Genomic DNA, 144,179 nt, shown 5'->3' with positions numbered 1-144,179 from the left:
ATATATATATATATATATATATATATATATATATATATATGTATGCGTATGGACTGTTAGTCTAATAAAACAAAAGATGCCACCATGGGCTGTGGGAAGTTGCAATGGGAATTTTTTTAATTTTTTATTTCTTTTGGGACATTGTAAATAATAACCGTGATAACGTCCATGTTAAAATGTTCAGCCTAAATAGATATCCTCATAGATAGAAGTCTCGGTACTGTTGTGAAAAGCAGCCATTTATTGAAGAGCAAACGTGTTGACGTTAAGTATGAACCATGGTGGGTGACGAGTAACAACAAAATGACAGCACTGTTACTGGGAGCTAAGTGCTAATCTTGGGAGGGGGAAGAAACTGAATTCTCAGAGGATATTTAAGTAAAAAAAGAGGCTTACTGGTGGGGTTCTGCCCTAGTTCTCACCAACACTTTGTCAGAGAGTGAAAGTGAGATTTGTGTGGATGTGTAATTGTGCGCATGCGTGCGGGAGGGTGATGAAGTGTGTGTTCGTGCACGTCTAAGCCTCAGACCGTGCATGCCCACTCACAAGCTGCTGTATGTGTTTGTGCGTGTGTGTGAGAGTAAGTATTTACTGTAATCCTGCCCGCGTGTGTGTGGATCAAAACGTCATCTTTCGCACAAAGAGTATGATCAATGCAACATTCTTCAGCAGCCAATGAGAAGAGAGCCCTTGTTACTGGGCAGTACTATGTTTATTCCCCCCCATCCCTGTTCTTTCGTGAGGTCGATGTCACGCGTCAAGCCTCATAGACTCTCAGATCAGCATGAGTCTTTACGACACACCAGGGTCCTGCGGTTGTGATGAACATCAGCACTCTCACTGGTTTTGTAGGTCAACCAGTATTGAGCTACGGGTGCATCCCAGCTCACAACACATGTACTTGTGTGCACAGCTTTTATATACAGAGCAAAGGTCATGTAGTAAACACTATTCTCCAAAGTACAGGAGTTGGTGAAAGAAAATGTCCATTGATTTCTTTTCTTTCTTTTTTTCTCGTCTAATTTCTAAGTTCTGATTTTACTTGAATACAGTTTCTTCACCTTTGTTTATATATCATAATATCTCTTTCAAGGGAAAACATATTTCAATGCTTCCTAAGAAGTGTTATTAGTTTTTGGTTAATATTGTTGAATAGCTGTCATATGTATACTATTCAATGTATATTTTGACAAAATATAGGCTGTAATAGACATTGCAAAGTAGTGGAAGAGGTTTTGAAATATTTTGCTTCAAAGTACAGTGTGGAGCATTCATAACTATATTTACATTAGTGTATAATCACCTGCACTGTTTTGTTTTTGTTACCTTAGAATGAGCCCTTCATATGTAGATAGGGAGCAGGTCCTCGTCCTACGGAGTCCGCCGTGTTTTCACCACCATGTTTCTACAGTAGCCCAGAATGGACAAACCGTGGGACCGTGTGCCACAGAGTCCAAAACTGCAGTTTTTCTCCATGCGTTTGCTCTTCAAGTAGCGCTGTTATGGTGAGGATGGCCTCTGAGCAAGGCGAGCACGGTTTTGCACTACGGTTCTTTGAAAGGGGGCCGTGGGCGGACCGGTATTCAGCTGGTTGCAACCTCACTGCTAGATGCCTCCACATCCTACACACTGTCTTTAAGTAAAGCATGCAGCCTACAGTATAAGCACACGTACTTTTATCACCGATTCATTACTGTAATGTGCTAACAGACTTCAGATTTTGTAGCTCCTTGAGCCAAAGTTTATTTCAACTATTGAATGGTTGACTGAAACAATAAGTTGATTAATCAAATTAGTCGATTGACAAAAATGATCTTTTATTTTATATTATATACTTAACATCAATAATCACAAATGTGCTCATCCCAGCTTCTCAAATGCTTTTCTCTGTTTTGTATATTGTGTTATGGACCGCTGGTCACTTTACATAGAATATTTGATATATATTTATTCTTTTTTTATTAATTTAACAAATGCATTATGGTTTAGTGTCAGGTATGTAATCCTGATGGATAGTAACAAGTGTCAAATTTAGTCTTAATAAGATGACCGTCAGCCTTTAAAACCCTAATATGTGTAATAATGCAATCTTAATGTCATTAAAATGCATGGATTTCCAAACATACTAGACCTCAGTGTCCCCAATTGCAATATATATATATATATATATATATATATATATATATGGCCCTGGCTTTGGGAACTATTTTATGACATTTTCTGATGAAAGAAATTCATTAACCGATCTCTCAATGATGAATTGAACAGTTAGTTGAAGCCCTAATGTTTTGTATGTATTAAAAAAAAAGATGTTCAAAGTGACTAGTGACTCCAACAAGTTGTCCAAACTAAACAGCAACATGTTAGTTGAATAAAGAGAACGGAAGTATTAAATAGCATTAGATGGAATTACACCAGTAAGTACTGCAAAATTGCAGGTATAGTATTTGATTAGGTGTACGCCGTTACCTTACAGACTGCAATATGCAGTAGTGAAAAGTAATTAACATAAATGAACAAGAGCGTAACAAGCCCATGCCATGGCCTTCACTTAGTCTTTTTAATTGTCAGTTCAGTTAGACAGAGCTTGTCAAATAAGACGCGTGACCAAACTGAAGTAACATATGATGATTCTACTGATTGCTTTCATCATCCTCGAATCAGCAGCCCTGCTTTTTGATATACAATTGTTAAGAAAAATCCCAAGCGCTTACTGCTAAACATAATTTATGTAATCGAAAACAATACATTCACAGTTGTGTGTGTTCCTGTAGAGAAGATACAGAAACCCACATAACAATATTGCAGTCGAATATGGTTGTACTGCAACTGTAAAGAAGCTAACCAACGTGCAGCTTGATTTCCACTGTCTTGACATTGGAGGAATTATATTGTGTGTCTCCCCCTGACCACATGGTGGCATCCGTCCTCACTGACTCCATGACTTCAGCACCACTGATGAGCTGAATGGAGAGAAATCCTCTTTACTGGAAGGGTTAAACTCTAATCTTAACAATCCCTTTTTCACCCTTCATGTGAAAACCATATGTCAATAACAATAAGGCAAAAATATCTGTCTGAACCCCTCAGACAAGTAAACAAGAGGAACAACAAAAGGATTTACAAATAAGCCAGCTAGTTTACAATAACCTGATCTCCTTGTACATTGACATTGTCCATCTTCTTTACTGATCGTAAATGCACGTAATTTGTCCACATAAAGCATTAGTTTTATTTGCAGCAGGTGAACCTGCTGCAACAGTCCTATGAAATATTGAAGAAAGCCTTTAATTCACAGTTGAGGTATTTGAACCGATACCGTCTTTGCAGAGTTAAATGTCTGTGTCCCCAGTGTTCGCTTTTGGTTGGTCAGTGTAGGATTGCTGTTGACAATTTTGTATTTAGGTCAGTGTGGCCCCCTTAGGGTCTGACAAACCACTTTCTCCCTGAGTCCCCATGATTGACACGTTTTCTTATAGCAAATGAAGTCCTGCTCCTCCGGTTTTAAATTCTTGATGAGTAACATGTTATAAAATACAACTCTAAACGATGCTGTTGTGCACTCTTCATTTAGATATCCCTGAATACCATTTAGTTGTCCCCTGGACAGCATTGATAGTATTGCTAATATTAATGACAATTCTTTAATTATCGGACCCTGTCTGTCTATCTGTGCATTGTATATATCTTTTTATTCCCTGTCTTTTAATCCCATCACTCCGTCATACACTACAAACAGACATATGTCCCCTCTGGGTCTTGAAGTTGTTGTTTTGCATCGACTGCAGCACCACGTGATGCAGTCAGCCGAGATGGCTACCTGTTGTCCTCTGTGCTGATTCTCATCATCACCACTCCTAGACAGTGTGGTAATAATCAGCAGCCGGGCAAAAACCAGCATTACCAGGACATCCTCTAAGAACATAATGCCTGTCTTAGACACCGGGCATCTGTTGGCATTTCCTCGCGATATGCTGGATGCGGGGGGAGGGTGAGGTGAGGATGAGGAAGGGAGCTTCAGGCTGGGATTAAGGGGGTGAAGAGAAGGAGAAGAGATGACCTGACCACATGCTCCATCCGTAAAGCGCTTTTATTCTGTGCTGGCCCCAAGCCCTGGACAGCAAGTCCAGGTCAAACCCAGAGCCCCTACTGGGCGATGCCCCATGCTGCAGTCAACAGCCATTGTGATCTGCAGGTCTGCCCAATCGGCCTCTCTAGTCCGATTGATTCAGTTTGGGGAGGGTCTTGGGAAGTCTGCAGCTTAATTCTAAAGCGCTAAAGCGTTGTCTTGAATTTGAAAACATGACGGTCGAAGATTAACCCAAAAGCAAAAAACCTACATTAATTACAGACTACACCAACGTGCAGCAGTTTTAGGATTCTGTCAATGTTATTCTTGTTTGATCACTTTCAGATAGGTTGCCCTTAATGTTGTCTTTCTTTTGAGATTAGAGCGCAGTCCAGAGAGTGCGTTCTTCTGATTTCTTGCCATGGGATATTTTACGTGTTCTTTGACCACATTTTAGTTCAATTCTACATCGAAAAAAACACCATAAGTAATATACAATTAAAATATATAGTTTGGTACATGAGAAAATTCAAATTGCCCAAATGCCCATTTCGCCTAATTAATCCGTACTAAAACCTCTCTAACTTTGTTCTGCTTTACTTTTTCAAAGTCAAACTTTGCAGAGAGACTGGTCCCATAGTGTGCTATGATCTCTGTTGTGCATCTTTGCTCTGCATCCTTCCAAGAGATAATCATCCTGAAAGTGCTTTTTCTTTCTAGGCGAACCTGGAAATTCAACTTTTGCTGTCTTTCATCTTTATTTACTCTTAACCAGTAACACATATACTAATATTTACACAACTGAACAAAAGCACACATGGTTTGCCTTTATTATATCACCAACATTATTCAAATAGCCTTTGTGGTTGCAGAGATACACCCTTTTTAGTTTGGGTATGTTATTTCGAGCAGAAACCTAGAAAATAGGTTGGGGTTTAAAAGGTTTCAGCTCATTTCTCCTCTCTGTTTACATCATTGTTGGACAGTTAATTCATGTGTCAGGATTCTGATCATATTGGGCTCTTGGGTTTATTTTTCTGTGTCTTAATTTCATATGTGAGTCGGTACGTTTGCTCAGAGGATCTGTGCTTTGTCTCGTAGCTTCACATCGCTGCTTTTAATATTGCTGAACATAAGACATACTGCTTTTGAACTGGTTGTGGGAATAATAAACATATGAATGTCTGTACATTCTTGGTTAGAGGCTCTGGTTAAGCTGTCCACATTTCTCTTTTTAGAGCGCCAAGTGAAATAACTTCGCTGACTCTCGTTTCCTATCTATCGGGTCTCTTTCCTGTCGCTCCCGTGTGTTACCCATCTTGGGTCATCATGTAACAGTTAGCCAACACTTACTTAAGGCCTCCTCCATAGCTTTGGTAACCACCCAAGTTGGCCTCCCGGTACCGGTCTGTTTCTTCTGCTTGACGGCCTCGTTCAACAGTGGGCTCTCGGGTCGCTGCCATGACAGACACCGATGACCAAAACTTGTAGCATCCACCTTCTCAATAGATAGTGGACAATCTACCGGGTTTGAACATCTATATACAAATGATGTTCAAGTTGGTTTTGGTCTACTTCACATGGTGCTGGAAGTTCTTTTTTAGTAAAAGTACAGTGTAAAAATGTAAAAACAATGATGGACCTGTGGGTATGTGTTGCGTCAACTTCATCTTATGTTAACGGTGTCTAGTTCGGGGCTCGGTTGCTACTCTCTCGGACTCTGGTTTGGTTCGGAGAGAAATTGGACCCATTGAGATGTCACATCCTCAACCTTCCCCCGGGATTCATGAGAAATTCATCTGGAGGTGCCACGCCTGACACAACGCACTACATTTACAACTTCTTTGGCTTCTAGCTGAGTATAATACAAAACAGCTAATTAGATGATTTTTGTGAGATGGCAACATTAAACATCTCCAGAATCAGGCTAAAACTTAGGAAAACTGTAGCCTTGGGATCAATTAGTTAATTCTTTTCCTTCCACTGACTGGTGCATTTAGCCCACACTGCAGCATTTGACCCCCCCCCCCCCCCCCCCCTCCTTCAACTCCAGAGAAACTGCTCAGAGAGTACAATGTTTTGCGCAAGGTGACTTCCAACTCCTGACAGGCTTTCTGTCGAGTAAACGTTGAAGATGCCCCGGGGCAGAGTGCCAGCACCGAGGCCAGATGGGAGCCACAGTCTCTACCTGCCACCCCCTCCTCCCACCCTCCCTCCACCCTGTGCCAGTCCCCTGACACCCCCTTCTGCCATCTGTGCCGACCTGCCCCTAGCTGTCAACAGTTCAAGAGTGGGTGGTGGCGTCTCCCGCCTGTGCATGGCAGCCGACAACACAGCTGTGCAGATGTTGCCAGTTCAAAAAAGATGGCGACGGCGAGGCCTAACATCTGTGCTCCCTGTGGGAACAACCGAGCAGCACTTTGCGAGGAAGCTGGTCGCTGTGATACTGTGTCAGTGAGCTGACGGACGTGTTTCTAAACGTCCTGCGTGGAGTCATCGGCTCGTAAAGGCCTCGGTAAAACCCTGCTCAGTCGCACAACAGTGCCACCACGGCATAATACTTTGTCAGTCCCATAAATATGTTCTGGGGATTAAATCCAGATTAAGACGCTGTAAACTAAACAGATTGACATCAACTAAGTAGATCACAGGGATGCGATACTGAAAACACCCAGATCATAGGTTACACAACTCATAATCCAAATATCATTATGTTTCTCAAATCGGCTTCCCTTGTTTACAAAAATAAAACGGTATCTTTAGTGGCATGATAAAGATATTTCTGTGAATGTGAAGCTGCTCTCAGTCCTTTGCTGTTTTCCTGTGTGGCTTTTGGCTGCTGATTGTCCTGTCACTGGATGCTCCCCCACTTCACCTCCTGCATGCTGCTTGATGCAGTCTGTGGCATGTGTCAGGTATTCCCTTCATTACCACCCTGCTGCTTGCTCTCACTCACACACACACACACACACACACACACACACACACACACACACACACAGACACACACACACACAGATACACAATGCATGTGCATGTGAGAGGGAGCGAGAGAAAGCAGAAGGCAAAATGAATAAAAGGACTTCATACATTTTTATGACCGCACCGATAAGGTCAGTCATGTGCTGTGGTTACTAAGCAACACTGCCACCCCATGTTGGACAGTTACGGACCAGAAGAGTCCAACTCAAATATGTTTACTATTGCTTTGTAAATGATAGTCAACCAGCCTCTTGCTTCCCAGATATATCTTGTCAGTGTAGTAGCACTGTCTCATGAAGATGAAAACAAACATAAATTCAACCCAATCCTATATTGAACCAATTTTATGTAAATATATATTTACAGCTAAATGTCTCCAGATGATCCAGTAAATTCATAGATGGATGTAAACGTTCATCAAGCTCAACATACAGGATTAAACAGTAGGCATCAACATTTTTCTAAAAATGTCATGGTCCTATGTGGCTCACGTAGTGCAAATATTGTATAATATTAGGTGGGAGCACCATAATGATTTTCCTTTTGGTAATTATATTTATTAAAGTTTTGCAATGTATGATGGAAATGATTACATTGGCGTACATAAACATACTACATTTTACTTGCACCCATTGTGCTGTTCTATTAATTGGCCATATTGCTCCATAAATATGGCCAACAAGTTTCGGCTAACTAACTGATTTTTTTAAATAGCTCGCTAACAATGTCATTTAATGTTTAATGAATACAGAGTAGCTGAAAGTTAACGGTTCTCCTTTCTTTCTTACTAGATCCCGACAGGACGCAAATGTATTTATTTCATTAAATAAAGCATCTCCATATTGATTAAACTCTAGTAAATCCCAGTTTAAATCATAATTAACTAAACAACGATTCTTCTTTAAGCCTACTTGTCCAGAGCGTTAAGATTCTGTTGGTACATTACCTAAAAATATTGTGCAAACACTATAATTAATCTCAAAACCCAGTATTGATTTGATATCTGTTACTATCTCTCGCCAATGAATGCATTTCTTAATGTGTTTTGTCTTCAATTCTTCTGCTAAGATTTGACAAACACGCTGTTCCCTACTCGGCAGGACGCAACCTCACAGCTGAGTGCGCTTACACATATTCATATAGAGCATGTGGCGGGTCTGCTGGAGACAAATAGGCACGTTTCTCTTTCATGCTCGAATTGTTTTGAGGCTAGTGGTTGTAAAATGTGCACGCATAGTGAATCACAACTTATTAATCAAAACTATTTTATTAGAATAATATTAAATTAGTAAATTTCCCTGTAAAAATCTCAAAGTCATTGCTATATGTGAACACTGTCCATTCATCTCTACCCATTAAAATTCCATGGTGCCAGTCTTTGTGGATTAACACTCCAAAGGTATAAGTAGGAAAGGAATGTCCTCTATGTACACTCATGGAATTTATGAATAAGTGCCTTAATAAATAAGTTGCCAGTTGTGAATTTTGCTACTTAACTTCCTTGAAATCCTAGAATCACCTCTGGATGACCCTCCTATCCACTCAATCAGGACTAGACAGGAGTGCATTGAGCCGCCAGATGCAAAGTCGTCAATGAGTGTGATCAACGTATAGATCCACTAAGGTTGGCCATCAAGGAGCTCTGCTCTCTCCATTCAATTGGTCACTGCCTTACAAGGCGAGATGATTATGGAAACCAATGAGGGAAAATGTGGGGCTTTCAGCCATGTTAAACTACCAGACATTTAGTTAGTTCTCTATTCCTGAAAAACAACAGACATGCATATTTTGAGCACTGCAGCTAACATATAAGGAAACATAGATATAAGTCCTTGGGTCTGAGGGATAGTGGAATATTTTGGCCATGTCTAAGTGGCCGGACTTGGAGCATGATCTCCAGCACAGTGTTTTCTGATGGATTTAATACTGAATGTTATTGAACACTATTTAAACGCTTTGGGAGTAACGGATCACATGAAATGGCATTATGAATTAGGATACAAGGAAGGGTAAATTATAGAAATTGGAAGTTCCAGTTATAGAAATGTGCTGGATTACAATGTCTACTCTTACTCTTGATTTATTCCCTCAGTAAACATTGCAAACATGAGTTTATGGTCTCAATCTCTAGTTTAAAGTCTTCTTTAATACAGCATGATGTTCATTTAGTAAATTATGGTCCATTTCGAGTCAAATAGACCAGAAAGCAGGGTATGCTTTAGGGCGGGGCTAGTGTGATTGACAGGTTGTTACAATCATGATTAGTCTTTTTATTTATATATAATATATATATATATAATATACAATATATATATATATATATCCATAAAACCAAGAAATCATATTTTGGCCATTTTTGTAGGGTAATAACATCATAGTATATGACAGCAGACATTCAAAGCTTCATTCCAAAACCTCAAAAGAATTTTGACTGTAAAAACATTAAATTATGTACAACCCTAGAAATGTGCTGATTTCATTCGTTTGAGTACTGCTGCTGCTCCAAGTTAGAAATATGGTAACACTAATGTGCCAAAAGATTGGAGTTTATCTTCTCTTGTCTTGGTATTTAGGTGCAAAAGTAACGGGAAGTAATCCGATTGCACTACAGTTATGTTATGATACTTGGAATTGGTTAATGATTACGATTCCTAACAGGTTACGAGTAACTGTATCGTATTAGATTTGAAAAATAACCCTCCTAATCCTAACTCTAATTGCAGTATATAAAAGATTTAACGTAGTATACCTGGAAATATCATTATCGTCTAGATTTGGTTTGTCTTTTCCTTTTTCTTTTAGCCATGTTGTGTGACCTTCGGTCCATAATGTTGTATATTCATGGTCCCATCATGTCACTTCCATCATCGATCATGGAAATATCTTAAATTCTCCACCAGCAGTAATCTCAGATATATATATATATATATATATATATATATATATACCGCTGCAGATGTGTCTTTCTTGATTTGGAGGAACATCAACAGATTGATGATATCAACTGGCTGAATCCGTTTTTTGTGTAACCTTAAGTGGAACGCGAATAGCACAGAGCTTATTTTCAAGCAGACACAGCACTTCCCACCCTCTAATGGCACATTTCTTTATTCTCCAGACATGTCGACTCATTAAACTTGAATTGTGACTTTGTCTCACGTTCCGTTCAGAATTTATGGGCAGAGAGCAGGATTCAAAGATGATCTAATGAATTGAGGGTTTGGGGATGTACGTTAGACTTCTGTTCCTCCATTTCTCCCTGGTAATGCAGTTTGAATTATTCAGCAGCCGGACGCAGGCAACAAAGCTCCCTTATTGCTTAAGAGTCCCAGATTGAGATGAACCTGCCATTATTGGTCATTTTTAAGACCTTATCATACATATATTTTATTGGGTTTTGTGAATATTATCAACGTGCTTGAGAGGATTTAGTTAATAAGAGCCATAAAAGATTCCCTTGGGGTATTCAGCTCTTTGTAGTTAAGATTAATGGATATGTTTTTAATGTACATACGTTAGGTTGTAAACGAGCTGCTACTAACCTTGAATCTCACGGAGTAATTGAAGTAAACGGGAGAACATTAATACACAAATAGCTTTACGGTACATTGTTTTGAAACTTCTGAATATAAAGTTTTATATTAAGAATATCAACCTGTCTCCAGATTCCATCCACGAGGAGCAGCTCCACAGCTCTGTATTCATTACAACTGTAAGGAAGTTCCCAAACCCGACAACTGTTTGCCATAATGGGTGCAGTGTGGGCTTTTTAAGGCCTTGCTCTGGTCTGTGTTTAATAATGAGCACAGACTTCCTGTTGTAATCACAGTATTACATAGTAACAGCTGTTAATGCCGGTTGGCAGCGCTCCCTTGTTGTGTTCCCTCTGTGTTTGGTTTGCTACAATCGGTGGAAAATGGATTTTGGGGTGAAAGTTCGAGCTTACAACCACAAAAAGCGGGCTAAGAAAACGCAGCTGGTTCTGTCCGTCTTTCTGTTAGTCTCCTCACACGCACCCATTAATTCCACCATATTCATTTCACCATTTCACAGCACAGGCTGGTCTCTTTCAGCGTTCGTACCTATACTTAGGAAAAGTAAAGCGCCGTATATCGTAGAGGATTCTGTGTGTTATCCATGTAATGTCTTTGTCTGGTCCACCGCATTGCTCCAACCTGATACATTCCTATGATCAGGTGGCTTGGTGCGACATTCATCTGTTACCTTTCCTCCAGCACCTCTGTGAGGTTGATATGTGGTTCATCAAACCTCAAGATGAATTGTAATACTTGTTGTGCTTTCTGACCAAAAGAATCTGTCCTGCTTTGGTTTATGACCCAAAAACCTGCAAAACTCTTAACGTTCCCGTCAGCCACAGCTGTGAATGAGAACATCTTTGAATGCTGACACACTAAACTATGATGATGGGAATACACACCTGCAGTTACCTGTGGAAAATAAAATTAACGTGTGACATTACACTTGCTAAACATTAGCATGGAGCAACAACAGAAATACATTTTCCCACTTGACCGACAAAGTTCTTGGCACAACAGCAGGTAACATGACGTGTATTCTCAGTAAGCTGCAGTGTGGAGCATCATAACTGCATCATAAACACCTTCAGTTGGTGTCAAAGCACATTCACTTCACCATCATACTGTATATTGTAATACTTTACTTACTTAGAGAAGTATTTATTCCTGATGAAACAATATGTTTGTTACAGATGTTGATGATGTTCAAAACTTGAAAACATCCACAAAGTTGTCATTTCTCTTTTTAAAATGTATTTTGTATGCAGCAGTTTAAAAGTACATTTAACTTGTCTTCCTTTTCCTTGTAACAGCGATGCACACTCCTTTTATCAGTGCGAAAACAGAAGTCCCAGAATTGTCTGGGAAGGTTTTACTGTTTAAATAACAGAAGGGTTTAAAGAGGATAATACCTTTTGATTTGATCATAACCTCACAACATATCATGCAGTTGAAGCGGGGATTAGAGGAATAGGGATTGAGCTCTTTATGACCATGCAGAGCAGTGATTTTAATCCAATCTCTGTGCCCAAACATTGAAGTGAATCATTAACCATATGGCTGAGTGATTGGACACAACAAGATCACAAAAAAAGAGGCAATGAATCAACAAGACTGGTGAGGAAATGGGTCAGTGCCAAGTTAATTGCTACTCTCGGCTCTGTGTGTGTGTGTGTGTGTGTGTGTGTGTGTGTGTGTTTTGTCAACAGCACAAACCAGCAACTGTGTGTCTGTTGTAAATAGTTTACATTTACTTGTTTGAATTTCGCTCCGTCTCATGTAGTGGCACTTAAATATGATTGTCTGAGTTTTGCTGTTTTGCATGTAATCCGTAGCCTTTAAGCAACTTTTCTTCACTTCCATTTGTTGACTGAAAAATAGACATAACATAGAAGAAAAATATGGCTATCCAACAGTACATCACAGGACATAAAAGAAAAAGGACTTCCTTCGTACTTTCTGCAGAGAGTCTATGTCGGTACTGCAACTGGAGCAACATATGTACTGTATATGGTTTCTAATATTAATTTAAAAGGTTGTGGGGGGCTGTGAGTGCTCGGCTGAATTAGGCAAATTCAACACAAACATAAAAACTACTTTGTATTTATTGTGGGGGGGTTGGAATGATGATTGGCCTCTGCGATAATGACCTGTTTTATTTTGGGGGATGCCTGGCTGGAAGCACCACGCAGGGCCTCAGACAGGCGGTGACAGGTTCCTGTATTCCTGGTGCAGAGCATGCTCTTGTGCGGGGTGGGGGGGGGCGGCTGCGATGTGGACGCTAAGTCTAAGAGACAGACACTGTATCTGGGCGTGGGGGGGTGTCTGAAGCCTGGCTCACCCAGCTACTGTATCTGAACATAAATGGGCCAAGCTAGATTCAAACCGTCACATGGCAGCGGATGCATAAAATGCCAACGTGACTTTGTTATCACAACACTGTCTGAAAAAAACACTACATGGATTTCTGCGCTCGATTCAAAATGTATTGCGTGCATTTTCCACTCACGTTTCTTTCAATTATCATGAAAGAAATCTGCAGATTCTGCTTTGTTGTTCATTGCTACATTTTAATACGGAGGTCACACCTCATGCCAAATGAGATATATTGACACTGCTAAGTCTTCAGCGCGGGGTGCTTTAGTTTTCACATATTAATCCGCCACCTCCTCCTGTGTGGCTTAAATGTGTGTGGGGTGTGGGGAGGTGTGGGGGGGGTGTGGGGGGGACGACGACGACGACGACGACGACTGTGGATGTCTGACATGGCCGCTGTTTGATGCCCCCTAGTGCATTGGGGGGGTCGCTGCTTATAGTTGTCAAGGTCAATTAATGAATGCAGGCGAGAGGCTGTCGGGAGTCCCCCCAAAATGCCCCCAGGGCTCATAAATTATCCAGAAACACACATTAAAAGACAGGATCTGATCTCCTCCAATTAAGGTAATTTAGCATTTCTTTTCCCCTCACCAAATGCTTACCCCGTATCCAGTCAGGTGTAGCCTACATCCCTCCCTCTCCATCCCTCCCTCTCCCTCCTTCCATCAGCATCCATCCTCCAGCTTGCTTCACCACAGCAGCACCAGCAAAAAGAAGGATGTCCTGCACGGGCTAATTCTCTCCTGCTTATGATCATGCACACTCCCCCCACCCCCTCCCCCCTCTCTTGATTGGAACACCTTGATCCTCCACCTCTGTGTTAAAACAATAGAGAATTTCTCTTTTTTTGTTGTCTAAACGCTCCTTCAGAGGCTCAGCTGTGCGCCCCCTCAAACCCCCCACCCCTGCACCTTTAAGGCAATGGAGAGGGAGACAATCGGCTGCGGAGAAGGAGGCGAGGGTTTATTCCACGGAGCTCTGAGGCAGGGCAGGTTGTAAGCGCGGGGACCAGTGTGCGCAGTTTGTGTGTGCGGCTGCGGGGGGAAGATGCGTGTGCTTGTTGCTCGCCGGACGGAGAGAGGCGGCGAAGAGAGAATGAGTTTCCAGCGCAGCTAACAATCAACTCCACGCGCTTTTTAATCCCCGAGAAGAAGAAAAAATCCAACTTTTACGCATTTTCTCCCCCCTCCCCCCTCCCCCCGCCCCACATACCTGAGATGATATGCGCGGCCGTTTTCCGTGCATAGACTTCACATTTATTTATTTATTATTTATTGATTGTTTTCCGATTTGGGACCATTTTTGTTTAGTTTAGTTTTTGTTCTTTTAATTGTTTAACCGTGGAGTCGCGTGCGCGCAGAGGCAGTTTGTCCTATGCGTCTCCAGCTTCTGACTCAGCAGCAGCAGCGGCGGCAAAGCTCACCTGGACCGGAGCGCACCGAGCCGAGCTCCCCCATGTTCCACGCAGAGCAGCGCTCCGACACGGGGAGACGGCTGCACTGAGGCCCGGCGCGGTGCGGTCAGTCCAAACAACCAGGGGAGACGCGCAGCTTGTGGATCATACACAGAAGACAATCAGCAGCAGGAAAGACGCTCAAACCGCCTCCTCTTCATCTTCTTCCCAACGTGAAGGATTGAGAGGAAGAGAGGGAGAGAGGAAGAGAGAGGGCGAGGGAGAGAGAGAGAGAGAGAGAGAGAGAGAGAGATATTTGCAAGCTCCCCTTTCTTTCATTGCAATTGACTTGTTGAAGAAATAAAAGGAAGAAATAACAAGAAGAAAGAGTGCAGGGAGAGAGAGAAGAAAAAGCATAAGCTTGGATATTGAACGGAGCGGGGCATGTGGATATTGGCTCTTATCTTTTCCCAGTGCATCTTGAATGGTAGGTGATGCATTTGTGCACGTTATACTTAAAATGTTTAATTATTCCAGTGGACAATGAATGTCCTAAATAGCTCTGTAAGAATTTCCATATTGAAGATAATGATTTTTCTCGTGGAAATTTGAAGCAAGAACAGGCTGTTGCCATGTCCTGACAGGCAGTGGGGTTAGATAGTTCTATCTACATTAACCTTTATGTATAAACGCTGAACCAATCGTGCATTTTTTCAACATTTAAGATAAGCCTTTTTATCAACGTAGACACACACCACATACAGAGGGAGAGAGGAGAAATGTAGGTTGAGTGATGGGTCTAGTCTGTACTGCATGACGAACAGGGCATTTAAATGTGTTTGTTATTTTTAGTGCAATTTGTTTTAGTTTTTTTGGGAAATCCTAGGCCAAAAAATTAAACCTCTGAATTATTCTGTTTCCCTCTCAGTCCGTACCATGGGGGGTTATTTATTGTTCCTCATCAAACTGCATTAGGCCTCAGCCTGGGTGCATTTTCCTACATCCTTTTTTAGATGCTTCGTGTGCATATTAACAATTTGACTTTCACTTGTGTGGCTTATTAAAAATTATCCTTAAGTGAATCATTTAGTTGTAACACATTTACACCCACACCTGGTGTGTTCACCATGTGTTCGTTAGAAATCTTCAAACCTGGCTGTGAATTACAAGCAAACAGAAATTCACTCAATGAAATTTAAATAATTTCTTTGTGAACATAAAAGATATTAGTCCACTCCTTACTATGTAAATGAAAAAATGCACTATCTTTAATTTCATGCATTAATATATTAATTACATGTTTTTAAAAGATATATATATATATATATATATATATATATATATATATATATATAATTGAAGGTATTAAATGCCTTGCACAAACAATTGTATGTTTGCATGCTTTCTGTTAGATCTGTCGAGAGTATTCTTCGAAAAGGATTACATAGGTTGGCTGTGTCTTTTCTTTTTTTTTACTGGCATTGCAACCGCCATATTAGAAGCACAGACATGGAGTCATTTTGGATTGGAGAAAAAAAATAGACAAGCCCTTATCACCCTTGCCCAAGTGCACATCTCGCAAAATGCATCCAAATCCTCTTTTGTGCGCTGAACTCCTCTAAAGATAGGTTTGATATGGGCCAATTGTGTTTGTTTTTGGACTGAGTGGGACTGATTTCTTTCTTTTACAGCGGATAGAAGAAGGGTGTGTGAGGAAGGGGGGGGGGCAATGAGGAGGACAAGGGGCTGTGGGGTAAGGGGATGTGCATGTGTTGGGGGGCAGAAATGAGCTGGAAAGAAAATTGGGGGTATTCAGAAGACCTTTTGGAAGGTAGAGGAAAGCGAAAGGGGTGAAAAAAAATCTAAAGTGGACACAATGTAAACTGAGAGTAGAGGGCGATGCGTCAAGCTAAGATGACAGAAAACCATTTTGTGTCCATGCTGGAGGGTTCAATGAAGGCAGTGGTTATTTATAGGAGAGAATGGAGTCAAAGCATTGACGGTGGTGTCGCAAAGACCCCTTTTCTGTCACCGAGGCGAGACAGTTTCAAGAAACAGAGGACACCGATGTCCATTTCACTGAGTGCTCTGCTGAAATCTCTGTTGGCTGAGAACGATCCATTGCTTTGCTTGTTGAATGGCTTTTTTTTTTTCAGTCTCTTTGGTCCAGGCAACAGCGTTGCAAAATGGCTGCTGCTAGAGACATCTACATGGAAACTTTGAATGGCAGCCACGGCACTTGTGATGAACGCCGCGCTTGTGGCCACGGCCGATGCAGTGCCGTCCATATATTGACAGACTCGGTGCTCATTTGACACTGACCTTTTTTGTATTGATTCAGAGATTCAAAGGTTTTTTGTTTTGCGGCAGCAATTAGAATTACCCAGAGTGCATTTTGACAATCCTCTCTTCCTATTACGTTCTTTTCTGCACCACGCTAAATCAACTGCAGGCAGAATAAAAGGGCCGCGATTGCTGATCTCAGATGGTATTCTCTCTGCTGCACATCCCCCCCAAACAGACCTGCAAAGATTAGCCCTAATGAGCAGCTTCCATCAGAAGAGAGCATTTTGACCTCTCCTGGACACGTGGCTTCCTGAAAGGAAGGCTTTTAGGGCTCTGGTCCAGTGCGGGCTGCTGAGGTTGTCTCTATGGAGACCTGGGTAATGAGTGCTGCTGCAGTGTGGGCTCTCGGCTTGAGCAACACTGCACTCTGTTCAGGTGACCCTGGCAATGCTTCCTGATAGATTTCAGCCAGCCTCTCTCTCTCTCTCTCTCTGTCTGTCTCTCTCTCTCTGTCTCTCTCTGTCTCTCTGTCTCTGTCTCTCTCTCTCTGTCTCTCTCTCTGTCTCTCTCTCTCTCTCTCTCTGTCTCTCTCTCTGTCTCTCTCTCTCTCTGTCTCTCTCTCTGTCTTTGTTAATAGTTCTGGGAGTCGTGTTTCAGTTACTATCACTCAGAATCTGATTGAAAAGGCTTGATTGCTCAAACACTAAAATTGATTTTTGTCTGTTCAGTGCTTTGACTGTTTGTGTAGATATTGATATTTATGTTGCCATAGAATATATCGGTAGACTGCAACCACAGCTCTGGCTTTGCAGTGGTCATTTATGCAGAGTATCAACTGTGCAAACTCCGTTTTGCTCTGAGTTGGCGTTTGCCAATTTGAGGACACATTTGCAAGCTCATCTACAGTAGATATAAACAATTCACCGCTATAGAGAGTAAAATCTACTGTAGAGTTCACTTCAGTGGTGCTTGAGCTTTTAAAGTGCTCTGGTAGAAGTGTCTATTAAAACCTAAATGGAATGGGAACAACGTATTCCAGTTATGAAGAGATGAAATTGGGGGAATGGCATAATGTTGTTTTTGCTCAGCTCTGCTGGGGAGGGTTGAGGGGATCTGACACATGCTCAATTGGACGCTAATAAGCTGTGTAAATATACAGCGAAGCTCCTCAATTTGCTCTTAGTACCATTCTGTGCATGTGTATTTTTAGCTTGCCGTTTAGGATGACGAGGGGCCGGCGGAGAAACGGTACCTCCGCTTATTAAAACATAAGCATTTTCATATGACTTGATCCAGACTTGAAACAGGGTTAATGTGGGAGCAGAATTTTGTTTCTTTCTACGTGAGATTACTGAGATTACAATCAACTAAACAGAGGGGAGGTGGGTTTGCAATGAAGATATCACACATGTGGCCTTCATTCAACGGCATGTATCCATATACTTATACCACTTAAGGGCAACTGATTGATTATAATATCTGCCTGCAGTTTACTGGGTTTGGAAAGATGGTGGAAAAAAGTAAATATGGACGGGCTTTGAGCATGAAGTTTGCACAATTAAATTCAACCATTCAACCGAAGCTGCAATCTTTGCTTTTGTTGTCGAAAACTAACCAGTCAGTCGGAGAACCCTGGTCTCCAGTGTCAGAGTCCACTCTGACCACCCACCCAAACACATCGCTATGGTGGGTTTATACAAAAACGTAGCACCGCCTTCAGTCAATGCAAAATGTGAACATAATCCAGGCAGAGATTATGTTTTCCTCCAAGCCTGTTTGGCTAGTTTGCAGTTTATTTAGTCAAGTGTCATTTGGGTTTCGGCACCGCATTCCTCCCCACAAACCAGAATCTTTTAAGTTTGACCGTTCGACGATGCTCACAAAGTTTGCTGTTATTTCTTTGTTTTACCGCCAGTCCAAGCAGCGTGGCTTAGAGGTCACATTGAGGCCAGTGGGAAACTAGGTCTGTGCAGACCGGTGTCCTTTGGTATACATCTGTCACTTCACATCGAGCCAGGACGGGGTTGACGGGGTTGACGGAGTCACGGTAACACACGTCAGCAAAGCTCAGCTCCTCGGCCGCACATTAATATCAGCACACCAGTCACCACAATGTAGGCCACTGGAAATGCTGCGATTCTTCTTTTTCTGTAAGTCGTAGTTTCAGGTCTGGCCAGACGACTGTATTTACTGATGTGTGTTCATCAGATAAGGATTGTTGACGAGGGGATAATATCCATATGCATTTAACCCACATTATTAGCATTCCATGTTACAATAATTTGCAGTCACCACAGGCAAGTATTTATTCACTTTAATACGGAAAAAAATTACACTTAAAATGCCCTAAAGATTTTAAATGATGTCATATGAATTTCACAAAGAATTAGTAACACATGTATTAATATGTAATCTGAGGTCAGAGATTTGATTCCTTGTTGACTTTATATTTTCGGGCACTTAAAAGTGTTCAAGTCAAGTTTACATTTTCTCTTAACTATCTATTCATGTTATGCATCAGGATTAATATTAGAAGGTATTAGCGACATGCCGTTTTCACAGAATCACTAATCACACTCTGATTTGTCAGTGCCATCGGGTCAAGATTTGTTTGTGTCGCTCAACTGTGTGTGTGTGTGTGTGTGTGTGTGTGTGTGTGTGTACGCCTTGGCCTAGGAGAGTAGACTCAAGCATATGTTAATGGTTGCACATTGAACTGTTAAAGGTTTCATTTAACCCAGACCAGAATGCTTAAGGAGAAGATGGAGTGTAGTGAGGCAGAAAAAGAGGAGGAAGAGAGGGTGGAAGAGGGACAGCGAGTCAGCTTGCGTTATGCGGTATCTAAAGCTTAAAGAATCACATCCAATCAGCCTGGTTTCCCATGCAGAAACCAGGCTATTTTAGACACTTCCAAATGTATTAGACAGTCATATTGTTGTGCTCCGATTCAGACGCCACAATCTTTATTGTACATCCATTTGGTCCAGTTATAGCTCACTGTGCCACAATCTACTTTAATTGGTCCACGTCTTTGCACTTGTGCATATGTAAGGTTAAATAATGTCAAAACAATGCTTTGTGTCGGGTTTGGCTGACGACCATCATGCAACGGACAAGAGAACAGTGTGATGATTTATTAAATGTCAAGAAAAATTTGAATTTAATAAGGTCAAAGCAAATGGGGTAGAAAAACGCTCTGCCATCATTAGAAAGCCAGCTATTATGATCCAAGCTTGTGAATGTTTTATAGATAACATGGACATTGTAATAGGTGCTTACCAGAATCTGGCATTCATATACTGTACATCTGCCACGTCACATGGATGTGGTCTTTAATTTGTGAAATACTCATTAACTATGGCCGAATTTGCATATAAAGCCAGAAAGCACACTGATAAAATATTGCTTTTCGAGCGAGGCAGTAATTATTCGATGCTAACTACAATTTAGTGAGATAGGAAAGCATGTGAGCAGAATTCCTTTGAAGTTTTGCAGGATATCTAGTGCAAGTGTTCTTGCACAGTGGCATGTGTAGTAGTACAATGGGTGAGACTCATCGGGTAGTAAACAATCTAGTTTCTTGCCGTCCGTTTACTGGGCCGATGACTTAACAAGATGACAATTAGTTGTGTTGTTTGTGTCCTAAAATAGGGCAGTAGGTTAATGCACTCGCAGGTACAGCAAGACGTCAGCGAGGTTGAGCTCAGGCTCTCCGAGAAGTTAAGGCCAAGGCCAATGCTCTTACCTCATTGTCTAGTTTACACTTGATGTCAACATGACGGATGAAGGTGCACCGGCAGGCCAATTAAATGTGTTTTATGTCTAGAAACTAAAAAGCAGAACTACTCTGACCCAATAGAGGACATTTCCGGGCTGGTTGGCAGCTCCGGCTCAGCTAAAGATGACCCACTGCAACTATTATGTTACTATATTATATAGCAGAGGAAGCTCTGCAAGATATAGGATGACTGACCAGAGGGCTTTCCTCCGAAGCATTCTGCACAATGTTGGTTCAAATATTGATTTTGGAACCTTTTGTGATTGCTTTTACCTTTTTTGAAGGTAATGAGAGAGGTCAGCCTTATTTGTTCCCAATTTATGACTCTGTCTGTATATCTCTGAGAAGAAGTGAGTAAAGTAGTGACGTCTGTGTACTAGATGTACAGTAAGATGGTGCTCTGTGAGCAGGTATGTTACGACTATAATAATAACTCTGTAATATAAAACAGAAGCATTTGCATATCTCACATGGCAGTGTTTGCCATCATCTTCTGTTTATACTTCCTATGGTAAATATTAGTTTTAGTTATCAAGTACCATATATGGACATGACCAGGATAATTTTTACATTATTGATTTATCGTACCATATATGGACCTGACCAGGATAATTTTTACATTATTGATTTATCGTACCATATATGGACCTGACCAGGATCATTTTTACATTATTGATTTATCGTACACTATATGGACATAACCAGGATCATTTTTGCTGTTCTTAATATTGCCCTTTGTGTTTTCATGTGTGTTCGTTGACATAAGAATGTCACCAACATTTTAGACAAGCTGCTGCCAGAATAACCAGCAGGGCATTCCCTTCCATTATAGGACTTGTGCATTTTTCTTAACCGAGCCCGAGAGTCCCTTTTATGTATTCTTTTGGGTGTGCTTCTATTTAAATTGCTTCATCCTTTTACAAATAAAATAAAAATCACATTACAATCTAAATTGTCTTCAAATTGAGAGGTTCATTGCTCTTTGAAAGAGTGTACTTGTATTATACATGTTGTATATTCTAATTATCAGTGGCCTGCGAGATGTAGGCGCTTTTACATTGTAAAGATTAATACTCACCTTATTTCCTTCAATTCTATAGAAATCGAATGTGTAAAATATATTTTAAATTACAGTAGTTTTTAAAGGGCTCAAACAACATGTAATTCATGCCCGTACTATTTTGTAAATTGCTACTTGTGTGTAATACATAATTGATATTGAATTGCATTTATAATTGTTGTTCCTCAATTACAAACTTAAGACTGATTTCTTAATAAGCCAATAAAGGCTAATAACTAACCTATTTCTGGTGACCTGGGACTGCGACAGTAGCAACACATTGGTTAAAATACCAGTATGATGCTCTACGAGAGCTGGCTGTGGCTTCATCAGATGGAATAGATGGAACAGGAACCACAAAATAAATCAAATTGAACATTTTCTTCTTTGTGTAGAAAAAAAGAAAGAATATTAAACTGTAAAAGCCTTCCCGGGGAAAAAAAATGATAACATTGTAGAATCTGGATCTCACTTTGCAATTTCTTCCCCCTGTGGCTGACTGCTGTTCATTGGGCGTAACCAAACCGTGCTGATTAGCATTCGAAATCCAGCTCTGTTCCTGTAGCCCCGAATGTGTAACATTTTCAAACATTATGGCGAATGTTTCATTAAAGTGTTGCTCGCTCCCAGCTCCATTCCGCTCCAGTCTCCACTCTATCAGGCCTTCCCCAGACGTGATTATGCTAATTGCTGTTTGATCAGATGATTAAATTATAATTTGATTAATCCTGGGCACTAAACGCTCTGAATACATTGATGTGTATTTTGCTGGCAGTGTTTGCAGACCCCCCCCCCACCCACCCCCCATCACCAGCCAAGCTGTCTGATACACACCATCCAGGTATGGGACAGGGATATATGTATGTAAGGCTACATAGGCACGTAGTTAGGAACAGGAACGAAACACAGTTCTTTTGATGAAAACATGCTGATTAATAAAGGCTCACTGAGTGTGTAGATTGAGTGCAGCTCTAATGCAGATTGCTGCCATTCTCTCCCCATCGCCTGTCTCTGTTACTCTCCATTGGCTGTGTATCCATCAGGGTGATTTATGGAAGCGCTGCATGGTCGGGCTCCTCTAGGACTAAATAATGAGGGTCCTATGCTGTATGCCCACTACAGGACTCAATGCCCCTCTGGCATCGCCAGGTGTATTTTTAGATTAAACTATTCTGCTATTCCAGTCCTGTTATTTACATTTTTTTTAAAGGAAGGGTTAAGGTGAAAATATTCTACTAATAAAAAAGAAAAGAAACATAAGTACACCAGTTCACATCTTAATAGAGTGGCTCACTATGTGTTTGCATTGTAGCAATAAGGGAGGACCCTCTCCTGCGGTGGGGTTACTCAAGATGAAATACTCTCGCCTTTGAGGCAAATGAGGGCTGTTCAGGGGAGTGGAGGCAGAGATGGGGGGGCTTCCGAGGCACAAGAGGATGGCTATGGGCGAAAAGGCAACTGTGTCTAGTCATCTGACCCACAATCCCATTTAACCCCAGGACTTTCAGTTGCCCTACACTGTCAACTGCTTATTTAGCCTCTCTGTTTCTCTCCTTCAAATGCCTTTTTCTTTTCACCACCTCAAGATGAGATAAATTCAAAACGGCAAATCCTACTGCAACATATTACAGAGCCACAGGAATAAAAAAATTGTTATAGTCCTACATTCTTTTTGTCCATTTTGATGCAATTAAACCATAACACCGCAACGATAAAGATGTAAGCACACGTATTCTACATTGTAAATAAAGTCAATAAATACACACTCACCCTCACATCTAGCACCACACTAGTAGTGGTGCTAGATGCACCCAACTGCAAAACACAAACGTTAGATGTATTTTCTGTGAAAGAATAAAGTCTTTGGCATGTTTTGAGAATGAACAAGCAAATCCAAACCCAAATGGGCCATTTTGACACAGTTACAGCATCTCCCTGCAGTGTAGATTACTGGTTCATAACCTCAAACAAGGCCCAAGGAACTAAAGCCGATGCATGGAGAGGCCTTGCACGGACCATTTGGCCGGCCTGTTGGTGTAGCCGAACTAATTGGACAGAAATATGTCTGAATGGACCCACATCTGGCTGAGATAGTCAAACTAAACCTCAGCAGACAGCCTGAACACATCGAACTCCAGCAAACATTTCCCAGTCGCATATCTCTGGCCGGTGGTTTACTCACCAGCCATGTTTCATTTTTTTGTCAACTTGTTTCATCACCACTCGCCTTCAGTCATATGTCAAATCAAGTCAAATTTATTTATGAACCAGTAATTTAAGGACAAACCAATTAGTCATGAAGAGCATTACAGAGTGCACATCATAAGAAAAAGCATTAAAAGTGTTTTTTTAACAGCAATGTTAAATGTAGAATTCAATACCTTGATTTAAAGTTATTGCTCCGCTGCAAGGTTGGAACCCTCACAGCAGAAATGAGTTAAAACTCTGCTCGGATTTCTATTTTAATATTGCAATTATTCAAATCGTGAACCATGTGTATCGGCTATAGGCTCCTGTGCCATGCTATATAGTATGATATGTAGACGATCCTTGAGCTGCCAGCCTTCCTCCTTCAGCTAATCTCCTCGTTCATCCATCCCCACTGAGTTTAATGTCCTCTCTCTGAGCTCACCTGAGATCCAGCGCCTCTCTGGCTCTCTCTGCCTCTCTCCGCCTCTCCGTCTATCAGCTCAGTCACAGTTGCACTTGACAGTACTGCAAGCCGGGGTGGGAAGACATTTTACCGAAACAGAAATAATGCCTCTCCTCCAGTCCTTAAAAGCTCGCACACAGTGGATATTGTGCCACAATATATTACATGGAAATCTAAGTCAAGTACTACAGAACTGTTCAGGCAAGAAAAGTCAATAACTAACAGCTCTAACTAAAAATACTCTCACTAAAAATGTACTCCAGCCTTTTGAAGACCAGCACTAAAAATGTGCCACTATATTTTTGTAGTTGCAAACGCAGAAAGGAACATTTAAAAATGCTCAAGCTAAAGTATTTATGAACTCTGGACATCGCCTTATTTGATTTCTTGCAGAAAGCTAGCCCTTACTGTGTGAGAGGATTGATATGTCCTCCTGTCTCTATGGTAAATATGAAGCTACCACTAGGAGCAGCTTAGCTTAGCTTTGCACGAGAAAAGGTCAAAGAAAACGCAAGTAAACTCCTTCTTCAGGCAATGCGGTTGGCTTATCAATAAATATGATCTTTATTAGGGATGCCCTGATTGATCAGTGGCTACGATGTGCACCTCTGAATTTTTGTACCCAGGTGGTTCCCTAATGTTAAGGAGGTCTTAAAAATCTTCATTTGAGGTAATATTTTTCCAGCCAAATCAAATTGTTTACAGGATATTCAACCTTTGTTTCTTTCCAATGCATGTAGTACTTGACTTCTTGCTACCTGCTAGTTTAAAACCAAAACGTAAAAACAGCACATTGCAGTTAGCATTACGTAGCCGTACGTAGGCACAACCATGCTTTGAACTAAATGCTAACATTAGAATATTAACATGCTCACCATTTTCTCCATCGCTAACTATCTGATTACTAAATATGTGCGATATTTCAGTCTGACTAGCATAACTTCCAACCGTAATTACTTTTGATTAGTTTGTTATTAAGACGATTTCAATTCCAAAGGCCAAAAAACGGTGTTGAAACACAAGCATACATAACCAGAGTATGTTATGGGTTTTAAGTGGTTCTGTAATACAATATGTGCTCTACCTTCTGTGGCTCCAGCGCTCTGGAAGGAAACACTGGCATCTACATCAAGCGCTGATTCACACTTTGATATTCATGTGGAATACATATTAGAAGTTGCTACGTTCGGGAACATCCTGTCATTTCAATGCCGTGCCTCTTAGGAAGGCTAATGGAGCATTATGAATGTCTCATATGGTTGTTTTTAGTTTTTACCTCTGTTGCTTCTTAGCTTGCATATTAGCTTCAGCGGCTCGAGTTTGATTACTCGCTTGCAGGACTTTCCCTCCTCGGCCGTCTCTCTCTCTCTCTCTGTCTCTCTCAGTTGATTTGCAGTACTAGTCCACTTCCACCTCAGTGATGTAACTGATTAGGTCTTCAAAGCGCCCGGTACGTGGGAACTCCCTCTTCTATCGTTTGGCGCTCATGTAAATGAGCGTTCATATGCATCAACTAACCCACTCCACGGCGACTCTCATCTCTCCCCTCCGGAGAGTTGACATCAGAGGAGGGTATCGTTGGTTTTACATAGCGGCCGCGTGGCACTGAGCGTGCACCGCTCAACATTATTCATGAGGGCAAAATGGGAGCCGGTGATTTGGGAGAGCGAAGGGGACCCTGCTCTAAGATCTGCGCATCTCGGCTCAGCGCTGCACTCCTCTCTGCCGATTATTGTGTAAGCCCCTAGGGCAGGAGAGGAGGGGGCTCGGCTGCTTACTTGCTGTCATTGCGAGGCCCTCCCTTCCTTCACCCCCTGTCCCTACTATCTCTCCGCCTTTTGCGACCCCAGCCCCCTCTCTCCACTTTCCCTAGGCGGTCTCTGCAGTGCTCTGCCTTAATTACCTGCATCGGCTGTCAGTGTGGCTCAGTGCTTGTTTCACCCTGTGGAGTTGCCCTCATGTCTTGATGCCCTGGTACCCACCGCAGCTCCCCGACCTGGCGGAGGCCACACCGTGGCCCAGAGCCAACTAGACTCTAATGCTTAAACACACAAGCGACATCGGGCGGGGCAGCCATGCTGTGGCTAATGTCTAATTCCATGTGATAAAATTGTGTGAGAAAAGGTGAATATCAGAATGCTGTCGCGGAGAACAAAACGGTGAACAGAGCACACCATGAAATAATGGCTGAAGCACCAAAGTCATTTTCAACAAGAAAACAAGAGGCGCCCGAGCCATTCATCCAAATGTTGATTAATGGTGTTTGGTTGAGGTAAACACAGGCCAAGCAAAAAGCCTGTGACACATCAGCGGGCTAATGCAGGGGCTAATGCATAGGCCTATTTATGTTGTGTGTTCGTGGGGCCTGTATTGATCTCACATTTACTTAAATAAATTGCCTGGGTGATTTGGAAGCAGCCGCTGATGGGCACCGTCGGAGTGGAGGTTGACGGGTCTTCCTGAACACCGGGGGAAAATAAAAGGCTTGTTTGTTTTATTCTTATGGAAAAGGGTTATTATTGAGAATCTCAGCAGCCGGTCCCCGCTCTCACAACACTAGAGCAGCAACAAACATTACTGCCTGCATTGACTCCTCACACGTCAGCCACATCAGCCCTCTATGTTCGCAGGGGCTTCCAGACATTAACCCAACCCCCCCCGACACGCCCACGTGCACTGTCCTTGACCGAAGTGCGTCTGGTGCCCTTGAGCTCCAATCACATCAGCAGATGCTCTGCAACCGCGGAGGATCGCATTAGGAGGCACCTGCAGATCCACAGTTAGAGGCTTCAGCACACCCAGCCACCAATAGGTGCTGACATGTGGGACTTTGCCAAGCATTATTTCGCACTGCTAGAAGAAGGGACCTTCACTAACCCAACATGACCCCCCCCCCCCATCCCTTCCTCCCTACGCCTCTGAGCTTTGCTAAGACCAAAAACACAGGAAAAATAGAGAGTGCATCTATTATACATGTATGGGATTCATAATTGAACGATATCACTTTTTCCTCTTTGTGGTTCTGGCTCGAGAAAAGCTGATGTTGATTAAGACGGGCTCTGGCACAGGCAGGCATATGGTGACTGCTAGTGTGTGTGTGTGTGTGTGTGTGTGTGTGTGTGTGTGTGTGTGTGTGTGTGTGTGTGTGTGTGTGTGTGTGTGTGTGTGTGTGTGTGTGGGCATGATAGGCATGGGAGTGCGTTGGTGTTCGGCATATAATATTGTAACGTGTGCGATGCCAAACACGTACCGAGATAGATTGACGGGAGGATTTGTACTCTTTGTACATTTGCTGAATATATATATATATATATATATATATATATATATATATATATATATATATATATATATATATATAGATATATATATAGATAAGAAGGCAGCAACTGGTTTTTCATCCAAAAAGTCTCAGGACGGAACTTATTAATATAAAGGAGGTAAAGAAACAGCCCAATCATCATTTGTCAGTGCGATAAATAAGCAGCCGACATCTTAAGAGAATAATTAATTTCTAAAGTAAGATTCATAAAACCAGCACTATGAGACAGAAATCCTTTGAGATGCAGACCGCAGCCTTAATCTGCCAACCGGGCTGACAGCTGACCGACTATCGATGGAGTCCACATAAATCTTTCATCTCCCGTTACAAGACTCAGCCTGCTGTTGTTTTGATCTCTCCCCGCATTATCAATAGATCCTCAAAGGTGCGGCCTCTTCAGTCTGCAAAAACAATGCATTTCATATTTCCGAGATGCGCATTTGTATGTGTTACATCTTACTATTCCATGACAGCCGTTAATGAGATTGTTATTTAACGGTGCCGTACACAAACACACTTGATGACAGCCAACAGCCACCCACATACTGTCTCCTTTGCTTGCAAGCAGCCGTATGATAAATTGTGCTGGTTTGTCTCGGGCTATAAATTTGCAACTGAATATTCATGTGATATGCTGGCAAAATGCAAAATTCAGTGTCTGTCATTTCTGCTTTATTAGATAATTCTGAGTAAAGAGTGAGAGGAAATGAAGTGCGCGGAGTTGTGTCTACCATTAAACTGATTTGAATGCACGATTGGATAAGTGGTCCGAAGGTGCTAAATATGACAGTGGGAGCATTTCTATAGCTGCCAACGACCTTGTGACAGTGGAGCCGGCTTCTCGCAGCTAACTGTGAGAACAGAGGCAACAGCGCAAACAATGGGGAAAAGTGGCTGAGTGCATGCGACCCCCTCTCCGGCTCTCCTCCCTTCTCATGCGCTTGTTTGTTTTGCGCCTGCATCCTGGTGTAAAGGTGGAGCGAGCAGCCATGTGAGAGACAGAGGAGCGTGAAGGAGAGATGAAGAGGATTGAAGAATGCATACAGACAGAGAAAGAGAGCAAAGATGGAAGGAATGAGGATTAACGGTATTCATTTGAAGGAGGCTGTGGGACACAACTGAGACGGAGCATGTCTCTGGCCTCTCGTCACGGCGTCTCCCTGATCCATCTCCCTTTTCTTTGCATTCTCTTCCAGTCCATCTCTAATAGCTTTCCAGCTTTCCAGCTTTCCCGCCTCCCCACTCAAACCCCGCAATCGCTGTTTTCCTTGGCACAGTGCTGAAAAATACATGCACTCCCACTGTATCTACGTGAACCAGTGGGATCTGGCGGGTTTTGTGTCCATCAGGCTTTCTAATCTGAAGGAATCAGCCACCCAGAAATGGATGGTGGCTGAAGTAGAGATGGAGGTGGTCGGTGGGGGGGGGGTCTCAATTTTTTATGAGTCGGTGCAAAGCGGATCGAGACAAAAGCAGTTAGGAGGCAGCCTCTCTTCTTCGCCCAGTCACCTTTAAAACACACTCAGACCGGAGGCTGCGTGATGGCTGTTTTGTTTTGGTTCTCAGCTTCTGCACACACTGTTAAAACCTCCTTCATTTGATCTCCTTTTAATGGTGGGGGTTCAAATACAAATCAGGTGTTATTATTTGATCCTCTTGAGGCACAAATAGTACATTGACATTACTTCATTTACACTGTATGTTTTTTTTTTTTTTTTACTTTAAACTGAAAGAAAACGACCAGTTTGTGGAACAAAACATATAATGAATCAAAAGGATTATACCATATAACTTTACAGTAATGTGAAATACTAATACCCAGGTACACAACTGATCTTCAAGTCTTCAGATTATAGAATTTGTGACAGTGGCCGTCAAAATGAATAAAAATCAGCTACGGCCTAGAATAGTATGGATGATGAAGTGTATTGCTAATTACCTGTAACTCCAAGGAGTCAAACGGTGTCACATAACAGCTCTGTCTGTTATGGAGCAACAGTCGCACGGCAGATCACTGCTATTCCTAACAGATGCTGAGATTTTACGATCATCTTGATGGCAGATTTTCCTACTTGAGGAAACTGCTGACAAGTTGTTCCTCTGTATTTACAAGTGAATTAACTCTCGATAAGGTCTTCATGTATTATTATGGGTAGTGAGCCTTTAGAATGTCTCTTTCTTTTTTTTTTTGCTTGTACTTCACAATTCATGTTTTCACTGCTGCTTTTTTTTGTAAATGTGCTGCATTAGTGCAGCTGTGATGAACACGTTCTTTTAGTAAATGCATCATTTTGAGGAAATAGGAAATAATGCTAAAAGTAATATGAAGGTTGATGCTCAGTATGGATCCCCGTCTCTTGCAACACATTCTAAAGGAACCCTTCAAAGTGATGATGGATCGGGGGAGGAGCAGCTCAGTTATTGATGTGATGTCATGTGACGACATAAAGAAAAAGACTACACTTATTTATCTGCACGTCAACTACGACACAGGGTTGACTGTCACAACGTACAAAAACAATACAACCTCACGCCGTCTTCACTGTCGGCAGGTTGCCCATGTATTGGCAAAATGACACCTGAATGTTTAAGGTTCAGGTTCTAGCGTTGCCAAACCGGCAATCAATAATTCATTTACAAAAGTCCCCTAGAACTGAGATGTGTCATGGCTCCTCTGCCTCCTCTCACCTCGGATACGGAGCTACAACCGTCTGCCTCTCAACACCTCTGGGCCCTTCGAGCGCCGCACGTGTGAAGTGAGTGCAGCTAGAAAACGCGTGGAAACATGTGTCCTCGCCGGTGTTTGTTTGTCTTAACAGGTTGAACGACCGGTGGGTGGAAGTGGCCGGTGATTTGAGCGCGCTCATTAGGAATTTATGAAGCGCTAAAATGTTCGGTCTCCGGGGAGGGGGGATTGGCAGCTGTCGTGGAGGCAGGAAAAGGGAGCGGGGCCCGGGACGCAGAGAGCAGAGGCTGCAGAGATACAGTGGAGGAGCCTGAAGTATTCACAGCCGGTGAGTGGCTGTTCACAGAACGCCACTGTTGAGCTATAAAGGTCCATGCTGTACATCTTTTTATATTGTAAATAGGGTCAATATTATCATTGTTTTTTCACCGTAGAATCATCATTTCGAAATTAGGTTTGCCCTGCAGATGTAACTCATTTGAATAATTTGGTTATCCATTGCAGCACCAATCAACCTTGTATCGCCTTATTCATTTAAATCTCCGACTTTGTAGCTGAAATAGCCATAAGTGCTGACCGTGCTGCAGGCGGCACAGCTCTACATCAGTGTGATCGCCCTGAGAGGCGTCTTAAGAAAACACAACGCAAATAGAAATAATGCAAAGAAATGAAGAAAACATAGCTGGCGTTGAGGAAAAAAAATCTGCTGCAAAGAAATTGTACATTAGCACATTGACAAATACATACACTGATTTGACAACATGCAGTAAATGTAAAAACAGATGTAGATATGACGGCAAATCACTGTCAATATCCGCAAGCACAAATATGTCATTTGCGAGGTCAGAATATCTCGGCTCACGCGAGCGAAATCGCAGCTTGTGAGGAGAAAACCACACTTTGAGCACGAGGGGCGTCTCCTTTCACTGTTCCTCTCGCCAAAGTTGAATACATAAAATACATATAATATTTGAGTGAAAAACCTTCTAGAAGGTTATTGGTATATTGGGACTAATTTGGAGTTAGTGAGGCGAACCCACTAAACTGGCTACTGCATGTTTATTTGGATCATGAGCCATAGAGTATGAGTAAGGCCATGTTTCTTTTGTTTTGAAACTCAGGTATCAGTCAGTTCTGTGTAACTTGTGTTTTCTCTATTTGTCATTTCTTCAAATAGGTGAAGTTGTTCTCTTGATTTTATGTTTTTTGTCCCATTATAGCCAACACAGTTTTCATTGTCACTGCAAATGGAATGGATGCAATATATATGTCAGAAACTCAGATCTCAGCCATTAAGTCTTAAATTGTTATCATAAGTGATAGAATTAATTCAAAGAATGACATAATTGTTTTATAATGATGGGGCTTGGGTTAACAGTTTTCTTTGTTTTCATTTCACATTACTGTCGTTAGATGTATGGGCATCTACAGTATTGGGATAATGATTGCTAAAGCTATTTATTTAGTCAGTCCAAATTATTATGGTTACCTGCAATCAGAAAAGAAGCGATCACTGGTTTGTGCAGTGAGGAGGAATACAGTTCGAAGGTTGCTATCTTTCCTCGAAGTGTATTGACTTCAACAATGGTACACAAGAATCTTCAAAACTGCAGATGCTTAGAAATGTGCTACAAAGGAGGGGGGGGGGGGGGGGGCTACAGTTATCTTGCATTGTTGATTTTTCATTTTTCTCCTCAACTCAAACACAACAAGGAAAATACTCAAAAGGCGGTGGATGTATTAAACAAGTCCTCCACCCTTCCTTGGGATCCAGCCAGTATACATCCCCTGGCGCCGTGCCAACTGTGTGGGTTGTCCATTACAGCAAAGAGTTGCATTGTCAGTTTTCTATCCAGCACAGTAACGTACTACAGGGAAGTGCATCACATTACATTGACTCACTTCATTAGTTAAGATGACTTGGAAACGTGCTTTGCTGCACACTGTGTAGGTGAACATGGCAAATAAACTGCATATCAGCTTTTAGGACCTTTTTTTTTTTTTTGGGCCATTTTCCAAATTTTTAATTACAGAAACTGATTCTCAGTGAGTGTTTGACACCACGGCAACAATATAATTGTTAACAGTGATAGATTACCTGTTCCGATGGAAGATGATGCCTTTTTGGATGCAACGGAAGCTGCATCACAGCTTTTAATTCAGATGAAAGCAGAGATGCAAATGAGTTTGTCACGAGAGAATGTATAGGCAGCGGAAAAGTTGCTTACACTACGTGACATAGCCCCTTCTATTATACATATGTTCAGGATGCTTGCTTAAGCTTGAATAGTAATGCACTTCTCCTCCATATGTTCACCAAGAAATGCATCTTATGTTGAAAACCTAAAGCCACTGAGAACTCTGTTGGGTTGTGTTTGCCCTCAGAGAAAAGGATTGTCGTTATGTATATTTGTGTGTGGTATGTCGGGTTGATAAATCATCATAAAATATTGTTTTTATAGATATATTATGAACAAGTCACTTCTTCAGTGCTTGTGCACATATTTTTGTGTATCTGGAGCCCCCTACCAACCCACAAACTGTGAAATAAGACGACCCAATCAGTTTATCTTGTCGGCTGCTTGGATCAGAAAACATGTGATTCAACGAGCCAATCAGATTTGGCTCCCCATCATATGTCACATGCAGCCTCTTTAGCACGATATGTTGACAGTTGTCACACGTCGTGTTTTTGTTCAATCCAAAACCCCAAAATATGAACTTTATAAAAAAGAGTAAAACTATAAATCCTATCATGTGAAAGAATGTTTGGCATTTTTTAGCAATATTTTTCTTGAAAAATGACCATGACTAGATTATCAGAACAGGTGCTTTATCAATAAATTGATTGATCTCTAGTGTTCTGTGTGTTTTTCACACATGTGCAGTTGCGGGTCTGGCGCTCTGCCAGCTCTGCTATTTCACATCCATCGCTGCTCTCCCAGAGCTTTGCTGCAATGTCTCTTCATAGACAACTAGAACGGCCACTCGGTAGAGCGCATACCTTCGCCGCAGCCACTTTTTGGTACTTGGCATGAGAGTGTGGGGAACAGTAAATTGATGTAACTTGATACCAGATATTGTGGTAAACATCACAAAAGAATTATGTATGAACATCAGCCTTGATTTATTAATTTCGAAAGAAAACCATGTAGTGGTATTTGATACAATTTGGACTGTATGTGCTGCGAAGATATAAGACACAGAAATGGTTGTTCTGTTGATATGTATTTTATTAATTGTTTGGACAAGTACCTGAACATACATGTCCAAAACCGGACGTTCGTGAAACAAGTTCCCTGAACATTACCATGGAAACATCAAGGCCAAATGCATGAAGATTAATACCTGTGATTTTGGGTTATGACGTCATTGTATCATGTCGTATATCACAAGATCGGGCATTGAATTCTGAACATTTTGGCATTAGTTGCATGCCAATTGGATAAAAATTTACCGCGTTATGATAAAAATACGATTTTGACCTTTTCATGACCTTTTCATGACCTTGACCTTGACCTTTGACCCGATCGCTCCCAAAATCTAATCAAATGGTCCCCGGATAACAGCCAATCATCCCACCAAATTTCATGCGATTCGGTTTAATACTTTTTGAGTTATGCGAATAACAAACAGACATATTTACAAATAAATACACAGCGATCAAAACATAACCTCCGCAAAAGTATTTTGCGAAGGTAACAAGAGACGCACTCCTGCAGCCTCGCTCCACAGCAGTGAGCACAAACACAATGGTCAACCAGGGAAAAACAATTCTGTCAGATTGTATGAGAGTTATTCTGTTATGTGGTGGGGTTTAACAATAGCGGGTACAGTTTGTCAGTTTAATTATTTAAAGACCTCTGACATACAATGTTCAAGTTTTGATAGGAAGTAAACAATTAAAAACTGTCTCTAACATTTCTGTTTTCAATCTGATTTCTCTCCCCGCAGTTTTCTGTGAAGATCTACGTTCCAGCTTATATTTTGTCAATGCATCTGTGCAAGAGGTAGTGTTTGCCAGCACCACAGGGACATCGGTGCCCTGTCCCGCCACAGGCGTGTCCCCTATCTCACTGCGCTGGTACCTGGCCACCAGCGAGGAGATCTATGATGTGCCAGGGATCCGCCATGTGCACCCCAATGGCACCCTTCAGATATTCCACATCCCCCCTTCCAGCTTCAGCAAACTCATCCACGACAACACCTACTATTGCACAGCGGAGAACCCCTCAGGGAGAATCAGGAGCCAAGATGTCCACATTAAGGCTGGTCAGTTTCTCTGCTTGTGAATGTCTTCACGACTGCTTAATAGCAATCATGGTTTCATAACGAGTAGCTTGTCTTACAGTATTAGCAATGTCGCCCGTCTTATGCACATCACCTTTCTGTCCCCTCCTCCCCAGTCCTACGAGAACCCTACACAGTCCGGGTGGAGGACCAGAAAGCCATGAGGGGCAATGTGGCGGTCTTCAAGTGCATTATCCCTACCTCAGTGGAGGCCTACATCACTGTTGTGTCCTGGGAGAAAGACACAATGTCAATCAACGCTGAAAGTAAGTCGTAGCATCCCTTTTTACTACAGTAACACATATGACAGTTCAAAGCTAAGAACATATATGGTAGTTTGGAGTTTGGCGTCAGTGTTTAGTCGCCGATGAGGATCTTGTTTGCCGAGTTGTGTTGAACACTGACAGCGGAGGTGTGTGTGATCTGAGCTCACTGTACGAAACCTCTGACGTGAACCCACACAAAGGCCTTGCTCGTACCAGCCAGCCGGGTCTATGTCTGTGTGTGTGCATGTGTGTGTGAGCACATCCACGTCTGTCTGACCCAATGCCGGTGAGGTCCCGCTCCTCTTCCTCTGCCCGGTCTTCCACCACAGTGCAGGCTGCCAGCCATGTCACTTAGTCTCAGTGTATTGACCCATTTCTCCGGTTGATAGGAAGCACCGCAGCACTCCGATCATTCAAATCACTTAAATGGAACGCTCGCTTGCGTGATTGTTTCCCAGCCCTGGGGGGCAAATTCACTTTATGTGGGGCATTTAGCAAACTCAATAGACAAGGGCTAATGTCATTTTGCTTTTGGATGGAGGGCAAATGCTGGCTAGCGACTGCTTTCTTCTTCTTTTTTTGTTGACTTTTCACATTTGTCCGCTCATGTGAAATCGGCCATGTTGAAATCTATAGCAATCTCTTAATTGTTCTGAAATGGATTTGCCGCAAGCATGTTTTCAGATTTGGCTATTTACAGGGATGCAACGGTAGGTTTTCAAATTTGTTTATACATTTGTGTGTTTGGATGTTTTGAACGTATTACTGATCTGTTAAAAAGTTGTAAAGTGTGGCTGCAAGGTTTGAATATTTTTGGAATGCTGCATCTTTCAGAGATTTTTTTGTTCTTCTTTTTTCAAAGAAGAAAAAAAAAAAAAATATGTCTGCACTGTCAAAACAAAGTGTTTATCTAGAGCCGTAAAAATCATCACATCTGTAGCCATCAGCCATGTAAACGCTGTCAGAAAAATCAGCCAGCCACCAATCCACTGCTCTTCTCCACACTAAATAATGGATGACGGAAGCCTATGAATCCATGAGCAAATGGTCTTTATTCACGTCTCAGTGCACGCTTCCATTCCCCTCATCCTCTTCTACACACATTTTAAGTGCAGTGTATGTGTGTTTTGTGTGTGTGAGTGTGTGTGTGTGTGTGTGTGTGTGTGTGTGTGTGTGTGTGTGTGTCCACGTCTGTGAGTCCATAGGCACACTACAGCGACTGACAGCTCAATGCAAGATGGCCTGACCCCTTCATCTCGAAGACCGAGCTTCGATATTTACATTTTTCATGAACAAAAACAATATCAACACTTGGGCCTCGAACAACAGAAAAAAGTGAAATATAGCTTTTTTGTCTTCGCTATGAATAATTGAATTGGCTTTTTAGTTGGGAAGGCGTAGCATGGTGTGCAGCGCCCGACAGACAGGCCCTCTGTAAGTCTCACTGGACACGGACCTTTTTGAGCTGTTGTAGGGTAGACTAACAAAGCACCACTTAAAGAACCCTGGTGTCTATGAGAAAAGAATTGAAAATTATGATGAAAAATGCATTCAGTCAGGATGGCCAATGTAAGTACCAGTGCAGTATAGCTGTCTGATACAGTGTTATAATAGTGGTCTGGTGTTTTAACAGAACCGAACATGTACAGTTCATGCTGTTGACTCTGGAACTTGTTTTATCCCAAAAAATGGGGACATATTTTTCTCATTTCCACTAATGCAGTACTAATCGAAAACACGCGTTAATAAAGATGGATATTGTTTTGTATTCTTTTCCAACATATGTGGAAACAAAGATTAGGCTAAACTCCGTTTCAGTAGCTACGCCCTTATAGATTAACCGATTCTCAGATGCATGAATCACTTTGTCCAATGAAATTACTTTAAAATTGTGTTTGGAGTAGAAGTGACGGTACAGAGCAGAAACATGTCTGGGTTGAAGCAGTGGCCAGTTTATCCTAGCTGTGTGAAAGCAGCTGTGGGTCTTTCATTTATCTCTGTGAGCATCGAGGCACGTTGGGTGAGTGCAACGATTCAAAAGCTGCAAACTGTCCTGACTAAGAGGATTTCAGTTATTGTTTAGAGAGGGAAGCCAATCAGGACCAGGTCTGATTGTGATGGGTTTACTATGATTAATGGATACAATAGAGAGAAATCTGTCATTGTACAATACGGCTGTTAAAGGTGGCCCATCGTCAGGAGGGATGGAAGATGGCAAATAGCAATGTTGATAGTGAATGTGTTGTCACTATAATGTAATACATTTCACATGATCATCTTACTGTTTCTACCATTGATGGTAGGGTTGTACGGAATAGTTGGTGCTTCAAAGCTTCATTCACAAGGTTGACATCCTATTCCTAAATCAATATTCAAAACATTTTGTATTAATTATGTTTACATACGGTATTCTTGCACAGCTGCATATAAAGCTGCATCAGACTACACAAATTTTATTAGAATTACATTGTTACATTCCAGCGGTTGCTGTGGGATCCAAACATATCCAATAACTCAAGAGAGTTTTAAAATCCAAAAGTAACATGTTATTGAAAAAAGACAAAATTTAACTAAATGTCTATTTAACTAAATATTCTGCTTGAATAGATATTTCCTGGTGTTTAGCCTTTAAAAGACAACATTTTTACTGTGGTCAAAAAATGTTGACCACAGTAAAAATGTTCTTTAAAGAAAGTCGATTTTGTTCAAGGATTTTAATGTATTTTTAGGGGGTTGATGTCATAAAATAGGACAACAGATATTCAAAAACCTCAATCAAAGCTTCGAGAGTAGTAAAACATTGTGCATGTGACTAATAAGAAGCCCAAAGCACAAGCATAATTACCACTATTATTACAGGACATTACAGGAACCAAACTCTGCATTATTCAGTAATCAGAAGTCGAGAATTGAATGGGTCAGTGAGGAAAATGACATAAAACAGGTCGTCAGATGGGTTGTTTTCCATTAATTTAACAACAGAATGAAACCTGATGTAGTATTTTGAAACGTGAGATGGATATCGTTAACTTAATATCTTGAATTCATTTAATTTCATCACCTGTTGTAGTGCAGTTAAAAGTTCAGATTGATTACATTTGAAAGCTAATTTTGTGACATGGTTGAAAAAACAAAACAATGGGTGGGAATGCATTTGTTAATGTGTTTTGTGCTCATTTCCATTTTCTACATTTTCTACATCTTGATCACATGGGAAGACGTGTAAGAAATAATTGTTTTGATTCATAACACTGGTTCTGATATGTTGAGATGGTGCTGAGAAACTACACAGTATGTGTATCATATGCCAGAGTTGTTTTGAAACAGCTGGTGTTGATAATGGTGGAATGAAGCGTAAAGTGTGTGTGTGTGTGTGTGTGTGTGTGTGTGTGTGTGTGTGTGTGTGTGTGTGTGTGTGTGTGGACCTGTTTGGTGGATGACCCACATCCTATATTAGAAATGGCAGACTTGCCTTTAAAATACTATATATCTTGTAGCAGCGTCTGCTATGTAAAAAAGATAAGTAGGCCCACTGTGATTAGATTTTGTGTGATTATCACAAAAAAAAACCCTGCTTTTAGTTACGGAGCATGTGTGGTGGAAACTTCCTGCTGCGTTGCTCTTTGGGATGCGTCGTGATGGACTGCGTTGCTGTGCAGGGCCATTCCCCAGGTGCAGCCTGCGCTGCAGTCACTGAGAAGGCCTTGTAGTCGTTTGCCTTGGCCTGATGCTGGCTGCTCTGCATTCAGCACCAGCGGGGCTTAGCGGGGGCCGACTCCCCAGCACTACTGCAGAGACACGCACATGCGCGCGCACACACAGACACACACACACACACACACACTGGGGCTTCTTTTCATTCAGCACACGAGCTGAGCAATAGGGCCGTCGGCCATCACACAGATTCTCTTTGCTCTCCTCAGTCCTCCCTCATCTCTTAGACCTTTTTTTTCTCACTATCATATGGCCACATACATGAAGTGGTAGATTGTTAAACATGCCTTGACTGCGCCGCTATTTCTTTTGGCAAGAACACAAGATGAATGCCAATGATTACGAGTTACCCACTTAAAATATCAAGTGTCCCCAGAACTGCTGGGTTTGGTTGCATGCAGAGACGGTTTGTTGAAGGATATTGCAGACTGCTCCGACGCTTTCAGTCCGGCCATTTGCTGAGCCATCTTGTGCATTTCACAGTTTCTTTCATGTTTGTTGACATTTGTGGACGTGTGTGTTGGGAGTGATTTCTGCAGCCAGCCTCGATTCCCTGCAGCCATCGCCCAGAGGGAGAAGAGCCAGCCACACTATGTGGGTTTAATTGGCTGTGCATAATTGAAGTAAATATCAAGAGTTACCATCCAAAGGCTCCTGGACGTTATCATGTCTTTCCACAGTGCCCACTGTTTCTTCTCCAGTCCTTCTCCTCCATTTTAAAGGCAGCGATAAAGCCAGCTGGTGTGTAGCCGTTAAAACAGTGGGTTTAAGGTCGCACATTTGATGGCCGTTGATGGAAGCAAAAACTAAGCTGATCTTTGTGCTTTCAACTTGCCAGTATGGATCAGGCGACAACCTCCGGTGCATCCAATGCAGAAGTGCCTTAAACTTGCATTCTTTCTACTGGCCATAACTCCTGCGCTAGCAAAAGGATTGTATAGAAGTCAATAAGAAAATGACCTCCTCTCTTGATTTATTAAAACATTGTAAACATGAGTTTATGGTCTCAATCTCTTCTTCAATACAATATAATGTTTAGTAAGTACATTATGGTCCATTTAGAGTCAAATGGTAGGGTATGGTTTAGGGCGGGCTTACTGTGATTGACAGGTCTCTACCACAGTGTCTTATTTCAGTCTTATAACTTTATTGCATTTGGTGCCCTAAACATTTCCTATTCAGCATTCGGTTATTCAATTCAGTTTATTTTATATAGCCCAATATCACAAATTACAAATTTGCCTCAGAGTGCTTTACAATCTGTACACATATGTTATACTTAGCTCCACCCACTCATGTCACTTCTGGTTGCAAAAAAACAAGATGGTGACAACCAAAATGTTGTACTCAAAGCTTCAAAATGGCAGTCCACAAACCAATGGGGGACATTGCGTTGACTGCCTCCACTTCTTATGTACAGTCTATGCTGTGGATACATGCAGTCAATTCTGAGATGGCCTGAGGCAGGCGTGTTGGGCCGCGCTGTGTAGACACTGACACATTTTATCAGTTAAATGTTTCATGAACATGCAGCATAAATTAATATAACAGTGAGGTATGTTACATTGAAACGATTTTCCTTCCTGCATCCCAGCTTAAGTGTGTGTTAGAGGGATAGTGACTATCCAGTATCACTGCTGCCTACTGTACATATTTGTCTATTGGGTAGAGTGGGAGGTAATCATTTGCTATATATGCTAGATATTAGGGCTGCAACAACGAATCGATAAAATCGATTAAAATCGATTATTAAGATAGTTGGCAACGAATTGCATTATCGATTCGTTGTGTCGCGCGATTATTACGCCACCCAATAAGACCCGGAGATGTTTGAGTATAAAAAAACAAAACAAAAAAAAAGTTGAGTTGGCATTGGGTCAAAAAAAAAGCAGGTAGCGCAAAGACCATCGGAGAGACCCGTAACGTTGTGCGAGAACTAACGGTTACTTCCCCGGTGGTGAACGGCTGTTTTTACGGGGACAAGCCACGCCCCCTCCCTGCCCGCCTGCATGCTGCTGCTGCTCCGGCAGCGCTGGAAGCGGAAGTTGGTGAAATTCCCCGAGCTGTGTGAGCCTACGGGTGATGTTATGAACACAAACACGAGGGCGTTAGATGTTCCGACGTTTATGGGATGTTCAAAACAAGTATAAAGCAAAACTAGTGGTTATTTATTCCGTGCTGAACGGCGGAAATAACTGTTTTTACCGAGACAAGCCACAGAGACAAGCCACGCCCCCTTTTCCTGCGGTTTATAGACAAGTGTTGTCTTATTTATGTACAACTTCTTCTTTTTTTTTAAATTAGCAGGTGCGGCCTATAGATAGGTGCGCCCTATAGTCCTGAATTTACAGTACCTGTTACCTGTGCATTTTATGGCACAGTTCTGTTGATTAAAGGGTTGGAAATTAATGCTTTTTTGTATTTTTATCCGATTCATCGATTAATCGAACAAATAATCGACAGATTAATAGATTATTAAAATAATCGTTAGTTGCAGCCCTACTAGATCTAGATATATATATATATATATACTGTTTGTTTTAGCCAGAGGTAGCGTGGTGTAATGAATGTCTTTTGTTGGGAGCAGCCTTGAAGCTTGCTTGCTATCAGTTTTGCCCTTTTCTTAGCATGCTACTAGGAAGCGCAGCCATTGGCGCTGCACAACCTTGAGCTGGGGGCTGGGCTGTGTGGGTAATGGTTTTACTGGTTCCTCTATGGTGGAGACGTAGAGGGAGAGAGAGGAGAGGCAAGGAGGGGGAGAGAAGAGAGAGGATTACTAACTCTCTCTCTCTCCCCCTGCCTTCCTCTCTCCATCCCTCGCTCTTGTCGACAGGCAGGGTTGGGACTCTGACGTGTGACAGGCTGGATGTTGAGCCTTTTTTTCCAGCACTCGCCGTTCCGTCCGTCCATGATTGGCTGGAGTATTGTTATTCACACAGAAAAATGGGTCAGGTGGCCTGTGGAGAACATTGTGATTGTGTGGACGGATGGACGATACAAATACACACACGCTCATGCATACCTACACATACATCCCACACAGAGCTAGGATTATGCTCTGCAGCAGAGCGGCGGTGGCAGATAAATGACAGATAAATGAAAATAAATCCACGTTACGTGGTAAGCGTCTCTCATGTTGAATTCAGTGTGTGTCCTCTCACAAGCCGCGAGCCGGTTCTCTCCTCGCACCCAGTGGCAGAGGCTTAGCGAAATAAATAAAGGGTTGCACTGAAGGAAAAAAACAACAACAAAAAAAACTGGGAAGAAAATCAATACCTGTGTGCATGAATCTGGCTGCAGCTGCCACAAAGCATTATGGGAACATGACGGGTAGATAGATACACTTGGGCTGGGCAGGTTGCAGGCAGCATAATAAGCTATCGGGTGAAAAAAACAACTACCGAGCCCCATGAAAACAATATATGTTACTTGTGGTATGCAATGATCAGTGCATCATTTATTAGTCATACATATTCATATATTACCATTTTGTAAGGATAACCACCACGGTATACAATAATGGTTTATAGATTGAATATAGTCTATCAGGAAATATAAATTATAATAATCTTTTATTAATTCATTTCTAGCGCAAAACAAAGTTTAAAAAATTTATAGATAACAGTTTATAAGAATACAGAACAAATCACATCAAAAAAGATGGTTTATTTGTTTGAATTTGAGTCGGTAAATTGTGTAATAACTGACTGTCCACAAATATAATATGAGTGGCTTTCTGGAAGCAAAACACAAGTAATAGTTACCTTGCCTCCCTGACTAAATGTCTAATAAGTCATGCGTAACATGATTGTGTCAGAATTCACAAAAGCAATATTTCGAATGCTGCAGTGCAACATTACAGGTAGAAAACCCGACTGTGTGTATGATGACGGGCTTCTCCAGGGTCACAAAAGTCCCCTTAAGCGTCCGCAGCACTGTAAAACGCCAGCGTTAGATTATGCTCTCACTGCCTGCTCACACAGTCTCCTCCACACAGCCTGCCGCTCCAGCCCGAAGACCGACAGAGATATTAGTTCAATTGGCGGATGCCCTTTCCGTCTCCGTACCGCACTGGCGCTGCGATGATCACACTCCCACCTCCGTACTGTGCTGTTTGCTCACCAATAACCGCAATTTGTTCTTTATTAAACTCTCGGGGCTGGGAAACAATTAGGGTGCGTGCTGGAGGTGGTGTGTGTGTGTGTGTGTGTGTGTGTGTGTGTGTGTGTGTGTGTGTGTGTGTGTGTGTGTGTGTGTGTGTGTGTGTGTGTGTGTGTGTGTGTGTGTGTGTGTGTGTGTGTGTGTGTGTTGTGTGTGTGTGTGTGTGTGTGTGTGTGTGTGTGTGTGTGTGTGTTTGTGTATATATATATATATATATATGTGTGTACACGCATACATATATTTGAGCGCAGGCAAGAGGAGAAGGAGGAGGGGGGACGGGGAGAGATGCTAAACACTGCTTAATCTTTGATAAACAGTGAGGTCTCCTTTGTGGCGCCACAGTTTGGCACATCTTCTCCGGGCCGCTCAGCGCTGCGCCGGGGCTCCCAGATCTGGATGGAAGCCAGGTCATGCATGGATCCCTGCCAAGATACAGATTAGCTATAAGCGCAACACGAGCTAATCGCGGACGGAGCCGCCAATTAATTGGCACTTAGACGGACTGTATGGATTTGGGGGCCGGATGTTATCAGTGGATCTGAGTGATTGCCATGGAAATTCACTGGCCGTGAGATATGTTCACATGTCCTATATCTGAGGGAAAAAAATATGTGCTGCAGCTGTATGTAAAGCACTGGATATGAAACTTGTTGAGAGTGCTGAGCTGGGCCAGGTTGTGTGTGTGTGTTGGATCACTTCCTGTCCGGGAGGGGGGGGACATGACATGACATGGATGATGCATTTAAGTGTAAATGTCTCTGGAATGCAAGGTGACATAATGCAAGTAGCTGTTTTGGTGCATAGACGTTGATAGATAGTCATTATGGGACGGTGATTTTTTTTTTTTTTCTATAAGGCCTTTCAGACCAATCCGCTCTCTGTTGTGAGGATGGCAGATGTAAAAACAAGCAGAGCTAGGCGCCAGTCACGTCGCTGAGAAACGCTTGAGTCGCTGAAAGCTACCGGATTGCCCTCTGTAAAAAATAAAAAGAGAGACCAACCCCTACCTCTCCATCTCATCCATGTTCAACCCTGCTGTACTTTGAGGTCACACAAAAAAGAAGAAAAAAAAGAGCTTTGACTGGCGACGAAAAGGCTGCTTGAAATCTCAGCATCTTTTGTAGGAACCTGCACAGAGGCCGGTGTGCATGTAAACGTGTGCGTTGTAGAGAGACAGAGATGCTATTGGTGTGTAGGAGGAGGAAAAGGGGGAGGGGGGGGGGGGTTGACTGTGAATGGTTGCTCTTATCGCGTGCATGCAGCTGCTGCAGTGTCTTTGAGAGACAGAGGGGCTGTCCATGCATGCCACTCACTCTGCCTATTCACAGCCTCCCTCCCTCTCTATGTTCCTCTCTCCCCCTCTTTCCCTTTTCTGGCCCCGTCTGCCACATTTGACGGCGAGGAAGTGAGCGAAAGAAAGAGGGACGGGGGGGGGGGGGGGGGACATCACGACTCAAGCTTTAATGCAGACTCATGACATGCGAGCCTTCTGATTTTTTTTTCTCCACATCCTCACAATAAGGGATAAGTAAGAAATGAAATGTCGGTTGACACCTCCGCAACTGACGCGCGATTGTTTGTGCGAGGGCAACGTCGGCGCCTCCCTCTGTTGACACACGTTTTTTAACATTTCAATAAATCACGGTTGTTTACGTCAGCAGGCCTCACACGTAGCTTGTGCTGCAGCAATATCATTTGGAGACGTCTTTTTTCAGTTAAATCCGATTGCTTTCTCACCACAGAATCACCTTAGTCGCAAGTACGATGAGATTCATGTATTGCATAAGAATTAAGGTGCGAGCAACTAAAAGCAAGACTTGCACAGAGGTAAAGACTGAGGTTCCATCCTCAGCGGTCCCACAAGTCAGTCAGATAAGGGCAATGAAGATTGCTCCCCCTGCTCCCGCCAAGCTAATCAAAACTACAAATAATGAAGTGAATTAATTCCGTGGTGCCAGTATATCGGTGACCTGTGGAAAAGTGTAACCAAGATGAGTCGCCGTGGGAAATCACCTTGATAGATGGACGTCTCAGGGCGGCGACATCCCCCAAGCGCCGCGCATCGCTTCATCTTTGCCCAGGTGCCCTGTCATGTATCGCCACAGTCTTGCAGCAGTATTTCTCGAGCTGTGATGTGTAACCTTGACTCTGGAATACAGAGTGGAGGAGCAGATGGTGAGAACGGGTGATTAAGAATCGGTTTGGACCAGCAGACCTGGGAGGCCTTGAGACAGACTGTCCATGTGTTTATTTAAGGTGACTCAGAGGCAGATTTCCTTCCTCTTTTGTGATCTAACATTTCTTCACCATGATGGCATTTATTTATCTGATTGAACTTGCATTTTTTTTTATTTTGTATACACAAATTAAAAAATTACAAATCAGACAGGGAATGCACATTTTTTTAATTAACTATCTAAATTGAAGTTTTAGTATTTGATAGTTAAATATGTTTGACAGTATATACATGTTTAATAAAATGTGTGACATATTCAAGGCCAAAAAGAAATTGCAAAGCTGCATATTTTTTAGTTTTTATAAAATGTAGGATTTATCAGTTTTATTAAACAAAAGAAAATATATTTTAGGAATTTACTGAATTATTTTTCTTTTAATAAAATTAAAACCTTTAACAGTTACATTTATATGTATTGTAGAGCTAATTATTGTGATAACAACCAATACCTTTCGGTTATTTAAATGCAAGATTTAAAATAATTATGCAATATTTCGTTTTTATTACGTGTGAGCTGAACGGCTTGACATCATTTCGAAAACTGTTCTTTTGGTCTTGCCAACCCGCTCCATACATTATTTTGTCTAAGGTGAGTAAACCAAATTTTTCTGAAATGCTTGCATAATCCTTTAGTTCCACTCTGCGACCGTAGAGAGAGGTACAATGCGGAGGGAGTCTGTGTAAAAATACTTCGGAGGACAAAGAAATTAAAACTGATAAGTGAGCGAATAAAAGGTCCTTTGCATAATCCGAGTTAATTCACAATGCAGAATACTGAGTGAGCCTTCCGGAAGCTCAGGAAACACGCTTCATTTGAATGTTTGTTGTGTTTTTGTTTTTTCTGCAGCCGTCAAAAAATCTCACAGGTTTAGTTTTCACACAGCTCTGCCTCTAACTCACTAACAATAAGAGTGCCGATTTTTCAATGCAACCACATGAATCAAATACAAATATTATGTTCATGTATAAAGACAATTGAACGCAACCTTTTTGGGCGTGTGGCTTGATGGACGAGCAGTGATGAACCCCAAATAGATTTTTCTCTTGCATACAGTAAATAGTCATGTTGTTGCTGAGGGCCTGAGTTTATGCTGTGAGCTCAGCCTGATTGGCTGGAGCTGGCTATGACTCGTCGTGCGTTTGGCCAATACGGTTCGTTCGGATTCCGCTCCTCTCCCCTTTTTCTTTTTTCTTTTTTTACCCCCACCCTAAATAAATTGCCTGGAGAAATTGAACAAAAAAAATTAGAGAAAGGGAGAGAGCCTTTCATCTAATTGAGAAGCTCATGTTAGCTGTGGTGGGAAGATAAGCCTCCTCTCTCTCAGCAGCTATTAACATCAATGTATGTTAGCCAGCTTCTTATAGTTATATATTTATTTCTCACTTTAGCTTGATTTTTCTCAGCTAGCGAGGTCTAAACTTATATGTGTAGTTAATGGCCGTGTGTGTGTGTGTGTGTGTGTGTGTGTGTGTGTGTGTGTGTGTGTTTTATCTATGTGTGTTCCAGGCATGTCTTGACAGGCTTCTGTACCTGCACACATGCACAACACTCCAAAATGGAGACCAGATCACGTGACCTTGTGCATCCATTTAGACACACGGAGGATGACGACACATGCACAGTTCATCAGGAGCGTTCACTAATTTTGGCACCCTCATACACATGTAATATATATATATATATATATATATATATATATATATATATATATATATATATATGTGTGTGTGTGTCTTGCAAAGCGCTATATAAATTCAAAATATTATTATTATGGTTATAATATATATACTCTCACTTTCAAATATCCTGGGAGGTGAAATTGCCTTTTACATGATCATATATTCATGCAATGAATCTATATATTTTTTTAAATAAATATTACAACCTTTTAAATGTACAAAACTAGACAAATTAAAAAGTGTGCTCAGCATGCGTGAGCGGGCCGACATTCAGTAAGTGTGTCGTGCCTCAATTAATGTCCCAACATATGTCCTCATTGATGTCGTGGATAAACCTCTGCTTGGACTTATCTTGCCGTCTGATTCTTGGGGTGTAGACGTTCTCCCTGATTACATTGTGTCCTCTAGCCCCTTGATCCCTTTAGCCCCCCCCAAAACCAGGATTACATTTCCACAGTGTAATCCCGGCTGGGCGGCAAGGGGGTCACACTGCTGCCCCCCCACCCCCCACACACACACACCCGATATGTCGATGATGTGGGACTATTGGATAGGGGGGGCGGTTAGCATTCAAGTGGTGGTGTGCTGGCAATTTGTCAATCTTCCCTCAATAGGAGTGAGGAAAGAGGGAGACCAGTAAAAGGTTTGCTCCTGCTCCTGCTGCTGCTGCTGCTGCTGCTCTGGCTCGCTGCCTCTTTCAGTCCAAGGCAGCCATTTTGGGTCCGTCAGTCTGTGTTGTGCCGGCTCTCCTCAGTTAACACTGAAAAAGACAAGCTGAAGAAAACAGAGCACAATTCTTTTTTTCTTTTCTTTTCCCAACATGGGCTTGTTTTTGTTTAGCTTGGAAAGAGGACATTTAGAAGACGGTATTATTAATGTGGTGGAGGCCCTTTAGAAAGCCCGCTGTATAGTGAAAGGACAAAGTGCAGCTGAATGCTTGGCTTGTGTCAGTCTTTTTATATTTTGGGAAGGGAAAGCATCAGATACAATGAAACAGTTGTGGGTCAATTCTGCTGCCCACAATGAGTAAATAATGAAACTAATACAAAATACAACATCCAGTTTGTCCTAGCTGAAATTTAATTCATGTTACAGTGTCAAGTCTGTATTTTGAGCCAGAGAGGGAGAGTCCTCCCCTCCACACACACACACACACACACACACACCTATCCTCTTCCGTGGCAGGTGCGCCGCTCATCAGCAGCAATCATTCTCCTGAAGCTCAAACAGTTCCTCCCCTGTGTGAAAACAGCAGCGCCGTGGCGTGCATGTGCAGGGCCTGAGCAAACACACCGAGTGTGCACGAGATCGGTGGGCCCATTCAAAGAGGCCCCATAATGGCCGGCTTCTCCCAGCCTTGTTTGCTCTGTGTTTTGTGGCTTTGGCCTCTGGCAGATGGGCCATCGGGGATTATACCTTCTAATGAAGAGGGGTGGAGGGGCGGGCGAAGGTTTATTACGAGTTATGATGTGACCGAGCCAAGGACAAAACTACAGGTGCTTCTCCGAGCTAATTGGAGTGTGTGTGTTTAAAGTTGACAGTGTCTTCACGGTTTATTTAGTAATTTACAGGCTGTAAATTTACATGCTTCAGAGTTTTATGCAGAGAAAAGATCACAGTCTCATTAGCGTGCGCGTGGCAGCATTAAAAGATCAAACTAATTCTCCAACTAACACAACGGCACAAAACAGGATTTATGCTACGTGAGACAGAGTTTCGGGGCTAATGTGTCTATTAAAATTTTTTATTTCAGTCAATTGTACATGTCCATCTCCTTTGTATTTGAATGGCAAGGGTTGAGATAGTGACGTGGTGTCCCGGGGCCCACGGTCTTATACTGGAAGCAAAGATGCACAATGACCAGCCCTTCCAGCGTGATTACACGCGGCGTATGTCCAGACATGCTGGCCTAATCCCTGACACCCGCCACCCCCCTGTGTCCATACTCGCATACCCCCCACCCCCCCACCCCTTCTCCTCAACATATGGAGATGGAAGGAATTAGCGCGGTGGAAGAAAATAAATGAGTTAAAGCGGCCAGCAGCTTAGAGCCCACCATATTTGTTCCTGGGTGACGCTTTTGTGAGATTCTTAGAAGTGGTGCGCTCGTGGAGTCTCTTCCTCCTTTATTTAGCTCAACAACAATAATAAAAAAAAAACACACTCTCATATTTCAGTTCCCGAAGACTTGATATGCATTTATGTCAGGGATTATGGATGAGTGCAGAGAGGTGTGGTGTACATTGTTTTTTTTAAGATGCTCAATGTCCGGGGACCACACCTCCAACAAAGCCACAGCCTGACCCTGCTGCGCTCCTCGCGTGACCCCCAACCAACACACCCCGCCCCAGTTTCAGCCCAGATCTCTCGTTAATAGGATTAGGCTGGCTACCTGCCATTCAGTGGCTTGGAAAGGACTTCTTATCTCCTTTCTTCAGATGGCTGCCAGGAACAACAGAATGCACAGCGACCTACATTAAACAATGCAACCACATGCTGGGTTTCTGCACCGGGCCTGTATCTTAGGTATTGTCTTCCCTATGCTGATTTCCGTGCTAAGTGTCGGTCACCGTGCCTAAGTGGGATCTCATGAGTCATGACTGTCCTCTGCTAAAAGAAATTCGGGCTCAAGCCAATTAAACGTTTTGGTTTCCGGCCATTGCCAGTCATGTGTATATATGTGTGTGTGTGTGTGTGTGTGTGTGTGTGTGTGTGTGTGTGTCTGTGTCTTGTTCAGGTTCTCATCTAAGCGAGCCGAGGTGTTGCATGTTTACTTTGTAAAGCGCATCTTAATTCCCCCCTCCCCGTACTAATGCACAGGGTTTGTCTATGTATTTAGCAGGACGGGCCCTGATAGACACTAGAGAGAGCAGCGGAGTCCACGTCCTCTAAAGTACATGTGACGTATCTCGAGCACCCTCCCATACTCTCCCCCTCGAGGCAGGGACACCAATTCAGCGGCGTAAGAGGCTTTGTAGCCAAATCCCCAGTTGATCTTCATAAAGTTTGTGTCTTACAATTAAGTACAGATGGTTTGCAGCTGGTTGTAAGGCTAGTAAATAACTCTGTCCTCTATTTTCGCCAGGGATTTGGTGGGGTAATCCCTCTCTCTGACAGTTTACCAGATTCAAATCAGTCTGGGCTTTGCTTTCCTTCCTCCACTCCTTCGACCTTTTTTTTTTTCCTCCTCTCCCTACTATCCCCCTCATTCCAACAAAAGCCCCTTATCCTCATTTGAATATGCGATCATTTAGTGGGAGCACACACATGACGTGACCGTATCTAAGAACAGGAACGTGGGGGATTCAAGAATCTCACTCAATTACCCCCTAAAATCCCCTTTTTTAATCTGAAAAGCCTGGAGCGTAGGTTGGAATCAGTGTTTACGGGACTGCAGACAGAAATCCAGGGACAGCGTGGACCTCCGGAAGATTAGCAACTATTATGGCAGATGCTAATGACGATCCAATAAGATCAACAAACAAATTGCAAGCTGCCATGTTCACACACACATATCATACTTTTACTTGTCTAATAAACAGAGGGTCTACAAAGCAAACCAGCATTTTCTAAACTGCACTTTTTTATTATTATTTGTGACATTCTTTCCTTAAAAAGTATTTCAACTTGTTGGTTGTCACTGTTTACGTGGACTATCTCATTATGTTTATCCCAAAAAAGCCAAAAGTTACTAACAGGAACCTAAAATGTCTACCACAAGATATTTCCCCCCTGAGGAAGACTTAGCAGTTAGCCAGTGTTTAGAATAATAAATGTTAATGGTCCCGGCTTTATTATAATGAATTGAGACGGTGAAAAAACCTGCTCACTGCTCAGAAACAAAACAGTGTTGCCTGTGTTGAGCACTGAAGCAACTGAAAACACAGCGACATTATCAGTATTGCTTAGAATCCCACCACATCTTCATAGCTCCTATTATGCATGTTGGTGTGCGTGGAGGACCCCTGTTAAGCAGATCTCTCTCATGGGACGGCGAGGAAGGCCGGCCCTAATGAGAACGTAGTTACTGCACTCGCACATCCTGAGAGAGCTGTGGTCATCGGATGGTAAAAAGAAAAAACAAGCGCTCCCTCGGAAACAGCCTGACCCCCGCTGCTTCTCCCCTGTCCTGTCATTCCTATTATTCAAATATATTTATATCATTATTTATCGGCTGTTTGCGGAAGGAGGCGGCCCAGCAACATCTAATCTGCATAAGACAGTAGCTAACTGCCCCAGCAGCGCCTCGGGATACGAACAGATGGAAGTGTTTAGCAACCGTACCCCTCCCTCCCAAAACACACACACGTACCAAACCCACACCTCTTTCACCCCACCTCTCCTTTACCCCTTTTTCTCCCTGTGCACCCCTCCCCGTCAAATGTTCAGTTAACCTGTCAGTTCTCATCGCCCAAATTCCAGATGCCATATGCCTCGCTCTGACTTCTAAACCTCCACCGCGCCCCACCCCCCTGTCCCCTTCATGGCGACATGAAAGTCCCTCCTTGAAACACGAGGACGTCTCTGCGCCGCCGTTTGATTCGTAAACGCCTGGCTGAGATCACAGCGATCGCAGGCGTGTCGCTTGTCTCGTATGATAAAAGCAGTCACTTAGCGACGCGCGACGCAGTGGGAGCACGTTCGCCGCGCCGCCATCGAAGAGACTTTTGATGATCTACCTGGGTAACACGACAAATAACTTATGGTGTGCCATCCTCGGTTTGTAAGACGCTGCGTTTGCGAAAGGGAGAATCGACTGATGTGCCGGCATCTAACGCAACGCCCGTGCGCCCTCGTCAGCCGGTTGAAGGAGGAATTTAAACGTTTGGCTGATTGTTAAAACGAGAGCAATAAGAAATGAACAAAAACCATGCATGCCCAGAAGCCTGTGCTGTGTTACAACATCTAATGACTGTCTCCTCTCGGAGCCCTGGCAGCCCTATCCAGTGAATTCCAGGCCATTTGCCCTTGCACAGAGGGCAGCTCCCAGCAGGCCTGGCCATAGTGACAGTTTGTTGTTGTTTATAAGGTCATCCCCACCATAGGGGGCAGCATATTCATTACACCCACCCCATGGCTCTGTTTGTCTCTGGCAGTCTGTTTCTCTGTGGGCTTCTGTCCTAAGGTCAGAGGGTACTTACTATCATCCTCCCCAGCAAAGTCATAACGCCTCTGGAAGGTAAAAAGAAAGAAAAAAGGTTCATTGCCCTTATCGAAGCAAAAATGGAAAGTTTACATGACAGATCGTCATCAAATTGTCCTGCATGTGGATGCAGGAAGATCTGGGCTGAAATGAGAGCCAATTATTTAGTGTCTCCTAGATTGATAGAAAACCAGCTAGATTTTTGACGATGGATTAATCGTTTAACACGAGAACAGCAGGGCTTGCTGTATACCTACAAACACCAACAGCTTCAGGTTACCCGCTCTTAGAACGCATTGATCCTAAAGGTACAAGGTTCTTTTGTGTGTTGTTGTGCTCTTATCGCGAAAATTGTCTCATTCTAGGGGGTTTATTGAAACATCCCTTACCACTCCCCCCCCCTCTCATTTTTTTAAGAATTGGAGAAAGTAATGAGCAAATGAATTAAACATGAAAAGAAATGTTAGTTTCAGCCCTAATTGAAATAATTGACAATCGAGTCCAAACGTACACAAATGGGAAGTTTGTTTTATTAATTTTAAAGCTCAAATCCAGCAGCTGATTCACACCAATTAGCAGCTACAATTTATCAGAAGCTAATTTAAATCTGTGTATCACATGCAATAGACTGAAGCGTGGATAGTGCTCTGAAAAGAGAGTGAGAGTGAGTCTGGGAGTGGGAGCAGCAAGCTAAGTGAGGTTGTTAGGAGGAAGTGCTGACAGTCCAATCCAGCGCAGCGACCATTCAAAAGACAGCTCCCTTTTGTTTCTGCCTCCCTTTCTTCTGCCAGGGTTAGAAAAGAAAAAAAACGAGGTTGAATCTCTCTCTGTGCGCAGTAACCCACTGACACCTCCCTCTGATCTGCCTCCTGCACTCCACCTCCTCCAGCCCACACCCTCCCTCTGCTACATCCCTTCACCAGCACTCTACCCCCCCCCCCCAATGCTTATGCCATTGCAAGAGTCACTCTCCTGGTTGCCACAGCAACCAGCTCACCTCTCTCTCCTCGTCTTTCTCCCTCTCACAATGCACCTAAACAGGAGAATCTGTCTCAGTCTGTCAGAGACAGAGCAAAGGGAAATTGGGGTGGGGGGGCATATTTCAGGGAAGATTGTTGCACAATTGTCTTCCTTTCTACAATCCTTATCTACACACGCACTGCAGACAAGGCAAGGGAACACAATTATTCCCTATGGTTCCATCAACACAGCATAGGGGAATAAAAGACGTGAAATAAAATGAGAGAATTCTGAATAAGAATAACCACGAGACCACATGTGTACAAACCACAAAGGTTTTTTTTTACATTCACAGCACCAGTCGCTAACCAGCGTCCTCCACCTGCCTCCAGTCATATTTCCCCATCCCCCCTCCTCTGTAGCGCCCCCCCCCCCTTCACCCCTCCCCCCCTCCTCTGCCTGGTCGTCTGTGAGTGGAACTCAGGTGGTGTTGGAGAGTCTGCCCATACAGCGTCATCCCTTTTTAGACAAGACATTCAGCTTCTTCTCCGTCTGTCTGTCTGTCTGTCTCTCTCTCTGTCCAGTTCTCTGTCTGTCTGTCTGTCTGTCTGTCTGTCTGTCCGCCTGTCTGCCTGTCTGTCTGTCTGCCTGTCTGTCTGTCTGTCTGTCTGTCTGTCTGTCTGTCCGTGTGTCTGCGTGCATCTCTCTGTCTCCAAATGCCCAATTACACTGTCATTACCTCCTAATTACCCTGGACACAACAGCAACTGGTAGCACAATCACAAAGAGAGCAGAATCTAAATCCGCTACATTCTTTCCGACATTATTTGTGGGACATTTTTTATCCCCCTCCACTGGGTGGTGGCATGTTAAATGTTCCCCCGGTGATGGTGGTAATTTAGAGCAATATGGTAATAGGGGTGCTGATGGCTATTCCTCCTCTCACCAGACACTGTTTTAGTCCTTTCACAAGCTGTTGTCGGCTAAATTACATCCTAAATTACATGGCTATTTTAGATCACAGTTGATGAATAAAAACAAAAAATTCAACTCAGTGATCACTGATTTTCACTTTTCAGAGTCATAAATTAGACCATTCATATACGCTGAATAAGACTACCAGCGAGCAAATGCTCTTACGGGCAGGATTAGTGGATAGGGTAAAAAAAAAAAAAAAGGTTACTTACATTAAGACGATAATTTCTTTGCTCTGAAATGTTATGTTTAAATATGCAAACGAGGCATTAACTAGTGGTTCGCTTTTGCTGAAATAAAGATGTTTTATAGATGTTTTAATTCCCCCAGTCTGAAAGTAGCCCATAATCTCTATTATTGACCAGTGCATGAAAAACTATGCTTTTGCAGGGGGTCTTAAAGGCACAAGCCTGTGCGCCATCACTCCCAAGTTAAGAGATCCTCTCCACCCATCACTGTTCTATCCATTTATTTAGTTTATTAGCCGGTAAAATAAATATAAATAAAATAAACTGCACACAGCTCAGAGGAAATGTATACCGTGACGATGTGGCTTTCCGTACCTTGAAACAAACTCATTTGGGATCACACTTTGCCTCACAGATTCCCACTTAGAGTAAAGAACCCGCTGATTCACTTCTCTGCAAGGTGTGTCTGTGTTTCATTTAAAAGATAGAAGTCCAGCACATCTCGGATGACATATATATTTTGTGTGAGTGTGTGTGTGTGTGTGTGTGTGTGTGTGGAATGGTCTTTAGCTATGCGGCCTCCTTTTTTTGCTCCACATCCCCCTCTGTCCAACAAGTCTTCAAATTAACAACATATCTGCTCCCAAAAAATGACACGTTGTTATCTGACGAGCCTCAGCGGGACACCATCTGTCGGTGTGTTCTTAAACTGTTCCAAGTCGATTGCATTTAAGGTCAAGAAATGGACGGTATCATTGAAAACCATGATCCGCCACAGCTGCTGCACCGGCCGATGTGAGTCTTTGTCCCTCTCCTTGGCTCCCCTGTTGTCTCACAAGATACTTCCTGATTCGGTCAAGTTTCTTTTTGAGCTGACATTTTCCTTTTTCACTTTACCCACACACTTCATCATCCCTCATGGTCAAGTCCAGGTAGTAGAGAATGTGCCTACTGTAGCTCACTGGCAACAGTTGAAGCTATGTAACGCCACTAGTTCTTCAGACGTGCTACATTAGGTTTGAAATCTCAGACAGTGACGATACCTAATCGATTTTTAGCGACAATGACTCTACGAAGGCCGGTCTGTTGTTCTGCCAATCAACTGCTGTGGTCAAAACTGAAAGATCCAAACAGCTATTGTGAATTCAAGTTCTTCAGAGGATGAACCCCCCCAATGATTTGAGTTATCCCCCTGACTTTCTAGCATCACCAGACAAGTTTATTTGTCTTCTTTTTTTCTCAACAATTACTTGATAAATTGCCATTTCATTTGGTAAAATAAATACTACATGGTGCATCGTAGCACCGAAGAGACCCACTGCTTAATGTGAAAAACCGCTGGTCTTAAAGTCAAACTCTTTCTCCTGACTGTCCCTCTTTCCTTCGCTCATGCAAGCAGGCGTCTGGCGTGCATGGGCTCCGTCAGCGGGCAGGCTTGTTTAACGAGGGCACGGGGACAGCGTGGCACTAATTGCTGTGTGTGATTTATACCAGGCTGGGACCAGGCAAGAACACAGGCAGACGACGGCACTCCGAGAGCAGCTGCTTTGCCCAATATTTACTTAACCCTCCGCTGGCGGGCCTGGCACTGGTGCCACTGACGATGGGTCTGTGGGGAGTCATTTCGCTGCTTAGTGTTATGTGTAGCAGCAGGGCTGGGGCCGTGTTTGGGGGGGGAACAGACTCAGAGTGGGGAGTGTGTGCCGTATGGGAAGTAGATTGGAGCAATTAAAGGGAAGAGTGTGATTGGTCTCTTGACAGTTTGGCCATGCAGGAGGAATTGTTGCTAGGTGATGTAATCAACCTATTTTCCAGATAGTAGGATTCATTTTTTTCCAAAAATATTTTTCTTTTTCTTACTGGGTTCCTATTAATAACGGAATGCAAAATAATGAAGAAAATATAAGAGATGCATGGATGAACAAAGGAGTCCTTAATGGCGATTAGTAGCGCTTTGATTGTGGTCCTATATTGAGCACCACGATTTGTACAGTGCTCACTCTTCTGTCATGTGTTAGCAGTGATAGACACTTCTATCCCACGCCTGTCTGCCCGGCTCATACGGAGTGATAGTCTGAGACGTCGTGGGGTTCGCATGCGCAGCTCAATTAGTCACACCTCAAGTAAATTAGTAGCGTGAGGTGCCAACGTATTCTGCTGTAATAGATCAGCTCGAGATCTGAATTGGTATCTCGTTATTCGCACCAGGATCCCTTCGCAACTGTGGAGAAACAAAATAAACAAACGGCGGATCGTGCTCAGTCCACGATCACATGCGAGACTGAGACGACGGAAGGAGAAAAAGAGGGCTGGAAAATAAAGGAGGGGGAGCTTGATTCTGTCTCCACAGCAACATTGATTGATATTCTTCAGGTGGAGCAGCTGTCAAGGGGCCTGACCACTGCAAGCTAATGCTCTGTGGGGAGAGAGCGACGGGGGAGGGGGGGACGGGAGAGGGGGGGGGGGATGGAGGAGGAGGAGGAGGAGGGAAACGCCAAGGAAAAGAGAAAAAAAGAATTTGATTACATGACGGTGGAGTCATCCTGTAAACGAGGGGCGTGTCTTTAGTCTCTCCTCTGGAGACGTTAAAGGGGGTAAACGGTGTCGGGTTGCCTCTCGTATCGCGGATGTTCGTCAGAGGATATGCGTTCAGCTTTGTCTGTCTTCTCTGAATGTAGTCGTCATATTTGTTATGTTCTTGTACAATATCACTCTCATTAACAGACTCAACATTAAGTTGTGAAAGTGGTTGCCAGACATCAGCTTCCAGTTGCTCAAAATGAAAATAAAGTTGCCATTTTTAGTCTTTATTTATAAGTTATAAAGCCATGCAGTTCAACGTTAACTCAATAATGAAAATGTGACTTACGAGAATAAAAGCTTCTGACTGGAACAGCAATCTTTAAATATCACTAATGCAACAAATATCTGAAATGTATTTATTTCGTTTTGCTATTCCCTCTTTTTTTTATAAAGGTATCCAACCTTTACTGTCAAGCCACTTTTATTTATTACAAAACTTTTTTTTAATTTTCATTTCCTCAGCTTTTATTTGTTCAACCTATAGGTGTCAGAATCGTCCCTAAAAGATGAGAATGCTGACGTTCACCAGAGCTTTGTGTCTGAATGTGAGAGTGCTGGGCCGTAAATATCCATGTGGACACCTGAACGTTGGCCTCAATGAAGCAACCTGGTAACCTAAATGTTGCCTCGGAGGTTGGTCAACAGGCCAGTCCTGCTGAGAGAGGAGTGTGAACCTTCCTCAGTCTCTCGTGGAGAACACATGTTTATTTGCCAATTTTCAAGTGGATCCGTGATGCGTTGTCTGCCAAAAATTGTTTATCAATTTACATCTGCAACCATAATTACCCAGACATGTATGTGTAATTGATGTTCCAGAGGATCCTCATAAATATCGGCTACAGGTTGTCATCTTCATTAATCAGAAACATGTTGACGCAGGTAAACCAGGTTTGTAGAAACAACATAATACGCTTGATAATCAGCTGCTCTTGCTCTTGCTCTCTTCGCTTTGCATCATTTTTCTGAGTCATAGGAAAGTGTGTAAATGAGTTTATTGGAAACTACTATGTGACAAAAGGTGCACATTTACACTTTGAAGCACACAATCCTTTCTTCAGGCATAATTCCAGCTTTGCATTTAAAGCTTCAGAGTTATACCAGTTTAAAATATGCAGTGTTTTTGAATCTTTGTAAATTATTATTATTATTTTCAGGGCTTTGGTGAAGGCAAACATATTTGAAGTGTCTTTGCATGTGTCAGTCACAGGGTTTATTTATCATGATTTACCACTGGTGGAATGTTTATTATTTACTCAATTGTTGTAATTAACTCCAGTTCGGAGGTACTTGTACTTTAGTTGAATATTTAAATGTTCTGCTTCTTTATCATTTGCATTTACCTGCCGGCTGTAATTACTTAGCGAATTAAGTTTTGTAATCAGCATGTGAAACAGAGTGTGTTGTCTACATAAAACAGTACATAAAACAGCTTTATACTACTGTATAAATACTGCTCTCGTGTTAACGATAACACTCAATATGATATATTAGACCCTTTTAGTACTTTCACACAGTGTCAGCTGCCTCTATATTAAGCCATCATTTTATTTCCTTCAATTCATTTATTTTTCTGTTTCTAACACACTCCTAAAAACATTACTATTGTATATGTTCTACTACACATACCATAAGTTACCCGGCAACTGCGTGGACTGGTACCTCGATTACATTTTCTTTTTAAACTGCTAACATAGAAAGCAACCCAAAACCGCACTGAAGCAAATATGATGGTAAAGAAAGTTGCCATCTTATGTGGCATCGTTAACTAACGGTACTGAGCTCAATGCACCAAGTGACGTTTTTAACTTCAGTTTCATTTCAGCTCAAAATGTCAGCAGGGCTACATTTGATGAAATGAAACATGCTCATTATTTGAACTGCAGTTGTCTCCAGGACATTCCACACACTTCTCTTTGAAAGAGGAATAGTATGCTTTTCATTTACACACGGTGGTGATTAGTGTACGATTATTAATCTGGGCTCATTTCACATTAAACAACTCTATGCACTAATTACTAATTAATCTTATCAATGCCCTGATTTCCTACACAGCTTTAACATAAGTAAAAAAATGTTTACCCAGATCACAACCTTCCTATTGGATCCTGAGCTTTGCTTACTGGGGAATTGTGTGGACAGGAAATGCTTAGCAGTGACATTGAACTCTGGAACAAAACAAATGTGGCAGCCTTAAAGTACATAGATCACTGACATCATTTAGCCAGAAGGCCACTTGATAGGACAGGATAAGGAAAGGTGGCCTCCGGATGTTTTGTGTTCTGTCATTTGTTTACAAAATTGGAAAAACTAGTAAATAAATAGAATAATCTGAAAATAAATTTCCCACACCAATTAAACAAAACAAAAACAAAAAGTGCTCCATTTTAGAGACAAATTGGACTTTTTCATCCACTACATTTATTTCACAAATGACTTATTTGTTCATTTATATTAGTATTAAATAATATTCTAAATACAAAATATATAATCAACTTCTAAGATATGATGCACTATTACAGATTTAAGTCCCTGCATACACTGGAGGGTTTTTATTATTGTGGCTGAAGGGACCTGCATGTTGGAGTTCAAAGCTGCAGTATGTTGTGATGTAAGTCAGGGATATGAAACTCCTTGTATAATAATGATAAAGTTGGAACTTCTCCCGTACCAAAATAAGAGGCCGGTGACAGGGAGATGTCAATCAAGCTCAGTCTGTGCACGCCCACACAGCCTTGAGAAAAGATCTAATCAGGGGAAATAAGTGGCGATACCTGTGGTGGTGCACCTCATCCAATTGTTCAAATTAGCTCCACAACCTACTCCATCGAAGCATGTTTGCTAATATATATAGTTGTATGTGCTTTAATAAATTAAATGATAGTTTGATTGGGAGACTTATTTTATGACCCAAAAAAAGAAAGTCTTTGACGGACTGAATACCAGAGAAAATGTCAAGATGTAGTTTCTGCAGTGTTGTGGATGGAGGCTGCAGCTCCGGGGCCACAGACAGGGTGACTCATTAGAGAGCCGCACTCTGTCTCTTCACTTCCTTCTCCATAATCACTTTAATGTGGTTTTACATTCTTTTCATTTGTCAACTTTCATAACCACAGCATGTCAGAGTAGTTTTAACTTGTCTGGAGTTGTTAGACTGGTTCCATTAGTACGTAAAATAACAGTTTGATCCACTAATAGAGCAGCACTGTCAGTTTAATACAGAGCAGTTTCCTCAGTTTGTGAATGAAATTGTCTTTCAATGAGATTTCATGTTTAATTGAACTGTCTGTATCCTGTCCACAAGGCTTAAACACAGTGCTGGTTCTCATTGGTGAGTTTGTTTGCGTGTGGTTTTAGTTCAGCACCACGGAGAGCTCCACTACTCAGGTCTATATGGAGGTTCAGTGGAGTCTGGTTCAAACTTTCAAGATTTAACACACATATATTTCATTTGAACCTCTGTTTCTTTCTTTCTTTCTTTCTTTTTGTGCAATTTAACTTAAATAGTTTTCAACGACACCTTTAATTTTTGAGTTGCTTTTTTGGTTTTACTTTGTTGCTTTTTGAGCTCAATGATCATAAAGAAATGATTTCTTTTTATCACTTAAAAGTGACACCAAGTAAAGGTTTAATAATTTACAGTAGTATTTATTTCCATAACTGCTAATTTGCTCGTTTATTTTTCTTGATCATCCAACGTACATAGCTGCGATACATGATGGCATAAGTTTGATTGTTTTTGTCAATATCACTCTCCCAAAATCTAGACCTTGTTCTACATTCAAAGATATTCACCTTTTTATTTTCTAATTGTAAAGTGGATACTTGAATTATTATTTAAAATGCACTTCCATGCTTTCCTCTACGTTATTCAGTTTGACCCGACTGTGTCCTGTGAGTCCTTTCACTCTGTCACCATCGTTCAGGGCAGTTCAGGGGGCTGTTTACAAGGCTGCTACTGGGATTTACCAGATAAAATGACACAAAAAAATGTGTCTACTGTGAATGATGTTTCAAACGTTGCATATAAATAATGTTCATGTCGTAATGAATCATAAATCCTGATGTACTCTTGAACAAGGGGAGGAGAAGGAGATGGTGTTTAATAAACGTTACACATGTTGTCAAATGAACCCACGCTGTTTCTTTCACTTTGGTTCTTCCTAAAACAAGACCTCTGGCCTCCATCTTTTGCATTTATTGGGGCATTTTATCACATTGATTAAAAAAAAGTGATGATTTAAAATGCTGTGATATTGATAGGTTTTAACTGTAAATACTGTTGAGTTGTAGTGGATTTTATATACACTTGCACATGTAGATAAGAGAGGTTATGTTTTAAATTAATACATAAAGAAAGTTATGATAATTAATTTGAGGAATATTCTGAGGAATGTATTATGAAGAGAGGATCACTGTTTTATTATTCTGTTTGTTAATGACAAATGTAATGATTAATTGTATGATGCATGAGAATGAATGGATGTTTTATTGTTTAGACAATAGTTAAAGGGATGCCGATTGAAACCTGAGATGTTGCTTTTATTCTGAAGGCAGGATAATAGGGTTTTATTCTGAAGGGGAACTTCCTGTCCTTGACCGGAAGTGTGAGCTTTGACCCCGCTAGATTATCATGTCTTATTCGCTGGTCAGCGTAGCATGCTGTGTCTCTGAAAGGTATTTGCATGAATACCTCCACTAACCAATGGGAGCTTAGCTCAGTGAATGCACTGCGAATAAAACTAATTGTAAGACGTGAATTTGGTCTCTTACGTGGTGACGCCAGACAGAAACTGCTGGCTACGTCAGGAGACTGTGGAAGCGAAGCCATGTGAGCGTGTCCGTGCCTGGACCATGTATGTATACAGATGACTCTTGTTTGTTATGATTAAATTCTTTTGATTATATATCTCTGGCTTCGGAGCTTCTTCTTCCAAGCACCAGGCAGCTCGAGATTCTCTGAACTTTTGCAATACCAATTGCTTCAAGTTTACCATGGTTCATCTCCCCGTGTTGCAGACAGCTCACAGCCCGTTGGGCCTGAAGGGTTGCCAGAACATCCAGGTGGTATTCCTCGCTCTTTTGCTCTTTATTAAAGTAGTCTCGACAGGAAACACACAAACCTGGCAACACTTCAAATGACGCCATGCTACGGTTCAGTAGCGCTCTGATATTTCCCCAAAATATGCATCGACCATGTGAAGAAATTCAGTCATGATCTGCAAAAAAAACAAAAAACATCCCCTGTTCAGGCTTCCTTGATAAATAAAACAAGGGGTCTTTCTTCACAGTGGGGATCAAAGTACATCTCTGTCTGAATTTTCATCAAGCAGTGCACACTCTCTTTCCCTCGCTCCTCTCCGCCTTCATCCTCCTCCCTCCGTTCCCTCCCCTTCCTCAGCGTGGCTGCTGAATATTTAATAAGCTTGAATTACCGAGGCCCTCAACCGTAATGACGGGGAAATCAGACAATTAAATCAGAAGGGCTCCGGTTTTAAGTCTCACCTCCCCCAGAGGAGCCAGAGATTATTTAAAGTGGCACACTGTTTGATTATCTAATCCTCCTCTTGCCCCCTCTGCTTTACTCACAGAGCGCCATTCGCCTGCTCCACTTGCCAGCACAAATTACCATGAAACACCAATGAGCACTGTATTTAAGTCTCTTTCCATAATGTGGGAATGTGGTGCTGTGAATTTCCCATGGGAATGTCAGTATGGGAGGAAACTCCTTTTACACTTTAAGGAGGGGCTTGAAGGGTTGCCACGTTCTCTATTCGATAGCCACAGTGAGATGCGGACAGTTTGCGTGTCTTTGCGTTGAAGATGAAAATAGCAGGAATTTCCTTTCTGAGCGCTAAAGGGTTACCGCTGTTAGACGCGGTCGACGCTTTCTCTTTCCCAGGCGGCACAAAGAGTAAAATTCAACCCTGAGCTTTCATCAAGCATGAGTGAAGGTGGGAAAGCATGAAGTGTGTATGTGTGCAAACAAACAAAATGGTGAGAACAGACTGTAGGGGATCCGCCTAGATCACCCTGACCTGTCACGGTGCTCTTTTGAGGTGGAAAGCTGCGGGACGGGATGCAACCGGCGCTCCCAAGTCTAAGGCTGTTTTGTTTGGGTTTTGGCGATATGCAGAATTGTTGTCAGACAAAGTGACGGATTGTGATTGAGTTGATTGTAATAGCTTCCTTAATGCCAAACACACACACACACACACACACACACACACACACACAAAGGTTCTCACAGACTGAGATGAATATTCATGATTATACAGCTGAGGCTCAACACTGCTTCATTTAGTGTTGGCCAGAGAGAGGCCAATGATAGCATTGTAAACACTCAACCATCGGGGGTTTAATAGCTTGACTCCAGTATTGGCTAATTACAACACACATTCAGCTACACACACACACACACACACACACACACACACACACACACGCACGGCTGATAGAAACACACAGCCGCAGATTAGAAAGCTATTGCGGGTAGAGATATCTCTGTGTTGACTTCACCAGACAAAAAAAAAGTGCACACACAGCTGCCTCGAAACCGTCTGGTGGAGAATAGAGACATGCTGTCATCATTTGTCAAATAAGTCCCGTACAAATAAACCCCATTCTTCCACCGCGCATTGTTTGATGAGATAGAGTTCCAGTCAGGATCCGTCACACATGAAGCTGCTGACGATGCCTTTAATGCGGAACTCCTCCGATGTTACACATCCAAGTGTGCGGCTGTCGGGGAGTACTTCTCTGCATAGTGGAAATAAACTGGACGAGGCCTGGTGTGTCCCCAGAGGGAGCTCTGTGAAATAAAAAAAAAAAAGTGGTGTCAGGTCCTTGGAGGCGGCGGCGTTTGGGTCCAAAAAACCTCAAGTTTGAACATTTAGGCTCAACCCGACTGATTGGTTGTATTGCCTACACCTAACTTTCTGTAAAGACGAAAATTCATTTTGAAAAGACACTATGCGTGTGATAAGTGCAAATCGACACGCCGCCCGTCACTTGATTGTGAAGCTGAGGACCAGTGAGCAAGCGTGAGAATGTGTTGTTTCGTGTATGTTTAGTTCTCAAATGATCCTTAATCCTGTTTAAAAATCTTGCAACTCTATAAAACAATTACAAAATGTCTGCGTAGCTCACTTCAAGATGAGAGTCCAAAGGTAATCTGTTTGGAAGTTGCACCCTTTGCCGTCAGTAGGGAACACAGACGAGGAAGCAGTTTGTGTAACACGGCCTCAAACAGGAAACATGTCCCAACGTCCCATTCTACAATTGTATGAGGAAAACATCTACCATGAATCATTACTGAATTGTCATTCCTCTCCTTCTGGTATCGCTTCGCGGTGATCTGGGACGTCTCGTAGAACATCACTCCGGAGACGGACAGTATCTAAAATCTCTCTTCCTTTTAACACGACAGAGGAATGTGGGGCAACGGCGAGGCCAAGCGCCTCAGGGTTTAAGCTTCCCTGTTGCCTCCCGATTTGAATATCGTTCAGCGTCCATTTGCATCTAGTTTCTAATAGCGGTTTATTCAGTCAAGCAGAAGATGACATCTTTATCTGTGGTTGACATATGAGGCCGTTAGCCTCAGGCTAGCGTGTGTCTAGTTAATGAGCACAGCGATGCCGCCGCTGATTGGGAGCGGCAGTGGAGAAAAGAAGTGTGTGTGTGTGTGTGTGTGTGTGTCTGAACTTGTGAGGCCCAAATGTACTGCAGATTCTCTTTTCTTTTTGGCCAGGGAGAGCGAGATTAATGGTATTTAATGGACAAGGAACAACTCCAGGAATAAGCAAGAGACATCAGGAATAACAACAGAAGAGGAATCCCTCTTCCAGAAAGAATAGACGTGCAATTGATGTCAAATAACAACATGAGTATAAAAAAAATAAATCTAAATGACAATATTAGGAAAGGAAATTGCAAATATATGAGAAGAATACGTAGGAGTTGATATAATTCCTGCAGAATGCATTTTGCAGACAAAGTAGCATTTTTAAGGCAAGACAGTTATGAGGATCAAAGTGTGTGTGTGTGTGTGTGTGTGTGTGTGTGTGTGTGTGTGTGTGTGTGTGTGTGTGTGTGTGTGTGTGTGTGTGTTTCCACCTCTCCACCATTTACAGTACTGGGAATATTGCTTGGTAAGCGAATGGTGGCCCGTGTGTTGCCATGCCAACCCTCAGCAGCTGTCAGTGGGCCTCCTGTAAGAATGACAAATGTTTTTTATTAGAGGGGCTCTAAATAGGTGGGATCCCCCCTCTCCATGGAGATGCTTATCCCGGCCCGATCCGACCGGAGTCACTCTGCCAATAACTCTGAGCGGGCCTAATTACAACACGGCTCCTCTCGGCTTCATCATACACTTATTATTACTCACTGACGGGGAATTCAATTTGATGGCACCTTTCAAGAATTCATGCAGTACATTTGTAAAAAAAATGAAAACATCAGCCAGTTTATTTTTATATATTTGTTCTCCCTCGTGATCATATTAATAGATTAAAAACTCCGTTAGAAATGCAGACGCTCCAGATGCTTTATCAGCTCAAGAATATATATATATATATATTTAAATGAATTCTAGATGCAGATAGGTGTTTCTTTGTCAACGTGCACCAGCGCTATACGAGCAGCATGCATTATCTTTATTTATTTATTTTTTGTCAAGCTGTTTGACTGTTCCAAGGTTACGGTGACACCGTAGGCCCCGGCTGTCTCCGGGGGGACCACACTCCACTCACTAATACACTCCAAGACAGTCGCACAGCGGGGACACTGCCAGCAGAGTGATGAGGAAGCTTCTTTTTTTAACCAGCATTGTTTAGCTGACTCCGTGGGTTTCCTGTAAGTGGCGTCCAGATGGTCGGCGTTGATAGGTCGGACGACTCAAAGTTCCCCAGGTTGAGGTGCTCAAGGTCGCAAAGTGAAAATAATTTGTCTCACCTGTACTGGGTGTGTGTATGTATGTGTGTGTGTGTGTGTGTGTGTGCGTGTGCGTGCGTGTGTGTGTCCCAACATCTGCACGTTTTCAAACCGCATGATGTTAGAGTAATGTACTTGTATCTGGAGGCATATTTGATTTGAAGAAGACGGCAGACAGTGTAAGAAACAGAGACCGAGGTAGTCGGTTCCTGTTGAGATACAGGGCTGACAGATCTTTTCTTTTTTGATAATTACTCTGCCTAGCCGTGATCTGAATTAGCATATGAAAGTTGTCTTGCCTTCACTGGGAGCGCATAGCTGTAAGCTAATTTGTAAGTAATTTCGGATGACAGAGTGGTTGTATCCCAGAGGTGGTCTTTTCCTCTTGATCCTTTATTTTTTCTTCTCTCTCTCTCTCTCTCTCTCTCATCGCTCCCTCCTCCCATCTCGTCTTTCCACCGCTCATGTCTCAATTATTAGAATATTGAAATGACTCGGGCAAACAGAGTTAACTTTCTCCGCCCGTTTTGGGGCAGATGGTCGCCTGGCGAGCGCCGGTCAAAGTGCTCAATGTCACCGAGTTTTGTTGTGTTCGACCTTATCGGAAGTCCTTCTCTCTTAAGTCCTTGTCACAGGAAAACCTGCACATCCTGCAAGTCCACACCGGTGCAAACTGTCCTCGGCCCAAAGCGTGACAATAGCAGTGTGATACGGACATGATTCAGCCTTTTCTCTCTGTTTCTATTATGTCTCAGTGGGTTCAGTAAAAGATTAAAAAAAACTACAGAGCCGATCCTAATTTGAATGAACAAAAAGTCCACTAGCAGGCTCACTGTGGCTTATGTGGGGATTAATTGTAGCTATTGAGTGCGGTGGACCCACAGAAAGGGACCTGTGTTTGTGGCACAGGCGATGCCAAAGCAGCTGGGCGGGCCCCGAGGAAGGGAAGAAGAGACGACCCACAGTCCAGCGGGGCCACCTGTGATGAAGTGAAGCCATAGTTTCAGAAATATACATTTCTTTATCCCACTGATAAAGAAGCGCGTGTATGCCTGGTTTTTAAACACGGAAGACCCGCTAAAAATAGGCGGAAGACTCCTTTACCATTGCGAGTATGCTGTGTGCTGTGTGCTGTTGCACCGGCCTTTCCTGGTGTGTCTCTCTGTTTTTTTGTATAGTTGCTGATTCAGTTTCTCTTTTGAACTCTCAAACCACAGCTGGGGATTGCTGGAACAGTGGAAAGACTAACAAAGATGGTCTAGATGAGTTTGGTTTTGTTTCTGTCCGGTTTGAATGAGGCGTGTTTCGATGATCAGCGTTTTCTGACTGGAGTCTGGTGGCTTTGAGGGGAGCATATCAAATGTATGTTTTGTACGTTAATAGAGTATATTTTAACAATGGTCCATTATTCATTATATTCACTTCAGCGCTCATCACGGAAATGAGCGCGTCTCCATCACTGGCATCCGGATCCGAAGACGATAAATACCTGTAACTGCTGCAGTCATTTGTCGCGGCAATTGATGCTGATTGTCACCTTTCTCGCTGAAGACAAAAGCCAGATGTTTGTGGGTGTTAGTGGGGGGTTTTCCCCCGTGGGAAAGGGGCTTTACTGCATCCAGGTGTGGACACAAAAGCCTGCTCATGTGTCTAGCGTGTTAACACACCAACACACTGCAAGAACAGCACAGGCTGTGTCTCAGGCGGCGTTAGTATGCAGTAGGTAGAGCAGAGAGAAGCAGGGAAAAGCCTTGGATCGTTATTATTGACCATTCCTCCATGCAGCAGCGTGCTGCATAAACACATTCACACACAAAGACTTTAATATACAGACACACCAGCCAGTGGGGTTGGAGATAACTGCAGCGGTACGAGCATAACGCAGAACATGCCCTCAGTTTACTGTACAAGGACATGCAAATACAATACAGTTTTGCAGGCCTGTGTCTCTGTGGAAAGCAATCCATTCTGTTTGTTTGAGAGGGAGCTCATCCAGAATCAAGAATGTAATCAATTACAAGAGTTGTGATAATTTTTGAGATTTCAACCATCTTCTGTTCTCATTGCAATGGTCCTAATACAGAAACACGTTTTACTCACATGTCAGTTCACCTCCCGCTGAACAGATGCGCAGCAGTGATCTCAAGCTGTAAAGGTGCAACATCTACTAGAACTCTTGTAATTATTGCCAACTTTTTGAAATGCGGGCACTTAACAATTCAGATTGTTAGCATTCTAAACCACAAGCGTCTCCGCTAGATTTCTGGAATTGTCCACCGCTCCAGGGGAACGCAGACAGCACCCAGAGGCCGTACATATGTTCTGGAGATCAGGAAGTGGCCATCATCAGGGGTTGAGGATGATGTACTGTATTTTCAAAGAGTTAGACGAGTAGATCGATCCCACGCTCGTGTTTTTACACTAAATATGTAGCTGACACCAGGAGATGGAGTGAACAGCTAGCCTCGCCAAAGGAAGATAATCCACCTCTAAAGCTCACTAAAAGTTCGATCCCAAAACGTTGTGGTTTGAGCTGAAGAGGTGTTTGTGGGCTGATTATTTTACCTCCTGTGTCCTAAACGAAAATATGCAACGTTGGTATCAAACATGGGCCGACCTGTCATCCTCTGACTGAACTTCACTAATAATCCAGATCCAGTTTTCCATACTGTTTTAACGTGCATTTAAAACACAGGCCTACTCTCCTCTCCCAGCCCTGATCTTTTGTACCAGTGACAGCCAGTCTGTTCTTATGAACGCTCCTCTCATTCATAAGCCTGCCTTATGACAGTAACGTCTGATGCCAGACAACTTTCAGAGGGGGGAGAAGATGGAGGGAAGGAGACAGCCCGCTTTGATATCTGCTTTCTCAGAATTGTTTCCTTCCCTCAAAATGAAGTGCCTATGCAACAAACAAAAATAACAATGTTGTACTATTCTTGCAGTTATATTCTGTGGTTATATGATGGTCAGTCACACTCTAGAGTACCTTGACCTCAAGCTGAAAAAAAAAAAGCCTTCGGGATATCAAATCTATGGTTTCTTGTTTCTAACTAGGTCATCACTTGCTCACAATAGCATCCTCACCACCCTCCTCTGTGTATTCCTCCGTCTCCTTCTCTGTTTCCTCCCCGCACTCTCATTCATCCTTTCTCAATGCACCAATACTGGGATCTGTAAACATGTTGGTAACTGGAAGAAGCTCAAAGATTGGTTTATTGGTTAATTTTGTGCAAATCCTACCACAACTATAGAAGGTTTTGCGTTGATTTTCAGAACAGATTTCTTGTGATTTTCAAAGCATTTAAAGGCGTGAACATTTTTGTATTATTGTTGCAGATAACGCCTTTAACGCAAAGATCTGTTCTGTTTTTCGGGTTTTCCGTCTGTCCGTCCTGTCTCTTGAACGAGATATCTCAGGGTCTCCTGGAGGGAATGTCATCATATTTGGCATTAAACGGTGGGCAAAAGGTCACTGTTACCTTGCCAAATGCGTTTTTTAACAATAACTCAAACATTTATATGCAAATTATGACAATTTCAGACAAATGCCCAATCGTTTCAAAAATGATAAAGTGGTGACATTTGCGACAGCGATGGATGGAAACTGCAGCATGGCTGGTTTGGCGGAAGCTTTCAACCGCCAGATGGTAATTCCGGTTCTAGCATGCGCTGTGCAAGGGGCCAGCAGCCATAATCTGTGTTAAAGTGTCATGACGGGACTAAATGAGAGTAATTCAACAACACATGAAGTGTGCATTATAATATCTCTCCCAGAAACCCCCAACCGTACGGCGGGCCCCGTTTGATCCCCGTCTCAGATTGGCTTCTCCATCATCTGTGACATGAAAAAATACATAAGGCAGCCGCCGGCTACAGCGCACATCACTCCTCATGAACACCGACTACCTCTCTCTACCGCCATGTGTTCACGCACATTTGCATAACATTAGCATGATATTAGCACATCCGACCTGTGCAGCCGAGCCTTATCAAAGCACTCTGTGATCCCTGGCTGCCTGCACGTTTTGCTGGAGCAGAGGGAAAGAAAGAGGGAGAGTTTTCCCCCAAGAGAGAGAGAGAGAGCGAGATGAGCTACATGATAACAAGCTGTGTTACACTGCTACACAACACATAGCCGCGCTGAGCTAAATGGGCTGCAGCAGATGTTTGGTGACTACATCCACAAAGAGATACGTACCTCACTTGACTTGCAAATATTTGCTAAGAGACTTCAAAATTGGATTTTTGTTCTGTCTCGTCTTCTCTTGGAGTGATTCCAGTGCGTAAGAATGAATACACACAGTGTGACTGTAGAATATTATTTGTTGTAAAAATGTCTCCCGTGATGAAATCCGGAGGCAACGGGTCCTTTTGTTTGCTCCTTTCATGTGTCACACGTGCAGCGTTGCAGACTTTTAGCAAAATGTGGAGACACGGTGCGCTCCATCCACGCGGGCTGACTCAGGAGTCAATTGAGGTGTTGTGGGGGGTTTACGTTACAGGTCAGAACAAGGTGACACTTGTGTCACTGTCCAGAGTGGTCTGCCTTCATCGGGGGGAGGAAGTATGTTTTTAAGTGGAAATTATGCAAAAGTACACACGCACACCACACTAAACTCTTGATGCATTAGACCATTAGGTTAGCGGGTACTCAGTGGGGACTAATTAATGAGAACAAAAGAGAAGGTTCCGTCTGCAGGCCGTAGACGCTCTCTAACATTCTCTTTGTGGAGAATCTGCAAGCTTCAGAAAGCTTTTCTAAAGTGTTCAACACCACACTGATCACATATTTGGTGACGATTGGCCCACAGGCAGTAACGTCGTTCAGGGTTGTATTGTTCCTCTAAGACCTGTACAACAGCGATAATGACGTGTTTTATTTATTGGTTTATTTGCAGTGTCACGGTTTCTCATCACATCCACGGGAGCCATGTATATCCTGGATGTGCAAATGGAGGACGGGCTGTACAACTACAGGTGTATGACACGCCACCGGTACACAGGAGAGACCCGACAGAGCAATAGTGCCCGCCTCATTGTCTCAGGTAAGAAGAACAGCAATCTATGCAAACATTAAAGTTGTACTTCAGCAAAAACATCACTTTCTGACCTGTAGCTAAATATATCTGCTCAAGTTGTTTATTTTATTCTCTGCTGTAAATGACACAAGACAAGTTAACAAATGTGGTATACCAAATTCTGTCCTCGTAAAATACATGAATCCCTCTTTTCTTTGGTTTCATTTCGCTTTTAGTTCAACTGTGGATTTCGGTTGGCTTCAAAGATAGTGCAAAGTGACAGAGGACCATATGGAAATAAATCTGTGCTTGTGAACAAAAAAAGATCTAGATATAGTGAATAGAATGGAGAGTGACAGGAAAAGCCCATGAATTAAAGAGGAGATGGCATGTGATAAAGGTCAGGAGAACCGTGCCAGCACAGTTTGTGGGGGCGGCTTCAGGACAGAGTATCGCCCTCCCTTACCCCGAACCATTTAAAGGGAGAGATTTTACACAAGAAGATGAGTTGACTTGGGTACTATTCAACCTGTGAAAATGTGATGTCATCGGAGTCATCTCGGATTGGGTTTAAGACTACCAAAAGACCAGCGAGGGGTCAACACAAAGAAGCTATTCTGTTGCATTATGTGAATTGTAGGATCCAGTGGTTTGGGAGCTTTAATCAGGACTAAACATGTATTCATTAGCTGGGAGTCCACCAAAGTTACGTGTGGTGCTTAATTGCTGAAGACCCACTTTTAAAGAAAGGATGTTGTGTTTGTGCAAAGTATTTCTGTAGGACCTCCCACCAAGTGAAATGATAGATTTTGGTCTTGAATGAAAGCCCTCTGAGGCAAATTTGTATTTCGTGATTGAATAGAACCAAATAACAATCGGAACACGGAAAAAAAGTGACTTCATAAATTGCCATACCTGAACATTGAAATTCACAATACGACGCAAGTGCGTGCCCATTTACGCACTCCGTCACCACGATAACCATGAAGCATTAGACGCACACAACCAGTATAATGTGGGTAAATAAAAACACACAAACAGGGCTCAACAATAAGGATTGCTCAGGCCTCGTAAATCTATCAACTCGCCAGATCAGTTAGCTGGATTTTTCTGCAGCGGATAATGAAGGTAGCCAAGGAGTGAGCCATCGCTCTTCCTCCATCTCTGTTGAGCGTGGAACATGCACAGTACCAATCGGCCCTCGCAAGGAAATGGCAGCGATGCGCACCCAAGCATTTCGATTAACCTAGAAACAGGATGTTAGGTTGGTCGTGTTGGAGAGCGTGTGGGCCAAACTCAAACTATGTGTTGTCTAGCTTGCCGCAAGTTTGAGAGCATTTACTGAAATAAAGATTAAACATCACAATTACTGTAATTTTAGTCTTTGTTGTTTTTTTGGTTCGACACTGATAAACAAAACTAGTTGTGTAGGGGCAAGAATAAATGTACTTTGGGCAAGTAGATTTCAGACCCAATTGTCCAACCGGACAAGTAAAAAAGAAAGTGTTTAGGTTCCACTAATCATCCCAGTCTCACATCCACTTAAGCATCAGACCAGGTTTGGTAATTGTTCAGAAGTGACAACAAAAATAACTCCAACCCCGACTACACCCGATTTCCCTCATGCAGACCCCGCCAACTCAGCACCACACATCCTGGACAGCTTTGAGCGGCGCGAGGTGATGACGTCTCATCGGGTGGAGTTGCCCTGCAAGGCCTCCGGGCACCCCGCACCTAAATACCGCTGGCTAAAAGACAACCGGCCGCTGGAGCCCGACACTCGCTTCAGACAGAGTGTGACAGGCCTGCTGATCGAGAGAGCGCAGTCCAGCGACACAGGGACATATGTGTGTGAGGTGTGGAATGGCTACGGCAATGCTGAGGTGGTCGGCATGCTGCTGGTAAAAGGTCAGTATCGCGGCCTGGTGGTCATTTAGCTTGACGTTTATCAGTAGTAGAATGTAACACTGGAAAGCTAGGAAGCTAAAGATACTGCTTCAGATTTATATGTTTCTACACGTATCATTTTTCGGGCAAAAATAATGACGCCTTGTGATATTCCAAAACAAATAATAATAAAAATTCCTAACCTTCAGAGTCCCTGAAGGTCGTGGTGAGCCCCCGGAAGGTGAAGGGCAGCGTGGGAAGCCAGGTTTCACTGTCGTGCAGTGTAACCGGCTCCGAGGAGTACCAGTTGTCCTGGTACCGCAACGGAGAGCTCATCTACCCCAGCAACAGCGTTCGCATGACAGGCCAAAACAGGGAAAACCTGGTCATGGCCGGCATGGCCAAGAGCGATGGAGGAGCCTATCAGTGTTTCGCCAGACATGGCAAGATGTCCGCCCAGGACTTTGTTCAAGTCATACTGGAAGGTCAGAATTCACTGTGAACTTACTGGAGATGTGTGCGGGAGCAGTAATCATACAGTACTTTGTATGCATAATGTCTTTTGGTTGTGTGTTCATTTATTTGTGTATGCACATGTGAATCCGAAGTGTGTGTTCATGTTCAAATCCAGACAGTGTACAAGTGGTACTGAGTGCTGCAGCACAGCTCAGCTTTATTAGATTTTCTGAAAGCGGCTTGCATACGAGTTGCTGCAGTGTCTGCCTCCCATGACCACGCCAATGTAAGGAGAATATTGATAATCAATGAAGCTGTGGAGCCAGAGAAAGGAGCTCTATTCATCTGCTTTAAACTCTGATTTAGCTTTTTATGCTGCGGACATGAATGTATTGCAATGAAAAAGAAATCTGAATAGAATCTCATTGTTGGTGCTGGACCAAAAATACCTTTCCTTTAAACATTTGAATCTTCTATTGAGGTTATCTAATGATGCTTTGAATGTCTGCCATAGTGTTTTATGACGTCATCACTCTAAAAGCATGGGGAAAAGAGAATTGAATTCATGGTGCCGTTAGATTGCTGCTGGACCACAGTGTTAATACAGGTGATGGCTCCCTTTGTGTGCAGCAAGCAGGAGAGCAAACTGTTCTTTGACCACAGTGAAAATGTAGTTTTTTTAAAGACTAAAGACTATTAAGAATATTTTCTGCTATAAAAACATGTTATGAATTTGGGAAATGATCTGTCTTTTTGGACTTACTCAGCCACCATTGTAATCTAATTCTCCAAATAGTACAATACTAATAACCTTAGTGTAACCTAATCTTTATCTGAAACCGTGCAGAAATACCAGATTGAAACAGAATGAATAGACGTGTAAAATAAAAGCTCTGCAGCATTGGAAGTTTTATTTAGAAGTTGAATATCAACATTATAAATGAAGCTTGTGTATCTCCGTCTGCTACCCAGATGGCACCCCCAAGATCCTGGCTTCATTCAGCGAGAAGGTCTACAACATCAACGAGTTTGTGTCGCTGACGTGCACGGTGAAGGGCACGCCGGAGCCCCGGGTAACGTGGACCCTGGACGATGAACCCGTGGTGCGGGACAGCCGCCATCGCATCTCCCACTACACCAACGGCGAGGGCCACGCGGTCAGCCACCTCAACATCAGCCAGACCCAGGTGCCCGACGGAGGGGTGTATCGCTGCATCTGCAACAACTCGGCCGGGACAGTTTCCTACCAGGCGCGAATAAACGTAAGAGGTGCTTGTCAGATCAACTCTTCCAACACACCATCACATATACACATCAACATGTCTTGATTTATTCTGTTTTCAATTGGCTATGTTTAAAGTGCCTTGGCTGTGCAGGTGTTGAAAGAAGGCCTGACTCAATTTGCCAACATTTTATTATTTTTAGTCGTCCGATGTGCTGCTAGTACCTTTAAAACCTGATATTGGAGCTTCAGTGCTCAGAATGTGCCAGATACTTGAACAGCCTCCTGCACTGGCTCCTCTTATCATCAGTCACTGCTGTCAGCATTAACTTTTCTAATACCCCGCATCCTACCCAACACCTGCTGATAGCTTTATATTGGGATGCCATTAGGGTGATTTAGTGTTCGTTCCAGTGTATGACTGTAGTGCTATCTGCTCTCTACAGGGACATGGTTGGCTGGGTTGCTTGTTGTCATGTAGCGGTAATACTGGGACGCTCAAGCTTTTCTGTACTTGCTTTAAGGCTATTAGTATTTCTCTATTGCAGAGGGGGACTGGCACTTTCTGTGCACTGATTGGTTTAATTTGATTGTGTTCACTCTTGCATGTTGTAAGGCTAAATAGGGCGATCCTCCAGCCCTTAAGCGAGGGTCCGTGGATGCCGAATGCAGCCAAGCAATGAAGATAAATCTCCACAGGTGCCATTGCAGAGAAAGTGTAATGACTGTTTCTCACATCGTTGGCTCCTTAATCGTGCTAAAGAGAGTAGCAACCCAGGATAGGCTTGTGCTCAAAGTACACTACAGAGCCTAGTTAAACTGTCTTCTATAGTGCTTTAAAGAGAAGCCTAATAGTCCATTTCCCTGATAGACACTGAGCTATGGAGGCCCATTGGTTATTCTGTTGGTTTTTCACAAGTGTGTGCAAAAGCTGGCAACATGAGTAATGGTTTTGATAATAGCTTCATGAGTGGAGAGAGGGAACATTCCACTCTAATGCTTGTCAGAGGCAATCACAGGCGGCACCGAAGAGGTGGCAGCGCAAGGTAATATTCACTACAGGCTCTAATAGAAGGGTACATGAGTCCCTGGTTCTCACAAGGCAAAAAGCACATTTGATATGGAGGAAAACAAAACAGCAGAGCAGAACGGGTCCACTGGTAATGATTTCCTTTTTCTTTGACTTATCACAAGGAGTTCTTAGTCAGGAGGTCTGGATCCCCTCAATGCATCTAGGCAATGTTTTGATTTCTTGCTGTCAGAATGAATCAAGGCATGTAAACGGCATGTTTGTGGTGTCCTGAAAACACACAAAACACAGCACACCTGTCTTTTATAGCACCCCCCTGCCTCAAAACCATTTTAAGAGAGTTGTCTCTCCAATGTGTCCTTCAAGGGCCTGCCAGCATCAGACCAATGAAAAACCTCACTGCCATCGCTGGGCGGGACATGTACATTCACTGCCGCGTCATTGGCTACCCGTACTACTCCATCAAGTGGTACAAGGACTCTAATTTGCTGCCATACAACCACCGCCAGCGGGCCTTCGAGAACAACGGCACCCTGAAGCTGTTTGACGTGCAGAAGGACGTGGATGAAGGCGAATACACGTGCAACGTGCTGGTGCAGCCACAGCTCTCCACACACCAGAGCGTCTACGTTACTGTGAAAGGTATGAACCTCAGTCAGATCTGTCCTCAGTTCCAGTTCATGACTCAACACTGGATGTTAACGCAGGACTTTATTTTTAGAAAAACAGCATTAGATTTAGGCGGTGGGGCTGTGTGTAGTCATGGGTACTCCATCAGGATTAGTATCAACCTGAAGTGTCAAGTAAGCAGCTAAGGCCATTTATTTGAGGTGTACATACACAATTAATCATACGCCAGTACCTTCATGTTTACTCCATCATTAATCTCTTTCATACCAAGACGGAATCTCTTAATCGGTCCGCACACTGACACTGTGTCTTTCCATCTGGCGTACATGCAGCTCATCGCATTTAAAAGACACATTAAAGCAACGCCTTAGTATGTAAACATTTCCTTGTTGCAGAAAACACAGATAGGCAGAGGGATATTTGAAAACCCACAACCTGTAATGAAAACACACTTGCATCACTGATAGCGAAGCGTCATCTCCATCACCTAGCCAGCTTATCTGAGGCTCATCTGAATATGCAGCGGCGCTCAGCTAAACCTGGGCGATGATAACCTCAGATGGCTTTTTTTCTTCAATGAGGCTGTACGATTTAAAATGTCGCCCCTCCCACCCCCCCTACTCTCTCTCTCTGGCGGTAACAAGTGTGCAGGGGGGCACACAGCGTCGACAAAGCTATGCCGCCATTCCGCCTCGGCTAATTTGCCTCTCGGCTGCTTAGCATTCCAGCGCTGCCGAGAGGGAATCCCCAGGAGCCTATTATGTCTATTTTGTTGTGAATTAAATAAGCGCTGAAGTGCAGCTTATTCCAATGTTATTTTAAATCATTAATTTTCCAAAGCATCTGGTTCTCACGATGGCCGCGGTGTCCCCAGAGAGCGAAAGACCGTGAGAGAGAGTGTTACATGCATGTTGTTTGAGTGAGAGTTCAGGTATTACAATATTCGTTCCTGGAAAATCACAGCATTGTGTTTTAATATTGGGAACTAGGTGATAAAGAGAGAGTTGTGACCAATGAGTTTCTATGAGAGTGATTTATTAGCTAGTTCAGCCTTGCCGTGTGTGTATATATATTTGTTAAACCTAAATTGAACGTATGCTGGTCAAAATCCTGCGATGCAATTTTAATTTGAACGTCTCATCCCCAGTTCCACCTACCATCCACCCATTTGAGTTCCCTCGGTTTTCCATCGGCCAGCGAGTCTTCATCCCCTGCGTGGTGATGTCCGGCGACCAGCCCGTCTTCATCACCTGGCAGAAGGACGGTCGGCCCATCCCGGTCAGCCTTGGTGTCACCATCGACAACATCGACTTTACCAGCTCCCTGCGTGTCTCCAACCTCACACTGATGCACAACGGCAACTACACCTGCATCGCGCGCAACCAGGCTGCCGCCGTAGAGCACCAGAGCCAACTCATCGTCCGAGGTGAGTCAGGGGGAGGCGCTAGGTTGGTTACAAGATATAAGCAGAGACCCTTGTGTCTTTTTGCTGCTAAAAGTGTTCAAAACTGGGACAAAACTGAGTGAATGCTGGTGACAGAAAAGGTAGTGGTGGGTGTCAGTATCTGATCCAAATGACTAGTTATTCTACTATTATCTGGTTTGTATTGGTCCTTGATCTTTCTCCCTGAATACAATGACAAACACTCTTATGACTGAGGATTGTTTAGTGAAAGACTCGAGAGATTTCTTTCAAAGTGAGCTGTTGGTGATCAGTAGACGTATATATTGCAATAAGTTTAATGTAATGTCTTCTTGACTTGCAGTTCCTCCCAAATTTGTGGTGCAACCGAAGGACCAGGACGGCATCTATGGAAAGGCAGTGATACTCAACTGCTCAGCTGAAGGCTATCCTGTTCCTACCATCCAGTGGGAGTACTCTAAAGGTAAACATACAGCACGACACATGCGTTAATGTACATGCGCCTTTTCACTCAAGCCACACGATCACACATGTATAACGCACAGCTGTGCCTTCCCGGTATCGGTGAAAGTGTTAGATGTGTTTTCAAAGTCTTTTAACTCGATACATTTCCTGTCTTGTCTTTTGACAATGGCGCTGAATTGTATGTTCAGACTTTTCTTTCTGTCCTAGGGCAAGCGTTTTCTCCGCGATAGATGATATATATTTTAAAGCCAACACAACAAATATAATGTCCACAGCCTTGAGGTTGAACGCATAATAACACCCACCTCAAGTCCACACAAGCACTTTGAGATGAAAAGCAAGAGCTTTTCGGTTCTCTGGCATGATCCCATCCTGGCTGGAGACAGTACCAGTGATTCTTGTAAATAAAAAGGATCTGCATTGACATGAATATCCATTGCTTGTCATGTTTGGTTTTGACTGAAGTATCTCAACTATTACTGTTGGAAGGGCTGACATGACACACACATTCACGTAATCCTGGTTTTGTAGTAACTTTGGCGATCCTCTCACCTGGCACCATCATCAGGTCATCATCCATTCAACACTATGGTTCATGAACAAATACTTGCTAAACTATTAAAGGTCCCATTAGCCTCAATTGTTTGAATGCTAAAAATGCTCAACAAAGGTGGTGAGCAACATTATACCGGCTAGACATCAGCCTGTAAGCATTACGCTCTGCATGTCAGCTTGCTGACAATAGCATTTAGTTATAAGCACTTTGTCTTAATTACAGCCTCAGAGAGCCACAGGCATGGTAGTAGACATCCATTACCCCCTCAACCCAACCACAGACCCTATATCTCCACTAATGAATACATTGTAATAATATACAATGGTACACACACATTATACAGTATACAAGGTTTCCATCTGGTGAATATCTGCTGTAGCTTTAACCTTAAACTACTAAAGATATACAAAGCAGTGAGGTACTGTGATACAAAAGAAGTTCCCTTGGTGAAACACAAGAGCAGAGGATATCAATGACCATGTGAAACTTTAGCAGTGGCAGAATGAATATAGTGGAAATATTGATTAGTATTTGACTATTTGTAGAATTAGATTCCAGTGGTGACCGCTTAGGATGTTTTCCGACTCGTTTGAGCATAAACATTCGGCCATAACTAAGGAGCATTATGAAGGACAAAATTGATTGAACAAAAGCTATTCGTATCCAAAATTGTAATCTAATGACATATTCTGCTTCAGTCCATATATGTTGGCGTTTAGCCTTTAAAAAACCTTTTCACCGTGGTTTTGAGAACTGTTAGCTCATTTATATTAAGAATTTTGTTCGAAGTTTGTCTGTGATAAAGGGGAAAAATGTAACTAGCCGGCATATGTTTTCCTGTATTTTGGCCTGATCTGGATCGACACTCACTCTGTCCCCTCCGACAGGCGCCGGGGTCCCTCAGTTCAAACCCATCGCCCTCAACTCAGGCTTCCGGATCGAGGTGCTGGTCAACGGCTCTCTGTTCATCAAGCATGTGCTGGAAGAAGACAGCGGCTTCTACCTGTGTAGAGTCAGCAACGACGTCGGAGCTGATGTCAGCAAGTCCATGTATCTCAATGTCAAAAGTAAGTCTTGTGGGGATGTAGACATAAAACTTGTCTGCATTACTTATTTGTGTGTAGTGTATTCTTAAGGCCAGCTTTGCACAAATAATTTTGCTCAATGCGGGCGGTGACATTACAGTAAAAAGTGACCACTAAAACACAAAGGTTAAGTGGGTTGCACTGGAGCCGGCTTTGTCCGACAGTCAGGCCACCAGCAAGATGCCGTCACGGTGCCCGCTCTGTGCTTTCTGCCTGAATGAATCCCACAAAAGCAACGGCCATATCCAACGCCACCGCATCTCTCGCAGAAAGTACAGCATTTATCCGCTGTGTGGCCCAGGACTTAGCTCCCCTCCATTAAGCCTTGAATTCTGCATGGAAGCAGGAGCTGCCATGTGGAAAAGCGGGCTGAGGGATGGAGCAAAAAAAGGGTTAGTGGAGGAATGGGTTATCCATGTTCCCTACGTCTCTCCTCTTTTCTTTAGTTTCTTTTACGGTATATATATATATGTATATATACGGTAAGAGTATATATCCAAGATATTTCATATGTATCTATGTATATATATGTATATATATATATATATGTGTGTGTAAGTGTGTGTGTGTATATATATGTATGTGTATATATATGTATGTGTATATATATATATGTATGTGTATATATATGTATATATATATATGTATGTGTATATATGTACGCATATATATGTATGTGTATATATGTATGTATATATATGTAAATATATATATATATATATGTATGTGTATATATATATGTATATATATGTATGTGTATATATATATGTATGTATGTATATATATATGTGTATATATGTACGCATATATATGTATGTGTATATATGTATGTATATATATGTAAATATATGTATGTGTATATGTATGTGTATATATGTATGTGTATATATGTAAATATATATATATGTATGTGTATATATATATGTAAATAGATATATATATGTAAATATATATATGTATGTAAATATATATATGTATGTATATATACATTTATGTATGTGTATATATATATATATATATATATGTGTTTGTGTATATATGTCCTCCTCTTCGTGCCTGAGCAACGTTTTATTTTCCATGTTCTTATTACCAACCATTATCATTATTAGTGGAGCTAACACCCATCACCCTCAAACATACATGCAGCACAGCTATGATTTAGTCTTTTCAAGTTTTAACCAATAACAGATCATGACCAGGAGCAACAAAATACTTTTAATGGAATATTATTGAGATAATCAAATCACAATCAGGAGACAGAAATCGAGTGATGTCTTTTGAAGAATAGCTTTCAAAGTAATGCAATTCTCAGAAATGTCACTGTTTGCTTACTACAAAGTGTTTTAATAAAGTTATATCTATATCTATATGAATACTGCCCTCCTCATTTGACAGTCTACATCCTTCTGGGAGGAAGGACCGCGTCGCATGTATTTCTGAGTCTGAGCTTTGTGCACGTGATTGTAGATTTGCATGAGCAAGTGTGATCTGGAGCCAGTCCGCCGGGGCTGGGCGCTCATTCTGATCACTGGCTGCGAGATGAGGCTTATGCCCCCGTGGCTCTTATCAAGCCAGAGCAGAGCTCTGCTCCCCTGCTGAGTGTCTCACTGTCTGCCAGCCGCAGCCGAAATAGGCTACCACTCCTTCATGAACCCTCCTGTCTGACGACCATGCTCCCTCACAGACAGACATCAGTACAGTCTAATCAAGTGGGATTTACAATCAAATATCCTTTGAAGGTTCCCACTGTAGGATGCTACCGGTGATTAGTCCTCCGTGGTCTGAAGTTGTTGTAAATCCTTACCTTTGACTGGAGAAAAAGGTTTTTACTCTTTAAGTCCTTGGATTTCAAGCCGATTAGCAAGATTCTAAATTTAATGTCTTCCTTTCACTTGCATATAAATATAATATAGCTGATTGTAGATTGAATCCGATGTACTCCATGTTGCTAACCTCATGCAGATTCATAATGGCAGGCAGTGATGGATGATTTGATTTGGTCATTACAGCTTTAAATGTTCACAGCCCAGTTTTTTTTTTCTTCTCCTTTAGTCTTCGTGTTATGTAGTTCTCTCGTATATTTGGACATGTGGTCCTCGAAAAACAATCAGAAGTTACAGAAAGTAGAGAACACCTGCTATACACTAGTGCAGTTGAACAGTCAGCTGTGGCATTTCATGGTTGGCAATTTATGACACAAAAAAATTATATATCTTTGTACCCTGCTCAGAATAATTAGCATAAATTAGCTTACAGAGCAGGCTGCAGACAGCAAACTAAACATCTTGTGAGGACATTTCTTTGTTTTTTTGTTTTCAGTGTGAGGATTCACTGCTTTCCTCTGTTTTATGTCATGGTAATCTGAGAACCAGTTAGTTTTGGAACTAATTCCACTGGTGTGGCAGACTTCTACATTAACCATATCCCTGTGTGACATATGATCCTGTAAAAACAATATACACTGCGAGATTCTTTTTTCATGCACGCATTATTGATCTTTGTCTTTTTATGTCTTCAGGGCGTTGTGTTTGTGCGTGTCAGCAGTCCCTAAGCTGCATGCTCTGCTCCTGAAGTGTCAGGCTGTTGTTGTGATAGTTGTTCTGTCCTGATTTGTGTCTCTTTGCTCTCTGTGGTAACCCGAATCTCCCCGGGCGCCAGGGGAGCCACACCTTATCCTGCCGTGTGTGTGTGCGTGTGCGTGTGCGTGTGTGTGCGTGCGTGCGTGCGTGCGTGCGCGCGCGCCCATGCGCCGTGCGCAGACAACATACTCAGGAACCCTTAAAGCCTCTCCATGTACTTAACAGGCCCAGCCCTGAGCCTGTGCTCTCCAGCAGTGCGTCTGAGGCCGTAATGTTCGGTAACGTTGGGCGCGGTGATGTTCTGTACACTCTGTGCTGGGTTTTTTCCGTTGTTTATCCAGGCCAGCCTCCACCACTTGAGCAGCGGCAGCTACTTAAGAGGCTTAGGAGCCAATTATGGAGGCACATGAGCTGACGCACGCCGAAGTCCTCACGTGATGCATCGCATGATCTTCGCTGTGTATTATTGGCTGTCCGGGTGTGGCTTGACAACTAAAAACAATAGATTAAATCTATTGATTGATGTGCGGTATAGACGCATGGATGTCAAAGAGGCTGTCGTGTGTGTGTGTGACACAGGTGAGCGGGCGAGGCCCATACGAACACACAGAGACGGACAAAGCACCGCACGCGTTGATGCAAAAGGCATAATGTAAAGGCACAGATACCATTACAAAAGAGTAATGAGCCGCGCAGCTAATGCAGCGCTTCAGATAGATCCCTCTCCGCCAAGGCTATTGTGGTGGACTCCCCGGGAAATGAATTGCTGCTATTGTGATGTCCCAGCTTGGCACTTTCATTGTGACGAGCCTCTGTGCCTCGTCATAATATACCATGCATCATCCCGTGTGAACGCCGCCAGTAGAAATGGCTTGCACCCACCGCACCAGGAGGAAGTTGCGCTTCTTTATAGAAGGAGTAATCAGTTTGTTTGTTTTCCTGTCTTGACATCGGTTGCTGGCGGGGGGCTTAAACAAATGTTTTTGTGTGTATTGTGCAATTTCTAGTCAAGCAGCCCCACCACCAAAATAGACGCACTTCAGTCAATTCATTACCAATCCACAGCGGATGCTATCAGAGTCAGTCAACAGCCACTCAATGTTTATCAGGACCAATTAAGACCAATCAAGCCTATTAGACATCATAATGTTGGCAGACACAGGGGGTGAAGGGCAGAGCATCTAATGAGGCTTCACTGAAGAGAAGGGTTAAACGTCCTTGTGGTCACTGAGCGGCCTCCAGAGTGCGGCGTCCTTCAGACGAGCATAAGGAAGTCCCCTCTTCCTGTGATCTCCGTTTCTTTCATCTTGCATCCCCCCCTCATTCCCCATTCCCCCTCCCACCTCGCCACAGAAGCTCACCTAGTGGGCGAGCATACATTGGTTCATGCTCCACGTCCAAGCCAATTGTGCAGCTAAGAGAATTATTTCAGTACATTGCAGGCGGCCAGTGAACCAGTCATCTCTGTGCCATTGCTGCAGAGCTGTTCCCCCCCACCCCGCATCCCATCCACACCGTCTCCTCCCCAGCCCACTTACAATGTGCCCCCGGGGTAGGAGGCTATACGCATCTCAGCTCGTCGTCTCTCGTCCGGCCCCTCGTGGCTCCACCGAGCCAGGGTGCCCTGTGGCGAACACTGGCCAGCCAGGCAGTCAGTGACACAGTGTGGGATGAAATGTCGGCTTGCATCCCAGTGGCTCAACGTGGGCGATACTGTCATGACGCCAGCTCATCAGGCGAGAAGATGGCACGCCGGAGGGGTGTTTTTTGTTTTAATTAAACATTTTCAGAACCCTACAAAAATAATTTGTAGGGTTTAACTAACATAAAATAGTGCCCCCCCCCCCCCCCCCCCCCGTAAGAAATTCATACTTTATTTAGACACCTCATAATCTCATTTGTAGAGTGAGTGGACTTCCAAAATGGAGCTTTATGAAGTATTTTCCTTTTTGTCGTTAATAACAATTATGCTGCCTCAAATGATGCTTCTATAAAAAAAAACAATGTAATCCCTTTTCATTCCATCTCATTGAACCCGTGAGATGGTCTCTCTGCTCTCTTCCTTTGATCACAGATGAATAGACCCCCACTAAAGTAGTGTAGCCGTTCAGCTGTAAAAGTGTTATTATTATTCTCCTGACTTCTCCATTTGACTAATTCTGTTTTCCACATTACTAACGCCACCAGTTAGAGACATTAGAAACATTTTCTTTTTGTATCTTTTTTTTGTTTAGTTTTTTGGCCCTGCATTGCGACATTCAGGGCGTGATTGTGTAATCATTATCATACTCCTGTGAAAATCAATGGCAGGTCCATGTTCTATTCCTGGCTACTAGAAATGGCCCTTTTTTCAAAGAGTGGAGACTGGCGAGAGAGAGGTGGAGGGAGAGAGAGAGAGAGAGAGAGAGAGAGGGAGGGAGAGAGAGAGAGGCGGGAGGAGAGGGAGGCGAGGTGGAGAGAGGAGAGAGGAGAGACTGTCCGACGCTGGTTGGCATGGTAACCTGGCCAGGTGAAAGAGAGCCTGGGAGAAGGGAGGGAGGAGGGGTGCTTTTGTCTCACGGGAGTAGCCTATCAGCAGCCAGCCTATCCCCCACAATCCCCTGCAGGCTTAAGCGTATCATCACTGCCCTCTGGGTTGCTGTGGAGGAACAGGGCTCTCCTCACCTCCACATGAAAGACACATTGTGAACCACTCACTCTGCTTATTATTCGTAGGTTTTCCAAGCGCTATATTGCAGATGTTTTCTTTCCTCTTTGCCAACGCAAGCTGCAGATACAGCCCCAGATTTTCCAGAAAAAATAAACATGTTTGTCCTCCGCCATCATCCTCCCCTCTTCCACCATAAACACATCACATATTGCTTTCTGAAGAGGAGCAGTGCTGTGAAAGTGAGCATTATTTTAGTCTATTACAGTGCTCACTACTTATGCGTGTCAACATGTTTTATAAACTAGTATTTTTCCAGACGTGTGCATACATCAAGTTATTAATAATACAGTGCGAGAAATTTAAGCAAAGATTTCAATGGTAAGATGAAGGCGAGATGATTCTAAGTGGCTCACAGTGATGAGATTCATGATGAAATCGCTGTTTTCTGTCCGGCTGTGCGTTTGCTGTGCGCTTTGCCCGATGTGTTGTGTTCGAGGCTGAATTAGATGTCAGGGGAGCTGATGCCTAATGAGAAAGGGGACTCCCTCTTTCCTCCCTCACCTCCTCTCTGCCTCTTTATTTCTTTTCTTTCTCTGTCTCGTCACTCATCCCCCGTCGTCCCGTTCCCATAATTCCACTGAATATTAAAGAAATACATCAACACAACAATTACAGGGCCACAAAGTGTGCCTCAGGGCTGGCTCAGCTGGGCTGCTTGCACACACACACACACGTTTATACACACATGCATATACATAGACACAAGCTTATGCATGTTTAAACACACAGAGACTCGGACATACAAACTGTGTGCGCCTCACCGCTGAGCCCTCTTCATGTTGCATAGACACTCCCATTGTTTGCATGTGTGTCTCCGCCTTCCTACACATTCATCTCACATCAAGATGTCGCGTTGTAAGATAGATTTAGTGTGATGTTTGCATCACATTAACTGAAGAGCGGCTGTCTGGCTCAAAAATATATATATATATTCAAAATAAATGTAACTTGAGACATCAGAGAAGCACATCACATGATATATAAATCTGCAAATTGATTTATATGCTGATGCCAGTAACTGATGAATAAATGAACAGTGGTGATGATCAATAATTTGGATCAACAATAAATTAACATTTTCTTCAATGGTTGAATGACAGCTCTTTAGAAATGATGCTTTGTCAGAACAATTCCAGTTTTTAACTTTTTTAACTTGATTTATTTGATCGATGTATCGATCTGTCCTTTAATGTAGCAAGGTGCTCAAATGTGGATTTTTCCACTTTCCTACAATGATATAGCTGCTTGCGACGCTTGTGTCATGTTTCAATCACTCAAATCTTTTTTTCTCTGTTGCCCCTCTCCCAACTAAAGAGCTATGTATTCTGACTAGCAGCTATAGACGCTTTGGCTGTGAAATCAAAAGCCAACCCCCCTCACAAACACAAAATCCGATTGATCGACATCAGACGGTTCAAATCACCAGCTGATCATGCTGAGACTTGCCCCTTTAAGGTATTATTGTTCTACAAATATATAAGAAATAATCAAATTAAATAAAAAGCACTATTTTTAAATAATTTTGAGCAGAGAAAACATAAATCCCACTACCTATTTCTAGATATGTTCCTTTTAAAACGTTTTAATTTGTGCAGTATTTTTTTAAATGTTAATAACCCGTTCCATCAACGCGTTATAAGCACTAACATTATTTGTTGGATTGTGATATAAGGAAGAAGTGGAACACCGTTGTATTGTATCAACCTCCTTCCCCTCCAGAGCCTGGATGCTGTACAGACATCCTCTACACAACGCGTAGCCGTCTTGATCTTCTCGCCGTCTTTGCTTTTCGTCACCTCGCACAGTGTCAACAACATCGCCCTGTGCCACCTCTGAGCCGCTCACACTGCACAAATGAAAAGCAGCTGTGCACAAAAATGATAACGTTTAAATAAAGCCTGAGCTTCTTTTTCTTCCCCTCTCCGCTCACTTTTCCAAATGTGTCTCACAAAAAATTCATACTTGTCATGCAAAATAAATCAGCGTTCTTTTTCCGTAGCCGAGCCCCAAATGGCTGCCGAGTGAATAAGAGATGAGGCTTAAATGTTTGCAACCTCCTGCCTGACACTTTACATCACATCACTGAAGTCACGCTTTGTGTGTGTGTGTGTGTGTGTGTGTGTGTGTGTGTGTGTGTGTGTGTGTGTGTGTGAGTGTGTGTGTGTGTGTGTGTGTGCGTGAGAGAATGCAAGAGCTCACATTTTGTGCTTGCATAAGCGTGTGTATGTGTGTGTGCGTGGGTGTGAGTGTGTGTGATCATCTGGGAGCAAGGGGTTGTTATACACTCTGCTGTGGGTGTAATGAGGCATGCATGTTGTTAGTGTGCATTTAGTGTGGTGTCTTCAGAATGTTGTTAGAGCATTACTGTACCATTTAGGGCCCTCAGATACAAGATGTACATTCAGTTACAGTATATTCTCAATGCAAGGAATACTGTCTTTTTTTCTCTCTCACTCAGCTGCTTTAAAACTTGTCAAAACTAAGGACAATTAGAAAGCTTCTTTTTGTTGCATTGCAGGAACACCAGCTTTTAAAAGTGGTTGCGAGGGTTGGTAACCAGGCAATATGGTTGCCATTTAGAACTCCTGTTCAGCGCAAAGATGCCAGGATCCTTCGCCTCCCAACACTTCACAAATGTAGTTTTTTCTTCAGGTTCATCTGGTTCTTTGTCAGTTGGATCAATTTGCACATTCAATGTTCACATAACACTTTTATTTCACGGTTAAGTTCTTACCTTAACCTTCGCACCCTTACCATCACATTCTCTCTGGCTATTCTCTACAACGTCAGCCAACTAGCTACCTCCTAAGCTGTTTGTCTTCCCTGAAGAACGTCTTGAATAAAATCATTAAATGTTACTAAATAACTCTGAATTAGCCGCTAGATGGTTGAACTCACTAAAAGAGGCCACGGGCATGTGATTGGCAGAAAGTTGTTCTTTTGAAAATAATGATGTGTAATTCAAATTTCTTAACAAATGTGTAGACTTTTAGTAATGTCTATAGTTATTCATTTATATTTCCTAAATATTGCTATTATTATTTATTTTGTAATGCAGAAATGGGTCCTTTGATCGTCCTTATAAACACATGTAGCAATGTGGTTCATCCAGATAATAGATCTGACACAATATCTTCTTCTCTTCCTCTCCACCTTACTTCTGTCACCAGTCCCTGCCATGATCACATCCTACCCCAACACCACGCTGGCCACGCAGGGTGAGGAGAAGAAGATGAGCTGCACGGCTCACGGTGAGAAACCCATCATGGTCCGCTGGGAGAAGGAGGAACGCATCATCAACCCTGAGACCAGCCGCTATGTGGTTTCTGTCAAGGAGATGGGCGACGAGGTCATCTCCACCCTGCAGGTAGGAGGCTGTGACACTTGAAAGTGTGTAAAAGTGTGTGTGTGTGTATGTATATATATATATATATATATATATATATATATATATATAATTTCCCATATATCTCCCATCTTTGAGCTATATATACATATATATGATCAAAGATGTTATCGAAACAATCTTTCTTTTGTTTCTTATTAAATACTTAAACTTTAACTGTTCATGACTGTAAAATCCTTCTTAAGACATAGTTTGATAGAATCTTTGGTTACTATTCACTGCTCATGTCTACACTAAGACCAAGACCTGTTATGATGGGTCACAAATCAAAAGATGAACAGAAAACGTATTTGTTAAATTAAAGATATCAAAATAAAGATACGTGTTTACTATTGCCTTCTCTTTTTAAACGTTATATATATACTTTATTAAAATGTATAGAATATGTTTGATAATAATAATTCAAATGAAAATATTTCAGTCTTGGAACACCACCTCCATAGTATTTCTTTATTTAAACTTCTCTCATTGGTCTGCATCGATCAGATCATGCCCACAGTGAGGGAGGACTCCGGCTTCTTCTCCTGCCATGCCATCAACTCCTTTGGTGAAGACAGAGGAATCATACAGCTCACAGTGCAAGGTATGACTTCCCCTTCCTCAGACGCTCGGAGAGAAAAACTAAAAAAATGCTCTGACGAAGCTTTTCAGCCACCACAATTGCAGACAATGCAGTTTTTCCATTCTGCCCACCTTTATCTGCCCTTTTGAAGTTCATTAACACTGAAATAACAAAGTTCCGGTCACCGTTTTTCCCTGTAGAGCCCCCGGACCCCCCAGAGGTGGAGATCAGAGAAGTTAAGGACAGGACCATTGCACTGCGTTGGACTATGGGTTTTGATGGCAACAGCCCAATCACAGGCTTCGACATTGAAAGCAAGAACAGATCAGGTACTAGAAAAGACATTTATATCAAAGATTAGACAATCATCATACAGTGCATTTGGTTCAGATGTGTTTTGGTTGATTATCCCTGCTTTCACTTTCACCAATAAACCTCGCCCCCTCTCCCCTCCACAGCTTCCTGGGATACCGCCCAAAAGACCAAAGATGTCTCACCTCAGCTCAACCAGGCCACCATCATCGACCTCCACCCCTCCTCCACCTACAACATCCGCATGTTTGCCAAGAACCTCATCGGCAAGAGCGAGGCCAGCAACGAGCTCACCATCACCACGGACGAAGCCGGTGAGAAATGAACGGACGCAGTTGTGTTCCGCACGGAACTCTCACGCACACATGGTTCACATACTTACTTTTCACTCTTATTTTGTGGTGCATAAATTATATGCAGTTCCACTAACCAGAGTAAATCTAATTTGGTACTATGACACAACAAATCAGAAAAGCAAGTGAGCGAAGGGCGAGTGAAAGACGAGAGGCAAAAGGAGGTAAAGGGGCAGCTGAGTCGATTCATTAACAGCCTGGTGACATCAGCCCCGTTGGCTCTGTTGCATTATTGAACACACGCTGACCCCCGCATTAAAAGCAGAAATGTTCAATTAGCGGCCTCAGTAGTAAATGTCACACTACGGTCAATAGACTGAGGCTGGACCCCATCTGCAAATCAGCACCCCCCCCCCTTTACCTTCATCTTCCCTCTCTGTCCCCCCCCACAGAGAACTTCTCCGAAGCAGCCACCTATAAATACATGTCACATTTGTTAAAATAGCCCGACTCAGACTGACTTTGTTTATTTCAGAATAATGTTGTTTACCTCATGAAAATATTTGAGATTGTGGAATGTTTACAGTTTTCTAATGTGTTCATGTTGGCGAATGTGATCTCAGCTCCTGATGGACCCCCTCAGGAAGTGCAGCTGGAAGCCCTCTCCTCCCAGAGCATCCGTGTCTCTTGGCGGGTAAGTTGATCCAACTCCGTGGGTTGATCATGTGTGTTTGTGTGCAGAAAGGTACCATCTGGGATATTTGTTGCCATTATCAGTCTTTATACTCGTGTCTCGTGGTTCAGGTGAGGTGACCCGTTTTATTAGGTTTATTATTTCCATCATGTGTACAGACATTTTGGCCTTTGGTCTTATTTAAATCGTCTGTAGATCCAAGAGTGACAAGAATGCGTCTAAATATACGGTACGCCTCAAATAACGATTTGTGAAAAAGAGGGTCTTGTTCACTGGGAGTATATCTAGGTGAGTGTGGGGAGTGATCACAAGCTAACACCATGCCGTATTTGTACAGTATGTGTGGCTTTATGGTACCAGAACGTAATAAAATGCATTCATAAAAGTGCTACGTTTTCTTTTTTCATCAAAAATAGAGACTGACCTGCTACTTCATCAGTCGAATGTTTTAATTTGTCTTCTAATACTTTTGCACTCAAATTAAAAAAAAAGTTTCATTCCTTCATCAGGCACCTAAGAAGCACCTCCAGAACGGAGCCATCAAAGGCTACCAGGTGGGCTACAGGGAGTACAGCTCTGGTGGAAACTACCAGTTCAGTGTGATCAGCATAGAGACCACAGGGGACAATGCAGAGAGCCTGGTGCTGGACAACCTGAAGAAGTTCACCCAGTACGGAGTCGTGGTGCAAGCCAGCAACAGCGCCGGGACGGGGCCCTCTTCCACGGAGGTGGCCGCCACCACGCTGGAAGACGGTGAGACAGGAATGCGATATCAAACTCTGTGATCTGCAGAATATTCCGAACAAAAGTCAGAAACAATTCCTGTTCATGATGCCAGCACAACACAGCGCTGAACTCCCTGTTCTCAAAGAGAAGTGATTAGTGAGGATCTATCACAGCCTAGTGGAGATCAGAGGTTGCTGCCACACGGTGTCAGTCCGAAGAGTTCCACCGTTTCTGACGGCCTGTCTCCTGGTTCTCCCCCTCAGTGCCCAGTCGTCCTCCAGAGAACGTCCAGGCCACTGCAACATCTCCGGAGGTCATCTCTCTGTCCTGGCTGACCCCTCCCAAAGATGCTCTCAACGGTAACCTGGTGGGCTTCAGGGTCATCTACTGGGCCAACCTGCCCGATGGAGGTACACATTTATATCTGTTTACTTATTAAAAACATCAAATTATGTTGTAAATTGTCCTCGGGCAACATATATATATGTTGTTATCAACATATTTAGAAATAAATTGAGAGCTGCTTTATTGCATTTTTAATAAGGAATTGGAAGTGTTCTGGAAATGCAACACAATAAAATGCAAAGAGGAAATTCCACAGCTTCATATGGCGTAGAATTATTGGGGTATAACACATCTGGTCTGCACTTGCGGAGAGGCTCACTTACTCGTAGAACATGAGGACGGTTGATTTGTTTAACTGAGCAGCAGGGAGGGTCTCATAGTCAATGGGTTAGAATGACAAGTCTGCAATTATTGAAAATATATTTAATGAAAGACCTTAAGCAAATGCTTTCTATTTAAAAATGTTCTGTTGTCTATCGGCAGCCATCCATTCGAGTGTACAACATTGCAGCTCCAGTTACACTGCACATAACCTGTCCCAGGCTTCATTCAATAGTCTTGTCACAAACAGGGATGTAAACAATGCTGGATTTAAAATTAAAATAATAACTGCTCTGCAAATGTTCTCTAAGAAAGAGAATGCTCACAACATATTCATTTGAGCCTTGAGGTCTCACACAATGTATTTTAGTGAATAACACTGAATGTAAACGTAACTTGTGTTTGTTTACAAGAAAACTCCACGGGACCCCTTTAAGAGTCAACTCTCAGATTGGACCAATCAGAGCAGAGCTCCATTACGCTGTCTGATACCCCTATACAGGATACACACCACATATTATACAAGAACATATTGAGTTAAAAGACAAAATGTAAAACATGAGTCACATTAATTATCCATTCAAACAATCATTGATATTACTACATAGAAAACAAAATGCTGCAGTTCAATCATTATTGTATTACTGATAAATGTAGAACAACGCTGCAGATTTCCACACAAGGAGGATACGGTGTTTCAATTGTGTCAAACTGAAACTTGAATACATCAGATTGGTTTGTTGGCTGAGGTCCAGTATTTATTTATCTCTGCTGAACAGTTATGAGCTAAAAACTGAATGCTGTGTTTTTTATAACGAATAAAGTAATAAGGACTGCCGTCGAAGCTTATCAGTAAACAACAGGTTATAGTTCCCAGGATGCATCTCGTTGTATCTGGGTAACCTCCACGACGGGCCGAAAGTCTGTGTGGTCGGGTTGAAGTCAGACAGCATGCCATGCCATTGTCACATGGTGAGTTTGTGTCCGCGGGATTGGTTGTGACAGCACGATTACCTTTGACCTCTGCACTGTCACATCATGTTGGTCTGCCTATAGAGCATGAACGCTCCAGACTTGACAGCCAGGACTAGTTTGCATGGTAACAGTCCACAGCTCTGCTGGTGGATGCTCATAGTTCGATATCAGTGTTATTATTTATAAATGGTTCGGATGACATTGTATGTAAATATGACATATATAATTACGGCCTCTTTGCACTTAACGTGTATCTTTTGCAATCAAACTTGTCAATACTCTATGGATTTCTATTTCAGACCAGAGCTGTTCCTCAGTATGACCAGCAGAGGGAAACACAAGCCCTTTCTAACAAACAGGGCTGCAGCTTGTTCCAGTTGCATCAGTGTTGTTGGAAGTAACTCGGGGTCACAGTGCACAGTGGTTGATGTGTCTTTTTTGTTAGATGGTTACAGTTCAGGGTTTATGTTCATGTCACACTGAATCATTTCATGTGAAAGGACTGCTACAAATACAGGTGTAACTTGCATTCAATAAAAAAACCATAACATTCATACATTTGTCAACTCTGATTGGATGTGTGGCTGTCCGTCACACGTCCAATCAGATGTCCAGGTGGAGCAGTGCGCCCCGTTTAAACCAGTTTTTCTCTGTTACCAAACAGACACAAACAAACTTAAAACTAAGCATCTGAAGCAGAAAATAAAGACATCAAATTAAGGCAAAGACAACAACACCCCTCCCTTCCATTATTTACCCCACTGTCTTTTGAATTTCATGCAGTGACGGTTACTCATCCGTTTCATCTAACCATTGTTGTTCTCTACCGTCGACCTGGCTCCTTGGGAGACTTCTTGGAAGAACTAGACGTCCTCCTATCAAACTTCCCAGAAAATGCCCCCCCGCTCATCCTTCTGGGTGACTTTAACATCCAGACAGAGAAGTCTCTCTCTGCCACTGACACTCTCCTCTCTACGCTGTTTTCCTCTTTTGATTCTCTCTGTCCTCTTACGACTCGAAAGGTCCACAAGTCCTCTCCGGCTCCGTGGCTGTCCGAACCATTGCGCGCCAAGAGAGCCACTATGCGAGCATCGGAAAGGAAATGGCGAAAATCCAAACACGCCGACGACCTGCTTGCCCATCAATCTCATCTCTCCTCCTTCTCTGCGTCTATCTCTATATCTTCTACCAATCCAAAATCGAATCCTCTTTGTCTAACCCCAAAAAGCTCTTCTCTATTTTTTCCAACCTCCTTGACCCCCCTGGTCCCCCCCCTCCCTCCACCCTTCTACCAAGCCACTTTGTTGACTACTTCACAAAAAAGATAGACGACATACGCTCCTCATTTACTAATCCATCTTCACTACACCATCAGTAATTCTATCTTCTTCCCCCTCGTTTTCCTCTTTTATCCCCCTGTCTCCCAATCAAGTTCTTACCTTGGTAACCTCTGCCCACCCAACCACCTGCCCCCTTGACCCCATCCCGTTCTCCAGTCTATTGATCCTGACCTTCTTCCCTTTCTCACCCATCTTATTAACACCTCCCTCTCAACTGGCTGTTTCCCTAACTCTCTGAAGGAGGCAAGAGTTAACCCTCTCCTGAAGAAACCCACTCTCGACCCGTCTGAAGTCAATAACTACAGACCTGTCTCTCTCCTCCCCTTCCTTTCCAAAACTCTAGAGCGAGCTATCTTTAACCAAGTCTCCTCCTATCTCCACAGTAACAGCCTTCTAGACCCCCACCAGTCTGGATTCAAGGCAGGCCACTCAACAGAGACTGCCCTCCTTGCTGTCTCTGAGCAGCTTCACACTGCTAGAGCAGCCTCTCTCTCATCTGTCCTTATCCTTCTAGACTTTTCCGCTGCCTTTGACACAGTGAACCACCAGATCCTTATTTCCTCCCTCCAGGACCTGGGTATCTCATGCATCGCACTCTAACTCTTCTCATCCTACCCCACCGACCGCACTTAGATAGATAGATAGATAGATAGATAGATAGATAGATAGATAGATAGATAGATAGATAGATAGATAGATAGATAGATAGATAGATAGATAGATAGATAGATAGATAGATAAGTACTTTATTGATCCCCTAGACTTACCGGGTAACCTGGAGAGGATCTGTGTCTGAGCCTTGTCCTCTGACTACTGGGGTCCCTCAGGGCTCAGTCCTTGGTCCTCTTCTCTTCTCTCTGTACACCAACTCTCTCGGCTCTGTCATTCGCTCGCATGGCTTCTCCTACCACAGCTACGCTGACGACACCCAACTGATCCTCTCGTTTCCCCAATCAGAAACACAGGTAGCAGCACGAATCTCTGCCTATCTGACTGACATCTCTCAGTGGATGTCCGCACACCACCTGAAAATTAACCCGGACAAGACTGAACTTCTCCTCCTTCCAGTAAAAGGCTCCTCCACCCACGACCTAACTATTAACTTCAACAACTCAGTGTTGGCTCCGACTCAGACTGACAGGAACCTCGGTGTGACACTCGACAGTCAACTCTCCCTGACTGCCAACATTACCGCAACAACACGCTCCTGTAGGTACATGCTGTACAACATCAGGATAATACGACCTCTTCTCACTCAGAAGGCGGCACAGGTTCTGGTCCAGGCTCTGGTCCAGGCTCTGGTCATCTCACGGATAGACTACTGTATCTCCCTCCTGGCAGGTCTACCTGCTAATGCCATTCGACCTCTACAGCTCATCCAGAATGCAGCTGCTCGACTGGTCTTCAACCTCCCGAAATTTACCCACACTACTCCGCTCCTCCGCGACCTTCACTGGTTACCGGTGGCCGCCCGCATCCACTTCAAAACATTGGTACTTGCGTACCGTGTTGCGAACTGATCGGGTCCGGTCTACATCCAGGACATGGTCAAACCGTACACCCCACCTCGTTCACTTCACTCGGCTTCTGCCAATCTGCTTGTAGCTCCTTCACTTCGAGCTAAATCACGACTGTTTGCTGTGCTGGCTCCTCATTGGTGGAACGAGCTCCCCATTGACATCAGGACAGCAGAAAGTCTCCACATCTTCCGTCGCAAACTAAAAACACATCTTTTTCGACTATACCTTGAATAGGGAAGGTAGCGCCGTAGTAGCACTTTGGTAGCACTTAAATGGCTCTTACTGATAGCACTTTGTAGTTTAACTTTATTGAAGAAATTGTACTTGCTTGATTTTTGTTGTTCTGAGTTTGGACTCATGGTTTAATGCACGTAAGTCGCTTTGGATAAAAGCGTCAGCTAAATGACATGTCATGTAATGTAATGTAACACTTAATTTTTGTATCCGAACAGTAGGACTGGATATCAAGACACGAGGCAAATACACAATCGTGCATTTACTGTGCGATAGGTATTCCAGGCATTTAGTTGCTCCATAAAAGCCAGAGAAGAAGAGGTGCAGCTGGCCTCCTGATCTCTGGCGAGGACACGTTGTTGTGGAGCGATATGGACAGGGATTGACACATTAATTTAAACCCTAACACCCAAGGGTAGCAGATTGCCAGTCAAGGCCGGCCACCACAGCAGACCTTGGACGCAGGGTTGTTTAAAATGCGTGATTGAAATATGGCGTCACATCCAAGGCTGTGCTATAAATTTTGATGTATGTGATCCTGCTGTATAATATATATGAGTCCCATGTCTGGACCAGCGGCAGCTTGTCATATGGTTGGGTTTATTTACAATAAGAAATCTGAGTTGTCCTGACTCAGTTTTAACTTTTACTCCGTTCCATCTCTTTCCTGTCCGCTGGTTTCTGTCCGCCAGAGCTTGGAGAAATCAGGAATGTGACGTCCTCTAAGCCCTCGCTGGAGCTGGACGGACTGGAGAAGTACACCAACTACAGCATCCAGGTGTTGGCCTTCACCAGAGCTGGAGACGGCGTTCGCAGCGAACAGATTTACACCCGCACCAAGGAGGACGGTAGGAAGATAAAGTCACCTCTCCTCGTACAATCACAAGGGCAGCGGTCACATTGCACTTGTTAAGGCTTGTGACGTTTAACTGGCTGCTGCGAGGCCTCAAGGAATCACAGTATGTCTGGTCTTAACATTAAATGGAGAAATGTCAGCTGTCTTTCAGCACCCTTGTGTGGTAAAAATGAGGCAAGCGAGCGACTCTTCAATATGCTTACTTAGAGGAGAGTTGTAATTGGCCTTTAGAATATGACATTTCTCCATCTGTTATCCTGCTTTATAATCAGTGTAAAAAGCCCCATAAAAATCAACTCGAGGAACAATATGAGGCTTAATGTGGGAAATACATCAACCAGATCCTCTTTTCCTTTTAGTTCCTGGGCCTCCGGCGGGCGTGAAGGCAGCCGCTGCATCAAACTCAGTGGTGTTTGTGTCCTGGCTCCCTCCTCTCAAAGTGAACGGCATCATCAGGAAATACACCGTGTTCTGCTCCAACCCACACCCCACGGTACGAACAGCAGTGAGCAGTTTACCGCCTTGAGTCGGATGGATTTCAAACAAACTGATCATTCGGGCCATTGAGCCATGTAACTTAACTAGCTTGACTTAAGGGATAAGGCTGGCCTTGTTCTATATTTTTCTCATTGTCAACAAATCCAATGAAAGGACCATTCTGCCCCTACCCTGTCTGTGGCTCTCAGTATTTTCCTCAAACAGGTGGACACTAGTTTTTAACACACATTGGTTCAAAAGCTCAAAGCAGCTAGAACCAATATTGCCATCATTTTTGGAGATTCTAGGATCATTTATTGTCAGAGTGATGCATTTAGCAGCTAAAGATGCCAAATTATATAAATCTGTACGTTGTCGATTGTTGAACACCAGCTGACAATATTGTCTTTGTTGGCCCCCAGTGGTTTGACTTCACACGTGCTTCAGTGATGTAGATGGTTATTCAAGTGTCAGTGTACTTGTACATCACATCTGGGTGTGGATACAGCCACAACACATCTGGAACCTTCAACCAGAGAGTAACCCGGCTCAAAGGTCTGGTCGGTTTAAGCGGGAACTACATGGCTCATTGATTTGTTTTAGTAGAGTTCTGTTACGCAGAAGAACAAAGAGATATATCTGCCGTTGGAGACACACTCAATATGTGTTAGTAGGATACATTTTTTATTTTTGTATTGTGATTTGTTGAAAATAAGAAAAATATCTAACGTCACCAGACTTATCCTTTCGCTTTACTTACTTTGTATTCCTCGTGGAACACAGTGATACATCACATCAGTGATAAACTGTTTCCATCCGTGTCTGTCTTGAGCCCTTTTATTCCGGCCGTTGCCACATCCATTTGTCACTTTATTATTAAGTCAGCATTTAATGTCTTTGTAGAATATGTTTAGATCTGCAGCAGCACGTTATGACATCCTGAATGTCTTCCCCCGCCCAGGTGAGCAGTGAGTTTGAGGCGGCCCCAGATGTGTTCTACTACCGCATCCCTAACCTGAGTAGGAACCGTCAGTACAGCATCTGGGTGGTGGCCGTCACCGCCGCGGGCCGTGGAAACGCCAGTGAAATCATCACCGTCAAACCAATGGCTGAGGGTAGGTGGAGCCCATCTTTGGTGCAGTTTGATAGTCAGTGCTGAATAAAACCGAAACCATGGTCCATGTTTGATCTAAAGGCAGATTGTGTGATTTATTGGTAAATAAAAAACTGAGAAGTAACCTCCTGATGGTCTATATTCAGCATGTAAAAGGCAAGAGGTGTCCGTGTCTACGTGCCTGATGGGAAGATACTATGTAAGATGGGATGCATCATTTTCGGACTTGAGATGGAAACACAAGTGTGCAGAGAAATCACAGCATTTGACAGCATATAATATAAAGTATACCATGTTACTGCAGTAGGTCCAATTATTAACGTTGACTGCCATAAAGCGTAATGCAGCAAGTCAGTTAAAATTCATCAGGATCCCTTGTTGGGGACGACTCTGCTTCCCTCTTATTTCTAGTATCTCCTTATAAGAAGACTCAAAAGGAAGCATTAGCTGAATATAAATAACCCGTGTTAGACCCTTTCAACATTGAACAGGCTTCGTGGAAGCTGATAAGCTGATTGCGTGTGTTGATAGACCCCCGTGTGTTCTAGAGTCAGGACCCACAGCTCCTATCAGGACATCCTGTCTGAGGTCTATGTGATGGATGGTCCCTCCTTCCCTACTCCACTGCTCAGATGGAGAAAGAAAGCACCATTAGACTGTGCCTGTGTCCCTGAATCAGTGAGCCAAAGGGTTAGAGAGTGAATGAAAGGACATCAAATGTGGAGAAGTCATTTAGAAAAATAACAGCACATGCATTTGTTACCGTGTGTCCTCTGTGAGCTGATGAAGCATGTGTGGGTTACTGCAGCTCCGGCTCGGATCCTGACCTTCAACAGGACTGTAACGACCCCCTGGATGCGGGACATTGTGCTGCCTTGTAAAGCAGTGGGTGATCCATCCCCAACCATTAAGTGGCTGAAGGAGATGTGAGTACAGTTGACTGTGTGTGTAGAGATAAATACGTGTGAATAGGGTCTCCAACAGTCGTTGAACTTGTCTGGAAGTTGCTGTGCGACAAGAAGCTGATTCTTAACCCATCTGTGTTTCAGCAATGGAACCCCAGCACCTGTCGTGATTGACAGCCGGCGCAGCGTCCATGGCAACGGCAGCCTTGTTATTCGTACGGTGAAAGCAGAGGATTCTGGGAACTACACTTGTGTGGCCAGCAACAGCTTTGGCTCGGACAAGATCGTCCTCAACCTGCAGGTTCAAGGTAAGAAATACAACAAATCAGCATTTCTGTACCTAGTGCCCATCAGAGCTTATAACAACGCTTAGATTCTTGTGATTCATCCTTTGTCACACCAAGGTAGTGAACGCTTTGTGGGCTTTGTCTGTTCTCTTTGCTTGCTTCAGTTCCACCTGACCAGCCTCGCCTCACAGTGACGAAGACCACCACCACCTCAATAACCCTCTCCTGGATCCCTGGAGACAACGGGGGCAGCTCCATAAGAGGTCAGCCGACTACTCTACTTGTCTTTTTCAGTATCTGGTGTCAGTCTGTTGGTTTTTTCCCCCTGTTCCTTAAAGTAATATTAATAATACAAAATACAACGTGTTCTTTTCCAGGCTACATTCTGCAGTACTCGGAGGACAACAGCGAGCAGTGGGGCAACTTCGCCATTAGTCCCAGTGAGCGCTCCTATCGGCTGGAGAACCTCAAGTGTGGCACCTGGTACAAGTTCACACTCACAGCCCAGAATGCAGTGGGGCCGGGACGCATCAGTGAGATCATTGAGGCAAAGACCCATGGGAAAGGTAGAAACAAACACGTTTTCTTCTGAGTGGCACATAATATTAGAGTTTAGTGCCATCATTTGTTTTCATCATGTGCCATGTGATAAACACAATAACCATAGTTTTCTAAGAAAAATGCCTGTTCTGAGAATGAATTATGATATGATGAAGTAATTTCTTTACACCCATTTTCTTTCCCAATGATGTAGTTTTTAGATGAATGAACCATGATACTTCAAAATATAAAGTAACATGTGATTTTAAACATGGTATATTACATTTACATTTTATATGAACTGATTGATTGGAACTAATTGGAAACTATTTTGATTATCAATTTATCGCTATCGTTTTTTTATTTTTATTTACTAAACAAAAAAATTAAAACAATGTAAGAAATAAAAGCTTCACTTTTGGTTACAAATGTAAACTTTTGCTGGTTTTCTTAGTCTTCTACATTAATAGATCAGGTACAACGTTTTAGAATTGATTAATTGAGTAAATAATCAGCACAGTGAAAACATAGAGCTCAACATTCTTTCTTGATACACTAAAGCACATCTGGCCTGGGTAACAGGTGTTTACTTTCATCTTAACACACTGAGATATTTCGTCTCTGCTCTGCAGAACCTCAGTACTCTAAAGACCAGGAGCTGTTCACCACCATCAACGCCACCCGGGTCAAGCTTAACCTGAACGGCTGGAATAACGGCGGATGCCCCATCACCTCCTTCACTTTGGAGTATCGGGCCGTGGAGGCGCCCGCATGGACCACGGCGCAGCGCACCTCCCTCACCAAGAGCTACATCCTGTACGACCTGCAGGAGGCCACCTGGTACGAGCTGCAGATGAAGGTCTACAACAGCGCCGGCTACGCCGAGAAGAGAGTCAAGTTCGCGACACTCAGCTATGACGGCAGTGAGTTAACGCACCAATACCGTTTCCGACTCATTTATTCGCAGGGAACGGAGCCACTGAAATATCTGTCACGGCCTGCTGGAAGTGGCAGGGAAGTGTATGATTCACCCGCTGCTCCAGAGGTAGTGTAACAGGAACACTGGCAGTCTGACGGTTGAGCAAGCAGAGAATCTGTGACACAACACAGATGTTTCCAGGAACTGGAGCCCAGTGAGTCTGACTAACAGTAGTGGTGTAAAGCCAAGAGGAATGAATCCCTTTTTCTGTTAATGGCAGAACTCAAGGTGATCCAGGCTCCTGTGATGAATTGGACAATATAAAACACGTTGGCATTCTGCCATAACCAGGTCTGAAGACCAGCTAACTGCTCCTTCAGTTACATCCTGCAGCTGTTGAAGAGAACAGTCAAGCTGAACATTTAGCTTTGAAGGATGAGGTCATTTGCATTTAAAGTACAGTTAGGCGGGAACCAGGTGTTAGAGGCCATTTTGCCAAAGGTCAAGTGCCAAGATCAAGAGAATGCAGCAGAAGTAGTCATCATTAAATGACACAAATTAAAAGACGCTGTTCTCTTTCATGGGAATAAGGTCATAGAGCCCTTGTGGGCGGAGCACCATCATCTGTCATAAACCATATGGCCTCCCCACAGGTACCATCGCACCGTTGGTGAAGGCGCCCAATGTGAGCGAGGACAACTCCGGGGGCGGCGAGGGTTTGAAGATGATGGTGACCATTTCCTGCGTGCTGGTGGGCATCGTCGTCATCTTCATCGGGCTGCTGGTGCTCAGGAGGAGGAGGAGGGAGCAGAGGCTCAAGAGGCTGCGTGGTGAGATGAGAGCGATCATCTAATACGACCAAATGTAGCCTCTTTTCTTCCTCAGGTTCAACAAATTTAATGATGTTTTCTACGTTTGTTTTCCCAGATGCAAAAAGTTTGGCTGAGATGCTCATGAGGTAAGAATGGTCAACAGCTATCTGACCTTAATGAATACCGACAGGAGATTCCGTAATTAAGTTGTTTGTTGTTGTTGTTGTGCTCCTCAGTAAAAACACACGTCCAACAGAGCCAATTAACAAACAGCAGCAGACGCTCCGCATGCACATTGACATCCCCAGAGCTCAGCTCCTGATCGAGGAGAGAGACACCATGGAAACTGTTGGTAAGCCCCGGCGCCAGAGAGGAAAGTCACAAGTAACTCTCACAGCAGATGAACCTGGTGATCGTAGTGCTGAGCTCGTTTTCTGTCGCCGTCCCACAGACGACAGGTCCACTGTGTTACTGACTGATAACGATTTCGGGGAGACCCAGAAACAGAAGTCGTCCACAGTCACCCACACAGTCCACTACCAGTCCCTGTCCCAGGCCACCGGTCCACTGGTGGATGTGTCCGATGCCAGACCAGGAACCAGTAAGTCCAGTACGGACGTCTTTTTTTTTGTTTTTTTATCTTCATAACATATCAAATATATTGTTTATGCCCGTTGCTTTCCCAGATATGTTCCCAAGCAGTGTTTTCTTTACCTTTCTATTTTTACTCTGATGTGCATGTTTACCACCATATATCTTACTTACACCCCCGGGATGAGTTCCTTCCTCGAAAGAACATTTTCAAGGCCGACTTTAAGTTTACGTCCCGCACCATTCACTGGCTTTCAGCCTCCTTTTCCTTCCGCCTTTGCCGGCACATGGTTGCATGTTTTGAAGCATCACTACCACATGTATTTAAGATAATATCTTCACTGTGGGGAGTGATGAAGTTAGGGCCTGGACGCCAAAATTATACATTCACGTATAATTCTAAGAATAATTTCTAATAGAAAACAGGAACTCATGGTCATTATGGTTACCGTTGGCAGGTATGATAAGAAGGAAGTCTGAGTCACGAGTCCTGTATTCCTCACATGATGACATGTCTGCACGGTGTGACCTTTGGTTGGAAATGTTAGTCAATAGCTCCATGTGTGTCCAGATGTTTGTTATTTTTGTCGTTACCACTGCTCCCATGACCAGTTGATTGAGTCCCGTCTCTCAGCATAAACACCCTGCACTCTCCTCCCTCTCAGACCCCACCGCCCGCCGCACGGCCAAAGCCGGCCCAGCTGCTCGCAACCGCTACGCCAGCCAGTGGACCCTGAACCGCCCACACCCCCCTGTCTCCTCCCACACTCTCAGCACCGACTGGAGGCTGCCCACCCCCCGGGTGGCGGGCTCCGTTGACAAGGAAAGCGACAGCTACAGCGTCAGCCCATCTCAGGACACAGGTAAGCAGCCTATCAGGACATGTAGCTTTACCAGCGTAACACCACTCATCATCTCTAACAGCCAATCAGTGTCAGCTGTCTGACAACTTTAACAAAGTGACATCCCAACAATTCTGCCACTAACTCTCGACACTAATCCCCCCCACTAACCCCGGCCCCGTGTCCAGACCGAGCGCGGAGCAGCATGGTGTCGACGGAGAGCGCGTCCTCCACCTACGAGGAGCTCGCCAGGGCCTACGAGCACGCCAAGATGGAGGAGCAGCTACGCCACGCCAAGTTCACCATCACCGAATGCTTCATCTCTGACACTTCCTCAGAGCAGATGACGGCGGGCACCAACGACTACACGGACAGCCTGACCTCCAGCACGCCGTCCGAATCGGGCATCTGCCGCTTCACTGCTTCCCCGCCCAAGCCTCAGGACGTCAGCCGGGTCATGAACATGGCCGCACCCAAGGCCCACCGACCGGGTGAGACCACAGACCCGTCTCTGCCCGAACCCCCGGCGGCATGCTAACCTTTAATTTCAACTGGCCTCATTATGACACTAATCCCTAAACTTCAACTTCCTGTCTAATATTGATAACACGTAACAGTGAATCCAGAATAAGTGCTGCAAAATGTATTCAAGTTAAAGATTGTCTCAGTTACACTGGGACAAAGTCTTTCAGAAAGAAACTGGCAAACCATAAAATCGGAAATTCAAACCAAGTTGATTCAAATTGGACATTCCAGAATATTAGTAGATTAATATTTCACACCGTTGACTAAAATATTCATGAGACATCAATTCAAATCTAAGGATAGACCCTGTGGATGCTTTGTTAAGTCAATTTTGACACCTAAATAGAGCTGCTGATGAGCAATCATCTGAGGTTTAGATTTGTGTCCTAGCTATAGTTCTATAATAGTAATATTGTCATAGTGAGTCCACAGTGACGGGATGAAGGCTGAGGGTTAGATCTTCCAGTTAAACTAGATGAGGTCAAGGACACAAGGGGACATCTGTGTGGTCATACTGAATAAACACTTGATTTATTGCTTAGCAAGATGATGACAAAGCTGTATTTTCATCACCTATGAAGGTGAGTAATGAGATGGACTCTTCTGAGGACCAAATTATCTCAGCTCAAGTGGAACGTTAGCTAGCTACAGCTACTTGTTTGTTAACAGCTTTTAGATGCTATTTGGATTCTTATGAAGTTATTAAATACAATACAGGAACGTGTTCTCCTATGCCTAACTCTGATCTGTGTGCGTTGTCCTGCAGGGGGCGAGCTGGTTCACCTTCCTCCGTACCTGCGCATGGACTTCCTGTTAAACCGAGGCATGACCTGCTCTGGTTCATCCAGGGGGACAGCTAGCGGGGAGAGGGCAGCCATGGGCCAGGCCTGCCTGGAGCCCCAGAAGAGTCGCTCGCTGAAGCGGCCCTCGCGCATGGCGCCCCCAACGCCCACAGAGGCCCCTCAGGCCAACAGGGACCCAGTGGCCCAGTGGCAGCCTGGCTCCGCAGCCACACTCCCCCACAGAGAGGGCTCGGAGCTGGCCCAGGCCGCCAAGCTCAGCACCTCCCAGGAGTCCCTGCTGGACTCGCGAGGACATCTCAAACCGAGCAGCAACCCCTACGCAAAGTCCTACACGCTGGTATAGCAGCAGGGGCACCGAGGGCGGGGCTAGAACTCACTCTAACACTGGACTTAACACTCAAGTGCAGTAAACTGACTTTCACCACGCAGTTCTGTATATACGTGCCCCCCCACCCCTCCTCTCTCTCTCTCTCTCTCTCTCTCTCTCTCTGTCTCTCCAAGGGCGGGGTCACTTTTACTAATCTCCTTTTATTTATTTTAGAGCTTTCTTTTATCTCTTGTTTGTATTTCTTTCTTTTTTCTTTTTGTTTCACTTGAGAAAAAATTCACTCATCGGAAACAACTCTAGCCGGAGTTTTGCCAAACTAATTGAGTAACGAGGGAGCGTTATTTATTCTTGATTATTGTTAAATCTTTATAATTAATCAGTGATTATTAATTGTTAGTTGTCAGCTATTAATGATCATTAATTATTGATTACCAAATGATCTATTATCACCATTACTACAATGTTTTCATAAGAACCCGGACATCCTTTTTTTCTGGAGTGGAAGATGACGATTTGGAGTCATTTTTTTCCTATGGAATATCCTTCTGAAACATTGAATGAAACTCGGGAGAAATCTTGGAATGAAAGCAATTGACACCAGTCCAAACTTTCCAGCTGCTCTCAAATTGTTACTTTTTTTGAAGAAAAAAATATCTATTTCCTATGGATGCATGGGGACTGACCAATTAAAAGACAATGAGGATTACGATCGAGGCTGGACAGCCCAGTCGAGCATTTTGTCACACTATGAAATGATCCAATGTGAAGATTTATTATTCTTATTACTATAAATATATATATAAAAAGAGAAATCACTTTTATTTGTGGATATTACAGGGAAGAATTGATTTGGTTAATAAAGTCCTTAGTCATGTTTGCACATATCTCGTTTTAATTAGGAAATGGAGTCTCTGTTGATCTTTCTCTGTGTCCCATTCTCTGATGGTGCAATATGAAAAAAGATATGAAAAGTATATGAAAACTATTGCTCTATACTGTACTGTAATGATGAAAAATAACTATGTTGTGAGTATACTTACAGGGCCGGTCACACTCCAGCTATGTATTCAGGTGTAGTTTGCCACTGCTTGTTTGCCAGGGTGGTGAATGATGTTAGCTAGAATAGGGAGGGTTTAGAGAACTAATGGGTTGCACTTCACAACACCGACTCAAGTGTGTCCAGATAGATCCCCTTACTCTCAGTGCACTAGGTAGAGTCTTCAGGGCTCTCACTCCTCAGTAGATTTACTGTCCCTGCATTGCAGTGACGCTCCTCTACAGGGAAAAAAAAAAGGTTAAAAAAAGAATCGTGAGACAATCCAGCAGAATCCCCCCTTCAAACCAAACCTATAATGTCTATGGGAAATATTGAAAACAAAAAAAAAATGTGGATATACGTAAGAAGCTGTTTTTTGTTTTTTGAGTTCCTGTCTACCCTGGCCCATTTGTTCTTTCTGTTCCTTTGAGTTAGCCTGAAGGGAGAAGAGTTTGATCCAAAATGCTGTGAGGTCATTATGTCAGTTTCTATGATTAGTTTCTATGATTAACTGTCTTCATTATGATTATACATTTTAACGAGAAAAAAAAACAACAAAAAAAGATGTCACTTTTTATTTTTAACATGAGTGTTCACCATGGTGGCACTGGAATAAAGAGAAACTAACACAAACGTTCAAATTTGATTAATAAAATGGCTGTTCCCCAAAGTGTCCTCCACGGGTTTGACATGAGTGACTGATGGTGGTGTGGAGCCGGTCAGGGGCTCAGCTCTCTGGCTGTCTGGTTCGAGGTCCCGGGGGGGAGAACCCGGATCCTCGGCCCTTTAGTTTGATCCCGACAGCAGCGAGTGGGTGGTCCTCTGAGGGTCTGCAGCTTCCCCGCCTGCAGGTGGCGCTGTTCCATTCCCTTTCATCCCAAAGCAGTGTGACGCTTGCCACCCTGTGATGTCACAGCAGCCTGACACATTTAAAGGTCTACAGTGAACGAATAAAACAAACAAGTTATTTTCGGAACATTTAAAGCAGGTTGAGGAAAATGAGAGAATGACGGAGCAAGTTTGGACAACCTGAGAAATCAGTTGCCCCACCGACGAAGCCTCAAAGGACCAGAATGCAATGCAACATGAGACTCGTTAAAGCCATGCGCCCTTCAAGCAGTTGGTCACCAACACTTCTGACGAGCCATCAAACGGCATCCTAACAAAAGTAGACAATCAGGATTAAGTTTATTATAAACTGCTGAGCAGTAAAACCCATCAGGGTCCAAGGGTCCATCTCTCCTTTGATACATTTAAACCCCATGCTTCTACAAACACCAATATCTTCTGAAGATTACTAAATAAGATCATATCATGTTGAGCCGTTGAAGATGTTCCTTTTTAAACTGGTTTATTAACTGATGACTTTACTGAAGCTTCTGCCTGAGCGTCACACGACTGGCCTGCTCGATGACGTCCATGGTCTTACACCAGAAGACGGGAGGATGCATTACTCAGCATCGCCTCTTAAGTCCACAACAAATCCATAAATCAGGTTTGGGTAAAATAAACTGCTGATGAGCTTAAGAAACATGAAGCGGTCGCTGGGGAATTGACGGTGGAAATGATGACGTAATAATAAACTAATAACTGCTCCTTTCCTGAGCAGTGCAGCTGACAGCAGGATCTTGTCCTTTGAAAGAGTTCTTGGGGGTGTTGACAGAGGGACGGGCAGATCTTCTAAATGGGTCTGATGTGGCACTGAGGGACGTACACTATGGTCTGTTCATCTTTCATTGGTTCATGAATGCATATACATCAACAGATCTTATCAAAGAGGACTGGAAAAATGAGATGAGACCAAACATAATGGATGAATTCTTAGTATGTTGGTATATTGTTTGTGCCAGTCTTAGTTTGACCACTCAGAGCCACCGTAAAAATGCAAACGTCATCTAAAATAGATTAGATTAGTATGTCGAGTACAGAGATGCAGGAATTAAAGACAGATTGGGGCAGGTAACATTGGTTTTTTAAATGATGTAGTTCACACTTTTGAAGTACACTTTCTAAAGTGTGTTTGTACTCCAAAGGTTTGAGAATATAAGATTTCATTACATTCATTAAGCTGATGCTTTTATCCAAATCCCTTCCAATAAGTGCATCAAACCATGTGGATCAATCATGCAAATACACCACCACAACTTTAAGTGCACCTTTAGCAATATAGTATGATATTTTATTATATTATTTTGTTGGCCACAGTCCGTTTTTCCTGACACCCAGATAAATAAGTGAAAGTGACGTGACTCAAATCAGAAAAAGAAGAACATACTATAATATGACTTTTTTGTACCTTTTTAGACAAACTATAATGTGACTTTTTTTTAACAAAAAAGCAAAGTATACTATGATATTTCTTCTGATTTATTTTGGCATACTATTTGACATTAGTTAGGATATTTTTAACTATACTACAACATTTTGATAGCAAGACATATGAGCTCCTTAAATAGGCCATAATGTCTCCGGACATCAGAGATTATGACATTCATGGGAAGTAGATGACATTGAATGATAACCTTCCTCTTCTTCCCAGACGTTTTCCTCTGAGGCCACATATCTGTGTGTGTGTGTGTGTGTGTGTGTGTGTGTGTGTGTGTGTGTGTGTGTGTGTGTGTGTGTGTGTGTGTCAACTAACAGATCAAGTAACAACCATACAACAATAATATACTTTTATAGAATGTATATTTACATATTTAAGTGGAGAATTGCATAATTTTCATGAACCTGAAGACGCCTCCATAGCTCCCATAAATGAAATCAATTATGTTGAATGTTCAACTTTCACAAGGAATATACCTTTGGGACAAAACAGTTATTGAGTATCATGATACAAATAAAAGGAGCTGAAGACGACAAACTGGGCGATTCAGCTTCACAGCTCCTTAATATATTTATTGAAGTAGCAGAAGACCTATGTTGTGATATAAGCTTTGGGCCTTAACCCCCAGCACCAACTCAGATTCAGCATTGATTGGTGGGATCAAAATGGCCGGAGTTCTAGGTATGGATGTAGAGCAGAGAGAAGAAGCAGAGAGGATAGGGGAGGAAGGAAAGCACAACAAGAGAGGTGGAGAGGGCAGCTGAGATCACCATGGATGAAGTAGAGGAAAATCTGAATGGTGGGCTAGTGTTAGGGTTAGGAGGGGGAGGGAAGGCAGCGAGAAAATATTTGTTATGATATGGAGGGGATGTGGAAGCTGCTCTACATTTATCAAGAAGAATGTGCCAGTCAGGAAGGGCAAATATCTAATATATAGTTGGAGAAATCGGGACAAATGAGGGGAAAAGACAGATACAAATGGGGACATAAATAATATATTATATATATATACATGATATATCATTATATATATAAAATATATTAAAAAAATATGATATATGTTATATATTGGACCTGGCGGTGTCTGATGCCTGGTGAGCCGGCCTCCCCCGTTGGCCCTGCTGATCGCCCCGCCCCCTCCTCTCTACATCCTTCTGTTTCATGGATTGGAGTTCCATTCATACATTGTCATATTCATGTAATGTGTTTATGTAACTTTGTAAATGCTGTTCATTCTGTACACATGACATCTATTGCATCTGTCCATCCGGGGAGAGGGATCCTCCTTTGTTGCTCTCCTGAAGGTTTCTTCCCTTTTTTCCGTCAAAGGTTATTTTTGGGGAGTTTTTCCTGATCCGATGTGAGGTCCTGGGACAGGGATGTCGTATGTGTACAGATTGTAAAGCCCTCTGAGGCAAATTTGTAATGTGTGATATTGGGCTATACAAAATAAACTGAATTGAACAATTGAATTGAATTGAATATATATACACACATTTATTTTATTTATTTATATTTTTTATATATATATTAATATATATATATATATATATTAATATATATATATATGAGCAGTTTTGCATGTACAAACTGTTAATGATAAAAAAAAAATGAAGGTATCAATAAAGATTTTCAACTTGAACATTTCGTTCATCGAGATCAGATGTGTGATCTAAATGTTCTCTTCGCTGATTTCGTTGCAGCAGTATTTTTACCTGCGTTGACAGGAGTTGTTGTTGTTGTTGTTGTTGTTGTTTGTCTAGCCTCCAGATAGAAAGATGATCCACTGGGCCCTTCTTTTTCTTCTTCTTCTTCTTCTACCAATGTTTTTAGGTGCATACCGCCACCTGCTGTACCGTGTCTATAGAACTGGATCTAGTTCATCATAGTCTGTAAAAGTTCAATTATTTTTTTTTAAAACATAAATGATATCCACTAAACAACCCTGAGTTAATTAAGGACCCTTTTGCCCCTCTTTCCACCCGTCTCTCCATCGGTTTCATGCGTTCTTTGAGTCACCACAGAGCACCACCCGACCTGGTGTTCCTTCTTCCTCCCACTGGACCCCACCAGTCGCTGCCATCGTCTCAGCCATGTAGACCGACAGTGTACCTGCAGGTCACTTTGGGCTTTTGAGTATTCATAAAAACATATATACTGGTTTGCACAGTGTCCTATTTCCATTTCCACCCAATCTGTGTTCAGCTCCATCATCATAAAGTCAACCTTGGCCTGAAGAAGCAGCCATGGGAGAATGTGGACTAGGGGTCTAGGGGACTAAGGGAGAACGTGGACTAGGGGAGTAGGGGAGTAGGGGAGAATGTGGACTAGGGGAGTAGGGGAGAATGTGGACTAGGGGAGTAGGGGAGAATGTGGACTAGGGGAGTAGGGGAGTAGGGGAGTAGGGGAGAATGTGGACTTGGGGACTAAGGGAGAACGTGGACTAGGGGAGTAGGGGAGAATGTGGACTAGGGGAGTAGGGGAGAATGTGGACTAGGGGACTAGTGGAGATGGAGAGTATGGGAGAATGTGGACTAGGGGAGTAGGGGAGAATGTGGACTAGGGGAGTAGGGGAGTAGGGGAGAATGTGGACTAGGGTACTAGGGGAGTAGGGGAGTATGGGATAATGTGGACTAGGGGACTAGGGGAGTAGGGGAGTAGGGGAGAACCTGGACTAGGGGAGTAGGGGAGTAGGGCAGAATGTGGACTAGGGGAGTAGGGGAGAACGTGGACTAGGGGAGAATGTGGACTAGGGGACGAGGGGAGATGGGGAGAACGTGGACTAGGGGAGTAGGGGACTAGGGGACTAGGGGAGTACTACAAAGCCTTGATTGGTGATGCACCATCATATCTTAAGGAGCTTGTAGTACCATATTGCCCCACTAGAGAGCTGCACTCACTAAATGTGGGGCTACTTGTGGTTCCTAGAGTCCTAAAAAGTAGGATGGGAGCCAGAGCCTTCGGTTATCAAGCTCCTCTTTTATGGAACCAGCTTCCACTTTCAGTCCAGGAGGCAGACACAGTCACCTCATTCAAGAATAGACTTAAGACTTTCTTCTGTATAGTTAGGGCTGAATCAGGTTTGCCTTTGCCCCTTGATATGCTGCTATAGGCTTATCGGCTGCTGGGGGATGTTTTAGGATACACTGAGCTCCTCTCTCTCCTTATGGATGAATTTACATCTCTCCATTGCACTTTACTAACTCTGCTTCCTCCCCGGAGTCTTTGTGACTTCACGTCTCATAGGGTCCATTGGACCTGGTGGTGTCTGATGCCTGGTGGGCCGGCCTCCTGCCTTGGCCCTGCTGATGCCCCGATTCATCTTTTAACTTCCATACACACTCAATATGCATACCATTATTTATTCAGTTCACAGTGTGTAGTATTTTCATCCTCATATCCTCTAAGACCAGTAAGCCAGTGCAAGTCTCAAAGCTTTGTTTTGAACTCAATGTCAATGTAAATTCCCTTTATGTACATATACATATATACTTTATAGATATATTCACTTAAAATATAGATCTACCCCATTGTAAAACCTTCCACCTACGCCCATCTTATTCATTTGAATCAGCGGTCCTTCACTCCACATAGCTTATTGGATATCTTTCATTATAAAAGATTTCTCTATTTCGTGACTTACTCCATAGCAGATCTTCCTCTCCTGAATCCATTTTGGTATATGACCTATATTAATCCTCGCCATCAAGGGTTAAGTCTTCATTATCTTTGTGTATTGGCAAAGCTTTTATACATATTAGTATTTTTCTCTCCGACCTCTGACCCTGGGATCTTTTGCCTCTTGTGTTCTTTAACGTTAACTTTTTGTTGTTGCTGCACCTTCTACTGCATATCTTCAACCTGCCTTCTGAGGATGAGGTGACTCGGACAAAGGAACTCCAACAACACGGAACAGTTCTCTTTAGAAACTAGTTATCGATATGTTCCAGTTGTATCATCAGTTTATTTGATAATTTTATTCAATCTTAAAAACTGAAGAATTAGTTCATTGTGAGGAAAAGTTCAGTTCAGTCAAATAATCCAAAATGCATATGAAACCTTTTGTTTGGGTTTAAAAAAAGGGATAAATGGTAATAAAATAATCCAGTCTAATATGATCTACAGCACATATTGTGTATAGCATAATCGACAGTGTCAATTGTTTTTATCTATTTGATATATCTTTACATTATATATTATATTAATATTCTTTTTTTTCATATCGATCAGACACATCATTTCCCATTTCAACAAGTCACCTCCGCTAACCGGAACAATTTGGTTGAAAGTAAATCAACTTGCACTCCTTTACAATGTCTTTATTCATTTATCTTAATGTGTGTGTGCGTGTCTTGCATGCATACGTGTGTGTGTGTGTGTGTGTGTGTGCATGCTTGTACAGGTTCACATGTGAGGCAACTGAACAATGACGTGGTTTAAAATCACGTTGGAACAACAATGGAAACAAGACAAGTGGAATCAATTCACGAGCACAACATCCACCGTGTCTAGACGGCTCAGAGAGGTTCATGTCATCGGATGAGAAGAAGTGATGGAGGGGAGACCTCCGGCGTGCCGGTACAACTTAGACATGGCTGTTTAACAGCATCAGTCATACGGCGTGAAAGCACTGGCAACTGTATGGGATCCTTTTCCCCAGCCGGAGGGAAATGCCATTAACAGACCTCCAGTGGAGATGAAAGATCTTTTGATTAGGACTCTGTCAAAGTGTCAATCACAGCAATGCATGTGGCTTTTTACTCCCCCTGATTTATGGATAATCAGTGTTGGATAAGCGGTCTTATTTGTAAAAAACAGAAACAGCTAAATTATAGTACAAATTTAAATACACACACCCATAATTTGATAATGTATACTTTTTGAATATCATAGTCACTATACGTTTTGTAATTACACACAGACTTTCACAAAGTTACCATTTAGCACCAGACCACCCCACCACCCGCCTTCAGGAACCCCACCCCCACCCTTCCTTTTCAGTTCATGACGGTGCAGTTTGATTGACATGCAAAGACCAGGCCCACATCGAGTGACGACGCTCCGCTCTACGACTTCACATCCTGCTTCTTTTTCTGGAATCTCCTGAACTGCGACTGGATGGCCACGGCGGCCTTCTCCGTCTCCGGGTTGTCCATGTCGATGTCGAAGTCCTGGGGGAGGTTGTTCTTGTTCTTCTCGTCTGTGGAGAAGAGAGCGGGGGGGGGGGGGGGGGGGGGGGGGGGGGGGGGTAGTGAGTGGCCTGATTGTTGTGCGTCCGTAGCTTTCAGGATTCTCAGGGAGTGAGATTCATGAACCTCGTGTTCGTATTCAAACTCCATCCAGCTTTTTTTTCTTCAGAGGGTCGTTTATGCTAACATTCACACCTACGGGCTGTTTGAACTCTTTTCACGTTATCTATGATGACACCATTCTTAGCAGATACATTAACAAGGTGAACATGATAAACATAACCTGCAGAACATCAACATGTTAGCATGTTGACATTAGCATTTAGCCAAAAGCACTGCTAATGTACATCATTTATTTTGTCGTCAATATATTCCCATATCCAAAAATTTTTTTGCATTTTGCATTTGCAGAGGAAGTCTAACAGCTTGGTTTGGCAAATGCCCCCCCACCCCCAGAATTAGTCTGTTCTATATTTAGTCCTTCATTTTGATCCTTGTCAGGGTAAAGCAATTTACTATTATTGAGAAAAAGTGTATTCAAAGAGAGGGTGAACAACAAAAAATGGTTTATTTTCTCTTCAGTTGTATGGTGACCTCATCATATCAGACGTAAGTGTCATTACATTTGTCTGACATTCAATAACAGGACAGAACAGAAGCCCACATGTCAACGAGGGCCATCTGCTCTCCACATACTGAGAGACCATTGTTCTTTAATGACAGGAGACAGACTCCTCCAATCATCCATTTATAAATAGCAGCAGACTTGTAGTCAAACTTATAAATATTCATACACGTACAGTATAACACCATCCCGTATGAAGACGGCAAGACAAGCCTCATTGAAATGGGAGGAAAAATGTTCAATATCACAACAAAACGGCATCATATACGAATACAAATAAGTGCCCAAATAGTAAGTGTACGAATAAGTGTACAGTGAAGACTGAAGACAAGTTTGTGCTAACTGCTGAAACAAACAATAAGCAGATTAAAACAATGGAAACGGTTCCGGTTTATGTAACTTGACAGTGAGTTGTTTACTACAGTTGTCATGCAGGACGTGAGCGCTGAGGCATAAACAGAGAGGCTTTTCCAAATGGCCTACTTACGTTTGGATGAAACCTTTTGTTGACCTTGAGGCCCTTGGATGACACGTGTGGCAATTAAAACAAATTCATATTTTATAATTGCAGAAGCCACACTAACTCTCTCTGTCACACACACACACACACACACACACACACACACAGTCTCTAAAATTACACCTGCTCCACAGCGTCGATGACCTTTACGCCACAGAGGGCACATCACAGTTTCAGTAATGTGTCGTGCTGCTGCATGAATAAATCATATTGCCCCAATGAAGGATGGAAGTATTTCCATAAGAGGTTTACGAAAGGTCACGGTCAAATTGGTTCCTGTGAGACTTAAATCAACCTAAGATTTTATGGACTATGATTGATGACGGCCCGCTCTAAAGAACACTGAGCAACTAAGCCACAAAATGGTGAAGTCAAGCCATGAAAACTGAACCACAAGTTTGACTCCAATATATTAATAAACTATGGAAAAGGTGAGCAATTGTGTCCACAGGAAAAAGGTAAAAAAGGTATTGATTTTTATATCGACATGATACCGGTCATAACATCTATCCAGCTGACATTAAGGAAAAAGCAGCTTTCCATTGAAAATATTCACAATGTCCATTAAATAAAGATGTTTGGGAGAAATGTTTCTGTGCTCTCTTTCTCTTTGTAATGAATTCAAATAAATAAAATATTAGAATTAGTGAATTTGCCGGTAAACACAAGTAACTGAGGGCTAGTGTGAATTTATTTTTGCTAAATCTATGTATGTGTTCAGCATCTATACTGACAAGGGGTCATCATCTCTTTCTTTCTTTTCCCCTTTCTTATATCATTTAGGTCTCTGATGTTTAATATTGTGATAACATGTTGAATAAATATGATATGAATGATGGAGGACATTTTTTTACGAAGCTTTCCAACACTGTTCATTTATTGGAGTGAATTGGAGTTCATACCTTCCTAAACCAAAAAGCAATATAAAGAGAGGGAAAGTGTGGAAATGGGCAAATGTCGAATAAAAGCAACTACTCTTTTAAAAGCTGCCTAAAATCCCTCCTGATCCCTGTTGGGATGTTTCCCTGAGGACTGAGCCTGAGCTGCAGTACACTTCATCATCCCAGAAGTTGGGACAGAAACCATTTCAACACGGGGTCCTAACAGTGTCCTCAGCAGCCCCAGAGAGAGGAGGGCCTCCAGGTGCAGAGGGCTGCTTTATGTGCCGAATGGGGCCATGGAGCCATCCAGCAGGAGCTGCTATGGGCCAGCTGCATCCATTGTGTGAGGAGAAGGTCCACTTCAAGGAGTGGAGGAGATTCCTCCGTGTACCATATGCTGCCGTAGAACCTCATTTTGTGGATGTTGCAGAAAGCACTTAAAAAAAGATATGCAGTATCCTCTTGACCAAGTAACAGGACACAACGTGCTAAATGTATATTCATCATAATATGAGTTGCTTTTAAAGCTAAATTAACAATGCTAATTCTGCAAGCCAGAGAGGAAATGTCCGGCTGATTCACATTCCTCTCACCCGAGCTGAGGTCATGAAAATAAATCCTAATTCCCCAGTCTGAGATTCATTATAGAAACATGTGTTGCAACACAGGCCTTTGCTCTTGCATATTTCAACTTTGCCAGGATGACAGTTATGCACTTAACACCATTTATGAATTTCAAAGTACCGCAAGCCTAGTTTGACCATTTATAAGTCGAGGGCTTTGATTGACATCATTATGCTGACAGTACCCTGGCCCTGTGGTAGAGCCTTTCTATCACCATAACCCATGGTATGCTGTTTCTTATATAAAAAGCATAGCACATAGTAAATTTTGGTATATTTAGACATTAAATGAAAAATGTGTATGATACCATTTGAAGTAATGGAACACATTTGCTTTGCTTTACGCATGGAAGCAGTAGAAGAAGTAGAAGAAGTAGAGGCTGTTCTGGGGTTTGCATAAACTTAAAATGCCAATACAAATTTGGGTTTGAGATTTTAATGTATACATAATTGTGTCATCTGCAAACAAATGAGTTCTACAATCATCAAGGACCCATGGAAGATCATTTATGATTATAACAAATAAAAGTGATTTAAGGATTGTCCCTTACCTTTGAATACTGTCTCCATGTCAACTAATACATGCATTGTAATTTATTTTCAGTGTGATTGATTGTGCTTGTGTGGTTTTATTTATTATTTATATAATACGAGTAAGACATAAAAGTCAAGTCAGACGGACAACACTCCCGTCATGTTACATTCACTTGTTGATAATGGGCAATTTTCTCAATATACTTTGTTATTCAAATCAAATTGCAGTAAGATGAATTGTAGAATTAGAGTATTTCATTTGAGTTCGTGGGGTTTTGTATTTTATTGAGTTCTCATAATAAGAAAAAAGCTTTGTTCTATTACAATATGTAATCTAGAAGCTGCCTATGCATCGTACAATAAATGGTTGAAAACAAAACATTAGTAATATTCTGTATTTCTGTATTGAGCATGATAGTGATAAAATACCTTGGGCAGCAGCTGGTTTGCTGTTTCCAGTAATTGCTCCGGATGCTTGTCTCTGCAAAGAAAACAAAAACAACAACCCTGTGTCAATAGTGGAATACAAATCACTTATTAGATATTGTTCATCTCTATATCGCTCCACAGAATGTTTCTTTGCAGTTAAACATTTATATTCCAAGACATTTCTTGCTCACACTAAACCCCGTCGCAGTCTGTCGGTTTGAGGGGAGCGGGGACCCGATATGTTGATCTATAATCCATGTTTCTGCTGTGGGGCCACGATCACTCTGCAGCTGTCACAGCTCCCGGATGTTCTCCCCTGACCGGCCGGTGCTGCTCTGCAACACGCCGAGATGCACTCGGCTTCCAGAGACACCGCGGTGTGAGTGAGCTGCTGTTTCCAAGTATTCACTTCACATCCGCTGTGTTGTGTGATTTCATTTAGAGAGTTCTGTATTTCACTAATTCATCTAACCAGCAAAGACCATCTCTCCATCTCGCCGTGCTCACAACTGAATGAATTATCCAACGAACTTCCAAAGCAGTTCCTCAAATAAAACCCGACATCTTCCTCCTGTGTTGTTAAGTTCAACTGAAATTCTGAGCTTCCCGCATTTTGAAAGATGTCCTTGACCAGTAATTTATAATATAAAGTATTTAATAAACGAATAAGGATCATAAGCATATATTTCTGTCCCAGCCGGGCGCGCTCACGTGTCGTTGGGTCCACAGGCTATAATAAGGATTTATATGAATAAAAATCTGTTAAAATAGTTAACTGTCTACCGCCTTCACGCGAGAGAGTTCCGAAAGGTTAAGTACAATCCATACACTGAGCATAAAGCTTCTCCATTGGTTAGTATCAGGTATGCATGCATATACCTCAACTACACAGCATGCTATTTGCCTTTCAGTACAAAGAGGCAGACTTCTCTAAGCAATAAAACACAATGCTACTTCCCTTATCTCTTCCCTTTCGGCCCTAAACAGTAAGATGGGCTCCTTCAAAATAAATGCCTATCTTCCGGTCACTTAGGGAGACCACTACTTTGACCACGCCTCCTTGGATCAATACATTCCATTCATATAAGATAAGATAAGAGATAAGATAATCCTTTATTAGTCCCTCAGTGGGGAAATTACAGGATATATATCTGAGTCATCTTTATAGTTATGATAACCATAAAACATAAAACAATCAGCATACAGTTACAATAATACTTATTCAGTGATTATACTTATACAGTAACATACTTATACAGTGACAGTGACTTTTCTCCCATGTTTCCCTAACACATTCTTCATAATTTTCTTCATAATATCCCTTATTGATTATCATATCTTTATTATGTATTAATTTAAAACATGGACTTTCCTATTTACATGTGCAAGTATATATAAAAAACCATTACAACTCTACAGTGTCCCTCATGAGCCACCACCAGAATCCGTGGAGGAGAAACTCGTCGGGCAGCGTTGCCATCTGCTTTTCTGTTGACACGCGGGACTCGGAGAGAGTCGGGACTCCCAGCGCCACGCTGACTCCTCCGCTTGATCGTGCTGTGGTATTCAGCAGGGCGGGAGCGGTGCCACGCAGTGATGGCACCATACATCACCCCTCCGCCCGCCGGGACGCGAGCAAAGCATCCAGGCGTCCGGGAGCAGAGCGACGGGCGCGTTTGAGTAATTGTCTCGACAGATGCGGCGCAATATCGAGAAATGAAGACAGATGCGATGCAAGCTGAGAACAATAACCGGCTGCAACCTTTTGGGAGGCTCGTTGCTTTCCTCTGTCTCCATTTTCATTCTCACATCTAATGCTGTTGTCCCATCCTTTTTAGTTTCTCCTGCTTTAGCCTGTAGCTTCAACTAGCCGTCTCCGATCCGATGGACCATGGCGGTAGGCACCAACAGATATGAGCCCAGCTCTTTTAAGTTCAAATAGTTGGGACTTCTTTTTCCATTTTAGGACACATTTCAGCTGTAAAATAAATGCAGACGTCTTGAGGGGGCTTAAATATCTCTCTGCTCACACCATGGTAATGCGTGTGTGCTATTTGAGTTTGGTGTTGTTGATCAAAGTATCCTGAGAGGGATTCATTTAGTCTCCAACAGTGATGCAAACCTCAAAAGTTATGAATTACAAGCAACAATAACGTGACCATATTCTCATGCAAACATTGAGGGAGTGAATCTATTGCTTCTGTCCATCCGGGGAGAGGGATCCTCCTCTGTTGCTCTCCTGAAGGTTTCTTCCCTTTTTTCCGTCAAAGGTTATTTTTGGGGAGTTTTTCCTGATCCGATGTGAGGTCCTGGGACAGGGATGTTCTATGTGTACAGATTGTAAAGCCCTCTGAGGCAAATTTGTAATTTGTGATATTGGGCTATACAAAATAAACTGAATTGAATTGAATTGAATTGAATCCTCTGCTGCTATTCTTTTCCTCGCAAAACAGTACTTAGATCACCATCATTACCCCCCCGCCCCCAGTCTCTCCTCTTTTCTCTTTCTGCCTGGATACAGTCGAGGCTTACATAACGGCTCCAGTCCTATTGTGCAATGGGATAACTCTCCACACGTTACCACATTCCCCCCCCCCCCACACACACACTTTCCCCTGTTTTTCTGCTCAAGCGCTCCTCTCCGGTGGAGGTTCTCATCGCAGCACATGCTCCGCTTTAATTAATGTGACTAACAAACACGGAGGAGAAACAGTGAGAAGAAAATCCATTTGAGGATTTTCAGGAGCAGTGAGTGAATTCCAAATGTGATGTTCGCCGTGGTTCATCTCGGCCTTTGCTCGGCACTGCTCGCTTCTCACAACTCTTTTACTTCTAGCAGCTGAGGAGGTTCCGTCGCTCTGTTCGCCAGCAGCATTTTAACAGAGGACTCAAAACCTCACTCGTAACTTTAAGTAGGAGACGAGAAAATGGCATTTCTAATGTTTACCCCTTTTTGGGGGTGACTTTAAATACACTGGAGGACATCCCAGCTGAAGGATGTTTCCTCTCACCAAACACAGCACAGCACAGCCGCTGAGCAAACTGTCCCAGCAAAAGCTTTGCCATGTTTCAGGTGTCTCCTTTATGGCAGGAAGGCTTTTCTTCTGTCTTTCTTTTTAAGGCAAGATTGTGGAAGCTTTTCAAGACCACAGTCTTCTTAAAATAAACCTAGAATTACCGCCTTTTGGTTGAAGTTGTACATCAATGTTGGTCCATTGAGTCCAAAAGTCTGATGGAATAGACTTTCGCATTAAATTGTCAGATCAATCCTTGAGTTATGGCAAAAATAAAATTATATATATATATATATATATATATATATATATATAGTGAGGTCACAGTAACCTTTGAACACCATAATTGAATTAGTTTATCCTTGAGTCCAGACTTTGGACTATATGCCAAATTAAAGTAATTACGAAAGGCGTTGCTGAGATATTACGTTCCCTAGAATGGGACGAATGTATGAACAGACAGATAACCTGAAAACATTATTTATATATATATATATAAAAATGTCAATAATAAAAATAGAATTTTAAAATTCCCAGCTGGGTTTTGCTGTTTAAGCATTACTTTGTATGGCATGACTAATGCTAGCCATTTAGAGTTAGTTCACTGACTTTATGACTCTTTTCTACTTATTTTGCCTGTAATTGCACCATGTTTTCGCATTTATGAAAACCTTGAGGCAAAGGTTAAACAGGCGCGTTTACAACCCCTATAATTATTAAAATTGGCAAATGAACATGATGAACGGTGAAACATAGACAGACAAGGATAGTCAGAGTTTAGGTTAAACTATTTTTTTGCATCTGCACGTCTTCTTATCCATAACTTTGTCCTTCCATGTATGAACGTATCTTTCAGTTTTACTGAATCGTCATTGTCAGTTCTGGGATCAGTAGCTTTGTCAGGCTGAAAGCCTATTGAAAGCCACAGAAACAATCATAATCTAATAACTAATGCTAACTGAACCTTGTAAACGGTGCCTGAATTAATCGTTACAGCCTGGATGAGCAACAGGCTGAATCAGAATCAGCACTGACTGTCGTGGCCACTTGAACAGCGATGCGTTCAGTTGATACGTGTTCGTCCTGCAGAGCCTTTCAACTTGAACTGAGCCGACTCGCTAACCTCTCCTGTCATAAAAGCACTACTTGCTTGTAGTATCCGGCAGAGCGTTGATTGAGGTCTAATTCATTCAGTTCTGCTTTGTCTTCCTCCATCTGATCCAAAGGTTTTAACGGTGACCAATGGTCCTCTACAGAGATATTCATGTGCTAAAGCTGCCCAAAGCAGTTTGTAATGTACAGATACCAGCATTATATCGGCCTAAATCAACCGGTGTGACCCCAACAAAGCGGCGCCCTGGAGGGTCCCTCCAAATTCATTTCAGGGTATGGTGACCATCAGAAAAGCCTCTCAGTGCTGCGGATGGGATGAATTAATACCCGACTGCCTCCTTCCTTTCTAGAGCAGCTTTTGCTGCGCAATATTGCAGTAAAATCCTAATTCTGACAACATACGAAGAAGCTAAATTCAGAGATTTTTGCTCCAGTTGTAATCTGAGTAGCTGCACCATACAGGCTGCTGATTAGATACAATCAAAACTGACACAAATAATGTATGCTACTCTGGTTAAAAAAGGTTAAAAATCTCAAGAGCCAGGACGGTTGAGAGACTAAAACCAATGAACTCCAGTTCGGTGTTGACTGGGTTGTAAACACGATGTAAACACTTTGGACACACGGCCCTTTACGTAGTGAGTCCAGAAGTGAGGGTCTGGAGGTCTATTCACAGACCGGGAACTAACTTGAAACACAACATTGACATGCACCGAAAGAAAACATAAAGTTATGAAGCAAACAGCTGCCTATTTACAAGCCCAGCAGTTATGGCGTAGCATTATCAATTATTTGGAGTTATGTTTGTGGCCACACAATTAATACAAGTCCAAGTTTGCTTTAGTCTCCAGAGGTAAATATATTACGCTTTAGCTGCTAAATGCTCCAATATGTGTACCAGTGTGTCGGTAACGTGGTCTATCTGAGGGGGTTTTAAGAGCTTTTTCACTGAAAACTACTGCCTGCCGTTTCCAAAAAAAACTGAAACTGATGAGAATGTGAGAATGAACCAAAACGGTGGCGTTGGAAAGCGACAATGCTCTACGGCGAGCGGAGAAACTCCGTATCTGAGAGGGACTGCAGTCGGGTGACGATTCTCTGTGTTTTCAAGCGACATGGGATCCACTGTCCATTTCACTTATTCTGTCTTTGATGGGAATTAATGATGTCAATCTTTATCTACCAATAATAATGAGGAAGGTGTCATTTGTCCCAAACCTAGACAAACCTAACCGGAGACTCAGGAAGTCTCTCCACGTCCACACAGTCCTGAGAAGAGATCTGATCAGCCAGATGAAGTGAAAACACCTGGGTGGGTGGACACAGGCTTCAATATGAATATATCGATTATTGCCATTTAACCACACTGAAGTTGCATAGAACATTTACATTTTTTTTATAAAACTGCTGAAACCAATACTGATGATGCTTGTCTAGTGATACAGTTAAGCTCACTGAATACATCCCGGCTACAGTTTAATATCTGCATTTACCGTAATAGCATACTATCATGCACATTAAATACTTGACCAGGCTGCTGCACAAACACACAAACAAACACAAATCCAAAGCAACAGACTCTTTCGGGCCTGCCAAACAACACGGCTCCTCATTAGGAGGCTGGACGAGGGATCGCGGGAGTCTCGCATGCCGTCAGTGCCAATAATGTGGCGAGCTGCACTGAGCCTCACCCGGTGTTGCCAGCTGGTGTTTGAGCAGGTTCTCGTGCGCAGCTCGAAGCAGAGTCCCGGAGGACGAACCGCCGTGTTTGCTTGCTCCCGGTGCCATATGCCGGAGACGGAGGGAGCTTGACAAATGGATGGCAATGACGAGAATTACATTGCTAATGATGATGTCCTTCTGCAGTGTATGGGCCACATATGGCTCTGTCTGCCGCGGTTGACTAACAATGTGCAAAGCTTGATAAACACTAGATATTATGATTTTGTTCTCCCTCGAGCTTCTGTTTTTCTTTCTTTTTTTTTAATGATGAGAATACAGTATCAGTCCTTTAAAATGATCTTCAGTGATGTTTTGGATTGAACAAAAAAAAAAAACAGAAATAGATGACATGCTTTTGGGCAGACTATTGCATTTAATAGTTTAATATATTTATTTATATATTTATTTTTCTGTTTTCTGATTTCGAATAGAAACAGCAATTACTGCAGAGTGCGTCCATACAAATGAATTACACACAGCTGACGGATTGTATTTTTGTATCAGCAAAGGCTCAAATGTGCATCCACGGAGTCAGGATGAGTTGAATTGCTGCCACTTCCGTCACCGCTTCCTTCTAAGATGCTCATATGTGTTGATGAAGCACCACGCCGGCACCAAGGGTTGGCGTGAACACGGAGGGAATCGGTGAAATAAATAAATTACCTTCCCAGTGTGTGGGGAGCTATTTTTGGTTCTCATGGCAGCTCGGGCTCCCCGGAGAGACTCCATGCTGCACTCAGGATCTATTAACAATTTAACGAGGAGACAGCGAAACTAGGTCACAGACAGCTCATCCCAGCAGCATCACTGTAACTCCACAGCAGCAGACTGGAAGCCATGGAAGAGTGACACTGCTGAGGGGTGATTGACTGAACGAGGGCCGACGATGGCACGACGGCGGGTTACGCCCTGTTGGCACAGACTTCTCTGTGAAAACGGAGCTTTGGAGGCAGCTTTTGGAGATGAGCAACAAGTTGCCTTTCTTTTGATGATGTAACACACTGTTGAAGAAACAACGTCAGAGAGATATTTTCAGCGCAGGTACAACCAAGTTTAAAATAGAATTTTTCTTTTTTATAAGTGATTTAAAACATTTCTTAAAACAAAGCCCTTATTCAAACAAGACTCATTTCTCATTCCTAAATTTCATAAATGACTCTGCATTAGTCACGGGTATTTATCAGCTCCAGCTACAATCAGCAGTGATGACACCCGGGTGGACGCGCTAATTTCATCCACAAATCCTGTCTCCTTGTAACTGTAACACTGTTCATTCTGTACACATGACATCTATTGCTTCTGTCCATCCGGGGAGAGGGATCCTCCTCTGTTGCTCTCCTGAAGGTTTCTTCACTTTTTTCCCCGTGAAAGGTTATTTTTAAGATTCAAGATTTTTATTTGCCATTTGTGCCTGGACCAACAGTCCAGACACATTGGAACTCTTATGCAGGGCTCTCCGAGTCAACGTTTTCAGAAATAACATTATCAAGACAAAAGAGAAAAATACAAGATATAAAAGAGAACACTGTACAGAAGTGGTGATGTATACAGAGGGGTGGTCCTATGTTCAAGGACAAGAGAGGTGCTAGTATGTACAGTTGTGCTAGTATGTGCTAGTATGTACAGTTTTAAATTATATTGTTTTAAGTAATAAAATTCAATTTCAATTCAATTCAGTTTATTTTGTATAGCCTAATATCACAAATTACAAATTTGCCTCAGAGGGCTTTACAATCTGTACACATACGACATCCCTGTACTAGGACCTCACATCGAATCAGGAAAAACTCCCCAAAAATAACCTTTGACAGGGACAAAGGGAAGAAACCTTCAGGAGAGCAACAGAGGAGGATCCCTCTCCCCGGATGGACAAATGTAATAGATGTCATGTGTACAGAATGAACAGCATTTACAAAGTTACATAAACACAGTACATGAATATGACAATGTATGAATGGACCTCCCATCCATGAAACAGAAAAAAGTAGAGAGTAGGGGGGGCGGGGCGATCAGCAGGGCCAACGGGGGAGGCCGGCTCACCAGGCATCAGACACCTCCAGGTCCAATGGACCCTATGAGACGTGAAGTAACAACGACTCCGGAGAGGAAGCAGAGTTAATAAGGTGCAATGGAGAGATGTAAATTCATCCATAAGGAGAGAGAGAAGAGGAGATAGGTGCTCAGTGTATCCTAAAACATCCCCCAGCAGCCTATAAGCCTATATCAGCATATCAAGGGGCTGGACCAGTGCAACCCCCTAAATATAAGCACTATTAAAGAGGAAAGTTTTAAGTCTATTCTTGAATGAGGTGACTGTGTCTGCCTCGGACTGAAAGTGGAAGGTGGTTCCATAAAAGAGGAGCTTGATAACTGAAGGCTCTGGCTCCCATCCTACTTTGTAGGACTCTAGGAACCACAAGTAGCCCCGCATTTAGTGAGCGCAGCTCTCTAGTGGGGAAATATGGTACTACAAGCTCCTTAAGATATGATGGTGCATCACCAATCAAGGCTTTGTAGGTGAGGAGAAGACTTTTAAATGTGATTCTTGATTTTACAGGGAGCCAGTGCAGAGCAGCTAATACAGGAGTAATGTGATCTCTTTTCTTAGTTTTTGTGAGTACACGAGCTGCAGCATTCTGGATCAACTGGAGGGATTTAAGAGACTTATTAGAGCAGCCTGATAATAAGGAGTTGCAGTAATCTAGTCTGGAAGTAACAAACGCGTGAACCAGCTTTTCTGCATCTTTTTGGGACAAGATGTGCCTATTTTTTAAATGTTACGTAGATGTAAAAATGCAGTCCTTGAGATTTGCACATATTTTAAATTAGACAGTTTTAAATTATATTGTTTTAAGTAATAAAATGGCACATATTGCACATAAGTGTAGTGAGGTAGTGTTGAGTTATTGAACATATTTCAGTTGATTTGTGTTGCCATCAGTCTGACTGCGGCCGGGAAGAATATTTTTCAATTTCTTGGGAGTTTATCCTGATCCGATGTGAGGTCCTGGGACAGGGATGTCGTATGTGTACAGATTGTAAAGCCCTCTGAGGGGAGTTTGTAATTTGTGATATTTGTAAAAGTGGGCTAAAAAATGCTGAAAAATTGAGCTAATATGGAAGTGCCAAAAACTGCAGTTCCTTAAATGGCCACTTGTCTCCAGCTCTAAAAGTGATCCTCAGACTCCCTGTTACAATGTCCAACTTTAAATAAAAAACACATTTACAGTTTGGCACAGAAAATGGTTTTGGTCTCTATATATAATGACTGCATGGGGTTGAATTTGTATATAATATATAAAAATATAAAAAATAAAAATATATTACGGCTTAACGTTATGCACAATGGGTGTGGCCATTTGGAGTGACAGGTGGGTGCCATCTCAGGTTGCTGGCGGCTAACTGTCTGCTCTGCCATGACTGCCTCCACTACCATTGTCACGGCCAAGATGGTGCCGGGCCCGAGCCGCCCACTTTCAGCTTCACAGTTGCTCTTCAGAATGGGGGAAGTCAAGGAGCCTGCGTTCACAGACTGTATAGGAAGTCTACGGTGCCAACGCAGGTGGCTCTGGGAAAACATTTTTTGCCGTCACCCAACGTGACATCATCCAGCAAGACGCCAGACTTTTAAAATCCTGTCTGTGTTACAAACTGTTTTTTATGCCGTCTGATAAGCTTTTAAACACATACATCTGTAACTCTGACAGGTCTTCCTGGATATTTCAATGTCCATCACGAGATCCCAACCAATCAACAGTCTCGCCCCTCTTGGGCACACCTTGAAAAGGTGAGCAGATGGATTACGAGACATGAAAGTAAATGCCAACACTCTTCGTACATAGACAAAGAACATGTATTGCAGTGCATCTCAGTGTGTGACCTCTGTTAATGTAAAGTTATTACAGAGGGGTAACATTAATACTATTGAATAATACTGACACATGTTAACACATTCTAACGATCTCACTGTGTGTAGTTTAGGAGTGTGTAATCAGTGCACCTCTACCATCTCCAGCACAGTGTCAGCTGTGCTTCCTAATGAACGCAGGACTCCAGATCTAAGACTTCTTCTCCTGTGCGAGTCCAAGACACTCTTCAGTCCCCAACTCATAAACTGTCCACAACAAAGCAGGTCATTCAGTCATCTGCTACGTTAATGTCAACAATACAGAAAATAATGAAAGCCTATTCTGATTGATTCCCTTCAGGAAAATATATTAACTGAAAGTTGGTGTAATGTTGTAAAATGTCCATCCCCCCCCAAAAAAAGGCTGATGAAAGAGGATGTTTATGTTGCAGTGGGATAATTAGAGTGTCCTCTTGTCGTGCATTGAGTCAGAAAAGTTAGAATACGAAAGCTGGCCCGACTTCCTTATTCATCTTTATCTGACGCTGACACATTCACTAATTAGAGTGAGTCAGTTACACCCCAGACTTCAATTCAATTGAGAGTATTAATCTTGAAGACAGCTTTCGATAGGAAGAAAAAAAAGCGGGTAAAATAGAGTGAAAAAGGAATACTGGGGGGGACAATTATAATGAATGAGTGACTGATAAAGTTACCGTTACCATTACTCTCTCGCCTGGAAAGTGGCTCATGTTTAGATATTGAATGAATGCTTGCTTATAAACCATATAGTTTATTATTACCTTTAAAAAGGTGACGTTTAAGTGTTAGTCAAGGGGCAACCTCCGGGGCCTGTAAAGCAAAGCCAATGCAGAATGGCTTAAACATGCATTCTTGCTACTAGCCATCAGGGGGCGACTCCTCTGGTTGCAAAAAGAAGTCGCATTGCATAGAAGTTTATGATCAAATGATCCAATCTGAATTATTTATTTTGTCATTTAACAGGGACACCGTTTCTAAAAAGACGTGTTACTTGAATAATGTGAGCGTCACAAAGAAAGTTCCATTCACTTTATTAGTGTAGAGGAATAAATCTACGATAAATATAAAGAGAAAGACAGCTGCATGAGACATACCACTAGGTATTAGTGAGATGTGTTAAAATAAATACCCCTTTTAAATCTCAACAGATCTGTGAAAGGAAAAACTTTTTTCAATCAGCTAAATATGTACAACAGCATCATTAGAGTATGAGGGAGGTACAGTTTGCCTTCCAGCTGGAGTTATTCAAGTGACACTAATGGCATAGCAGCATGGTTTTCCCATAGAACATTAGCATGCATTAGGCACATGGCCCACCCACTGGCATACATCAAACTGCACAGACCTTTCCTTCTCTTTATCTGTCAGAAAGCAGTTGGTAACACTCTGGAGGGCTTAAGTAAAAAGGATAAATGAGCAACAATTTTTACTGCTCTGCTGCACAAAGCAACTAGAATCGATCTGCAGATGTTGACAGGGCTCAGATCCGGCTCACGTTCCATCCAGGTCCAAAATAACACTTTGCTGCCATGTTGTAGCTGTTCCACAGATGGGCAGATGACTGATCCAGTGAAAAAAAACAAATGCATGGCTCGAAAGCCCCCAAAAAATGTAAATAAAGAATGAGGAGGAGGTTTCCAGGTACGCCGCCTCATGTGTTGTTTCCGTGGGATCAGTGCCTGTTTGTTACAGGCAGCCACAGCATGAGGAGACAGAAGGGGGGGCAAAGCCTGTGTCAGCGGAGGAGGCATCTTTCCTACTGGTAGATTTAACCTAAAACAACTTTACAAATCTATTGTTTTAATCCTCATTCAGCCCATGATGAAGTGCAATAAGACAGGTAATAATATACAAGAGGCATATGGATGTCATTTGATGTGGCGCGCGACGGCTTGAAAGACATATGATCACCATTGCTTTAAAAAATGTAAGAAAAAAATCCTTTGAAGGTAATTTTTTCTGCAGCGGAGTGCGGTCTATTCACTCTCCTTCATGCTGCGTTCACACCAAAAGAGAAGCGAACTCTTTGCTTGCTTTACTCACCGGACTATTTGTGATAATTCGCTTCCTGCGCGCCAGAGAGGAGGCGTGGCTTATCGCAATGGAAATAGTTCATTACCCACAAACATAGTACCATCAAGCCCTTGTGTCTGGGTTCATAATATTAATATGATATATTATATTTAATATTATCCGTAGTCGCACACAGTTTCTCCAGGAACTGCGTCTGGATGACGGACACTTCCAGACGATCAAAACATCCTCCATAGTTTCTGATTCAACAACAGCATGACGTCAGTGATGTCAGGCGGAGCATCTCAATGCTGATTGGCTGTAACGTCACAGCCTCACACACTTTTTTTCACCTGAGTTCAAATATTCAGCTTGCGTGAATCAGGTGCATTTTTCGCATCACATACATAGTTAATCACATACGCATCTGTGCATTGTATTAAAAAACATCCCCAGTTCTCCCATTATGAATTCCTCCATCAGGTCTATGTCAGTGTCACACTAAGGTTGAAGTGAGTGCTGCTTAATGCTTTTCAGTATTTACCTACTAATAAGGAAATCAGAAGAAATGTTAATGTTGTATACTTTAATCTTTTTTTAATTTATTTAATTTATTTTGAGTTAGTGGATAAAAGCTGCTCCTCAAGAGTTTGATCTTTGATACAGTAATGTGTTTTTTAATAAATATAATTAAATTTTCTTATATATATTTTTACATTTATAAAATGCATGTACAATATTTTTAAACGTGAATAAACAATAATCAAATAATCAAAAACAGTTATTTAACAATATGTTTGGGAGTAGTTAATTATACAGTGTTACAGTTACAACCGGCCTTTTGCGGGCAGCCATGATGCTGATGTGGTGAAGATGAGTTTGACACCCCTGAAGTCGGGTATAAGCTGTTCGGTTTCTGACAGCTTGGTGAGACTTCAAACAATCCCTCTGAGAAACGGTGTGACATTTGAACAGCAATGCAAAAGATGGTTCAATTCAATTGAGTTTATTTTGTATAGCCCAAAATCACAAATCACAAACTCCCCTCAGAGGGCTTTACAATCTGTACACAGACGACATCCCTGTCCCAGGACCTCACATCGGATCAGGAAAAAACCATTCACTGGGAAAAAGGGGAAGAAACCTTCAGGACAGCAACAGATGAGGATCCCTCTCCCCGGATGGACAGAAGCAATAGATGTCATGTGTACAGAATGAACAGCGTTATAGAGTTACAACACATTCAATGAATATATATGAATAATGAGTAGTAGGCATGGACGACGATCCAGATTTCCACAATTCATGTAAACAGAGGGAGGAAGAGAGGAGAGGTGACGCTAAAGCGCTGATTTTGGCAGCCGAGGCTTCACCTGCTGCGGTTTCCTCTCGTGTTGACCGCTCCTCACTCGCCGATGTTTTGCCGATGTCTCTCCGCAAAGCCCGAAGGTGTTACGGCACCGCTGACCATTTAGATGGATTACAGATTATTTCAATGTTTAATCTCTGTTCATTGTTTAAAGTGGGATTAGGGTCAAGTGTACGAGCCTCGCAACAAAACACAGAGGATTTGCGGATTTAAAATTGTGTTTACATTTTGAGTCATTAAGTGAGAAAAGAATCCCATTTAAATTCAGCACGCTCCGAATGTTTTTTGAATGTTTCCTCCGGAGTTGCAGAGGGCCTTTTCTGTCTAAACTAATCACCGCTTCGGGCCCGAGGGCAATCATTCTGTCAGTCTTCAGTCAACAAAAAAGGATTTTTTAGGAAATCCATCTCTGATTACTTTTCCCATCTCAACATGCTGTCCTTTTTTACATTGATCGGCAACTTTGAACACTCTCTCATTAATTAGATTTTTTTTGTTTTAAAGGGGCTCTATTCCACTTTGCTTGATGAAACAAATGGCTTTGCCAAGTAGTCACCATAGCCACCGCTCTCACTGTAATTACAGTGCGTGGTGGGTGAACACAGCGAGAGGACCACTTAAATGTAGATGCATTGATTGAAGGGTCGCCTGTGGCTGTATTAAAGCAGGCATCCATAATTGCATTTTCAAGCAGATTTATACAGATGACTAACAACCCAGTCGCCGAAAAATATTATGCCATTGTGCATCTGTTGATTGTCGACGTCTCTGAACCAGGTGATCATGACAGATTTGGTTTGGGGCGTGTAGCTAACCTGCAATGGAGATCATTGCCTTTTGCTGAACATCTGAAAAGTGGAACTGACATATCTTGGCCACCGCTGGGCATCTGGCTGCAGCCTCTCCACGAGTGCCATCTAATTAAAGTTATGTTCAACAATCTGAGGCCCAAGCAGAGGGGGGGTTGGGGGTGGGGGGGGGTGATCTCTCCAGATGATCATGTGAGCCAAACAGTACAACAGCAGGCTCAATGACAGCGTGAATGGCTTGAGAAGAAGCTTGTTTTGGCACATAAAATCCAATCAGCACAATATCTCAAAATTGAGGCCGATGTCACAACGATTACACGACGATGAGTGAAGATCTGCTGCAAAGCCCGGTAAGCAGGGAGCTGGGAAACCGGGTTGGCTGGGAGAAATAGCCACACAAATAACATGAGGTGAACACCGGCCTCCGTGTTGTCATAATTTGCACGATAGTGCAGTCGGGGAACGATGAATTGTTCATCACTATGGCGACAGTCCACCCATTTAAGCTACTGTCGCCACAGGAACCTCAAACTGCTTCATATTTGTGGACACAGCTGAAGATGAATCAGCCGCGGCAACCAGAGACTCTATTACGGCCCCATTATAATCTCGCAATATAGTTATTCATTGGCCCATTATATTGATTTGTGCAGTACTATAGATATATTGTCTTTTTTTCCTACATATTTTGGTTGTGAAGCAGTTTGGTTTGAATGGATTGCTGTAATAGTTACTGTGAAACATGGCTTTTTATAAAAGTGATTATTAATAAAACACCGCCTGAGATGAAACTCTCAAAGTGTCCCTGGAGAAACAAGCTGCTACAAAGAGCCAGAGTCATTCCACGGGATTTGAAACGCAGGCGCTGAGTGGCAATTGAGCAACATTTCTCCCTTTTGTTGAGAAAATTGCTCCAATCTGGACATCTTTATGATTCAATAGAAAATTTGCATTCCCCTCTGCTACTTTGTTTGAGTGGAGGTAAGAAAGAGCAGTGGAGCGTGGAGGTAGACGGAGCCCGCCATCGATTTATATTTAATTATTCATTCAGAGCAACGTACACTTGTCTCGGGCCTCGGCTCCATATGAACACGTATCCATCACATGAATCCCTCACTGACATGAGTTTTGTTTTTCTCATGTGTAATGTCTTATTTATAAGACTTCACTCCCTACAGCACACCAGAGGGGAGCATGTGAGCTGGTGTTTATTGTGCGCACACACACACACACACACACACACACACACACACACTCACAAACAACTTGTTTTACTTTTATTTCATATTATTGAGGAATGTCTCGCCAGTTTTCTACATCATGAAGCTCCCGACAGAGGACGGCGTGCTGCAGCCGAGGAGGTACACACCAGGACTGGGCCCCATCCAGCAGGATCCAGATTCAAAGAGGACTTCTATTGGCTTCTTCGGGGTGAACAAACTCCTGATGGGGTCTTATTGTAGCCGGGGCTCACGCGGTGAGAACGTTTTATTTCTCTGGGTTCGCAGCAAGCCTTGAATAATTCAGTGACTTTTGGATGCGCTCCTTGCCTGTGAATCCTCTTTAAGAGAATACTTTGGCTGGGGGTCTTTTCGGATCTCTTCTCTGTAGTCCACATACACGCTGTCATGGCTCGGCTCCCAATGAAATGGTGCATGGACTAACTAACTGTGTAGGTCAATACTGCTTCTGCTTCATCCGGCATGTGCTCATGCTGGGCTGAGCTTTAGTTTGAAATGTCACATAGTAACCAAGGACGACATATAGATCTAATAGTCTCGTGCACACCACGCCATGACTGTCATTTGAGGTTTCAGAGTTGACAATGTCTCTCACACCTGCTGCCTGCTTCATTCAAAGTGGGCCAGTCAGCAGGAGTGCACATCAGTCTCTAACACAGTCATGATTAACAGAGGGATTTCACTGCCACGTTTGATTTCGTTTGAGTCCTATGGCACGTGCACTATTTTAATAAAGAAACCGCTACTCCAAATACACCCATGCAACACGCGTCACGATTATTTACAGAAATCAAAAAGATCACGCTCTGAACACTTCAGTTTGTTTAACAACGTTTTGGAGCAGAGTTCCTCCCCCAACCCAACGCTGCGCCTCACATGTCACCCGCTTCTGTTGCGCGGTGAACGTACATGTCCCTGAAGCAGCAGCTACCGCGAGACGAAGCACCTACCTCACTCATGGCTGCGCGCGTGCGTTCTGCGTGGTTCCCCGGTGATCTGCGATGCGCACCGTCCAGCTGGCTGAAGGCTCAACAACTACCGTCCTCTCCGAGCCGCTCCGCTCGCGCGCTCTGCTTTTATAGCCCGGGCGGAGCCGCTCTCCTCAGCCGCGTCTCCATGAAAACCAATAGGCACGTGGGTCTCCTCGCCTCCAGCTCGCTCGCTCTCTCTCTCTCTCTCTCTCTCTCTCTCTCTCTCTCTCTCTCTCTCTCTCTCTCTCTCTCAACCCTTCGTATTTCCAATAATCCGCCACTTTATTTGGCTTGTTTTCAGGTGCTTGTTGGCAGTATGAGGGTGGTGAAAACGAACACACATCCGCCGTTGAGTAAGGAAGACATTAATCCGACCAAATTGACCACTGGGTGTGAAAGTGTCACAGTCTGCACATGTGTTAGATATCCTACAAACCCATTGAATAAAGCATTCGTTTGGACCACCACCGCCTGTAGCTCCATCTTTTGTTTTTTTCATGTAACCTACTCGACAGTACAAAATGAGTCAGAGGGTGTATTGCTGTTCCTGGACATCTGCATGCAGACACCCCCACACCGACTGACTACATGTTTAGACCTGTGAATATCAGTGGGTGGGACACCGATTCTTTGAACAAATCGATCTAAATGAGATATACAGTAAACATGAACCACACAATAACTCTTTACTTTGAGACACAGTAACGTCATGAGGAAGGAACCATGTCCACACGTGAGAGAAGGGCGTTGTAGTGAAGGAGGCCACCGAGATGTCCCTCACCGCTGTGAGGAAGCAACAGGAATCCATAAGAGACGGGAGGGATGCTGTGCATGACAACCGTTGCCGTGGCGCTTTACCAGTTGAAGCTCAGTGGCCTGTTTGAAAGGAACTGGCATGTCATCTGGGCAGGTGTTTGTCAGGAGGCACGTGGGAGACTCTGACCCTAGGGTGGCCTTTAACCCAGCAGTTTATGGAAGCGATGGTGACGGTAGCAGCATGATGATGATGATAATGGCGGGGACACTCTGCAGCACAGGGCCCTGGGAGGCTTGTGGAGTTGAAATGAGTACAAAATACAAAGAGTGAGCTGCCACTTTGGAGTAGATTGGTTCTCCCGTCAACGACCCCACGCATCAGGACTCGCTTCAGTGATTAGAGTCCTGCAGTGGACTAGTGCAGAGAGCAGAGTATGCGGGACAGAACCTCACGGTCGTCATGACATCTGACTGAGTCTGAGCTCTTTTGCAAAGATTTCTGGGGGAAATAAGAGTGTCAGGTGCCTCTACTAACTATCGACTCCATTATCTCAAGAGGCTGGTTTTATTTACATTTTTTAGTTTAACTATACGGCTTGTGCTGTATTATCTTTTTTGAATTATTATTATTATTATTATTATTATCAGCAAATCCAATTAAAGACCTCCCGAGAGAACTCTCTCCTCTCCAGAGATTAAAAATACTGAGCTGTCACAGAATAAATTACAGTATTTATCGTGATGGAAGCACATGTCCGACAGTATATGCTCCTTTACACATTTTTAATAGTTTATAGGCCACGTTAGAGTTCTGTAACAATTTTAGACGGGGACTGCACACACACAAAAGTGTTTGTGGGTATTTGTGCTCACAGATTTTGTCCGTCTTTAAAGCAGTTCTCTTTAAATGCTTTTAGCGATTTGGCAGAGGACACCCACATCTTTCAACGCCTGTGTGTGTGTGTGTGTGTGTGTGTGTGTGTGTGTGTGTGTGTGTGTCTGTGTGTGATGACAGTTATTAATCAGGCTGAGTTTGGCACACACTAAGTCACATTTTAATTAGAGCACTCGGCCGCTACGAGATCCAACAGAGCCGGTGTCCCTCAGGATCCGTGTTTGGGGCCTAATTGATCACCAGCCACTCCGAGCATCGATTTGTTTGGATTGCCCGTAGACACGGAATCTCATCAGCTCCTTGAATTAAAGCTTTGGTCTTCATTACTTCAAATCATTATATTAATAAATAAGTTGCGCCTATTCATAATTTCTTTTCCCCACATGATCCATCTCATTCAGGCAATCCCTCGTATCGTTCTTGAGGAGTGACTGTGGGTCAGTGGTTAGTAGGTCCGTCTTTCAATCAGGGGGTTTGCGGTTCAATCCCCACCCTAGTTGATGTGTCCTTGAGCAAGACACTTCACCCTGAGTTGTTCCCTGTAGCTGTGTCTACAGTGTATGAATGTAATATGGTTGTAAGTCGCTTTGGATAAAAGCGTCAGCTAAATGACATGTAATGTAATGAGTATGTAAACACTTGGTGACGGCCGTGTGTCGAAGAAATACAGGGAGTGCATTCAAAGCATACTCAGTTTCCACCGCAACAACAAATGAAAAGTCTAATATTATTTGGGTTTTTAAGTCTTTGAAGTTATTGTTTGTCAAAAGCATGTGAGAGGACTGACGCTTTGCATTCTAGAAATGATTCCACTTTAAAGCAGCTGAGGGCTTTTTGTGTCGCGCTTCAAAGAGAAAGAGAAAGGAGGCTGCAGCATCACTGGACAGGCACACGACCAGTCACCGAGAACGTTTCTGCTGCCTTCAACAGATTGTGTTGCCAAACTGTTCATACATCACTGCCTGCTAAGCACCGCTGGATTCCACTGCGATAAAGGAGGTCTATTTTCTATGATTCAGTTCATCACAGGATATATAAGGCTGCTTGTTACGAATTAAACACAAGGAGCAACATTACTAAAATTAAAGAAAATAAACAAGGCATCGCAGTCTCCAGGGCCAAAACAACAAACAAAATATCTCACACTAACTAGAAAATAAAACCATTATTCTACTGAATCAAACAAAAAGAGAATACTAATCCCCAGAGACACAGGAACAAACTAAAATAACAGAGAACCTTGACATGGCTTCCTAAATAAAGAGATACAGAGCCTTTAGATGTCCACTGATTGCTGAATGAGATTCAGGTGTGGGTGACCAGGCCCGGAGGAAGGGGCGTGGCAGACCTGAAGCACACACAGAGAGAGCTCTCTTCTAAGAGGAAAAATCAGGAGACATAACCTTGCTAAAATCCATATAGCTTTGAATAACAGAGGATCAAATGATTATGTGAAAGATCAGAATCAGAATCAGAAACTTTTTTATTAGCCAAGTAGATTTACACCTACAAGGAACTTAGTATGGTGTGATGTCGCTTGTACTGACAAACACATCATGACAGGATCATCACCGGATTCTCTTTCGTGTGTCGTTTTTGGTGTCTTTCAGCATACTGTTTTGGTTTTCCGGCCAGCCACTTTGCTATTTTGGTTGACTCTCATGGCTCTCACAGCATCATTTATGTGCATCATCAAACAGCTTCGCCACTAAAGCTTCAGTTTTGCGATCGTTTCACACATACTTTGACTTTTCAACATCAACTTCTGTATTCACAGGAAACAACTTGGAAAGGATCGTGGATTGGATTAAAATAAATACCTTTGGTGACATAGTTTAGTACTTTTGAAACCAAATTTAGGTTACAATAACTCAACGTTGACGTTTGGTTTCACACTGGACGATGTGACCTGACTCCAGCTTTTACTCCCGTCCTGCGTGGCGCGTAGGGCCACCGACTGCCACATCGTCGCTACAAAAGATAAAATAGTTGCCGTCATAGAAACCCATGTTGAACTGCATCGTTAAACTGACCATGATTTGTTTCTGGGAATACATTCCTGTTGTAATCCTCTATAAGTATTTAGCCTGATGATTAAACTGTAACACAAAATGGACAAAGAAAAACTGAGTTGTGGGTCTGTAACCAAGCAGATTTCTATTTTTTGCTGCATCGTGAATGCAATTATTGTAAAGACACACATATAGGACCGTGTGCATATTAGTGAGTCACTATTTTCCTTTGCAGCACGTCGATCGAAGAGGTCATTAAAAGAGCTGCGCTAGATAAGAATGTAAAATAATGATGCAAACACAGCTGACAGGCATCTACTGTAATGAGTCAGGGCTCTGGCCTGTGGACAGGCAACTAAAGAACATTCATTTTTGAGTAAGCGAGGGGTCATTACGGTGCCATAGTTTAACACCGGCATTCATTATCACATTCATTTTGAGCCATTAGTGCAAAGAAACAGGACCGCATTGTGTTACAGCCCACACTTTGAATCATAAGTTGCTGTTGTGGAGAGATGTGGGTGCAGTCAGTGGTAGAAGATGCCGTTGATGAACATGTCGGCTTTTGCTGGGATCAAGTCTGCAAACTCTTTCTAAACTCTAAAGCGCCTGCCTCCATGTACTGAAGACATATTGACAATCTGACAAAGTGAGCACTCAGCTGTGCATGCCAAGTTGCAGGGTTATCCATTACGAGATGCATGGCAAGTACCCCTTCTCCTTCCCTCTCTGTCTGTCACCCAGCTTCAATCTGGCTCTTACAATGTTGCTGAGGCATTTTTAGATAATAGCTGCTACCTTAAGGCCTGCTATTTTTGGTATTACTTCTCTGAAGAAGCGTCTTTAAAAAAAGGGGGGGTTGACAGTTTTGATGAGTGCATCCCACTGTGTGAGGCGAGGTCTAAATCAGTCCCATCTGCATTGCTAATATGATACATCAGCATAACCTCACAGCATGATTCAGTCAATTTCACCTTTTTAAAATTTCTTTATGACTATCACACAAACACAATGTATCCGATTGTTCTTTTTTAAAATCTGTGCTGACCTCAGCCACTCCTGATTATATATTATCTCCACCATTCATATCTATGTAAAGTGTGCGGTGATGCTGCCCTGCCATTCCTGCTCCGCAAGACAAATCCTTGAGCAGACTAAGAAAGAAGAAACATATCCATAGCAACCATCATCAACCAACCTTGATTTCTGTTGCCTTTTTTCCTTGAAATCATTGCAGCTTAGTGCCATTTATGACCGAGATACTACAAAATAAAACCCTATATACTTATAAATGTATGAATCAAAAGATGAGAACAAATTCAGATAAAGGTTGATAATCAAACATGAAGGAAGAACAGAAGTCCGGCACAACGAAATGATGAACAGAGATGTGGTATTTATAGGTGCAACTGCTGTTTTAAGCATTAGTAGCGGCCAATATTATAATTCATTATAATACATAGTCTGGTCAACCAACAGCACTTTTCCTTTGCATTATGTTCTGACAGTACAGGCTGTGGCTCATGCCAGCAGGAGGCACGCGTGTCATCCCGGCTCACTGCACAGAGCCAATTTGGTGATTGAGGGCTGATTTGAGAGATTAATTTGCCAGATATTCCTCATGTAAGGATAAAACTGCTTAGGGAAGGGCCCTGAAAGCCAGCATGACTTGACAAGCCACACTATATATGGCTTATCAATAGTCATTACCACAGCTCTATTCATTCATTTTATTAGACCTTAACTCTATAGAGACTGTGTCTGTCCCACGGCCACTTAAATTAATTAAATCAAAAGTAACCAGAAGAGGAGTCATACAAAATAACCTCATAAAGGTTAACAACACTAGTGCAACAGTGCAACAAAACAGGATAATTAAATGTGGACTCCTAAATATTAGATCTCTGTCATCTAAAGCTGTATTAGTAAATGATTTAATATCAGACAATCACATTGATTCATTGTGTCTTACTGAAACCTGGCTGAGCCATGAAGAATATGTCAGCCTAAATGAATCAACTCCTCCAAGTGATATTAATACTCACATTCCTCGAGGCACCGGCCGAGGAGGTGGAGTAGCAGCCATCTTTGAGTCAAGCCTATTAATGAATCCTAAACCTAAATTAAACTACAACTCATTTGAAAGCCTTGTTCTTAGTCTTTCACATCCAACCTGTAAAACATTACAGCCAATTATATTTGTTATACTGTAACGGCCACCAGGTCCATATTCAGAATTTATATCTAAATTTTCAGAGTTTTTATCAACTTTAGTCCTTAAAACTGATAAGGTTATTATTGTAGGAGATTTTAATATTCATGTGGATATTGATAATGATTGCCTTAGTACTGCATTTATCTCATTGTTGGACTCGATTGGCTTCTGTCAGAGAGTACAGAAACCCACTCACTGCTTTGGCCACACCCTCAACCTTGTTCTTGCATGTGGCATTGACATTGAGCATTTGGAGGTCTTCTCACAGAACCCTCTTCTGTCAGACCATTACCTCATAACTTTTGAGTTTATACTCCCGGAGTATACACCGTTAGTCAAAAGTTTCTACACCAGATGTCTAACTGACAGTGCTGTAGCTAAATTTAAAGAAGCGATTCCTTCTGCATTTGATTCAATACCACGTCTCAATGTGACGGAGGACTCCTGTGCTAACTTTAGTCCGTCCCAGATTGATCATATTGTCGATAGTGCTACAGGCTCACTGAGTGACACTAGACTCGATAGCCCCACTGAAGAAAAAGACAGTGAGGCAAAGGAGGTTTGCTCCCTGGTATAACCCTCAGACCCGCGACCTAAAGCAAATTTCACGAAAGCTCGAAAGCATATGGCGTTCCACCAATCTGGAAGAATCACGCTTAGTTTGGCGAGACAGCCTTAAAACATATAAAAAGGCTCTCCGTAATGCCAGAGCAGCCTATTACTCATCAGTAATAGAGAAAAAATAAGAACAACCCCAGGGTTCTCTTTAGCACTGTAGCCAGGCTGACAGAGAGTCACAGCTCTGTGGAGCCGTGTATTCCAATAGACCTCAGTAGTAATGACTTCATGAACTTCTTCAATGAAAAGATTTTAACTATTAGAGGCAAGATTGATGATCTCTTGCCCTCAACCACTGCTGATCTGTCATCAAGAGGAGTGGCCTTGGAAACGGCTGTATGCCCTGGTGTATATTTGGATAGCTTTTCTCCCATTAACCTAGACCAATTGTCCTCAACGGTTTCTACTTCTAAACCGTCTACCTGTGTCTTAGATCCCATCCCAACGAGGCTGCTTAAAGACGTGTTGCCTTTGATTGGCACCTCTCTGCTGGATATTGTTAATGTGTCTTTGCTAACAGGCCATGTACCACATTCCTTCAAAGTAGCTGTAATTAAACCTCTCCTAAAAAAGCCCACTCTTAATCCAGAGGTGTTGGCTAACTACAGACCAATCTCTAACTTTCCCTTCCTCTCTAAGATCCTTGAGAAAGTAGTTGCAAATCAGTTGTGTGACTTTCTACATCCATCCATCCATCCATTTTCAATACCGCTTATCCTCATTAGGGTCGCGGGGGCGCTGGAGCCTATCCCAGCTGACATAGGGCGAAGGCAGGGGACACCCTGGACAGGCCGCCAGTCCATCGAGGGCAACTTTCTACATCATAATAGTTTATTTGAGGAGTTTCAGTCAGGATTTAGAAAACACCACAGCACAGAGACAGCACTGGTGAAAATTACAAATGACCTCCTAATTGCATCAGATAGGGGACTCATCTCTGTACTGGTCTTGTTAGACCTTAGGGCTGCGTTCGACACCATTGATCATGACATCCTATTACAGAGATTTGATCAGTCAATTGGCTTTTCAGGTACCGCACTAAGTTGGTTTAAATCCTATTTATCGGATCGATCTCAATTTGTATTTGTAAACGATGAAGCCTCAATGACCACCAACGTTAATCACGGAGTTCCAAGAGGTTCTGTGCTTGGACCAATTTTATTTACCTTATATATATATGCTTCCTTTGGGCAACATTATCAGGAAACACTCCATGAACTTTCATTGCTATGCAGATGATACTCAATTATATCTATCGATCAAACCAGAGGAGAACAACCAGCTCGCTAAAATTCAAGAATGTCTTAAAGACATAAAAACATGGATGACCTGCAACTTCCTGATGTTAAACTCAGACAAAACTGAAGTTATTTTACTGGGCCCTGAACACCTCAGAGATCAATTATCTGGTGATGTGGTTTCTGTAGATGGCATTTCCCTGGCATCCAACACCACTGTAAAGAATCTCGGCGTTATCTTTGACCGAGACTTGTCCTTTAACTCCCACGTTAAGCAAATCTCAAGGATTGCATTTTTTCATCTACGTAACATTTCAAAAATCAGGCACATCTTGTCTCAAAAAGATGCAGAAAAGCTGGTTCACGCGTTTGTTACTTCCAGATTAGATTACTGCAACTCCTTATTATCAGGCTGCTCTAATAAGTCTCTTAAAGCCTTCAGTTATCAAGCTCCTCTTTTATGGAACCAGCTTCCACTTTCAGTCCGGGAGGCAGACACAGTCACCTCATTCAAGAATAGACTTAAGACTTTCCTGTTTGATAGTGGTTATAGTTAGGGCTGAATCAGGTTTGCCCTGGTCGAGCTCCTTGATATGCTGCTATAGGCTTATAGGCTGCTGGGGGATGTTTTAGGATACACTGAGCACCTCTCTCCTCTTCTCTCTCTCCTTATGGATGAATTTACATCTCTCCATTGCACCTTATTAACTCTGCTTCCTCCCCGGAGTCGTTGTGACTTCACGTCTCATAGGGTCCATTGGACCTGGAGGTGTCTGATACCTGGTGAGCCGGCCTTGCGTTGGCCCTGCTGATCACCCCGCCCCCCCTCCTCTCTACCTCCTTCTGTTTCATGGATTGGAGTTCCATTCATACATTGTCATATTCATGTAATGTGTTTATGTAACTCTGTAATGCTGTTCATTCTGTACACATGACATCTATTGCATCTGTTCATCCGGGGAGAGGGATCCTCCTCTGTTGCTCTCCTGAATGTTTCTTCCCTTTTTTCCCTGTGAAAGGTTATTTTTAGGGAGTTTTTCCTGATTCGATGTGAAGTCAAAGGTCAGGGATGTCGTATGTGTTCAGATTGTAAAGCCCTCTGAGGCAAATTTGTAATTTGTGATATTGGGCTATACAAAATAAACTGAATTTAATTGAATTAGTTGTTTTATTAACTCTTTCAGCTACTGCCAGCCTGCTACTTCAGTTATATTTGTATTTAGGAGAGCCAAGAACGTTTTTTTCCTGCTCAAAGCATGATTACATTATAGTGCCGTAAATAATATTAACATCAACACGACAAAAAAAGCTATTGTTTGACCTGAAGTAATTTCAGTAGAGATAATATGATGTTAAAGGATCTTTCATGTTAATGCCATTCATCCCGTTTGTACTATAGAAACATAAATAGACATCAATTAGTTTCTCTGACTTAAATGGTTCTCATTGCGTGCTGTAAGAGAAGAGCTTCATCCCAGTGAAGAAGAATATCCTCAGCATGTCAGGCTGACACAGCAGCACTCTAATGTGCATCACTCCCATCATTTGTCCAGACACAGAGGCGCAAAACCGATATTATGCTTACATCTGTACACTGAATGATGGTAAGTTCCTGGATCCATCCTTTTCCTGCCACTCATCCGGGATGCTGTGTAGCGGTGAAAGGGGCCAAGATAGAGCCTTAGCTCACTTTAGTGTTCGGCTTACTAGATACAGCAGGACGCTGTTTTCTAAAATAAATAAACTACCCTACTGTTCAGCACCAAACAGCAGAGAGACAAACATCATGGATAATTTAGCGGCTAAAAAAGCCGGATTTCTTTTCTCTCTAGTTGGTGGAGACCAAAGCAGAGCTAAAAGAGAGTGAATCTTTGACTTACATTCACCAGGTGGCTAAAAACATAACTCCAAATACATAGTTGCTCTGTATCTTTATAATTAACCATGTGATGCTAACGAGTTAGCCATTAATCTTACCAAGTTATAATATGTAAATGTTTTCCAGCCTGGTTCTGCTGCCCCCAAGTGGCCAAAATAAGTGATAATGCAGGTTTAAGTAAATCAAGGGTATAATAATCACACACACAAAAATAGCAAAAAAAACTATCTTAAGCCCATACAACTATTTTTGTCGGTTTCAATATATAGTCATCCTTACACAATTGGATAATTCATCATGAATAAAATCCTAATTAAATCAAACTGATTCTCATTGAATTAATGACCTTTAAGCATCCATCTGATCACCATCGTTGGACTACCAAGAATAGATGTGTCCATGTCCCTCTGTGAGCCTTGGACAAATGTACAAATGGGGATGACACCTGGGAATCTGCTGACTCAAGCCTCAAGGCTGCTACAACTTGTGTAGTGGCTGAAACTTATAACCAAGGGGTAGACACTCAAAATGTCCATTAGTGGTGGCTATTTGATGAAAAGATAACATTAAATCGAATCACCAATCAACCAATTGAATTAAACACCTAATTAACTGGCCTGATGCGTAACCTGCCACTGCACAGTGAACATCATGCTATCACCTAATTGATCCACTGTAAGAGATGCCATTGCTGGCTTGCATCTGATCCCAAAGCTCAACTCGGGTGAGCTTGCTCCTTGCCGGTGCATCCTGGCCAACAAGTCCAGTAATTTGTATCCTGGCCAAGTAAAGCTCATTGGGGTTCAGCTGACTCAGCAGCGCAAAAACCATGCTGACTGGTCAGATTGAAACTGACTGTCATTACACAGAAGAGAACAGAATGCATTTACATGAGATACGCTCTGGATCAGTGATTGCCAAACTCTTCGACCCTGGATCACCAACTGCATCCGTCTTCGGGTTCCAGTTGTTCTTGTGTTATTTGAATATTGTCCCAAAGAAGAAAATAATCAAGTAAATCAGGTGAAAAAAAGAAAGAAAATCTGAAAAGAAAATCCAACTTCCATTGGAAATCTGATCATTTAACGCTTGTAAATCATCCTTCAGTATATAGATGAGTATGTTTATTCATTCAACAGTAAGTAGTGTAAGAACATCTTCTGATTAAATTCACAAGTTTGTTTATTTTGTTCAGAGAAATTCAAGTCAGAGCCTCCATTGGAACTCTGCTGACTTCACGTCTTTCGTGTTGCAATAGAAAAGTGTAGCTTTGGCACTTTAGAAAACTTAAGTCATAGTGAGAAAAATAAAGTAAGGTGGACGCAGCTCATATGTATTCAACTACAGTAGATCTGGGAACATGATTTTTTTCTGTTGTGCCCCACTGGCTAGCTAATGGCCGCCGCTCTGCACTGCGCTCATACATTGGTAACCGCTGGTAACGCCGCCCTGATCCATGGCGTCCGGTTACCCCTCAGATTTGCATCAGCACTGTTTCCAACATTTGCACTGTTGGGGTGACTGCAGGTCAGTGGTAGAGCAAGGTCACCCCTCAGTCAGAGGATCGGTGGTTCGATCCCCGGTTCCGCTAGGCGTTAGGAAGACACTCCGCACTGGCTGTGCTGGCAGTGAATCGGTATGAATATTTAAATATGTAAATTGAAAATATGTTCAATGTGTTTAATGGTGAATGATGCTATAATGTTAAAAGCGCTTAGAGTGGTCGGAAAACCCCAAAAAGTTGTTTGGAGACAATAGATATGCTCTGAATTCCATTTTGAGTACCTTTAATAAATTGCAAACACATTTTAAGACACATTAACAATTCATACATGTCAAATGTTCTTCATGGGGACTATTTCAAACACTGTATGTGAAAGGGTTTATTGGTTATTTCATCACGTCTTAAAAATAGGCCCTCGAGCAGAGAAGCATTTCATTTAGGGAGGATTACATTTTGAAGACACTTAGAGAACAAAGTAGGTTTATAATGGTCCCTTTTGAATATGTGATTTGACTTATATAACTCATAAATACAAATATATGGCTTAATATAAATTGCCATAGCAATGTAACAAAAATACGGCTAAAAAAAAAAAGTCAACCACGCATGGGAACAACCAAGAAGGTAGAGCTGTTAGAACCTCAACCCCTGCTCCAGTGGTTTAAGTGTTAAAGGCCCTCATCTGGTCTGTGATGATGCTGC

General features: G+C 42.8%; 1 protein-coding gene across 1 annotated transcript; it reads left to right on the top strand.

Annotated features, from left to right (window-relative positions):
- Window positions 1–34,576: 34,576 nt before the first annotated feature.
- Window positions 34,577–104,071, top strand: dscama (Down syndrome cell adhesion molecule a). The gene is given in 31 exon segments (XM_034550102.1): window positions 34,577–34,697; window positions 70,167–70,313; window positions 71,916–72,194; window positions 72,383–72,658; window positions 73,602–73,898; window positions 75,248–75,523; window positions 76,659–76,937; window positions 77,278–77,397; window positions 78,843–79,022; window positions 87,500–87,696; window positions 88,222–88,318; window positions 88,498–88,626; window positions 88,756–88,923; window positions 89,526–89,596; window positions 90,106–90,349; window positions 90,586–90,732; window positions 95,750–95,905; window positions 96,273–96,406; window positions 97,352–97,505; window positions 98,313–98,466; window positions 98,554–98,717; window positions 98,861–98,959; window positions 99,074–99,262; window positions 99,869–100,159; window positions 100,809–100,985; window positions 101,083–101,113; window positions 101,204–101,319; window positions 101,419–101,568; window positions 102,224–102,421; window positions 102,589–102,891; window positions 103,692–104,071. Coding segments are annotated over 31 exon segments (5,709 nt in total). The 5' UTR covers window positions 34,577–34,591.
- Window positions 104,072–144,179: the final 40,108 nt, after the last annotated feature.

This window comes from Cyclopterus lumpus, chromosome 14 (assembly GCF_009769545.1).
Source record: "Cyclopterus lumpus isolate fCycLum1 chromosome 14, fCycLum1.pri, whole genome shotgun sequence".
Classification (NCBI taxonomy): domain Eukaryota; kingdom Metazoa; phylum Chordata; class Actinopteri; order Perciformes; family Cyclopteridae; genus Cyclopterus; species Cyclopterus lumpus.
The sequence above is the reverse complement of the archived record's forward strand: the minus strand, read 5'-3'. Positions and strand labels throughout refer to the sequence as shown.